The 140,628-nt window shown below is 39.9% G+C and overlaps 13 protein-coding genes and 1 pseudogene across 19 annotated transcripts; 7 read left to right on the top strand and 7 right to left on the bottom strand.

Moving 5' to 3' along the window:
• Positions 1-2,338: 2,338 nt before the first annotated feature.
• Positions 2,339-23,388, bottom strand: dstyk (dual serine/threonine and tyrosine protein kinase). Its single transcript, XM_022745692.1, has 14 exons — positions 22,176-23,388; positions 20,234-20,643; positions 15,443-15,949; positions 15,107-15,302; positions 11,931-12,169; positions 11,282-11,365; positions 11,005-11,181; positions 6,751-6,880; positions 6,060-6,216; positions 5,398-5,530; positions 5,143-5,256; positions 4,641-4,755; positions 4,238-4,372; positions 2,339-3,859 (listed from the first exon to the last, which is right to left on the bottom strand). Exons 1-14 carry the CDS (start codon positions 22,372-22,374, stop codon positions 3,672-3,674), a joined length of 2,784 nt encoding a protein of 927 aa, XP_022601413.1. The 5' UTR covers positions 22,375-23,388; the 3' UTR covers positions 2,339-3,671.
• Positions 23,389-27,026: 3,638 nt separating this feature from the next.
• On the top strand, positions 27,027-37,783 carry nuak2 (NUAK family kinase 2). Its single transcript, XM_022745685.1, has 6 exons — positions 27,027-27,656; positions 31,823-31,943; positions 32,494-32,645; positions 33,809-33,874; positions 34,236-34,488; positions 34,605-37,783. Exons 1-6 carry the CDS (start codon positions 27,420-27,422, stop codon positions 35,657-35,659), a joined length of 1,884 nt encoding a protein of 627 aa, XP_022601406.1. The 5' UTR covers positions 27,027-27,419; the 3' UTR covers positions 35,660-37,783.
• A 513-nt stretch (positions 37,784-38,296) lies between these two features.
• Positions 38,297-41,026, bottom strand: LOC111222077 (G1/S-specific cyclin-D2-like). Its single transcript, XM_022745640.1, has 5 exons — positions 40,790-41,026; positions 40,489-40,704; positions 39,708-39,870; positions 38,793-38,935; positions 38,297-38,550 (listed from the first exon to the last, which is right to left on the bottom strand). The coding sequence occupies exons 1-5, from the start codon at positions 41,024-41,026 to the stop codon at positions 38,425-38,427; spliced, it is 885 nt and encodes a 294-aa protein (XP_022601361.1). The 3' UTR covers positions 38,297-38,424.
• A 1,250-nt stretch (positions 41,027-42,276) lies between these two features.
• bysl (bystin like) lies at positions 42,277-48,565 on the bottom strand. The gene is made up of 7 exons (XM_022745701.1): positions 48,175-48,565; positions 47,018-47,174; positions 46,780-46,918; positions 46,292-46,425; positions 46,011-46,171; positions 43,300-43,402; positions 42,277-43,121 (listed from the first exon to the last, which is right to left on the bottom strand). The coding sequence occupies exons 1-7, from the start codon at positions 48,434-48,436 to the stop codon at positions 42,767-42,769; spliced, it is 1,311 nt and encodes a 436-aa protein (XP_022601422.1). The 5' UTR covers positions 48,437-48,565; the 3' UTR covers positions 42,277-42,766.
• A 179-nt stretch (positions 48,566-48,744) lies between these two features.
• Positions 48,745-51,009, top strand: med20 (mediator complex subunit 20). Its single transcript, XM_022745702.1, has 4 exons — positions 48,745-48,826; positions 49,105-49,250; positions 50,256-50,509; positions 50,598-51,009. The coding sequence occupies exons 1-4, from the start codon at positions 48,813-48,815 to the stop codon at positions 50,817-50,819; spliced, it is 636 nt and encodes a 211-aa protein (XP_022601423.1). The 5' UTR covers positions 48,745-48,812; the 3' UTR covers positions 50,820-51,009.
• A 1,258-nt stretch (positions 51,010-52,267) lies between these two features.
• Positions 52,268-59,316, top strand: usp49 (ubiquitin specific peptidase 49). 3 transcript variants are annotated; one of them, XM_022745707.1, is made up of 7 exons: positions 52,268-52,486; positions 54,096-54,218; positions 54,371-55,842; positions 56,163-56,370; positions 57,048-57,156; positions 57,358-57,563; positions 57,654-59,316. In XM_022745707.1, the coding sequence occupies exons 3-7, from the start codon at positions 54,436-54,438 to the stop codon at positions 57,755-57,757; spliced, it is 2,034 nt and encodes a 677-aa protein (XP_022601428.1). In that variant the 5' UTR covers positions 52,268-52,486; positions 54,096-54,218; positions 54,371-54,435; the 3' UTR covers positions 57,758-59,316. The 3 variants fall into 3 exon arrangements, with proteins under 3 accessions (XP_022601428.1, XP_022601430.1, XP_022601429.1); XM_022745709.1 differs by having other exon boundaries at positions 57,358-57,509; XM_022745708.1 differs by lacking the exon at positions 52,268-52,486 and having other exon boundaries at positions 54,201-54,222.
• Positions 59,317-60,990: 1,674 nt separating this feature from the next.
• tmcc2 (transmembrane and coiled-coil domain family 2) lies at positions 60,991-66,633 on the bottom strand. The gene is made up of 5 exons (XM_022745676.1): positions 66,578-66,633; positions 64,321-64,716; positions 63,376-63,992; positions 62,721-62,856; positions 60,991-62,113 (listed from the first exon to the last, which is right to left on the bottom strand). Exons 1-5 carry the CDS (start codon positions 66,578-66,580, stop codon positions 61,814-61,816), a joined length of 1,452 nt encoding a protein of 483 aa, XP_022601397.1. The 5' UTR covers positions 66,581-66,633; the 3' UTR covers positions 60,991-61,813.
• A 3,066-nt stretch (positions 66,634-69,699) lies between these two features.
• On the bottom strand, positions 69,700-75,033 carry LOC111222103 (cyclin-dependent kinase inhibitor 1-like). 2 transcript variants are annotated; one of them, XM_022745674.1, is made up of 3 exons: positions 74,813-75,033; positions 71,538-71,991; positions 69,700-71,445 (listed from the first exon to the last, which is right to left on the bottom strand). In XM_022745674.1, the coding sequence occupies exons 2-3, from the start codon at positions 71,980-71,982 to the stop codon at positions 71,390-71,392; spliced, it is 501 nt and encodes a 166-aa protein (XP_022601395.1). In that variant the 5' UTR covers positions 71,983-71,991; positions 74,813-75,033; the 3' UTR covers positions 69,700-71,389. The 2 variants fall into 2 exon arrangements, with proteins under 2 accessions (XP_022601395.1, XP_022601394.1); XM_022745673.1 differs by lacking the exon at positions 74,813-75,033 and adding an exon at positions 72,533-72,630.
• Positions 75,034-79,239: 4,206 nt separating this feature from the next.
• Positions 79,240-83,865, bottom strand: LOC111222124 (serine/arginine-rich splicing factor 3). Its single transcript, XM_022745700.1, has 6 exons — positions 83,772-83,865; positions 82,722-82,932; positions 82,492-82,632; positions 80,475-80,513; positions 80,177-80,263; positions 79,240-79,912 (listed from the first exon to the last, which is right to left on the bottom strand). The coding sequence occupies exons 2-6, from the start codon at positions 82,922-82,924 to the stop codon at positions 79,885-79,887; spliced, it is 498 nt and encodes a 165-aa protein (XP_022601421.1). The 5' UTR covers positions 82,925-82,932; positions 83,772-83,865; the 3' UTR covers positions 79,240-79,884.
• A 1,518-nt stretch (positions 83,866-85,383) lies between these two features.
• LOC111222085 (S-adenosylhomocysteine hydrolase-like protein 1) lies at positions 85,384-99,347 on the top strand. The gene is made up of 17 exons (XM_022745648.1): positions 85,384-85,839; positions 89,504-89,615; positions 89,718-89,861; positions 89,995-90,095; positions 90,418-90,520; positions 91,243-91,337; positions 91,652-91,758; positions 91,849-91,965; positions 92,741-92,804; positions 93,208-93,296; positions 93,588-93,658; positions 93,788-93,882; positions 93,973-94,071; positions 94,448-94,516; positions 94,935-95,013; positions 95,375-95,495; positions 95,827-99,347. Exons 1-17 carry the CDS (start codon positions 85,660-85,662, stop codon positions 95,831-95,833), a joined length of 1,653 nt encoding a protein of 550 aa, XP_022601369.1. The 5' UTR covers positions 85,384-85,659; the 3' UTR covers positions 95,834-99,347.
• Positions 99,348-99,778: 431 nt separating this feature from the next.
• LOC111222119 (striatin-interacting protein 1 homolog) lies at positions 99,779-108,723 on the top strand. Of its 2 annotated transcripts, none has more exons than XM_022745693.1 (20): positions 99,779-99,904; positions 101,126-101,195; positions 101,337-101,411; positions 101,524-101,658; positions 101,764-101,884; positions 102,249-102,424; positions 102,512-102,639; positions 102,730-102,912; positions 103,113-103,333; positions 103,554-103,619; positions 103,762-103,825; positions 103,945-104,016; positions 104,226-104,300; positions 104,674-104,771; positions 105,330-105,456; positions 105,670-105,770; positions 105,883-105,949; positions 106,050-106,154; positions 106,249-106,453; positions 107,373-108,723. In XM_022745693.1, the coding sequence occupies exons 1-20, from the start codon at positions 99,797-99,799 to the stop codon at positions 107,618-107,620; spliced, it is 2,445 nt and encodes an 814-aa protein (XP_022601414.1). In that variant the 5' UTR covers positions 99,779-99,796; the 3' UTR covers positions 107,621-108,723. The 2 variants fall into 2 exon arrangements, with proteins under 2 accessions (XP_022601414.1, XP_022601416.1); XM_022745695.1 differs by having other exon boundaries at positions 102,255-102,424.
• A 2,629-nt stretch (positions 108,724-111,352) lies between these two features.
• Positions 111,353-117,899, top strand: LOC111222137 (tripartite motif-containing protein 16-like protein). 3 transcript variants are annotated; one of them, XM_022745713.1, is made up of 7 exons: positions 111,353-111,849; positions 112,442-112,537; positions 112,631-112,864; positions 112,946-113,114; positions 113,204-113,266; positions 114,368-114,442; positions 114,572-117,899. In XM_022745713.1, the coding sequence occupies exons 1-7, from the start codon at positions 111,367-111,369 to the stop codon at positions 115,105-115,107; spliced, it is 1,656 nt and encodes a 551-aa protein (XP_022601434.1). In that variant the 5' UTR covers positions 111,353-111,366; the 3' UTR covers positions 115,108-117,899. The 3 variants fall into 3 exon arrangements, with proteins under 3 accessions (XP_022601434.1, XP_022601435.1, XP_022601436.1); XM_022745714.1 differs by having other exon boundaries at positions 114,371-114,442; XM_022745715.1 differs by lacking the exon at positions 112,442-112,537.
• Positions 117,900-119,869: 1,970 nt separating this feature from the next.
• On the bottom strand, positions 119,870-128,907 carry LOC111222106 (sodium-dependent neutral amino acid transporter SLC6A17-like). Its single transcript, XM_022745678.1, has 11 exons — positions 128,524-128,907; positions 125,586-125,743; positions 124,348-124,474; positions 123,016-123,197; positions 122,812-122,922; positions 122,466-122,707; positions 121,854-122,046; positions 121,558-121,750; positions 121,125-121,284; positions 120,882-121,044; positions 119,870-120,277 (listed from the first exon to the last, which is right to left on the bottom strand). Exons 1-11 carry the CDS (start codon positions 128,804-128,806, stop codon positions 119,870-119,872), a joined length of 2,220 nt encoding a protein of 739 aa, XP_022601399.1. The 5' UTR covers positions 128,807-128,907.
• A 10,969-nt stretch (positions 128,908-139,876) lies between these two features.
• LOC111222112 overlaps positions 139,877-140,628 on the top strand; it is a 4,800-nt pseudogene continuing 4,048 nt past the window's right edge.

Here is a 140,628-nt window from a genome sequence, read left to right on the forward strand (position 1 = left end):
TATTTTGACTGTTTAATGCCTTACTATAACTAGACGCCATTTTGACGTTTTTATGCCTTACTACATATATGACGTTATCATTTAGACTTCGTACGTTAGTTTTATGCCTTACTATACAAATGACGTATTTGACTTTTTATAGCCTTACGAATCATACTATGAACACGTTTTATGAATCTTTATAAACCGTACTTCACTAGTGGACGTATTTGCTGTTTTTATGCCTTACTTAGCTTGCACAGATCATATTTTGAACTTTTTAAGTCCCTTACTATACTATACCGGTATTTATGACTTTTTTATGCCGTTAACATTACTACTGACAAAGTATTATGTTTGATCGCCAAGTAAAAATTTATTTATGCCCACATATACTATGTCGTCTATGACATTTTATGCCTTACTATTACTATGACGTTTATACTGCTTTTTACCACTATACTATGACGTTATTTTGAGCTTTTTAATGCTCTTAACTAACTATGACTTTTATGACTAGTTACTGCACATGTACTATACTTTTTAATTAATACCTTTATGACATTCATTTGACATTCTTATGCTGTCATACTATACGTTTTATGCACATTTTGACGTATGCCTTACTATACTCCTATTGACGATTTATGACGTATTTTATGCCTTACTATACTGACACTTATCGACTTTTTATGCCTTACTAATACTATGAACGTATTTATAATTTTTGCTACTATTTGAACTCTTACTAATATATGCCTCCAGTGTAATTAGTATCTTTAATGCCTACCTACTACTATTACGTTATGTACATATTTTAATAAGCCTACTATACTATGACGTTTATATGACCCATTTTTTTAATACTGGGACGGCCACTTTGTTAATTATTTTTGTTTATTTAGAACGTTTTGTTATTTACGACCTTACTATACATGACATGTTTTTTACGTTCATGCCTTACTACCTACTATGAGTAGTTTTTGACGTTTTTATGCTCTTACTAATACTATGACATATTTTGACATTTTATGCCTTACTATACTAATGACGTATTTTGCACGTTTTTATTACTATATATGCCTTATGCATTTTTTATCCTTTACTTAATTCATGCACGTTTTATTGCCTTACTATACTATGACGTATTTGACTTTTTTTAATGCCTTACCATACTATGACATATTTGACGTTTTACGCTTACTTTTGACTATGCTTTTATGCCCTACTATACTATGACATATTTTGACGTTTTATGCTCATTACTAACTATTGGACGTTATTACAATAATGACGTTTCTATGACATTTATTGCTCTTACTATACTTATGACGTTTATGCTTACTATACGTGACGTATTTTGACTTTTTAATTGCAACTTACATATACTATGACGTATTTTGACGTTTCTTGCCTTACTAACTATTGACGTATTTACTTTTTTAATGCCTTACATACTATACATATTTTGAGCGTTTTATGCCTTACTATTACTATACGTATTTTGAAGTTTTTATGCCTTACTATATACTTTTGAGTTCACTGCTTAATTATATGTATTACTATTTATGCCTTACGATACATTACGTTTATAGACGTTTTATTGCCTTCATTACTATGACGGTTTATTTTGACTTTTGGATACTATTGACGTATTTTGACTTTTTTAAGTGCGCTTACCTATACTAAAGACCGTCATTTTGACTTTTTATGCCTTACATATACAATATGACGTATGGTTTGACGGTTTTATGCCCCTTACTATACACCTATGAGCGTGATTTTACGTGTTTTTATGCCTTACTATACTATGACGTTTTATGACATTTTATGCCTTACTATACTATGACGTATTTTGACGTTTTTATGCCTTACTATACTATGACATATTTTGACTTTTTTATGCCTTACTATACTATGATGTTTTATGACATTTTTATGCCTTACTATACTATGACGTTTTATGACATTTTATGCCTCAGTATAAAATTATGTATTTATGCCGTACTATACTATTACGTTTTATGACATTTTATGCCTTACTATACTATGCTGTTTTTATGACATTTTATGCCTTACTATACTATGACGTATTTTGCTATTTTTATGCCTTACTATACTATGACGTTTTACGACATTTTATGCCTTATTGTACTATGACATGATATATGACTTTTATTATATGTCTTATCTACAAGAGGATACATTATTATGACATATATTCATCCTCTGTATATATGAAGATATGTTTATAACATATATGAAATATTCATAGTAAAATGCAACTTTATTAAAACAACATGCTTTTTATGTATATTGACAGTGATAATATTCAAATACAACAAGCAAACAGTGCCCATAGTCCATTGCATTTACATTTACATGTCACTACGCTCTTTTAGGGTCAAAATGAAAATGAAAATTGCAATCCGTCAGTCCTCTCATCTAGGCAGGTCATCAGTTAGGACATCACTTCCTTGTCACTTGCTTGACTGGCTGGGGCAGTGGCAGCTGCTTGTTTTACTAAAGCATAAATGACTCAAAAATCCACTGTAATATGCAGTATTTAGTGTTATTGGAAACTTTGTGGCTGTGAGGACAAGTTCAACAGAAATCTTTCAGAGGAGTTGAACAGCTTCTGTCCACTCTGTGAACATTCTGCCACATATAAACTAATGTAAAAATCTGCAAAGGTCCGGAAATGTTCATGAAACTTGAACTGTCACTGTGTAAAAACTATGAATGGTATTTATATAGAGGTAGATTTGTCTCAATGTTTGTCTCACAACTGGACTGAATGAATACCATAAATTCAATGGTAAAGAAATGACACCAGTTATCTCTTTACAGGTTGGATAGGTATGAAATGTGGTCTATTTACAATCTTAATCATCATCACAGTGTAAAAAAATCCAGCACCCTGCTTTCATTCCCATAGTCTGCAACATGAATGTTTTAATGTTGCCATGGGAACAGGTGCCGGTTTAGTAGTTAACATTAGCTTAGCCTACATATTAACAAACAATAAAATTGCAATATGTCATTTCTTAACAAAGAAATATCAACACTACACATCAATATTAAAACAAATCTACCTCCATGTGGGTTAGACCAGTTGGCATGTACATCCAGTGAAGAAGAGCTGTGAGAAGACACCGCTTCATCTTAAGGTGTCACAGATCGACACAGCATTGTTAAAACTTTCTTACCTCAGACAAATGCAGAAATAACCCAACGATAGCTAATGTCATTTGTTGTAACAGATCATTTTATTAAAAAAAATGTATTGTATAGATGCAGAAATGTTCAGTTTAAATACAATCTAAAAATCAATCTTTTATATATTTATATTTTTTCATAATACTGGGAATGGACTACTTTTTAAAACAGTTTGCATCTAGTTACAATTCTATGACCAAGTAGCGATTAGCATTGCAGCTACGACAAAAGCGTATTGTAGAGTTTGTATACAAATACACACAGGACAAACAATAAAACACACATATTTGCAAACTTCTGGTCTGTATCAACTCCTCATAAATAATGTAAATTCAACAACTGTGAACAAGGAGGACACTTTTTTATCGGTCGCCTGTTCTTCAGAAGTTCTCTTTTCAGCTCTTCATAAATACAACAAAAATACTTCTCTGATCACAATCCCTATCACACGTGTTAGTTTGTCTGGAGTGTTTTCAGTTTGAGTCCTCGAGGCTGCTGCTTTTCTGTTCGGAGCCGCAGTTGCAGAGTCGGACCATGATGCTTTGCAGGCTGGGCTCCACAATACCAAGCAGGGGCCTCTGGGAGGGGTCTCCGTTCCAGCAGGCCTCCATCAGCTGCCAGCACTCCTCGTCGAAACCGGACAGCCGCTCTGGTCTGGCACCTGGAGACAACATGGACACAAGTCAGTCTCTGGTAGACAAACACATACAAACACAAACAACTGTGAGGGTGATTAGACACCAAAGCTGTGTCATTCGTTCGGTTAATTTATTTCTTTATTTCTTTTGGGCTGGTGTGAAAGCTGTCGATCAAACTCAGGTGTGGACTGAACAACTGGACCGAAACCGCCTCCAATCACTTTGGTTCCATTTAACACTAATGATGCAGGATGAATTTGTGTAATGTGTTTACAGTTTTCGGTTTGTTGGCCTATGTGAACATGAACCAGACCAGAACCAAAGGAAACAATGTACAGTATGTTGTTTTTTCATGGTCTGGACCAAACTACAGGTGTGAATATGACCTTAGTGTTGTTTACCTTTTTTAACATTGTTCCAAAGCTGGTCCTTGCTGGAGCATTTCTCAAAGGCTTCTGGGAGTTTTACTGAGCCAGTGCAGAGGTACCAGAAAAGGATCCCAAAGGCATAGACATCGACGGAGTTATCATACTTTCCTGTCAGGACAAGAGGAAACCTTAAAAACACTGATAAACTGCTGCACAATTAGGTTTAACTTTTACATAACATATAATGAGAGATTCCTAAAGGTTGTGCAACATTCATCCTTTTAAGCAAATAAAGGAAGAATGTGACATAAACCTTGTTCAGCTAAAGGTGCTCGTTTTTTTCAGACAGCTCTGACCAATTAAACTGTTTGAAGTTGTAGGTCAGGAGTTCCTTCATGATGTAATTATCAACATTGTGACTGCTCGGTAATCATACCTGTAAACAGCTCTGGAGCCATGTGGATGGGAGTTCCTACAATGCTACCAGACATCATGGCCTCTGGTTTACAGAAGCCGAGGTCAGTGATCTTTGCTCTATTTTGTTTGTCCAACTAGAAGAAAAGAAAGAGTGGAAAGCTCATTGGATCAGGTAGAAAAGAAAAAAGCTGCAAATCAGATGGAAGAAATAAATGTGGTGGCTCCAGCCTTAAACACAAAGAAAACACTGTGGTTTACATGACATTTTATTTTTTGATTCATTCATTGAATTTTATACAATAGACCACATTTATATGTTTATTTGATAGTTGATGTAAATTCACAAAAACAGGCAAATAAAAATAAGGCTGACAAAGATAAACATTTTGACGATTTAAAGCATGTTTGGTGCATCCCTACAAATCAATCATATGAAGTGTTGTATTACAGTTTTTACACATAGAAAACCTCCAGTCACAGACTCTGTAACTGTACTGAACTGGTGATTGGTCTGAACTTACCAGAACATTTTTTAGCTTTATGTCTCTGTGCAGGAGACCCTGACTGTGCAGGAAGCGAATGCCCTCCACCACATCCAGTGCAATCTGAAGTCTCTCCCTCAGTGATAAACCAGCCTGGCACAGATGAACCGGGACAGAGGGGAAAGAGAAAATGAAGGGAGGCAGAGTGAGAGATGGAAGATGGTAATACTTTATCAATAAAACAAAACAAAACAAAAAAAAAAAAAAATTCTGTTCACTGGATTATCAAGTCACCTTCAAGCCGGTGTAGAGGTCTCTGTGGAGCCGCTCCATGATGAGCAGCACGGCGATGCTCGAGCCACCTGCGTAGGTGTGATCAATCACAGAGCCGTGCAGGTCGACAAGCCGCTCATGCTTGGGCAGGGACCTGAAGTAACACACACCCAGAGAGAGAAGGGAGGAAAACAAAATATTTTAGTTATGTGATCTTAAAATAATCACTTTTTGTTATCTTGAAGCCACAGAATATGAATGTCAGTCTTGTTTGTCCACATCAACATAGCCACAGCTCAGCTTTAGAGAGTTATGAAAGTTAGAGCAGACAATCATTGATGAGTCACTGTCACTTCCAACAACATGTTGACCTATGCACAGAACAGCCTCAAGGCCTCAACAGTCAAAACTATTTTATATAAACTGGGTGGAGTTTTACCTTAAGAACAAGACAACTGTCATGTCCAATAAAAAGTGATAAATGCAGCTTATTCTCAACCTGCTCGAGCCATTTGAAATTTCCCATGCTCACCTGAGAGTTGATAAAATGCAGCTGTTTGTTGTAAAGAATTAAAATGACTGAGACAAACAGGATTTCTGCTGAGATCAAACCAAAGCAGCTGTTGTTACGTGTGTGTGTGTGTGTGTGTGTGTTTTTCTTACACTCGCTGTTACTAACTCACCTTGTGTAGTGAAACTCTAAAGCCAGGTCGTTCCAGTGTTTATCGTCAGGCGGCACCACAGACTTTAAGGCACATGGGTAGTGTCCTCCCCAACTGTCACACAAGTATACAACTCCGTACTGGCCCCGACCCAGCTCTCGCCCAAGCTTTGGCTTGCCTGTCAGAGGAAAATGTATTCACTTTTTACCTCAAAGTTGAAAAAAATGTGTGAACATGATTGCAGAGTTTAAAAAAAAGGCTGTATTTCTAAGTTCAAGTTTGCACATTTGCCTTGTAAATTAGTATGATGATTTAATACTGTGAGTCTGTCTCAATTTCTCTCTAATTGACATGTACTTAAAATCTCCCTCACCTTAAACCCAAGTTTAAAACTTTACAGTGAAGTAGGAGACAATTTTGAAATAAACAATATCATATTTTTATATTTAATTATATATTTCACATATTTATTATTTTTCAATGAGGGAGAAGGAGTAGTTGTAACTTTCAGATACACATATCGGACGCACATTTTCATTCAATGCAGAGGATTTTTTAGGTGTGGATGAGAAATTTAATGGTACCGGAGTCACAAAAAGATGCAAATTAAAGACATTTTTAAAAAGTACATTTTTGTAGCAACATGTGAACAGCCTGCGAGTGTAGTTTTGTCTGTGTGTGTTGACAATGGAAGGATTTGGTGGTGACTCACCATGCAGCAGCACATCCCTGAGGGAGCGGCTCTCCAATGAAAGGCGGGCCAGCCGAGGGGCGTGGTCCTTCCTCACACGCAGCCACAGGTCCTCAGTGCGCTCCAGACGCCCTGTGTGCCCTTCCTCCAGCTACAAGCATCAACACATGACATCTGGCGGTTAGCATTAATTGCTGTGAACAACTGCTGCTCATTTGTTAAGTTATTTTATTTGGACTTGTGACCCTTACATTGTTCATACTGTTTTCGTCATAATACAAAAAGGAAAAAAGGCAACAAAACACTATGACAAGCAAGCATGAATTATATGTTTGGCATTTTGATGAAACATTGTCTATTGTTTCCTCCAGACTCCATAGCTTAAACTAAAATAACTAACAAGTACAGGCAGTGTCTTATACCTTTCAGCCAATCAAAAGCCAGAGCTGAGAGCAGCCATTATTGGTCCCCATTAAGGATTCTACAGTGAAACTACAGAGCTGCTTATCCTTAGCAAACAAAATACAGGGAAATATGAATGATTTACAAAATCCTTCTCTTTTGTATAAATGGCTCCAATTGTTTTTGAATCAGATCCCGTTAAATCTAACTCTGTCTTCTCTTCTTTAAACTACATCATTTAGACCAGAGGCCAGCTGCTTTGACTTCTGTGGAGATGTTGTCATTTGTCAAGACTGTTTAATGTTCTGGGTCAACACATAGTTGCTCCTTGATAGACTTTTTTTTTTTTTTTTTTTTTTTTTTTTTTTTTTAAACCAGAGGGCGTCAGAAAATGGATGCCTGTCTTTGCAGCTGTTTTCATACACTCCCTACACAAGGTTGAGTTCCAGTCACTCCTGTTTGACTTGTGCACAGCTGGAACTTTAATGACGACATGAGAACAGACAAACTGTAGAGATCACTCACAAGTCGTCGCAACACTGTGCTTCAGACTGAGCCACCAAGTATGCTGGTTTGACTGTACTTTATTTAATGATTAACATGTAAACACTGTGTTCTGTGCTGAATCCCTTCTATACTGATGGCTTCATATCTGCGATTTAATAGCTTTCAGGAGTGTTTTACTCTCATCACGTTTATTTAATTCTTTGTTTGATATAGTACATCATATGTGATCATATTTTCATTGTTAGGCAACTTTGCATATTACAGTATTCAATGAAGAGTAATGGATGAAATGTATACACCTTCCACCATATGATCTTATAATTAGTTTGCAAGAGATAATTCCTGTTTGTGATAAAATACATTAGAAAATCTTCTGTGCTATGACGTTAGCAGCAACAATTACTCTTCTAATTGATTAGCTAGTCGTCAGAGAATTTAATCGGAAACTATTTTGATAACTGATTAAGAATTCCAATGATTTTTCAGTAAGAGAGCAAAACATTTGATGGTTTTAGTTTTTCCAATGTGATGTTTTTCTTTGTCTCACATATCTTAGTAAACTGACTATCTTTGGGTTTTGTCCTGTTGGGTGGAAAAACATTAGATGTGATGACAACACTTCAGGCTCTCAGACACTGATGGACACTTCTAAATGTTTTATGATGTGACACAAACCAAACACTTAATTGATTTATTGAGGAAAATTAATCGTCAGATTAATAAATTATTAAAAAAAAAAACTTTAACACTAGTTACAGTTTTAGCTATGGCCAATCAAAAAAAAAAAAAAAACACTTAACACTGAAAAAGCAATCATGTGAAGAACACATCTGATCCTCATTCTCCTCTTTTATTCATCTTTTTAGTCTGTTATGGATTGAATTATGTCCTAACTTATTATGGACTCATGTTTGATCTAACGCTGTGTTGCTGAAAAAATACAGCAAAAAACCCCCAGACATAACACAGTTTGCACCATGCAGTGGGCTGTGACGAGTCAGGAGTCAGGGCTGACCCCAGAGTCTCTGACGTGAAGTAGCAGACTTAACAAAACAAAATGAGGGCCTGGAAACTTGACCCAAACTGGTTTGTGGTCACCAGCCCACAAATACTCCACTCAACACACACTATTAGACTATTAACATCACATTGTTGCACTTTGGGGGATCATGGTGTGATCGTAGTATTGTACTGTATCATTTCCAGGACAGAAAAAGGATCCTGCTTTAATATTCCTGTGTGACCAGGAAGCCTTTATATTCCTCTGATAATAATCCAAACTTTACACTGACACGTTACATTTGTATTCACATTCATAACACCCTCTCCATATCATACTGCATACTGACAGACTACAGGCCAGAATTTTCATCTCTATCATTCGCAGACGCTCTACTTGTTAATCTAGTATTTCCACCAAGAACGTGACAGGACAACGTTATGTTATTAGGGTCATGTTGTCAGACTTGTTTGCACTGCATCCAAACACTCACAGATAAATACCAAAATAAAATTAGGACATTTCTGCCCATCAAAAGCCCCAAACTTAAAAACCATCAGTCAAAATCACCCCATCTATAAGACTTCCACAATTAATCTGTATTTTTTTGTAACTGCATTAAAATTTAAGAATTATTGAGTATGAAAATGTCGTCAGTGATGTGATCCACACCGTCCGTCATGTGATGATTATCATCAGAGCAATTTAACTGAAACTGATTTGTTAGGGACTTCATGGCGAGAGTCTCAACTATTTGCACATTTGGATTAAAAAGGGGGAGAGGCAATACAAGTGAAGAGGACTGAACTGAACTGAACCACGAGCTCAGTGAGAGCCAACAGAAGCTGCCTGTAGAGATGTAATTGAAGATATCATGGTACTGTCAGGCATTGTAAGTGTTTTGATAAAAAGATAAGAGAAATTACCAGTGCTCTTATTGGTCAGTTACCAGCCCTCAGTGATCCCACCAGCCACTGATAGAAAAGGAGTGAAAGCTTTCAAAACATGCAGGTGAATCAGCAGGGAATCAGTAACATACTTATTCAAATCAGTAACCAGGCAGTAAATTTACGAGCTTCTCTACAGCTCCTCCATACTCTTTTAGCCCTTTTCCACTGCGTGGTACCAGCTCAACTCCACTCGCCTTTTTTGGTTTTCCATCGGGCAAAAGTTGTGGATAATACCTGATACGTGGTACTTTTTCTGGTAACACCGCCACTGAGGTTCCAATCGAGCTGAGGCGACAGCAAAAGTTGACGTAGAAACACTGCGGTCGGAGAGAATCGTCACTAATGCACCAGCATTGTGCAAGGCGGCATGTTCTGAACAGGCCCGCCATTTTTATTGCAAATTGGTCAAAGTCTTTTTACTGTACATTTTTTATCAACGCAGTGTCAGATGTTCTTCATGTGATTGCTTTTCAGTGATTTTTTTTTTTTTTTGCTTGTCCATTGCTTAAACTGTAACCAGTGATTAATTTTTTTCATTATCGATAAATCTGACGTTTGCCGACTGAACTCCGCTCATGTGTACAGTCAGTCACTGACATTTCCGTTAGTTATTTCACTATATTTTTAATATGGAAACGTTGTCGCTATAGTAACAATGCTGCATTGAGGGGGTACTATCTGCAGTGGAAAAAGAGGTACCTGATACCAAAAGCGAGTGGAGTCAAGTAAAGTTGAGTTGAGTTGGAACCCTGCAGTGGAAAACCAGTATCTGGCTGAGAGATGTGTATGAGAACACACAGCTATGCTAATACAGCTAATGCTAATGTTAATCAGCCAATGCTTTACGCAAATTAGGCATCTTACACTGTCACCTGGTGGGAAGTCACCCCGTCTTCTCCTTATATCTGTATAGTATGAGTGTCACCCAGTCTATCCTCCATCTCCCTATGAACACACGCACCATACACCCTCTCTTTGTGGTCACCATTCTGAAAGCCATCTTTCACCCATCGTTTCCACCTACAGTATCTCTCACTGTCTGTTGCAGGTCCACTCAAAGTACAGGTGTAGCCAGCTAAATTTCATTGTCAGCAGTTTAGGAGGGAAAGTATAATCTGGTAGTTTCTTACGTTTCTAAATACTCTGTGCTGAACTCAAAAATGTCAAAAAAGAGACCAAAGACCAAAACCCAAATATATTCAATTTAAAATGATTTTTGTTTGATTAAACAACTGAAATAATTAATTAAAAATTGAAAATTGTTGTTATTTCTAAGCTCTAATCCTCACTGAATCATATAGACTCTGAGGCTGTTCTCACATCCACTTTCATAGCAGTGGAATTTTTTTAAGATAGACACCATCAGCGAGAACTAAAGGCAAGGCAAAACAGACGAAGAAGAGAGAGGAAGTCAACCTGGCGCAGAGATGCTGCAAAGGCCTCATGGGAGCTGTTGAGCCGGGTTCTAAACTGGGAGCAGATGCTTCGGGCCAGTTTGGCAGCACTGAGACTTTCTATGGCGTCCTGGGCCACTTTCCTCTTCCACTCTGGAGTGATGGCCGGAGGGTTCACAAATGTTATCCTGTGGATAATCTAGGAGCAGGACACAGAGTTAAATGATAAGCATCCCTTCAGAAGTCACCATTTGGCATGCATCTTAAAACTCCTATGGCTGAACCTTTGAGACACTGACCTGTTTGATTTGCTCCCAGACGAGTCGTGTGACAGAAGATCCTGAGTGAAAGGTGACCTCCACATGATAGGCAGCATTTAATAACTGTGACAGATGAGAAAAGAAAAGTCAAGATACCAGAAAATGTTGTTTATCCACCTAGAGGCCTCTGACACTGAAGCTAAGTGGAGACAACAGAGGCTAAAACGTCACTTGTCTTGCTTGGAAAATCATTTTTGATTTCTGATTATTTCTTCTGCTAAAAAGTCAGAGTCTATACTCTATGTATCTCCTTTGTTTTCGGTTGCTTTTCTTCAATAGTTCCATTAGTTAACACTTTGGTTTAAATGGTTAAAGGAATAGTAGAGAGAGAACAAAGCTGGTGAGTCATCTGAAATGTTCAACACTTTTATCAGTTACTGACTCAGATTCTAGCCACAAATTTTTCTCTAAACATCTGGAGCTGGATTACTGAAATTAGTCAAGTCTGTCTCCTGTCTACAGCTTTTCCTTCCTATTACTATTCATATCATTATTATAAAATGCAAATCTTATAATTGCGATTAATAAATACGGTTATCATACTTCTCACATTAAAGCATCTGCACACTCTACATTTCTTGACCTGCACACTACATAAGGTTTCTGTTTTTCACAAACTACTGCCCACCTGTTTTAGGTGATTGGAAGTGATATTGTGGACAGAAGATTCGATGTTCGACTTCTCCAGACTGTTGAGGCATCGCTCCAGAGTTCCTACGAAGCTCTCCCTAAGATAGTCCACAGAGCTGATCAGCTTATTTGCCACAGCCTGATTCAAACGGATCACAATCAGCTCCTGGATCTGGTGGATGCAAGATTTGATCTCCTTCGATGAAACAGGCTCTCCATTAGTTGTTACAATGATGTCTGCAATTGAAAGAAAATAGTTTGTCGTGTTAATATGTGGTGAATGTTGCCGATTAGCACACAGAAACCCTGTTGAATTAATATGACAGATGTTGGTATGAGGCAGTCACTCGATGTTGAACAAAATGTGCTGACACATGAGAACAAAGCGCCATTTCACAACCGGAGTATTTGTATCTATCATGCATGACTGCATCACTGAACACAGGAAAGTATTATAGATTATAATAAACTTAGCAAATGTTTGTTCATAGACAGAACATGAAGATCACTTCCTGCGAGTACATAAAGTGTCTCTGGAGGGTTGTGTCCTCAACCGCTGTGTCCTGTCCCCTGGGTGGGGTTGTGTTTAGTTTGTATGACTAGGCATCAAGCCAAAGATCATTGGTATAATTTATATAACAAGCACCTCTCACACATGTAAATCATTATATATTATCAGAACACAGAGAGACAGTAGCAATTGCTGCTGTGTTACACATTTATTTGCCTGCCACAGGGAACACAGACAGCAACTAAGCACTATTCTTATTTTGGAAAAAAATATATAGCAATTTAGTATAGTAGTATACTAAATTGGTCATCAATTAAAGAATGAAATGAAAAGTGCTAAAACATATTTAACTGTTAAATTTAACAGTTTTGTTTGAATTCAATGTGTCTCAATGAAATGTGTGAATCCCAAACACCTACACCAAATAATGCAAATCCTACCATGCAAGTATAATATACACATACTACATTATGGTTTCATTATGTGAATTGAGGGTCTAAAGGATAGAGGGTGTTTGGTGGACAGGTTGTGATACTATACTGGTTATATATAAGGAGTTTCTGACAACCAGTATTCCTAATGAGCTTTGTTTTGTGACACGATGCACATTCCTGCCAATGGTTTCACACTATTCCTATGTTGTAAAGGTGGCAGAAAAGTGCAGAGAAACACAATGATGCTCCAACAAAATAAATTGTACATATTTTATGTAGAAGGAAATACATTTAACACGTTTCGTAACGTCAGACATACACACAGATATTTTGGTGAGTAACACTGAAAACACTGAATGTAAAAAGAAACTTTTTACTTTCAGTGGAAATCCACAGGGCACCTTTTATTTCTTTATGTCAGAGCTGGTCTCACACTGCAAGAATTATGTCCACACTTTGTTTGAACTGTGCCAGAGAAGGAAAAAACCCAATTGTTTGAACCCACTGTGATTCTAGATAAGTTTATTCAAATAACTCAGTTAACCTGCTTCTTGGAGCATGAGCAGGAGGAGAGACCGGAAGAAGACAAAGACAAAGATGAAACGAAGAAGAAGAAGAAGAAGAAGAAGAAGGAAGAAGAAGAAGAAGAAGGAAGAAGAAGAAGAAGGAAGAAGGAAGAAGGAAGAAGAAGAAGAAGAAGAAGAAGAAGAAGAAGAAGAAAAAGAAAAAGAAGAAGAAGAAGAAGAACCAATAACCAATAGCCAATGAGAGGCTTTTTTTTTTTTTTTTTTTTTTTTTTTTTTTTTTTTTTTTTAAAAGGTTGAGTAAGACAGAGTCAAACTGTGAAATGCAGCTGGCTCGGCCATGTCTCTGCAGGTCCAACTAGCGTTTACAGCTGAAAGAAACAGGCTTTGAGTAACTGTGGCAGATAAAGGCAAATCAGCTCCTCATCTAGTCTATCATAAATGTAAGAGAAAACGATACAATGAAAATTATTGGAATAAGCTGCAGTGTGGGTACCACGAGTCAACCATCTTCTTTAATAGACACATAATAAAGAAGGAATCCTTTCTTATTAACTTGTGAGAGCAAAATAAATAAGGCCCATGTGTGGTCTTTGTTGAGTAATCAAATGTGAAACCACTGAATCAAATTTCCAGCTTCCAAGAATCTAAATTTAAAATATGTAACTGGGGAATATGCTTCCAATTTTATATACAACACGTCCTTTTTGCAGAAGGTTCTTAGCTCATAATTTAGTATATCTCAAGAGCAGGAAATATGATCTGTGGAACTGCTATAATTATAGAAAATAGGGGCCAAATTTAACACAATAAGTATCAAAGCGCATGCCATGCTAACAGTTTTTTAGGGGAAAAAAAAGGTATAAAATGTTAATAAGATCTTCAAAGTGTGACTTTTGTCTGGAGAGGAAATAAACTTTTTCACAGTAAAGTCAGTCTCCACTTCTGGACTGACTCAAAACCCACAATCATAAATTAATTTGCAATCATAAACACTGTGGCCTCTTAACAACATGTAACTTGATCCATTTGCTGACAGCAGGAGACACAACGCCACAGAAAATCATAAATCATCTTTGCTGACCACACACCACACATTAATACCACAGCACGTGATAAACTAACTACTGGTGGTGTCCCTACAAAATCAACTCGTATCACAAGCTTGCAAATTAATTAGTAATTTATTAGCTTGTATATACCACATCATCACAAATAAGACGAACTGAAAGTGGAAGAACCCAGACAGCCAGACAGAGAGGTCCCAATGCACATAATAAGAATTATGTGTTTAACAGATCAGCAGTGATACTTGGTCAAACCACTGTTTGTTCTTCACACTATAAAACATGAGTTTTACAGTACTTTTGTTTTTGCTGCTTTTATGTTAATATTGGCCTGGACTTGATTTAATGACATCAGAACTACTGTTTTGATATAAACTAGCCTGATCAGATTTCTTTATCATCACTCTGCTGATCTTCTTAAAGCTCTTATCAGGATTGTTAAGTCTGTTATGATCAAATAATGGCTCTGGTCTGTTAACATGTAATAATTCATGCCTTTATGAAAACAAGTTAAAATCTATGAGCAAATTCATTCATTTTATTTTACATACACCAACTGTTTTATCATAAAATATCTGAAAATGAATTTCAAAGCTTGTCTGCCTTGTGGCATTCATGCAGGTTGTTTACTCACTAACCTGTAAACTCCAGGTTGGCAGCGTCCTCTAGCAACTGCTCTTTCATGCTGCTGAGCGTCTCCACAATCATCTCCTTCATCTCTTCCTGTTTGCGGTTAGCGATGGCCATAAGGGAGGTGAACAGCTCACCCTCTTTCTCACGGGTGTACTCCAGCCTGCGGGGCGTTATCTGCAGGTCCCTCTGCATGTCAAAGGCCTGCAGGGAAGTGAAGCGGAAAGGACTGTTGGTGACTTTTTGGGGGCATATGGGTCAGCAACAACTGCCACATGAGTAAGAAGCGGTAAAACAATCAAAGTCATTCAGATGAACAGCGCTATGAGGCATTATCCTCTAACCTGGTTGATGAAAAGATCTAGACAGCGACAATGTAGCCCATTAAGCAGGTTGGCAGCCTCCACCTGCTGGTTCTGAAGCACTTGACGAGTAAAAGGCACCAGCAACCGATGCAGTCTTTCAAAGGTCTCACCCAGCATGCTCTGGGGCTTGGCACCTGGGGTGGGCCCCTGTGTAGGGGCGCCACAGGAGCAGTTTCCTGTCGGGCTACTGAGGAAACCGAGGGACAGCAGTTGCTTATGGAGGGAACTCTTCTCCCTCTCTTTTTCCTTCTCCATGCGGCGGCCGGGTTCAGGGGAGGCTGCTGGCATGGTGTTAGGGATACGAACAAAACAGATGGGAAAGGGCAGCAGCTCTTTGACCTTCCAGAGCTCAGCCACCTGCTCTGTGCTTAGGGAGTCCTGGTTGATGGCATACAGTATGATGGGGATCACGTTGTGAGTGCAGTCTTCCAGGGCCTCTCCTATGGGCTGGACGCTCTGACAAGGCACCACCATGACCTTTGCTTCCTGAGGATGATACAGAAGGAAACCACAACAATATTCATCTTAAGTAAACTGGTTTACATATAGACAAGGGAAAGAGGGACAGTTCAACAAAAACAGTTTCACATTTACTCCTACTTAAATCTAGTCATGCACACAACAAGGAGGATACCACTGGATTTGAGATTTCTGCCACTGAACCAAAAATAATGGAGTTGAATGGAAATTAAAACCGATAATACTTATTTTCACAGTGCGTTCAGAAGGTGCTCAAACAACAGTTTTTTCACATTTTGTTATTTTGCAGCTTTATGCTAAAATAAAAACAATTCATTTTTCCCTCAATCTTAACTCAATACCTTATAATGACAAGGTAAAAACAGAAACATAAGATTTAGCTCAGGTGTGTCCCGGTCCTCTTGATCATCTTTGAGATGTTTCACCTTGATGAGTGCACTTTTGGTCAATTTAATTGATTGGACATGGTTTGCAAAGGCACACACCTGTCTATATAAGGTCTCACAGCTGACATACAATGTCATATCAGGGCAAAAACTAAGCATCATAACAACATTAGAGCAACATAACAAAATGTGAAAAAAGGGATGAAGGGATGTGAAGACTTTCTGAATGCGCTGTATAATAACAATGTATAAAATGAGTATGTGTAATTTGAAAGTTGTCTTATGGTGAATTATCATCTGGCTCTAATGTTCCCCTCAAGTCTATGGAGTTTAAGAGCATATTTCAGCTCATTTTTATTTAGGTTTTCATGCTCACAACTTTACTTTCACTACTCTCATGAATATCGTTTTGGGCTGCCAAGGATGGCTGTTTCAGTAGAAAAGTTAAGAGAGAGATAAACCTACAGTACACTACCTGCTCAGTGCCAAAAAATGGAAGAAGAAGAAGTTAGTTACTAGCTGGTGAACATAGCGGAGCATTTAGTATTTACATTTCCCCAGAAGTTGTTTGAGACTAAAATCTGGGCTAGAAAGTGTGAATATTGGCCAGAAACACAACTCCAAATGATAATGTGTCTCTGTGTCTGCTGCCTGGAAGTGTAAATAGACAACTGTTTGTTAACAAGTTCACCATACACATAAAAGGAGATAACATGTCAGTGTTGTGGTCACAGCTTGTCCTAAGAGTAAATCCAAAAAAATCAGTTGTTATAATCAATTATCTTTTCGTAGAAATCTATAAAAAAAAATCAAAAGGTTTACTTTTCTACACATCAAATGTTTTATGCAATTTAGATTTAATGTCCTGACATAAAATGCAGAAGACCACATCTTAACAGCAAAATTATATACCTGTTATATAAAGAGTTCAGGCAATCAGAGCACAGGTTTCAACCCAAGAAGACGATTAAAGGGATTCCACAGCAGAGGAAGAAAAAACACATCCACACATATCACATGCTCCTTCTATTTCTGAACACATAATGACACATAAATATTTGTGGTGGTCTTGGGAATTTCTGTAACAGGGCAGAAAAATGACAGAAGTAAAAGGCTTTGCATAACCCTTGATAAATAATGACATTAACAAAAATAGACTCGCAGAAAGCTTGAGAGACAGAGACCATGATGGGGGGAAAAGACAGCCAGAGAAAAGAGGCAGAAATGACCAACAGCTACACAAAGGAGACAGTCAGTCCTGTCTCCAAGAAACAAGAACGGAGCCCATCTGAGCAGTCTCTTTGGAACAAGGATAGCCTGCAAACATTTGTTCACACCCAATCAAAATCAATACAATGTTTGAATTGCCTTAATGCAGCTTGTTTTCAATAACAACCCTTGAACAGGATGTCTGTGGGCTATTTTGAAGTTACTATTTTGTTTTACATGTCTTTAAAAAGTCTGAACTATCATTACTGCCACCGTCTGACCCAGTTCTACAAAGTAACACGGACAAGACAAATGACCGTCATAGAAATTAGAATTTTCTTCTATTAGCATATTTTTAGGGTGGCTGCTAATATCACGGCTCTTTGCGAACAAGCAGACTGTCTTATGTGAGTTCGTGGAGCACTGGCAATGAACATAACAGAATATGTACCTGACAAGTATTTTAGAAACGTGGCGATAGGTTAGCCCCTTTAATGTCCTCGTGGTTTCTGTGTGGTTAAGATGAAGAGAAGCTAATTAGCAAGTTGGCTCTCATCTGCTGGCCTCTAAAGCAGGCTGCTGTGATTATGGCACAAGTGTGTGAATACCACAGTGAGCAGAGAGATTCTGTGCCTTCATTTACTCCGACCTCAACATATTAATCCCTTATTCATCAGTAGAAAGAATGGCAGCTTTAGTTTGTGACAAAATTGTGTTTACTGCTTGGCTGATGAAAATGCATAGATTCACAACTACTAAAATGATTAACAAGTTATAACTCAAACTATAGATTAAACTTAATTGACCATTAAAGCCAAGACCTATTATCTAAAATGTATAAGGTCCTTTTGACCCAGTTAAGATACTACAAGTTCATGACTTTCGGTCACACATAAAAATGTGTGAAAATAACTTTACTTCCACTACTGATACCGACTACTTTCCCGTTTAGATGTTTGATCTATTATACTTTTATTTTATAAGATAAGACTCCAGTGGATCTTAAAACTATACCCATATTTAGTCTACTTTAAAAGGAGTAATGCAAAATTTGACGTTTGATTGGTGTGCTTTCATCTCACACACATATTACAAATAAAATGTAATACATGCTTATGTGCATACTAAGAGTAAACACTAGTAAAAAAGTTATGAATAGGTCCTTTCCTATTAGCACAACCATAATTCCAAATTAAAAGACTAAAAACCGAAAATGTTTTTTGTGTCAACATGAACCAGTGTCCCAGAAATCAGATGTAACCATGGCAACTTCATCACAGCAAATGGTTTGGGATTTTTTGTACATGACCAAGTCATGTGAATCACACCAGACCAGTGGCATTACGTAAGGGGGCTGGGCGGGTGGGCTGTGCTGAGATAGAGTTAGGCCTAGTTTCTGGAGCTGTGTGACGCTCGCTAAAGGGCCTTGGCCTAAAGGATTAGAGACTAATTTCCACGTGTGACACATTATAAGGAATGACTACAATCCTTACACCATGTTAAATCAATTCACTCCCACAAGATATTGAGATTTTCAGGTTGCACTGGCTGAAGATCGGCATGACTGGACCACTGTGTCCAACAATTCTTCCTTTTTCCATGTGACATCAAAAGTAACCTGTGAGTCTGTTTTTAAGAGGTCCTTAAAACATGAAAAGGAGAAAAGTGACTGGAAACGAATGTACGCCTGAACAGTAGCACAAATCAGGTAAAGTAAAACACTGACCAACACAGAAAATAATCAGCTCTGCTCAGTAATCTGTTTGTGGGGTAAGCCATGGGTGAATGCAAAGGCTAGTTCAAACCAGAGATCATGAAAAAAAAAAAAAAAAATCAAATCACGGGCTACAGGAGGAAATACAACCATACAAAATATAAACACACAATTAGGGCTGGGCCATATGATTGAAATCAGCGTCATAATTCAAGGACCGTTTCATTTTGTTGTTCAGAACATCACAACATGACTTGCACATGCCGAGTCAGATGTTTTTGTTTGTTTTTCCACATAAAACTGCAAAAACTACTATTGAATTTTCTTAGAGATGGCTGTAATATCAAGTAGCCTGTTTTAACACAGACATGTTCAAACAAAATGGAGGACCATGTACAGACTTCAGCTTCACCTGTTGTTCCCTCTCCAAGTACACAAATGTGCAAACATTCCCCTAATTGTGGATTAAATACTGTAATTGCTCGAATACAAAAATGGTTTTGTGCATATCAAAACATCTAAAAACAATTTACAATGTTGCTTGACTGAACACATGAGGTTTTTTTTTTTTTTTAATAGTAGAAGCTTATTTCAGAAAGTGATAGCAAGCGTGCCAATACTCCATTTTTGATTTTAATAACCAAATACATATGTGCTGACACCAACATTTGATCTTGACTACCTAATTGTTCTTATGTTTTTCAAAGCTTTCTGCCAAAAAAAACCCCACAACACCCGTTTTTCATCCAAGCCTCTGTCACATCTCAACTTCATTCTACATCTTCTTCCAAAAATAACACAGTGAGCAACTTTGTAGGACACTCCGAGTTAAAGTGTCAAAGTTCATGAAGAGGAAACAAAGCAGTGGCAATGAGGATAAGTACAACATAGTGGTTGCATGTCAACTCCATATTTAAACCATGATGGCACATGGTATTGAGAGAGTGGATGCAGAAGGTTCACACTGTATCTAAGGCCTACCTGTAGCAGTGGGTGATGCAGGGTGATCTCCAGTTCTGCCAGCCTGTGTGCCGGGTCCTCGCATTCCTCATGGATCTCCAGGTCCTCCCTTGGCACTGTATCCCATCTGCCACAGTTAGCCGCCAACTGGTGCACCAGCTCATACTGGCCGGGCAGAGCCAAACTGAGCCGTGTCTGTCTCCCATGGGTGAAACACAGCTTCCTCCTCTTACAGACAGTGCCCTGGACTCCTTCACAAGCCTCGCCGGCCTCTGGGCCCAGTGGCAGCAACCTCTCCCCCAGAAGGCAGTTGAGCAGCTGGTAGCGGGCAGCACAGTCCTGGCCCAGTACCAGGATGTACGGGGTAGCACCCACTGTGCTGCGTAGGAACTCTTCCTCATGGCTCGGGAAAGAGATGCAGCTTAGCTGGCCTGGGGGGGCAGACAGAACAAAAGCAAGTATATGAGGTTAGATTGTTGACGCAAAGCAAAACTTGGGGTATCTAAAATTGAACCAGTAAACCTAAGCAAGGCTGTTCACTCCTGGGATAGGTGAACATTTTTAGGAACCCTTGGTCAGCACTGTGAGCAGAGATAAAGTACTGAGTGACAGATCCTTTGTATGTGAATGTCATTCTCAGAATATACAATAGCCCACTGTTCCATAATAGAGCTATTAACCGCTATCTCAATATTATTCCTTGGGCTGTTATTTCCTGGTCTATTCCTAAAATGTGGAACATACAGAGAAGAACCAATTTTGACTTATTGTGGGTGGTATCAGAGATAATCCTCAATGAAGCTGAGTCACAGACTTAAAGAGTTATATAACAAAGAGAGGAGAGAGCAGTAATGGCCAACTGTATATTCATATACTAGTGTATTTCTTTCAACAAACATGCATGTGGTTCTACTCCGACTGCAGCGTTCCACTACTTGTATTCACCTCTTGACCTATCATGATGCATTAAAGTCAATTGTTTCAGACGGACCAGTGCTGAGCGTTTGACTGCATGACCTGTGTGCTATGGATAGACTACAGGCAGTCAGTGCAGACCTGTGAATAATCTCTACAAAAACTACAGATCAGACTCTATTGTATGATCCTACTGCATCATGTGATCTGCATTTTTGCCCAGATAAGTAAGTGTAACCAAGACATTTGCAAGATGAATCTAGTTAGCAGGTGAAGACATGTGTTTGGCTTTGCCCATGAAAGGCAGCATTATGGTCCCATTTTTTCTGTTGATTATGACTAATCTTCAGCTTAACATTGTTCATTCAACATTGAGGAAAATTAATTTGACCTTCTCTGTGCGCAGGACACCAGCTCTGATCGAGTAAGCCACTCCTGTAGATGTGACGCATTACAATTTATCAGCATACCATCACTGCTGTACGTTTAATCAATGTTTCACAGAAATAAGCATTTGAATCATATGGTATCAGTGCTCATGTAATGTTGGGATATGTGGAGCAGTGAAAAACACTTTCTAAACATTCTTGATCAGCGATCTTTGTAATGGAGAAATGTGATACAACAATATCAAATAGAGGAGGTATGTCCATTTTAAAGTTGGACTCAAAGCTACTTTTGTCAAAAATTCATCCTAAGCAGTCCAAACACACACACAAGGCACAATCAATGCAAAAGACAAGAATGAGAGCCTGATATCCCCTGCTCTTAGCCAGCTAGTGAGTGCAGAAATCTCAGCATATTTGGTGCACTTAGACTGCTCATGCTTCTGAAAGGGAGCTTAATCTCTTTAGTTTTCCCTAACCCTAATTAATGCATTTTTCTCAGTCAATGTGTTGGTGGAGAAATCACTTTGCAGTTCCACTACAGGATACATAAGTATTACATAGCAAGTGGATATGATTTGACTTGTTGGCACTCATTTAGGATGTCTTCAACACTGTGGTATTTAAGTGCAGATGTTGCTGCTGCATGTGCTCAGACCTACCTGCCTCCAGAGAAGCCAAATCCGAGCTCATGGTTGATGCACAAGCATTGCTGTAATTTTGCCTTATTTCCCGGAAGAATGCATTAGTTTCCTTCAGGTTCTTCTTCAGCTGTATGGAGTGCTTGTTGTAGCTATTAAATATCCTCATCAGCTCCCGGGCTAAAGGAGTCGTTTTCTGTTGTTGTACATTTCCCTCCATGGTCAATGGGTCGAGTTCTTGTTGTGACTTACAGGGTTAGACCGGTGCCAAACACTCAAAATGAACGTCTTAGTTGACTCAAATCAGTCCTGCTATCACACCTTTTTCTTTAGTTAGTTAGTAGTCATGCTTGTCCATCCACCTGCTAGGCTGTGCTAAACGAGTCACTACCTGTGGTCAGTTTAAACATATCAACATTAGTGTGTTAGTGCTGGACAGACAACAGTCCCTACAGTCTCTTGTGTCAATGAATAAGGGCTAGGCATTTGGCTTTTGTTGTTATGATGCACAGCTAGCTAGCTGAACGACGTGCCTCGGCAGCCAGATAACTTAAATGTTGATTTTAACAGTTAGCTAACAAACTTACTGCTTTTTCAGCATCTTGTGTTTGCTGTGGTTTCTGGTTAAAACCGTACGTGTCACTGACTGCAAACTGAGGAGTGTGTTAAAAACAAACAAAGGATACGAACTCATAAGTTGACGACTGAATAATGTGCTAAGTAATCTGTGTTTGTCGACCTAGCTGAGGTCCAGATGAGGTTAGCGCTGCTAGCCAGAACACATCTCCTGTCCGCCCTCGCCTTGGCCTGGCACCGCACTCATAGCCTCTTACTTTGCACCAACAGCCCCGGACGCCGTTTCACAGCCATAAAGCTCGGTGTAAAAAAAAAGAAAGAAGAAGAAGCCAAATATGACAGCTGCTTCTTAATTAATTACAACGGCCTAAACAGGACAAAAAACGTCGGTGTTTTCCTGATAAGTCTCCGTGGGAAAAGATCTTCCTAAACTGGCTCTGGCCCGAAGAAGCCAGTGGACATCTTCCACCCCCGGTGAGCGCCGGTAACACCGCCAAAAGAGGCTGCCTGTCGGCGAGGACGAAGATGAAAAGGACAGTCGGTGGTGGTGCAGGGCGAGGTGTGTCCGAGTCAAATCACATAGCTGAGACCAAGCAATCAAATCACTGCAAAACAGAAAGTCGTCCAGACCAAAGTTAGGGAGAGGAAAGGGCGGGGTCCGCGGTGATGCACTGCAATCTGGGAAATGTAGGACTATTCATATAGTCGGTAGCCTGCCATAGGTTGGTACAGCAGCAGCAACTGTACAGGGGATCTAAGCCATCACCGTGTTTCAGTTCAATGTCACAGTTAACATAGTTAAGTTTAATGATAAAAAAAAAGTCTAACTGCAAAAAGGTATGAATCTTCTTGCCCTGATGACACACGGTCGGTTTAACCTTCTCAGGCAAAAACTTGTTCTTGGGTCTCTATTGATATCTGCGGAAGCCCTGAGAGACAAGCAAGAAAAAATCTGGTGATCCGTTTTCTAAGTCTTATCTATTTTTAATGATTAAACTTTCCAAAAGAATTTTCATCTATGAAATCAAGTGAAAAAACGTTTGTAAAAACAAACTGTCACACTTTTTCAAAGTGTTTGTTGTTGTAATACTTACTTCAGCCCCAAGGGGCTGAGGTGCACCACTACCCCAGTCTAAATAGGACTAAGTTATGTAACGTAGGAATGTATTTTTTTATTTCACCTGGTCTTAAATCATAAACACAGGAGAGGAAACAATTTAGACCAGACTTCAGATCACCATTTTTTTTCTCAGGGCTTCCATAATCCCCAATATAAATGACAATATCATTATTTCCTGAAACAGCCAGAAACAAGCCAATAGCCTACTAAAATAGGGGAAATAATTAGTTGATTAATCAGTTAGATGTCATGAAGAAAAGACATACATGTATAAACACATCGGGGTCTGTTGTTCTGTGTGGATGGGACCCTGAATTTGTTTGTTGAAGCTTGACTTCACTATCAATACTATATTGGATTGTATCCTCCTGTTCCTGTTGGCGCTCCCCTCGCTGCTCCTGTTGGTGTTCCTGCTCATATTCCTGACGTTCTTCCTGCTCACATTTGTGGTCCTGCTGCTGCTACTCAGCAGCTGATGGCCGCTTGGTCAGGAACCCACAGGTACCTGTTCAGCACCAGAAGCTTCCTGAGCAGCAAGTGGAACAACCTGAACTCTGTTCTCAGTTTCTCAAAGGTTGGAAGAGTTTACTCCCTCAACCTCAGGCCTCAGCTCCTCCACAAAGGAGCAGGGATGAGGACTAGCAGGTAAATACTAAGAGGCGCAGGGGAAATTATGAGGAAAACCCCAAGGACTCAGCTCCTTTACAGACAGGAGCAGGACACACACACTGTACTGCAGTTCTTTTTTTACAACATTGCATTGGAGTAAGTACTGAATAATGACATTCAAACTGTGCTAAAAGTTTAAAAAGTTTCTTAATGCAAAACTTGAAAGTCCTCCTTTTTACAAAAACATTATTTACTCAAGATTCTCTGCAGTTTTGTACTTACCAGGCCAGGTACAGTATGCATCCTAAGACTGAGTCAGGGGAAACGGTCAAATGGTGTGTCAGTCATTGCTTTGAGATTCCCAAGTGTTAGGTCTTCAGCAAGGCAGTCTTTGTAATTCACAAGGGTTGAAACAGCTCTTAGGTCTGAGAGAAGTTCGAGTTAGTCTCGTAAGGACAGCTTCATCGCTGACCTATTAAAAAATACAACATTAAAGGATGGAGCAAGAGTTAATACAAATCCAATGAGCTCACCGAAAAATCTGATAGCACTGGGGAAGATGGTTTGCATAACTCTGCACTACTGCTTCTTAGTTGCATTATGGGAAATGTATTCATTGTTTGGAGCATGACCCTTACCAGGGACTAAAAGTCAGGATACGCCCATTTAAGATTTTGACTTTGTATCCCATGATTTTGATTTACAATTTCATACTTTCAACTGGTTTTTATTTCATTTATAACTTTTAATTGTTCTTTTTTTGTTTTTGTCTTCTGGCAATAATAAGCTCCCGTAAGGATCCCAATAAAACTCACAGAGGGAAAAAAAATACTAGTGTCATCTTTGACTTTGAATTACTGATTAGCTCGCTTAAATGGCTAATTAATTTGCACATATTATTAATTCCAGTGTATGAACGTGTATGGCAAAGGAACACGACACATTATCATATACGCCATCATCAGCGTGTGAATGTAATTGCTGTGAATAATGGAGCTTAAAGAAGAATGACCATGTGCAATGAAAGAACTCTTGTTCTCTCCTTTTCTCACAGAATAATCAGTCTATAGTTTTGTTTTTCCACTTCACTTTTCCTATACCACTCATATCTCATACATTTCTGATGTTCAGATGTTGCAGTAATTTTGATGTAGAAAAAGAAATCACCAGTTTTGGGCATGGTGTCAGGACTCCATTGAGCCCCCTCTTCTGGCAGATATACTGAATTAGAGAGCAGCCAACTGGCTCAGAGTATATTACATCTGAATCAAGGATGTTTGCTCATCACTCATCAGCAGTGTCTGAAATGATGTTACATTCTGTATACTTTAATTATGTACTGAATATTAAATTGAACCATTCTGTTCAAGCAGTGGGATCGATAGGATAATAAACACTGGACATAATAAAACTGTTCATGTTGTCAGTATGTATGAAGTAGTGTAGTATGACTTTGGACAGAGTCACTTTCTGTTTCAGGTTTTCTGTTCGTGAAATCTACTGGTCCAAATCAGTTAACCCACGTTCTTGCAACTAGTGACTACATGCTGAACTCTAGTGGCCTATACCTTTAATGACATGACTAATACAACTTCTTGCAAACATATATTCTACAGTAGGTTATGTTGGAAAATGAAGCCAGCTCATTAATATTTATTTTTTTTTGTTTTGTTTTTTAGAAGTGGATAATTCAAGGAAAAGGCCACAGTAATTTGACATTATCAATGGGTGTAAAGTTCAATTATTGTTGAATAAATAAAGTAAATATTGCCAACATGATCAACAAGTTAATAGTAATAGTCTAACCGGTTATTCACCTTACTTTCATTGCCACTCTTCTCTCTCTTCTCTTCTCTCTTGTTATTATTAGCTGTGGGGGAAGTATCCATAGACCCACAATGTCTCCTGTGAGTTCTAAACTATTATAGATTAAATTTTTATATTATTATTAGTAATACATTCATGTTTAAGTGGCATTTCCCTTTTGTAGTAAGTCAAGATGGAGCTTATTTTAACTGTTTTATACACTATTTATTTGGTTTTAGTTGTTTGGTTGGTGCGCTTGTTCTACGTTTCCGTGCACACCGATTGTACAGCAGTTGCACAAAAGCTTAGATCTGCATTCAGTGTTTTATTTGGCTTAGCTACTTCTTACACCTGCCCTTTCTTTTACATCTTTCTACATCTATTTGCTATGTACCACTACTGCTATTAATGTTAGACCTGCAACAATTAGTCGATCAACAAATAATTAATTGGCAGCTATTTTGTTTATCAAATAATCCTTTAAGTCTTATTGGGAGATCGTATCATCAGTTTTCACTGTATTTGACATTTTATAAACAACATGATTAATCCATACTACTGCTGCTACTACTATAGGCTAGTTAATCATACACAACACTGAAGCACCATTGAACTTACATTTGGGTTAAATTTGGAGTCTTGAAAACACATAATGAAAAATAGATACTTTTACAATAAATAAACAAAACACAAAGAGAGAGCTACGCAATATAACACACGTACTGATTTCAGTCTGTAATGTTACAGTAACCGGCCCCGGCTGGTGTAGCAGATCAAACGCTCCTGTGTACCTGAACCGCCCCCAAGCTGTTTGACGTGTCCGTCTGTAGTCCGTGCTCCGCTCCTCTCGCCGCAGCATGCTGTGTACCTGCTGCTAGTAGGTCCCAGAGCGACGAAGAGGACAGACGCTGTGGGCTTCAGATTTGCTGCTCCGGTTTCTGTCTTCAACATTTAGTTATAGTAATATGCTTTACAGCCGGTAAAAGAACATCTTATATTTCCACCTTTATCTGAACTGTACCTGAGCACCTTTGGAAGCAGCTTGCTCCAACACCGACCCGGGCTCCGCACAGAGGAATGCTGCTAAACAAGGAAACCTGCGTCCGAAAATAATAATAATTAAAAAAAAAAAAGGACAACAACGTTTTGTCAGGATGGATGGCTTAAATGCTGCCCGTCTTTCATCAAACTGTAGGCCATCTGTCGGGGGAGTTTCACCCGATGAAAATACTCCCGCTGGGAAAGCTCCGTGTCAGGTGCCGGTGAAAAAGCAAGCCGTGAAGAGACACCACCACAAACACAACCTGAAGCACAGGTACGAGTTTCTGGAGACTCTGGGGAAAGGAACCTATGGCAAGGTGAAGAAAGCCAAGGAAAGATCCGGTAGACTGGTAAGCATATAACACACCTCCGCTTACTGTTTTTTTTATTGTGTGATCCAACTATTTACCTCTATCAACGGTGCGCACATCTGCAGTCAGTATTAAGGTCTGTTTGCTTTACTGTCCTGTTGGCCACCTGTTGTTTAGAGATAGAGGGCTATTTTTAGAGGACCTACTGTCTGCACACAGGTACTCTACATTTGGATGTTAATTAGAAAAAAAACACTATATACTATTGGCTGCTAGTTTCTCTTAGTGGAAATAGTCATGTTGCTGAATTGTAAAATAATAAAAGTAGTGTGTCTACTGCTGAAGTCTTTGTCAGCTGACAAACCAAGTTAAGTTTGCACAAGAGTCCATTGTGTTTGCTTTAGGGGGTTTTCTTAGTTTCCACTGTGTTTTGTGTCTTGTGAGTTGCAACCCATATGAAATAATGTAGTCCTTTTTTATTTCAAGCAATTTTATCATTGAATTAAGAAATGTGTGAATAATACTCTTTGTTAATCGGTTTGAGTTTTGCACAAGCACAGCACAGTCTTGATCCTCTGTGTAAACCAAATTAGAATAATAGAAGTATTCTCATGTACCAGTTTCCACAGGCCATCCCCATGTTTTATCTTAACAGGTTATTTGTGGTCCATCAAAGTAAAATGAAAGATCAGTTGACAACAGAATAAATACTTATGTTTGAGGTCATCCTACAAAGACTAAAGCAACAAGACTAGGTCAAAACCTAGTATATGGCTGGAGAGCGTATGATCAATGTGCAAAATGTTGAAATGGTGGCTGATACGCAGCCCATTAAGACGACATGTTAACTTAGAAACTGTTTGTGCAAATTAATTTTGAAAGAGCAACAGTCAATGGGGAAACTTCAACTCAGTCACGTGGCATTTGGCTGATCAGTGGCGGAAATATGATCACTCAGTCAGTCATGGACATTTGCGATTACAAGGCGGGCTCCACTGTTGCGGTCCGGCCAAAAATTAATTGCTGTAAATCTTTCACTTGACAAAAAGCTTTATTTAATCACCTCCAACAGTTTTAAAGGAAGTATAAAGGAAAGGCGTTTCTTTGGAACGTTTAAGTGAATTTGTTCGTGGAGGAAGTTTTAGACAGGAAAGTTAGGTAAATATCTTTCTGTGTTCATGATGAAGGGAGGAGGGGAAATTACAATTAGCCTTTCAGGTGGATTCCAGTTCCCTATGACCTAAGGGGAAATGGGAGGTATTTAAAACAGACTGGATATAGATAAGCCTTTAAAAGGGATGTAGAGAAGTTGGCAAACAAATGGTAATGTGTTTTGTGGATTATAAAGTCTCCCAGTATTCCACCCCAAACAGAATCTGTCAATTTTATAAGACTTTTTAAATCTTTTTAAACAGCTATGAATGGATAATGTGCATATTTCAATAAGTCTATGGTACATATGAGAAGCATAATGCAGTACAGTTCAAGAGCACCGCAGACTACAGCCTACAAAATGACCATAAAGTTTATTCAGCACCTCTCTAAAACTGTTTCATAATAACCCTTATAAAGGCAGGCTTTATTGTTTTATTTTATTTATTGGTGGCTGAATGTAGGACTACAAACTGTTGCATGTGTTGTTTACATGAGCTAATGTTTTAAATTTCCATTTGGAAATGCAAAGTAGATGAAAATCAGAGTCACTTTTATCAGGAGTGCTGTGTGTTGAAAGATCATGTTTGTTGTAAGTGGAAGTGAATGAAAAAAGTATCAGGAATTTCCCTCCTGTACCTACAGTAAACAGGCTGTGATTCATGTTCAGCCTTGTCTACTGCGCTCACATTGTCTGACACGTCTGGCTGCTGCTGCTGTGCTCTGTTTTTTTTATGATATGAGCTGGTGTCTGAGATTTATCCCTGCGGGCAGCTTCCCGATCTGCACGCCTCAGACACATGTTCAAATGTCAAAATACTGATTAGCTCGAAAGCCTATTTTGAATTCACACCAAACAAACAGCAGTTAGTATGGGGTAGAAAAAGGAGAAACATTCATTTGCTTTGTTTTCGTCCACCTACCTTAGTATTATTATATAATGGACAATGATATGTAATTTGACACAGGGAGTGACACAACATAAAAGAGGACTTCATCTTGTGTGCACTATGGCAACACATTTGCTCTTATTGTCTAAGTGCATACGTTTGATTACATAACCCATTTAGGTGGGGGGTTTCAGCATAGATTATTGAAGGGTTGACCTCACACTCGGTGCATGACATGTATGCTATGTACGCCTTCACACATTTAACAGGACGGCTCTATTAATCACCTACAATGGCTGGCAGCTATTGCAATCCATTACTAAGTTTGTGTGTGAGGTCCTTCCTAAGTTCTTAGGAACAACTAGCTGGTTAACTGGTTGACTAAATCAGGTTGCGCAGTTAAGCCTTAAAATGTTTTAGTCTGTAAAGACTTTAGCATGGTGTAAATCAGTTGCTAAGAAACACGAGGCTATAAGGACCAATTATCTTCACTGAGTTAACTTTTATTACAAAAAATTTTGTTAGGAATTTGCCTAGTGTGCTCACAGTACAACAGTACGAACACAACAATAATAAAACCATATACATAGGAACATTTTTAAAATACACAAAGTACCAGAGATGTAAAAAATTTGCTTAAAAAAAAAAACTTAAGTGGAAGAGGTCTGCAAGTGACCTAAACATAATAAATATGCAAACTATAAGTAATTACAAAAATAATCAACCAAAAACCAAAATGTGCCTTAAAGTGCCCGAGCTTTAGCATTCACAACTTTTAAAACTGTTCAGATTCAAAACAGTGGACCTAACCTCCTCTGAGAGGGCGATTCCTCACGAGGAGCTGCTGGGCGAGAATCATCTCTAACAATATTCAGGACTTCTTGGTGAAGCCGAACTTTAGAAATTGAAGAGAGTGATTGGAAACAGTGGCCAGTAATTTTAGATGCAGTCTTAACTATTTTGTCTAATATATCTTTTTTCAGCAGTAGTCATACTACGAAACCAAATATCCGATTGAGCGAAACATGAATGACATTATTTGCTCAATCAGGCTATTGACAAAGTTTTTTTAGTTGTTTCGTTAGCTATGCATCAGTTACACCTGCAAATTATTTGGTTTAAGTATTAGTAACAATTAATCGTTGCATAAGAACTAGTTTGTAAGGTGCAAGTGCAACACATTTTCATTAAGTGATGCATAAATTTCATTTAGTAAATGTTATAACCAGGCTAGGTTTGAACTAAGGAAGAGTTGGTGCAACCGGCCTAAGTGCGAAAATATGGTTTTAGTGTCTTTGTACGAGACCACTGTGTGAAATAAAAAAGTTTTCAGCGTGTCAGTGCTTACTGTGTGGAACAGACTGACAGTGACAAAGACCGCACACATACACACACACACACACATAACCTCACAGGGGTGTGAACTCATCATGAGTGTGAGTTCAGCCCATCCGACAGCTATGCAAACAAACGCAGGAAACCTCAGTTCCCAGAATCAGGAGAAAGGTCTGTGTGGTGTGCATATTGTGCTGACCCAGAGAAGCACCCGGGCCAGACAGTGACTCATGGCGAGAGACAGTCGTGTGTTGAAACTGATATGACAAGTCGTTGCTTTACTCATTTCTACCATGTCTATTGCCTTGAGGGTTTTAAAGGAGGGCAAACAAGGATACCCCATCGCCAGTGCCATCTGGTGCCTCATGACACCCTTTAACCTTGGGGTAGACTGATGACGCACTCAGTGCACAGAGGAATCCCAGGCATCTGAGCTTCAAATAGACAAACACTACATAAAGACATGCATACAGACTTGTCAAAATCCTTTAAATGACAGGTCTACGAATATAGACAGATGCTATTCAGATTTAAAATTCCTTATTCTATGGGCCTGGCAGACATACCAGCAGACAATAGATTTTCTTTACAGCAGACAATACTTGCCCCGGCGTTCCCTGTGCCTTGTTAGAAACAACACAGCAGAGTTTTCAGTTCACTGCCCATGGTTCATCTCTCATCCTTATGAATGAAAAGTTGAATTCATAAGCAATCAAACACACGTCTGCTGATTTCTTTAGACTCCAGGGCGATAAATCTTACTGTGTAAACTGACATTACCGAGTCGGTTTACTGACTTAATGACTAAATTTTCCTTTTCTTTTTAAGGTCGCCATAAAGTCCATCAGAAAGGAGAAGATCAAGGATGAGCAAGACCTGGTTCATATTCGCAGAGAAATTGAGATCATGTCCTCACTCTGCCACCCACACATCATCACCATATATGAAGGTACAGTTCTCAAAACCTTAATGATTTTTTGTGTGCATGTGTGTGTCTGGGTTGTGTTTCATTGTTTACCTTTCTTGGGTGGCTGTATCTTCAAGCCACACGCTGAGTGAAATGTGACACCAGGAAAAAGGCGCATCTCAATGAGTCTCTGTTTGAGAGTCAGAGTTTGGTCACGCAACTCTTTGTGCTGAAGACCGGTGCTAGGTTATATAAGCATTGGTACTCTGCTGCACCCATTCAGCGCTGCAGGATAATGTGCAGAGCCTTGTGTCTTCCAGTGCCGCTCACGCCTGATGAGATGGTCTTTCTCCACCTCAATGCAGAACAGTCATCGTGGGGCCTCGTTTATCCTAATCAGTGTGAACTAGGGGTTGTTCAGAACACGTTGTATTTATGTGTAAATATTGTAAGAGGCTCTGCACAGTCCAGTGTCCTCTTTTAGTGCTTGGAGTTGCAGGTTTTAAAGATAAATATTGCAGATAATTTAATTCAGTTGTATTTGGCTTATCAGTTGGATTTGAAAGGTGTTCTTGTTTTTTTGTTCTTTCAGTATTTGAAAACAAGGACAAAATAGTGATCGTGATGGAGTACGCCAGCCGTGGGGACCTGTATGACTACACCTGTGACAAGAGGCACATCTCTGAACGAGAGGCCAGGCACTTCTTCAGACAAATTGTATCAGCTGTGCACTACTGCCATCAGGTAAGGCAAATCAGTGCTTTCATGCAGAATATTTAAAGTTGTTTACATGAAGCAGAATCAAGGGGAAATTGTAAATCTTGCATAAAAACTTAAGTTGTAGGCATGGTAGAGTAACAGTATATTAGCCTTGTCAAATCTTCACCCTTGGCCAGGACGTCACACCTAATGACGCAGAGCTCCACTCAGACTGGCTGCTCAGCTCGTTGTTGTTTTTCCAGGGCCCTGGCACCCCCAAAGTTACATAATGGGTATTGTGCACTGTCAGCCTGCTGTTCTGAACAGGGAGCCTGTGAGAACGATGCGGGGCGACATGAACAGTTGGTCTGTAGAGAGCTAGCGTCAGGGCTAAAGGCCAGCCGTCCCAGCACACACACGCATGGTCTCACAGTTTAATGAGGGTGTGATGGAACAGAAGGGCTCTGCGCGCGCGTGCGCGCACACACACACACACACACACACACACACACACACACACACACACACACACACACACACAGAAACACACACACAATCAGTTGTTCCTGTAGTCCAGAGCTGTGTGATGACGAACATTTAGAGCACACTATGTTTTAGTGTGGCTCTTCAGCACTTTGCACAGCATTTGTTTGCTGAACAATGTTTACAGAGTAAATTGTCCTGTCATATTGTGTGTTAACCATCTGTCTTTTTTTTTTTTTACTTTTATTGAGTGCTGATGTTTAATAAAGCATATTTTGTAAAGCAGTTAGGAAAAGGCCATCTAAATTCATTTTATCTGTTACATTTGGCATGGTGGTGAATTTCTTCATTCCTACATTTTTATAATAACAATTAAAATGTTACCTAACACAACCCTACAAAAGAATGTGTCCGTTGCTACAACAAGTACCCATACGGAAGAAGTAGCTGACCCGCATTTTTGAAAGCAAAACGGATTCAAACTCTGCCTGAGTCAAAGGCATTCCCCCCTGCAGAGTGGAGGACAATGGAGCATAGCTGACGTACCAGAAAACAATCTTCACTTGGAGAAGAATGTGTTCTGACCCAGTAAAAACTAATCCTACAGACACCTTTCGAGTAATCTGATGTGTAATGGCCTGGGTGGAGAATTTATTATTGTAAAAATTACATTGTTATGGAAAACTGATATCTTTTTTTTTTTTCTTCCTTTTTTTTTTTTTAAGAATGGAATAGTACACCGGGACCTGAAACTGGAGAATATTTTACTAGATGGCAACGGCAATGTTAAGGTATGTATGAGGAACAAGCCTGCACAGAAATAAATGAGCATTTGAACACCTGTGCCATCCACACACAAAGTCATGATTATTAAAAATATATTCCGTGTTTTGTCTTGTTTTTTTTAATTTATTTTGTAACGGTGAGATTATAAATGATAGTGTGTGATGGTTGTTACAAAGGTAGTAAAGTTTAATATATCACCATGAAATCTTTAATATTTGAAATCAGTAGTATGATCATTCTTAAGACTAATTGATAGGGGATAGTGATGCACATAGAAAACTTTTAGGAAGTTGGATATTCTCTGCAGTAATCTGATAACAGATCTGACTTGGCTCAACTTTGACGTCTGTTTCTTGTTCTTGGCAGATTGCAGACTTTGGCCTGTCAAACCTCTACCATGGCGACGAGTATCTTCAAACTTTTTGTGGCAGCCCTCTGTATGCTTCCCCAGAGATAGTCAATGGACGGCCATACCGTGGGCCAGAGGTGGACACTTGGTCTCTGGGTGTGTTGTTATATACTATGGTTCATGGCACCATGCCATTTGATGGAAACAACTACAAGACATTGGTTCAGCAGATTAGCACTGGAAACTACCGTAAACCCAATAACCCCTCTGGTGAGTTTTTCAGTTTAACTCTTCTTCAAAGGGACTGAAACATCACTCTGATATATATACTTTGTACTTAATTTTGTGACAATGTCGATTTCCCTTTTTATTCCTATTTCTATCAGACGCATGTGGACTTATCCGCTGGATGCTGATGGTAAATCCTGAGCGCAGAGCTACTATAGAGGAGATTGCAGGACACTGGTGGCTCAACTGGGGTTACCAGCAGCCATTACTGGCAGAGGCGAAGAGCAGTTCAGCAGAGCACACCTCTTCACCAGTCTCTCCATCAACATCACACCCTGCTGGGTTGGCCAGTGTTGCTGGTTGGCTCCGTCGTACATCCAGGCCTTTACTGGAGAATGGCTCGAAGATGCGCTGCCTGCTCCGCTCACAGGGCGGCGGTGGAGGGGATGTAGTCCGACAGCGCTCTCTGCGAAGGTCACGAAAGGAAAACAATGTCTCCCAGACGGTTCATGAAGGAAGCACAGACAGCCGTCCCTCAAAGGGTATCCTCAAGAGACGTAACAGTGTGAAACAGAAAGTGATGAGTGAAACCCCAGCTGCAGGTCCAGCGGAGCCTCAGAACATTTTGGGTTTGTCTGCACCATCTAATGCCCCATCAGCTGCAATGCTGCCTCGCAAAGGTATCCTAAAGAAGCCGACAGAGCAAGAGTCAGGATATTACTCCTCCTCTCCTGAGAACAGTGACTCAGGCTGGGTACCACAAAATAAAGAGTGCCCTTCAGCACCAACTTATAGGAAGGGCATCTTGAAGCGTAATGGAAAGTTCTCCTCAGGTGGGTTGCAGGAGTTTGGCTCTTTAGACCAGTTAGCAGTGTCTTTACCCTGTGGCGTTACCAGGTCCAGACCAAGTGGTGCCATCAGTGAGGACAGCATTCTGTCTTCAGAGTCCTTTGATCAGCTGGATCTGCCAGACCGTGTGGGACCTACAACACAAATGGATAAACCAGCCAAGGCCAGCATGAGAGGGTGTGTGTCTGCAGACAACCTGCTGGACATCCAAGAACATGGGATTCTTGGGGATGGGTTGCTGAGGCCCTGGAACTGCTATGAGTCTGGAGTGGCTGACAGCGCCTTTTCCATCACAGACTGTGATAATGTAACCGAAGCTTACAGACAGGCCATGGTTCTCCATGCAGGCTCTGCAGCAAGCTGAAGACCAGTAATTAGTAAAGGACACTGACTAAATAACTGTTTTTTATTCAGAACTTTTAAATGACTGTAAAGTACTGAAGGCATGAAAGCCAAAGTGCATTATGTGAAACTACCAGCACACTGTATTGTTTTGGCTAAAGGAATTGCACATCACCAAAAAGGGAGGAGGTTTTCTCGTTAAACATCAGATTGTATTTAAGATGGTGAATGATAGAAGATGCTTTTGACTAAAACGGACTAAATATAACCAGATGGCACAGTGTTTTACAAAACCAAGTGCATTGAAAATGTCCATTTCAAAGATCCTCAGGAGAAGAGAGCTGCCGTTGTTCGACCAGGAGCTCTAGTTTTCAACAGGAGAGCTTAACTATCAAAAGTGTAGTTAATGAGAAAATGCACCTTGAAACCAAAACACTGGTCTGAGTTTGTAGAACATATTACTCAAGTGACAATAAATTAGAAAACCGTTTTTACACCGTCACAGTAGGACTGGTGTTTTAAATATTGCTTCTTTTGGTCAGGTCAGCTTGACAAAGTGTTTATGACTTAATAACTCTTTTGGATTCTAGCTTTCTGCCAACTTTATGTTTATCTAGCAATAACAGCAATAACACACAGGTTCAATGTTAGGATGGGCTCATGTACCATATACTACAGATTTTTTACTGAGTTTTAGGATGTGGGAAAATTACATTTCATGGATACCAAAGAACGTTAATGTTACCAGACCTTTTTTTCAGCTTTTATTTAAAGCACTAGAAAAAAGTGCCAAGAGGACGTTTGTTTGTTTCAGGGACTTCAGCTGTCAGAGTGTTTTTTTTAATTTTTTTAATTTTTATTATCGTTTTATTTCTTGAAATGACTTGTTCTAAATTTGGATAATGACTTGAATAATAATCATGACACATTTGAGTACAACAAGTGTAACCAGTAGAACCTGCTTTTGCTACCAAGCCTACGCTGTTACAAGTGCACAGGTGGCCACCGACTCTATGTATGCAGGTGACAGTTTCACAGGAAAGGTGGGGATGACTGAGTCAAATTTGAAGTCAAATACAGCACCTTGTTTTTGAAAGTGAACCATGAGCCCCAGCTACTTACTGTATGCTGTGTATAATGTGGCGCACACTTAATGTGTAACCTTTCAGCTGAATTTCTGAAGATCAGTCATGGAGCTCGGTTGAAATTGAACTTTGCGTTTTAATTTAAAAGACACCTGGGGTGGTACAGTATTTCACAAAGCCGGATTAGATGTTTAGCCATCTAACTTAATATAAATTAAATAAAAAGTACAATGCTACTCAACCTATTAAACATAACTTATATATTGGGTTTAAAAGTTAAAGTCACGAATTATGCACACTGATGATGATTATGAGTTAGTTTGACAAGATATTTCATGCCACTCTTTGTGGTTATCTGGTTGACATCCTACTCCTGTCTTGTGAAATACCCCCTGGCTGCCAGAGAAAGGTACATCAAAATGTTGATGTTGTTGTTGAAATTTCATGATGCACACTGGTTACCTAATTTGATCGGTATGCTGGCATTAAATTAGAACATCAAGCCAGTGCCTGGAGCAGCACCTTATCAGACCATCGAAACTTGATAACCATAGAATTTATTTATCAGTTGTCATTTGAGTATTTGAGTATTAAGTTCATGTAACAAAAGTTGATCAACATGCTGTTTATTGGAAACTGGAATGTAAAGAATAATTTTTTGGCACACGATGAGGCTCATCTGGGATTTGAAGCCTGTACTTATGCAAAAGTAAACTAGGAATTCCCCAATAAAGAATGAGCGATACTCATTGTCACTGATAACTTATCTTTTACTATTGAAGTGTGACAGAGAAAACATGTCTTCAGCCTTTGGGAAGACAGGTTTCATTCTTGTATCATTTGATGTGCATCTGGGGATTTCATCGCTATTTTTGTCCTTCCCTTGTCCCAGAAGTTGCAGGTATGAAGGCTCTATTCATATTTTTTTCTCTTTGACTGCAACAAAAACCATGTTTGCCAAAGTTACTGGCTTACCATTTATATGGCCATGTGATCTGCTTTTGTGACTGGGATGAGGAAATCAATAAAAAAACAATAAAAAAAAACAACAAAGAACTCAAGTGCTGGCTTATGTTGTTACTGACCTACATACAAATGTTTTATGTCATAGTTTAACAGAATTGCATCATAGTCACAAAGAAGTTCAGTACTGTGTAGAAACCATGCAGAAACATCAATTTAAACTTATCAGAACTGTCCATATATAAAGATAAAATTACAATTTCAGCAAAGTCCAGATAAATGCAAAATACATACGAATAGAAATCATCACAATTAAAATGTGCAAACATTGCTATAAGGATTCTGTAAAAGTCAACTCTAAATATCACAAAAAAATTGATGTAGCTTCAGATATTCAATGAAAAGCGCAGTCAGAATCATATTTTTCAAAGCTGCTTTAACAATTGCAAAATACTTTAAAACGAGCAGCAACAGGATGGACACTTAAAACAAATCTCAATTTCTCAAACTGTGGTCACTCTATACAATGTCAGAGGAATCTCTAAATCTCAGCATGCAAAGAACAATTAAGATCAAGAGGGAATGGCATTTCGAACACATTGTACCTGCTATTTAGGCTTCTTGTTCTCTCTCATGGCTGTGAATTTAATATTTTATCCTGTCTGTTCATGGCAGGGAGGAGTGCTTTCTCTTCATTTCCTGAGGTGATGTCACTGGTGTCAATACAACACCCTGAATGTCAGCAGGGGTGTAGCTGATCTCTGAGTTGTGTGCTCTTGGATCTGCAAACACTATCCTGGAAACAGGAGGGCAGGCTGAGCTCCAGCACACTCCCTAACTGCTCATAGCAGAGAAGGACTGAGTTCTTTTCAGGGTCAGATTAAAAGAAAAACAACCATAAGTTCATCAGTATGTCATGGACAGACGTCTTGACCAATACTGCATGTGCATGGCTGCTCTTTTAAACATGCAATAACCAGTTTGTACTTCAGACTGTTTGAAAAGCGTGCTTGCTACAATGATCACAAACACGCCAGTCACTGCTGACAATGGGGCAAAGTCAAAAAGAGATTTTATCTGAAAATGACAGTTAAACATTAGCCTTACCAGATTGATGGCCAAAAGGTCGGCTAAAGCCTTGATCACTGTATCAGAGGAGACATCAGCGTCCACTATCTTTAGCCTCTGCATGGCAATGCTTACACAGGCACATACAACAGTGGAGGGCAGGAACCCAGAGAACATGCAGTCTGAGGATAAAAGTGAAAGATTACTTGTACTCTAAAAATAACAAAAATGATAAATAATATTTCCTAATTATGCTGACCATTTTGTAGTTCACTTAAACTACTTGAAAAGAAATCCAACAGTGAGGAAGTAAGTAAAGGTTGGATGGTAGACAGTTAGATGGATGCCACCATTGCAGACACACCCTTATAGACAAAAGGGAGTACTCAAAAGCAGACATTTCCCAAAACCTGATAATCTGATATTATATCCTAATTGCTTCAGGCAGGAGAAACACTGAGACAAAAAGTCAGTCATTCAATCCTTGCTCAGGCACCTTTTTGAATGGGTTACAATGTCGGGAGCCAGGAATTATCTTAATTTTATGGGTTGTAATGTCATAGTCTGTCTAAAACAGCACTAACTGACTGTGTCCTGTTGCCTCGGGCAGCATCACAGAGATTCGTGGGAAATCAGCCAGCTGAATAGTCGGACACAGGTCTTTCACAGCAAACAATACAGGATTACACAAACTCAGCTCTCTGTCTCCAAAATGACCTGCTGACACATCGTAATCAAAGTTATGGCTGCTTTGTGCCTATTGTTCATTGCGTGGAAAGTTGTTTAATTTCACCTGTTTACTTCAATGCTCACTAATCAAAATTTTTTTTTTATCATCGTTTAGATTACAATGGATTTGATAATGCCACTTTTATTGCACTGGAATGATAAATTGGCCTTATAATTGAGCACAGAAATCATCTCATGTGTTGGTAACTTAGTTATGTAACTTACCAGTGGCAGCCAGAGCGATGTAGGAGTGAACATGCCGGCGCATGTTTTGAAGGTGAAGGGGCCGAACAAAAGGGAGAGCGTGAAGAATTGGCTCCAGGAAGTCAGAGGGTACCACAGAGGCCAGACACCAGTCTAACCTGGACACTACTGCCACCTCCCACTTCTGCAACACACACATTCCTCTAAACCAATCCACCGTCTAAATCCCACTGCAGGAACACTCACACATGATACTGAAGTTGTTTGCACAAGTGGATATTTCACAGAATGTCTTCCAAAAATTATAAGGCAGTGTTTCCCAGCTGTTTTTGCTTGTCACCCCTTTAAAAAAAAGAGCAAGGGCTACTTGCAGAAAACAAGTTGTAACCTGTTTAACCAAGGAGTGATTATCCCCTCTCAGTTAATTTTATGTGAATACTTTTTATAGGCCTTATGAGAGGTAAACTTATCCAGTAATTCTTAAGAAAACCACAAAACATTAGGTGAACATCTAAAGAAATACGACCCATTTCTGTAGAAAAGCTAAGTTTTTCTGCCTTCCTATGCAGTTGACTATCTCTGGACTGCTCAGACTCGTGTTATGAACGACCACTGGGCTGAGAAACACTTTGGTGTGGAATAGTCTAGTAGTAACCCCAAGAGTTTGGGACACTAGGTTCCTGGAGATCACTGATGGTGTTAACTTCGTTATGTGTTGTTTACATTGTTTATGGGGAGATACAGCAAAGACAGTTACAGCTATTATTAAACCCCTCTAAACAGACAGGTAAAAGAGATTTACCAGGATGTCTGAGACTGAAATGAAGTTGTCAGTGTAGATACAAAGCTTGGTAGCAGTCAGGGGGACAGTCTCTCTCATTTTGGAGGCCAGGAACATGCAAACAGCTCCTAAAAGCTGCAGGTTGGACTTCTCGACGGCAAAACGGCTCAGGTAACTGTCCAGGTAATGCACCGCCAGTGGAAACACCTCCTCCTCACATTTCTGCTCCTCACACACCTGTCACACAGAAACTTCCTTTACCTAAAAGTCAGCTAAATGAGACTTACTTGCAGCTTTTGGACAGCCTGACTAATATGCGTACCTGAAACATCCACACTACCAGTATCCTCCTCATGTATGGCTGGATGTCAGTGTGGATTTTGCCAAAGTAGGGAGACACCTGGCAGAGCTTCTCCAGGGCCGTCAGGTTGTGCAGGGCTCTGAGGTCGCCCGTCAAGGCAGGGTCGGTGCCCGCCCGTTGAAACACAACACGGTCCTCTTCACCAGCATTTTGATCTCTGGATCCACTTTCAAGCTGTTCATATTCACAAAGATCCATTCAAATAAATTAATTACAGAAACACCGTTTAAAATGAAATAAAACTAAAATAAAAATGAACCGTTACGCTAGCTGCTAACCGTTGTTACTTGCATCCCGTATGTTAGCTAGCTCAGATAACGGCCCTCCAACGGTCCAACCTGCTCCCTTGTTTTAAAGGGTCCTAAAACATAACAAACCTGTATCCCAACAAGGTGTCGGGGAAACTTTTTTAAACCAAGTTTGAAAACTTTAATAATGGTAAGTTAGAAAAATGTAAAAAAAAAAAAAAAAAAAAAAAAAAAAAAAACACAAAACTGAACCCAATGAGATAAGGTTAACTGAATAATGTATTTTCTGTTTGCTCCTAAACAGGCTACACAAGAATTTGTTTGTCAATAAAATTGCGAATTAACTTTATAAAGCTGAATTTGGAAGTAAATATGGCTCATCCTGTTTTACAAACATGTACAAAACTTTACAGGGTTAAATCTCACATTTAGTTTTTACCTCTGCCAAGGAGGTTGTTTTGACTTGTCTGTTGGTCTGTTTATTTGTCAGCAGGATTACACAGAAAGAACTCAACCCATTAGCACTGAACTTGGAGGAGGGTTGTGGGGTGGGCCAAGGAGGAACCCATTACATTTTGGGCCAGATCCCTATTATTACTATGAATCTAATTTTTTTTCATCAGAACTGTGGCTTATGTTGTTTGACAATGGCCTTGGTAGATGTCTGCGTTCTCCTAGTGCCCTTCTAGTTCCACAGTTGTTTGGCAAGTACCATCATAAATAGCCTTAATTTCTTTTTTAGGTATTGACTATTTGCCAAAAGCTTCAGACAGGAACACTTGTGCATGCTTGGACCATAAGAATGTCAAATTCTAGGGCTGAAAAACTGCAGCAGAAAGGTCTTCGGAAAACAACAAGCATTTCTCAGCTGTTGTCCTGAATTGTGTGTAGTCCAGACGAGTCATGCATGTATCGAGTCTGTGCAAAATGCTGCTATGATGAGGTGGAAGTTGCAATACCCCAGTCAAAAGAGACAGTGACTTGGAATCAGTGGATAAGAAAACCTGTGTCAGAGGGGCATAACACCTACATGAATTTTGTCAAAGAAGCACAAACTGGAACATACGCTGAACTGTAGAGCAAAAGCTTGACAGCCTAGCCAAACCCCACTACAACTGGCCACACTAATCCAAAGAGTGCAGGGCTTTAAAAGAAAGCCTAACAGAAGTTGAAGTGGTCCTCCATGTGTATTTTGTGGTGAATGAATGATGAATGCGTGTATGTTTACTGATACGATTCAAAGGAAAAACAAATCTCATAGGTCAGAGAGGGCCAGCTGTGCTATAGAAAATCTTGTATACTTATCAGAAAGAAATCAGCAAACAATTACATGTTTTGAGAACCACACAAACCACAACTATCATTTCGTGATGACCGGGATGAACAGACCAATCAGACAGTTCTTGCTGTTCACTTTCATCTACAATCTTGTGTATCTCTTAAACAGTTGTGAACATAAAATCGAGTGAAACAAATGATCCTTGACCAACTTTTAAGGATTCAGTTTGTTTTTAATCCAATTTTTTGCATTAAAATGTAATCAAATGTACACAAATACCAGTCTTTGTATTTCTAAGCAATCACTGCACTGCAATGGCAGGAAAAAAGCTCAGAGATTCATGATATGAAATTACAACATCTACATCACTACTGAACTCATCCAAGCAGAAGAACAGACCAGACTGAATCCTCAATCCATTTCCACTGTAACAGGGAGCCCAATTTCAATATCCCTTGATTCTGAGTTTTGCAGTTCTCGGCGAATCTCTGCAGATATCTGAGGGTGTGTTTGTATCTTTAGCAGCTCCAGCAGTGCCGTCTTCTGTTCAGAGGCCAGGTCAGCTTTGTAGCGCTGAGCCAGGGTGAGTAAACTCTGATGCCACAGCACAGGAAGCACACGTTTTTCATTGCGGAAGGACAGGAAGTGGGCCACCAAGGCATCTAGGACACGGAAAGGCAGGGCGTATTTCTTGTCAAGCAAGAGACGCAGGAAAATGCTGTTGGCACCGTTATACTCCATCTCTGCCAACTTAAGCATCGCAGCGCTGAAAGACAAAGATTGTGCATATTATACAACCGTCTGTGTTATGCAACCTTGACTTTGCTTTAACTTGCCAACATCGCAGAATATAAAGCTTTCAAAGACAACTGGTTGAATCCTTCATCTAAGGCTAAGTTGCTGACATCTGTCTGCTGGCGTCTGTCAGTGAAAGCAGACCTTACCTGGAGTGGAGCACAGGGATTGAGCACTTTGTGAGTATGCTCCCGATGATGATGGCTTCCCTGAGAGTACATGTCCCCGATTCACACAGAGGAATCAGAATACCTGTGTGACAGAAGTACAAAGTATTGAAAGAGTACTCCAGCAATGTAGTACTGCACTTTCATTAGGTGGGAAACAGATTCGTTAAAAAGGTAAAAAATCGATGCCGAGCATTTTTAGTCCCCAGTATTGCTAAACTGCACTGGATCCTACACTTCCAGTCAAGCAAGCTGAGAGTATCTTTCATTCTGGTGTGTTTGTGTCATATGGTGTGGATGGTTGAGATGGGAAAGATTCCCATGTTAATGACTTGCAAGTGTTCACATTATTGGAGAACCCAAGACAGCTGCATGATTAACACAGTTGGCTGCGTTGGTGTTAAAATAATTGTGTTGAAAATTTAACACTATATCCATTATATTTGGGTTTAATTACCTGGAGAGACTTTATCTCACATGAAGCATCCATGTTTGTTTAGTTTTCAGACACATACATTTTATTATGCAACAAGACCGATACTGTATATTGGACCTTCCCACTTTTAATTATAACCTGGATGTTAAGGTGAATGCAGAAACTTTCTGTTTCACATTTGTAGATACTCTGGTTATATCACTTGAGGAATTTTCTCAGACCTGACAAAGCTCCCCACTGAGCCACAGAACACATTATATAAGTGTTTTCACAACTGTAGTACTCCCTATGACAAGTAGTTTCACTTCGACCTGTAAAATTGATGCAGTGACCCCTTAATATAAACCTTTATTAGTACTTAATTTACATATCAACATTACAATAAGCTAGCCTTTGATTTAAAAGCACACAATTAAAACTGTTTCATTAAATGAGACAAACCCAAATTTTGAATTTCATGCCAAAACTTTAATAACCAATATCAAACAAAGAGGATGTTTGCAGTTTACCAGCCAATGAACTGACTCCAGGGTAATTCCAGAAGTGAATTAATACTACCACTGTACATGTTACCCTGAGGTATTAGTGGGCTGCTGATAATGTTGTGCTTTGTTTGCCTTTCACATTTAAACAAGAAACTTATTAACTAATTAACTAAAATCTTATGTATTTTTTGTATATAACTAATCCAAAATTACAGAGCCTTCGCTGCATGTATACTATGAAAAATGCACGTAAAATTAACTGTAACTTCATCAAATTAATTTATCAGATATTCATTATTTTTTCTGTAAATAAACTTAACCTCAATAATAGAAAATGTATGGCAAATGCTCACCTCTAATGCTCAATTAGCTCTCTCCTTTTCCTGTATGTGGTATACATTACAGTGTATTTGTGAGCAACACTGCCACTTGGTGGTCTTATTTCACATTTGTGGTTTTCAAAATATGGGTTGTAGGATGTTTGGGGAAAATAGTCCCATAAAACTGGGACAATTTGCGAGCACAGGGCCGACAGGATTAAATAAAGAAAAAATAATCTTCAACAATTATTGGCCAAAACAAATTCTGGATATATAAAGGATGATTTGACCCAATTAAATTTGGAGTGAGTTAATTACTGTGCTTCCATATCCAATAGTGTTATTTACCCTGTGGACACCAGCTAATCCTGTGTCAGTGTCCTCAGTATAAAATTTCTAAATTTAGTGCTCAAATTAAAAACATGACATGTCCCAGAAAGCTTGTATTTTCTTCTTCTATCAAATACTCTCATTCATTCTAACCCCACATTTTATTTTTAAGAGTCGAGTGTGACTGGAGATTAGCCCAACATTCACTGGGCCTTTAATAAAACAATAACTAATGGTTCCTAAGATTTTGGCCACTGTCCACAGGCTCACGATGCATATCAGCATTTTCAACAAAATGCTTGGAATAGTAATTTATTTTGAACAATACCGAGGATTGTAAGAGGGATACGACTGACAGTAATTGAGAATTAGGCTTTCAAGAACAATTTTACTTTAACACTATTCAAATTTTACTCTCAGCTTGTCCTCTACTAGGTCATAGAGGACCAGGGGTATTATTTTCCATCTAACTAGAAGCACTGAAAAATTAGAAGCTAGAGGATTGGTACTAATGCATTTAGTCCTTAACAATCAAATAATGGGCATTATTTTACATTAACAATGATTTAAATGACTACTGGTAATGTGAAAGTGCTGCTCGTACTGCAGCTGCCATTGTCGTCAAAAGACTTAGTAGCTTTCAACGAGACGATAATTAAGAATTCATCTGCATATAGTCAGTGAGATTCTAAAAACAGATTATATAACAAAAGACAGCTAGCATGTATAAAACTTGCAAGTCCTATGAACATCACTGTAAACTGAGATTCATTTCATAGTCAGGTTGCTTTTAACATTGAGTAATTATACATGGAACTGAGATTTGCAAAACATACTTCCAACATACAACTAACCCTAAAAAAAAACTAATAATATTCATTTTTTGTTCATATGCATTCAACAAGAAAAGCCATCTTTTTGTAAATGTTTTATAAGAATAGAAGCACTTCACACCTCAGGGATACACACAATGTGTTTAAGTGAGTAGTAGAGAGTGTGAATATAACTGTAGTTTGTTTACAAGTAAACTCCACAGGCCATCTTTAACACAGACATGAGATTAATATCAATCTTCTCATTTTATCTTAAATGTACTTTAAAATGGTAAACTTTCTGTCTCACCTTTAAACCATGCCCCTGGTTTGAACAAGGCCTTCTTTAGGGCACTGTAGAGATGAAAGTTGAGTCGCTTGTACTCTGCAATATCGTCCCGTACTCTGGGCAGCAACACCAGGTTGTAAAATCTCTGGGCCATTCGCTCTTTCAGATTGGAGGAGAAGATTCTATAACAAAAGCATGGAAAACATATTTCATCATACTATCGTGTTAAAGTATAATAATAGTATATAATTTTTTATTTTTTTTATTTTTTTTTAGTAATACTCTAACCAATGGGGGCTCACCTTGTTGCTTGGTACATGGCAGCTGCAGTCCAGGTCTCAGGGTCAGTTAAATACAGAACCTGCTCCCAGTTTGCAAGTGCTGGGATTATTTTAAAAGCCTTTGGCAATTTACCACTGCGATACTTTGACAGAACCTGAGGCAAAACAACAGAAATGACACTTTCACTCTTCACATTTACACAAAAAATACACACTTACTTCAGAATTGTTTAGTTAGTCTTTACAAGACCTCTTCAAGAAACAGGCAGTGTTCATTGGTTTGTGCAAAACAATTGTACCTATGAACAGGGAGGAATATTGGTAGACTTTGTATCACGTAGAGATCTGACCAGTGAAAAAACATCTATTTGCACTGATATACCAGCCAGGTTGGTAAAATGAAATCACATTCTCATTCTTCATTTCCTTTAATTCACTCATCTGTATTTATGTTCATGTCTGGTGCGTTCACTTGCGCATGTAAAGGTGTATATTTTAGGACAACTCACCTTATTGACACCTCTGTACACTTCTATAATCCTCGGGTCCAGTTGGGGCATTGGACATCCCGACACCTCTGACATCACTGTTCCTACCTCAGTCTGCTTCTCTGTGATCTTCTCCATGATAATATCAGCTAAGGTCCGTCTGCAAGAGCCACAAAGAGAAAACACAGCTAAGTATTTAAAGAAAAAACTGAGTTCACAGCCACTTCTAAGGTAAAGTCAGGATTATGTTGTGTCTTGCCTCATTGGCGGGTTCTTATTCATGAACATCTCCATGGCCTTCTCATCGTCAGGGTCAACGACGACCTCAGTTTCACACTCAGCATCACTGTCACCAGCACCTGCTTCTCCCAGCGCTGGCCACTCCTCATCAGAGTCAGCATCCTGAGAGCCAGACCCTAAAATTTGTTTACAAGACAAAGACAGTACAATTACACAGTAACACTCGCACTGTACTGTATTAGACATACACGTCATAGTCAACTGATATTTCAAGACTAAGATTAAGTGGAATATATGATGGAACTTAACAATATCAAATATAATCATGCATGTACACATGCATAATAAAGTTATTTGTTTCAAAAGCTCAGAGGGTATATCTGAATAGATCTGTACTGCTGAAATTAAGGAAAATTATGCTAGTAAGAGTCTGTAGAGAGCAAATGGTAGTAAATATATATTATATGGCCAAAAGTACATGGATGCTCAAACATTACACCCATAGGTGAATGCTCCTTAACCAAGGGCATTAATGTGCTGCTACATCAGCCTCAACCTTCCTGGGAAGGCTTTCCACAAGATTTTGGAACGTGGAAGCAGGGATTTGGTCCCATTCAGCAACAAGAGCATTAGAGGGCTTGGCCACTGATGTTGGGCAATATAGCCATGCTTACAGTCACTGTTGAAAGTGTTGGATGGGGTTGGGGTCAGAGCTCTGTGTAGGACACTCAAGTTCTGCCACACGAACTTAGAAATCCATTTCTTTATTGACCTCGGTGTGTGGATGAGGGCATTGTTTTGGTGAAACAGGAAAAGGCCTTCCTCAAGCTGCTGCCACAAAGTTTAAGGCAAACCAAGGCTGGATTACCAACCAGGCAAAGTGGACATCTGACCCTAGGGGCACCAATTGCGTGCCAATCATTTTGCCCTGGCTTCGACTGGGAGGTTAATATGGCCATGGCTGTGGCATTAAGACTCCCCTTAAATGGAATCAAGGGACAAAACTTTTAATAACAGCACTGAGAAACATTTAAAACTACAAGTAGTTTAAGTTATTCTTTAACTAATTTCTGCGTCCCTACATGGACCTCGAACTAGCTCTGTTACACCAGACTCCATTCACGTATTTGTCAATTTAGTGAACTTCGTGTAAAGGTTTAAAGCACAAGGACTTACCGAGAACAGTGACTGGTGCTTTCTTTTTCTCTGGTGCCAGGCCATATTCGGTCTGAAGCTCCTCTTGTTGAATTCGGGCCTGTTGTAAGATTTTCCTCGACAGACGCTCGTCTACGTACTTGTCTTCGTTTTCTGCCCGGCTGTCTCTGCTCTTCATCCGGCCTCGGGCTCGCACCGTGTCCGCTTGAAGGATCTGGTCAGCCAGCGCCACTGCTCCCCCGCTCTTCTCTCCTCCACCTTTTGATTTTTTCACTTTCGGCATCTCTTCACTTTCACAGCTGCAATACTGACGTTTTTTGTTAGCATGTGCTAGCTGAAGTCTAAAACGAGCAAGTACTGTAAACAGTCACTTGTTCAACACGTGCAAATGGCCATAGCAGGGGGAAGTGACGTAAGTTACGTCACGTAACGTAGAAACCTAGAACACAAACCAAGAATATAAAGTAAAGTTAGCTGTTTTGTTGGTATTAAATATTTTATTGTCGATGCTATATGAATACATGTAACTACGTGGATTCATGAATGTCTCTTTGCCGCTTAAAATCTTACATACGCTGATTTAACTTCACCGGAAAACTAGTTTTTCACCCGGAAGTATTAAACAGAAAGACTCGTCTACAACTGGAGGCAAAACATCAATGGGAGTCACTTGGTGAGATGATTACTTTATGGGTTTTTAGCCATATTTAAATTTTTTAATCCCAATTTTCCAATGTACACCAATACTCTTCATCAGCTTTCCGTATCAACCACTGCACATATGTTTTTGTCAGTTGCATTGCTTTGTTTGATTCACACGATGCTCGGCAAAAACCGGTTGCAGCGGTGACAACGTTATATGACAACAATAACTAAAACATAAGATGTTACCTGGCATGTTAGTCCCCCTCCTTCAGATTAGGTTTATTAGATGATTTGTTGTCCCTGCAGTGTTTGCCAGGTGCCTGTGGCGGAGGGGAAGAGTGTGCAGCAGACAGTGGACATCCTGCACAAGAAGCTGGAGCAGCTGGGCGCTGTGAAGCAGGGCAGCTTCTGTGTAGACTGTGAGACATACCATGCCACAGGAAATGTCAGCGGTAATATTGAACTGTGTACTCTGTATTTCAGCATCGCTTTTAATCGTTATTGTGTAAACAGAATATTTTAGAACAAGGGTTGTCAGAAAAGGTCTTTATAGTACCCTAGCATTACTCTCACCATATGTAAAAAGAGGAAACATGTCAAGAAAAAGTATATACTTTTGTACTGAAACAATTGGTCATTAATCGATTAGAATTGAGAACAGCTTTGATAATCATTTAATCATTTAAGTCATTCCGCAAAGAGAAATGACAAATATTTGCTGTTTCCAGCTTTTTAAAGGTGAGAATTAGAGAGAGAATAAACCGAGCAATTTAAAGACTTAATTTAGTGCTTTGGGAAGTTGTAATGGGCATAGTACACTATTTAAAAAAATATTTTCTAGATTAACAAGAAATTGGCAATGAAGAAAAATACTGATTAAATGATAATGACGGTAATAACAGCCCTGATTACATTGAAATGATCCATTAAATGTAGATTTTCACTCAGGCAGAGATATTATTGTTGTAACAAGTATTCAAATTTTTTAGCTGGTCTACCCTTATAGACTACATACTCTATTATGCTACAGAGTTCCCACGGGTCCTCGAAATCCTTTAAAGTTTGTGAATTTAAGGGGGAAAAAAATCAAGCCTCTCTCTTTTGAGTTGCTGACCCTCTGTAAAGCCTTCTAGCTCTCATTGTAAAAATTCTGCGTGTTGTAACAGTAACCAGTAACCTTGATTCGAGTCTCAAATTATGCCATGTTGGGTCCTTGAATTTGAGGTACTTGGGCCTGTTGTTTAAGAAGGTTTGGGAGTCCCGGTGGTGCTGGCTGGTTCTAACTATAACAGTGCTTCATATTTAACAAAGTTTGTTTTATTTTTGCATCTAAAAAGTGTAAACAGCTATCAGATGTGTTAATGTAAAATTATCTTGCAAAGTGACAGTACTATACTTAAATACAGCACTTGAGTAAATAAACACCTTTGACAGTCAGTCTTTCCTGTCCGTTACAGGTCAGCCCTCCAAGCTCTTATACGTGATGCACAACTCTGAAACTCCCCTGAGCTGCCTGGCCCTGTTTGAAGGCGGACCCTGCCTCATAGCTGATGCAAACTTTGATGTTCTCATGGTGAAGCTAAAAAGTCACTTTCAAAATGCCAAGGGACACAAGGTGGAGTGTCGTGGTTCAAGATACCGCTACTGTGACTTCTTGATAAAAGTTGGTACGGTGACAATGAGCTCCAGTGCCAGAGGGATATCAGTAGAGGTATGTACTCATAGTTTGACTAATTCTGAGAGTGTAGACGTTGTTATTTTCTGTTGTGACTGCTTCAACTCTTGGTGTGTCTCCTCAGGTGGAGTACTGTCCCTGTGTGGTTCCAGGGGACTGCTGGAATCTCATGAAGGAGTTCATGCAGTCTTTTCTTGGCCCCAGCGTCCCTGAACTGCCATCTGTGTTTGCTGCCAAGCCTGAAGGACTCTTTGCCCCGGCAGACAGTGTTGACACCATGACACAGTACCTGGAGTTGTTCAACAAACTTCGTAAACTGCAAATCCCAGGAAGTAATGTGCGGTGAACTGTCAGTGGGAATGGAGAGATCTATTTTTTAATGTTTGTATTGATGTTGTTTCATTCTGGTCCTATTGATCAGCATGGTATTTAGGCATATTTGAAAGTGTGGGCTTTTTATTTCCATTTCTAAAGCCTCAATCGCATTACGAGGGTGTCTATTTGATGAAAACATCTTGTATTAAAGAGACCTAGTGGAGAACAGTAGCCAGAATCTCTTGTGTTTCTGATTGTTTCCACCATGATAATCCATTTATAATCACACTACTTCAAATGTCCTCTTGGTGGGGTTATAACCTTTTCAAGAGTTGGTACATGAGGTGAATTTTCAACTGAATGTAAAATTACACATAATTGTTTTTCTTTTAGTTTATCTCATTAGGTTTCCTGGAATGGGTGGTGGCTAAAGGCTCATGTTTAATTAGTAATAGGGTTTTAAACAAGAGAAAACATTATTTAAGTACGTACAAGGACTCTGCCTGCATCTGTGCAGACACACAGTCACAGTTCACTGATGCTCTATTTTCAGTAGACTTGGTAGAGACATGGTAGAGATTTTGACTTGCAGCAATTAAAGCATAAGTAACAGGTCTCTGTTCAATTTAAATTTCCCATTCATACGACTGATCAGCATACCACAGCAAATGTTTCTCTTGTCAGAATAGGAAAAGCAGAGACATTACTAGTAAAGTTAACGAAGGCTCTGTTCTATTCAAGTGTCCTAGTAAGCCATGACCATGGCTAAATGGAATTCAGCCATCATTCATTTTATTATTTACTTTTTTTCTGTGCATGCCCATGTAATCCAGAGGAGATGTCTGAAAATGAGTGAAAACATCTGTGGGTATAGATCATGGCTGTGCAGGGTCTTTAAAAGGCTGCTTTCATTTTGATGCAATAATAATTATTAGTATTCACTAGTGTAATATGTAAAACGTAAAACTCATGATTACTTTTACTTTGTGGACATTGTGATCCACAAAAAGATCTATGTGACTGAAACTGAAAGCATGTGTAACATTATTATATGTCCATGGTAAAGCTTCAAAGTACTGAATAACAGGGACGTGGTATTAAAATGAGTCACTTAAAAGGCTATAACATAATAAATTAAGGAAAGAGTGAGAGTCTGACAACTTTACGTATCAAACAACATAATTTTCCAAGCAACAGCCTCATGCTGGATTAATACTTGGCACCAGCATCACCCTGTGATTATTCAATCACAGTATTTGCAGTAATAGAGGCCCCAAGTAAGTCCCTTGCACATGACAGCTTGAGCAGCAGAAACAACCAATGCTGTGCTCAAAAGCTTCACATCCCCAATTGTATTTTTATCAGATTAACTCAAACCAGCTGACTCTCGGCGAACATGGGGCTTTCGGGGACACTGGGTGAGAGGCTCTGGGGGCAGCTATCCGCTTTGCCCGGGTTTGCAGTCCAAACCCAGCCTCGGTTACTGTTCCATGTGGCCTCGGTGGGTGGACTGTCGGACGGTCCATCCTGCTGCCTGTTGTTCAGCCACTCCGCCAATGAGAGCCCGGCTGCCGCTCAGTCCCAGTCCAATGAGAGCAGCAGGGTCTGGGCTCGGATCGGGAGTTGGGTTGTTCAATCTGTGAGGAGGACAACAACCAGCTCCGAGTGTACTGGATGGATGGATGGATGTTGGCGATGGTAACGTTACCCAGTTTTTCCATGACCAAATATTACAATTGTATTAACGGATACAGATAAGGGCCGGTGTTCATGTAACGTTACACTTCATTAACCGGCTCTCTGTGGTGAATGTCACCGGGGAGTTTTTAAAGGATTAACGGCGCAGTTCGCTAGCGAGCTAAGCTGTGCATCGTTAGTTAACGTTAGCGACCAACAACAACCGTTAGGTTAACTTCGATTGTCCTCAGAAAACGCGTTAGCCGTGAAGCTAACGTTAGCCACCATGGCAAGCTAACAACATTAATGTTGGCTACTTGGTGCCAAGGGAACCATCTGTGTTTAACAAAGTACATTATTCGGCAAGAGACGGCAAAAGGCTAGTTAACGCCGATCCTGTACCGAGCAGCTTGGGCTAGCGGTTAGCGGCGTTAGCTAACTTATTTCCTGCTGGGCTGCTTCAGACCAACAAAGTTGTTGGATGTTCCTGGAGAGTGGCTCTGACTGGTCTTTGTTCTGGCTGAACATGGTGATGGTGGAGTAGCTTAGCATGGCGTTAAGAGCCAGCTAGTCTGAGCCAGACGACAGGCTTTAAAACGCGGACAGAGACAGTAGGGATATTATAACATTTGTGAATATCAGCGTCAGATGTGTTAATTGACAGTTAACGTGCAGAGTCAATAGCATAACATAACACGATTTGGGTATGCAACTAACTAGAAACCAGTTGCACCGACTTGCAAGTTAATGGTTTCTTTTCGTTAAAATTTTTAGTTTTAAAAGTGGATGATTTACACAAAGGAGAAAACAAAAAGCAAAATGAACTCCATACACAGCGCTGGTACTAGTGTGGTAGACAATTACATGGATTAACCATATTATTTGAAAGGACAGACAGCCATTCGCCTTCATGTCAACATTATTGCCTCTAAGTTTGGCTGTTTAACAACTTTAAATATTATTTCTGATGAAATGAGCGGCACATATTGTGCTTCTGTGATGTCAATGAACATGACTTTAACATCACCAGCCAACGTATGAGAGGTTTTCTTATTTTCTAAGGAATCAGTGTAACCACTGTGTATAATGTGAACTCTAACAGTTGCTAACGATTTACTATTATTCATTCTATCAAATATAAAGTCAAGTTTATTTGTGGACCCCAGTATTACATACTGGCCCACAATATCAACTATATCATCCACCCCAAGCTCTCTGTGAAGCCAAGGAAAATTTTCTAGAAGCCCTTGAACACATAAGGGAAGAAATGCATTGTCTGCTCAAAGTCTCGCATCCATCAAGTGTTTTTTATGTGGACAGTATATCCAGTTTTTCTTTGTAACATATTTAATAAACAGTTCAAATTATTATATGTTTGTGAATATTCTATTTTCAAAACAGACATTGTGGAGAAGTTCACATGAGTGCATACCTTTTCTTTTTTTTTTAAAGAGTGTGTTTTCCAAAACTTTTTAAATGCTGGGTATTATTAAACTGGAGAAATTTGTCATTTTGTGGTGACCACTCTTCTTAGCAATCTAATCTATCTAATTGAACAACTGTTAGTAGAAGAGAAAAGAGTTTGGATACAGATATGCTTTATTAATTTGATTTCATCCTGATTTTGCAGAATGTTCCTATTGGTGCTGATGGTCACCGTGAACATGGATGATCAAGCCGAATGTTGCTCTTGAGTTCTCTGCAGATGTTGTGATGTATTGCCCCAAACCTGATCAAGCAATCTACATTTTCAGTAGGTATACCATTTTAATTTTCTGTCACTTTGTATACAGTACAGTGTTTGCAGGTTTATTCATTTGAATAAGTCAGATTGATAATAGTCTACACCATAATAAGCATTGATCTTAGTCTTACTTTATTTTTTTCCTGTAACTCTTACCTCAGAATGAGTTGCTGCTTGGCTACAGGACGTGTGTCCTATCACTGAGGCCACATGTGCATCTGGAGAGATGGATCGTTGTAAGCACGTGGGACGCCTTCGTCTGGGCCACGATCATTCTATCCTCAATCCACAGAAATGGCACTGTGTGGACTGCAGCACCACCGATTCAGTGTGGGCCTGCCTCAAGTGCTCCCACGTGGCATGTGGACGTTTCATGGAGGAGCACTCACTCAAACACTTTCAGGAGTCACAACACCCACTGGCTATGGAGGTGCGTGAGTTGGATGTCTTCTGCTTTGCCTGTGGAGACTATGTACTCAATGATAACGCAGAGGGAGACCTCAAACTCCTCAGAGGTGCACTCTCTACTGTTCGGAGCCCAGGTAGACGTTCACTGCGTTCCTCGACTGGGGGAGAGTGCACCCCCTGGGTTGGGGAAGGTGGGCCACAGCCCGCCATGCAGCTGGCCTTGCGTCACAGGAGGAAAGCACTCCTAGGGAAGATGTTTCAAATATGGATCAGCAAACATCAGGAGCTGCAGAATCAACGCAAGGAGAAACTTGAGGAAGCTAGAAGACAAAAGAAAGAGGTGAAAAGGAGACTCATGGAAGAGCTTGGCAATGTACCTCCCAGAAAGAGTGCTAGGCTTCTTACTCAGGCGCCACGTTCAACGATCACACTCATTCCTCGCAAATTTCGCGACCCTCCAGAACGCCTACCTCCTCCTCCCAAGAAGCCTTCCCTTCTAACCCTGTCCCGCAAGGCTCCTCAGAACGGCAGAGCTGCTAAACTGAGGAGATACTACTCCACACATGCGGTAACCCGCCGGAGACCTGCTCCAGGTGTCACTGGTCTGCGCAACTTGGGGAACACATGCTACATGAACTCAATATTGCAAGTGCTGAGCCACCTGCAGAAATTCAGGGAGTGTTTTCTCACTTTGGACCTGTGTGAGACTGAGGAGCTGCTGGCCAAGACCAATCACTCCCAGGACATGAAGGGGGTAACAGGAGGTGTAGTCAGCAGTGGTAACACAGCACTGTCAGGATGCCCTCTTGGACGCATGGGGAAGGCAGGTTGTTGGAATTTGCCAGTTAGCAAAAAAGAAAGCGCTCCGCCCTCATCGCAGGCTGCGGAGTTGGTCCAGCCCAAGGAGCCTCGCTGCTCCACCCGCCAGCAGATGTCTCTGTGCCATGAGTTGCATACACTTTTCAGGGTCATGTGGTCCGGCCGGTGGTCTTTGGTATCTCCCTTCGCCATGCTGCACTCTGTGTGGAACCTCATCCCAGCTTTTCGTGGATATGACCAACAGGACGCCCAGGAGTTCCTGTGTGAGCTGCTGGACAAGGTGCAGCAGGAGCTGGACACAGAGGGGTCCAAACGCAGGATAGTTATCCCCATCACAAAGAGGAAACTATCCAAGCAAGTGCTAAAGGTCCTCAACACCATCTTTCATGGGCAGCTACTCAGCCAGGTGAGAATGCCAACACACTAGAAATGATATGACAATTTTATAGTATGGTTGTCTTGGCCCAAAATGTCACAGAATTCAATGTTAAACATACAGTGCATGTATGTGTTTCACAAAAGATGGATATAATCAGTCACTGTGATAAAGATTGTTGTTGTCATAATGTAAAGTAGAGACCCATCCAGCCTTTTTTATTCTTCCCAAACCTGTGTTTATACCACATAAAATGAAGACTAAGACTTTGTGACATCAACAAACATCACAACTACTTATCACTGGAGTCTTCACCTGGTTTCCCTCTCTTCTTGCTGTGTGTTTTTCAGGTGACGTGTCTGTCCTGTAAGCACAAGTCTAACACAGTTGAGCCATTCTGGGATTTGTCTTTGGAGTTTCCGGAGCGATATCACAGCATAGACAAAGGCTCAGGATCTACAGCTTACCAGCGCAGCTGCACCCTCACTGAGATGCTGTCCAAGTTTACAGAGATGGAGGCTCTTGAAGGCAGCATCTATGCCTGCAACCACTGCAACAGTTAGTACAATGTTTGATACAATGCAAAACAAAGACAGCAGGTTCTGGAAACATGTTGGACCTCAGTTCTGTTCTGTCAGGATTTCCCCCCTACAGCTGGAACTGATAACCCTGAAACAGTTATGAATAACGAAAATATTTTAAATGCACCAGATTTTGAATGTTCAATGTGATTAGGCTCCACGTACACTTTTAGTTTTAAATCATGTCTGAATACAGCTTTCGTAATAATTTGATGTGTCTAAACGTTGCACATTTATGCAAATGAGGTTAACTCATAAAAGGAAATTGGGCTTTCAGTGTGAAAAACATCAGTGACAGGAGATAGCAAGAAGAGCAAGAAAGTAGTAGTGAGAATTTTAATTTGAAATGTCTTCTTTGAATGGGATTTTTACTGAATATGTCTTGAAGTTGACATTTGAAATCCAGTTTTCAAGAATTCAAATGAAGGACAATCAGTTGTTGGTGATAATGTGGAGTGTTGTTAGCCCACTTGTTGAAAGCCTTGGAGGAGACAGTCCTTCTGAAAGCCATAAAAATGTTTCCTTACCTGTTTGCAATGCCAGATGAATTGTAAGCGTGTCACCTCAACATTTGAACAAAGCCTCACATCAGTAATATGCATTTGAATTCTTGTGTGGATTAACTTAGCATCTTACTGTTTCATGGTTTGCCAGAAAGAAGACGGAAATCATCCCACAAACCCTTAGTTCTGTCAGAGGCATGTAAGCAGCTTCTGATCTACCGTTTACCTCAGGTTCTACGGCTGCACCTCAAACGCTTCAGGCAAGTTTCTCTGCTGGCTGGTTTTCTTCTAATGTTTACTTAGAATTAATAACTTCAGTTTTTAAGCAGGTCTGAGAAACACAGTGTTGTTTATTCTTGTTTTCTCTAACTGACATCAGAGTCATTTAGTACAGGAGAATTTATTTTTACCATGAAGCTTCTGAATCCTTGTGACACTGACTAGTCCCTGTTGTATGGCAGATGGTCGGGGCGGAACCATAGGGAGAAAATCGGCGTCCATGTGGCCTTTGACCAGGTTCTTAACATCAAACCATACTGCTGCACAGGCTCAGGTCACTCTGTCCACAGAGGAGGCTACACCTATGATCTGTCTGCTGTAGTCATGCATCATGGTAAAGGCTTCGGCTCAGGGCACTACACCGCATACTGCTACAATACAGAAGGAGGTGAGGAAGAGGCCAGACTTGATTCACATTAACATATGCTGTCCTAATGTTCTGTTGCATTTTTAACCAGTTTTGTCTTTTTATCTGCAGGTTTCTGGGTCCACTGTAATGACTCTGAGATGAAGGTTTGCAGTGTGGAGGAAGTGTGCAACACTCAGGCCTATATTCTCTTCTATACCCAGAGGTCTGCCTAGGCACCTCTCGCTGTGATGTCGACCTGCACGTGGCAACTTAGGGCTGCATTTATGAAAATGTTCTCTGATGTTTTCCCAGATGTAATTAAACAATCACTTTAAAATGATTTACTAAAAAAAGATTGCAATGAGGGCAGTAGGACAGCCACAATCATGAGTCAAGGTGAAAATTTTAGCAGCATAATCCAGATGAGAAAGGTGGAAATAATTGTATACATACTGTAATTTAGCCATTACAATTGGTGGATTTGCATTAATATTTCCTAATGGAAAAAACAGAAATCAAAAACCTTTTCATAAATGAGGCAACAGGTTTCTCCGCCCTGTGGGACCAGCATATTGGTTTATGGCCTGAAGACTGTGGGAGCAGGTCTGACTCTGTCCTGCTGAACACCAAGTTGTGTGTCCATGTTTTTAAAAACAATCAGGCTCATGTCTGTTGAGTCTGGAAACAACCAGGCGCTCTCCTGAGACAGCATTTTACATTCAGAGGCAACACGGATTCTGGAGTTTGGAGCATTTTCTCACAATAATGTTGACAATGTGCGTTTTATATGTAACTGTACATTTGATCTCAATGCACTAAATACTATGGGAGGTACATCTTTCAACATGATTGCGTAGATCCTCTTGAATGAAAGGAGTGTAGTCATAGAAGAGACTAAAGTCCAGACTCTGTGTTGCCTCCTGTTCAGCTTTTTTAATTATTGTGAAATGTCAGTTTTGAAAACTTTTAATACTCATCGTGTCATTTGTATTTCACCATGTCCTCTCCTCAATTGTACTGCTGTGACTGGATACTGTGTCTTAGGCTCGAGGCCTTGGTGTGCGCTCTCAGTGAACAGGAATCGTTTTTGTTTTAGTTTTATTTTGTAGCCATTCTATGTTTCACTTCCACAAAAAGAAGCAAAAAGTTTCAGACACTTGATTGAAGATGAGCGATGGAAAGCTGCACTTTTGAGGAGGGGCTATTACTGTTGGTCCTATCTTTGTGATTGTTCATGTTTTAGCTCCTGTAACTTCTTTAAATGGCAGCTCCTCCTGCGGTTTAACTGTTAGACTAGTCTGAGCCCAGGTCGGAGACACTGCACCTGCTTTTTAAATGCAGGAGATTGAAAACGAGTGATAGGGCAGACTGCGATACTGAGGAATGTGTTTTTGGGAGACTTGGGGTACCCATTTTGAGTTAAGCACCTGAAAGCAATATACTGTACATCTTGCATCTTGACAGGAAATTGAGATAAAATCAGGAATTCTTCTGCTTGTTATACAATGTTTTTTTCTACTCTGCTGTTTCTATCAAGGTCTTTAGAATTTCCTAGGTAATCAAGAAAAACTGTTGTGTTTGATACGAGTCAAATGCAAATTACATTTGTGAACTCTGTAAAAGTTGGAACAATCTAATGACGATGAATGTCTTACTTTTTAGTGGTCAGATGTGGCTATGCCACAAGCTCTGATCCCCTTGAGTTCTGTCTTGTACTGTAAGAATACCTGTCATAAATGTAATGGTCATATGGGTTTTGTCTGACAGTAATTATTAAAAAGACAAAACAAATTTGAAACATTTTTGTGTTGTGTTCATTTTAGAGCGAATAGTTTCTCTAGAACATGAAAGGTTATTTTAAATGAATCAAAATGTCAGTAGGAGAAGAAGAGTGTTAAAGTAATGAGCTTTTTTTTTATGTAGCCTCACTGATTTAGCCCACAACATCTATCTTTAAAACACTACAGCAGGTTACATACATGTCCCGTGTGTATAAATGGAGTCAGGAAAAACATGTTGGCAATCATCTCTTCACACATTCAGCATCATAAGAGACAGATACAGTGAAGTAGGACTGAATTAATCCACAGGATTAGCAGACGGATCCACATTTGATCTGAGGCCTCCTATTAATTCTGCTTCTCTAATGTGTTCTTAAAGATTTGAAACCTAGAATAAATATAATCTGGCCCAGGCAAAGATGCTACTGAGGACCCTTAAAAGTAAATAATCTCTGTGGATTATTTCTCTTTGCTGCAGAGAACTGGTCCTCTATTTTCAGTGATGTAATGTGAAGAGATCTTTCACATTAGCGTAACATAAAGCACAAAGTACTGACTTTAAGATTTTATTAATGTTGGCCGGGGCTAATGTTTGAAATAGGACCCTGTGATTTTTGAGAAAAGATAAACACATTCTTCTTTCAAATGAAAAGTTGTTGTCATTAGCTATAACATGCACTGTGGCTCTGTTCAAAACACACTTGGTCTGGTATGACCAGTAGTTTACGGTGGCCAATGTTAGCTAAAGTTAGCAAACATTTTGCTGTATAACGTCAGTTCGCTGACTAAATTCTGAACAGCATTGAGATTTTTCCTGTACTGTTATCTGCATCTTTACAGGTTGATGTTTAGAAAACATCTGTTTTCAAAGAGCAGTTTCTGTTCTGATGATCAAACTATGTCAGCAGTGTCAGCAGTGTCATGCAGATTCATACATATGAAATTACTTGAACATATTAGTTATTTTATTCATTATCAGTTATTTCTTTTATAATATGAAATGAATATGCTAACAATTTCAGTTTCTGAACTAATATTATTATTATTATTATTTCAGCACCACTTTCTAATATGGCACTCTTCAAGTAATTTCAAGGAATTCAAGGAATTTTTATTAATGGTAAATAAATCCTTTATTTTTTACCAACGCTTTTTGGAGCAGCAATGAGGCTTCTCTTTCTGGGCTGCAAAAAATCCCTGTGATTTTTGTGTTCATCCTCTATTTGGTAATATTGCGGCTATAATGTTGGTAAACCATTAATAGATGCTTGATAAGTTGATAATAAATAGTTTTTGGTCCAGATACACTGCTACCCTTTTTCAGAACTGTCCATATTTCCCAGTAAGTCAGAGGATTCTTCACAACCTGGCAACCTAAAATTCGGCCTTATTAAAAGCTGTAGCTTTAGCTTCAGTAAACACTTTACTAACAATTAATAAAGCCACTTTTTACAGGTGTTATATAGGCTACATTATTAGAAAACATTACCATTGTATCTAGATCTAAGTTATGTAAGATGTTACTCTCTTACTCAGTCTAAAAGCCTTTCAGTCATAAAGTTCAGTCTCAGTCAAGGATGATAAGGATACATCCAAGATCAGCCTAATATATGAAATCATTTATTTTTCACGTTGTTTAATAAAACAGCAATAATTATTTTTTGCAAACTGGATATAAACCTTGATACAATTTGACATGCCAGTTAGTTTGACACTGTGAATAGTAGCAGTTCTATAATAGTGGTCATGAAATAGTATTTATGGACAGAACAGATTTTACATAGTTGAATTATTATGGTGGGTTTTAGTAGATATCAGCATTAAAAAAAAAACCTGTTCCTTCGACTTCAAGAAAAAGACAAAAAGAAAGAAAAGCGTCTAAAAGCTTCAACACCAGACCAGGATGTAAAACAAACCAGGAATGACACTGAATACATCATATCTGCACTGTATTTCTGATTCATTTTGTCGTTATTGAAATGTTAACTCATGCCAGCTAATGCGTCTCAGTGCACATATGACGACATGCATGAGCACATAACATTCATGAAAAAAAACTTTTCCTCTCAAATATACTATAGCTTCAACATGAAGGTTGCAGCAAACATGATCAGCATTTTACAGTCAGTTGCTCTAGTCTTTGTTATTCATGTATCATAAATAATTAGAAAAGACGATCCAAAGATGTCTTGCAAGAAACGCAGTTTTTGGTGATAGCACTGCAATCGATGATTGGTCATCAACAGCAATAGATTTGGGCGAGATGAGATGATGTCTTTTGTCTTTTTTCATTGTAAACACCTCTCGACACACACTGTGGGCTGGATCTCGCCCTGTCCTCTACTAAAAGTGCCATGTTTTGTCCTCAGATACTCCCACTTTAAACTCAAAGGGAACAAGTGCAGCAGCTCTCGTTCTATTTCAGTCTCCGGATCCTTTAGTGGTGGTGACTGAGTTGAAACCAGCTGTGACTCTCTCTGGTCCCCTCTGGAGTCTCTCACAGGGAGCTCAGCTGGGCAGCAGCCACATCTCCACAAAGTCCCATTGCTTCCACAGGATGAACAGCAGCAAAGTCAGCAGGACGGTGGCGGCTACCCGGGCTCGGGTCTTCATCAGAGGGGTGATGAAGTTGGCCAAAGTGGAGACAAAGACCAGCAGCACGGCCATTAACGCCAGGATGACATTGATGAGTTTACCCAGCAGAGCTCGAGCGTTGGCGTTCTCCACTCCCTCCAACTGGACCACCTGCTGCTGTTGCTGCTGCAGCTCCAGCTTGGTGATGCGTGTCAGGCATGACTCTACAGCCTCCTGTATGCACAAACACACACAAAGAGTAACCACACTGTGAGATTTATTTCCGCAATATCTTGTAAGTCCCTGAAAACGTCTTTTCTCAATCAGCTTTTTAACTGAGAGATGGCAACAGTTGGAGGATTGTTTGGTCGCTCTAAATCAAATCTGTTGAAATTTTGACTGTTAATTTGACTTTATTTTTATAAAATCTTTGTTTCATCCTCTTCAGTCATGAAAATAGGAATAACACATGGGAGAGTACTGGGCCTTCTCCGTCATGGTTATGGAACAGTCACAGCTTGCTGAAGTTTAGGTACAAAAACAACTTTGTTTAAAATCAAGATTTGGGTTCAAATAGGTACTTAATTAAGGTTAGAGGACTATCATCAACATGGTTACAAGAATAAAAACTCGGTAAACGTTGGACGAAACGAATGGTCATAGATAAAAAGAAAATTAAAGAAATGCTGACTGTCAGTTTCAAACAGAAATGAACATGTCTCCCATGTTCAAGGCCATTTTCTAAACCATCCTTCCATCCTGACCTCATCATTATGCAGACTTTGTTACTCACAACAACATCACCTGACTTTACTCTGCAATAATGTAGCAGGTTTTTTACCTGGATGTCTCTCGCTCTCTCATACGACTGGTAGGCCACTTTTTCCTCCATACTGGCAAGCTCCTGTTTAAGGTTGGTCATCTCATTCTGGTGCAGCTCTGTTAAGTCGTTCAGCTGCTCCTCAAGTCGCTCATACCTGAGTTTACAGTGCAAAACACACATAAGAATCCTATAAGCTTCACCAAAAATATATGCAGAGGTTCATGGGAAAATCAAACTTCAACTCTTGAATAGTGTCAAACATCACATATTTCCTGTATAAGCAAAGCCTGATACATGCACTGCTGGTTTCAGTCCTTTCATAGGATATGTTTATACTATAAAAAATATTGAATATTGCCGGCCATATAAGGGTGACCAGATGTCCCCGTTTTTTGGAGGTCGTCATTTTATCAGTCGGCCTTTATATATCATTTATTACAATACAACAGTTACCGTGGTCAAAATACATGTCTGTCCCCCTTTTTTTAATTCATAGATAAAAACATTGTACACCAAACGGGAAATGTCCCTGCATCTCGTTTCAGATATCTGGTCACCTTAGGCCACATTCTTCAAGTGAGCTACATTATGAGGACTGTACTGATTAAAACAGAGGTCATAACTGCTTAACACCTGGGTTGAGAGTTACTGCCAGTATTTCAGGGATCTCTACCTGTATCTCTCTTCTTGCAGGCACTGTGTCATGTATGAATAGTCACTCTGCAGCTGGCCCTTCATGTCCTCAATGGCATCCTCCATATGTGCCTGGCTGGCTTTGATCTCCTGCAGGCCCTCAAGTAGAGAGTCCCAAGAGCCATGCATGTGGTGGTGGTGATGGTGGTGCCCATCAAGTCTGGGACTCCCCATTGTTGGCCCTAATATTCCCCCTCCTCCCCCGGCTCCACCAGAATTGCTGCCTGCTCCAGACCCAGAAGTGGCACTGGAGCACTCGTCGTCGCTGCCGTACTTTGGGCTGGAGACCAGAGTGGCACTTCCACTCAGCGCACGAGGTGTGGGGGTGTCTTCAGAGTGGCCCCCGACTCCGTCCTCGAGTGTGTCCTTTAGGTGAGCGATATTATCTGCGCTGCCAAACTTGTTCCTGATAAGACTGGCAAACTCTCTCGGCTTGGAGACTACAGCTGTGTGAGTGAGGGCAGACACACCACCTTTGACCCCTTCAACTACTCCACCTCCAAAACCACTTATCCCAGCACGAACGTTGGCTCCAACGTCCTTTAATCCTTGCTGCATGTCCCGCAGGACATCCTTAGGCTGCCGGGCTGGCCCATTCTGTAGAGAGGGAAGAGAAATGAGGAAGCAGAGGATCTTAAAGGTAGGAGAGCGGTGATTAGGTTTAAGGGATAGAACTGTAGGAAGATAGATGAGGAAAACAGGTCCTGTAGAGAATTAGGTGAGACACAGGGTGATGCATTGGTTTAAGTAAGTGTTAGGAGATGAGAAGCATCAGTCTATATTTGGACACAACTGACCTCACAAATATAGAACACTTGTTTGTGTCAGTCATGAGATAATTAAACAGTCTCAGAAATAACAACACATAAAAATGTGAAACATGTGCACATCCTATCTAACTGCATATACACACTTTCTCACTTACTTGTTCTATCTCCTTTAGCTTCTTATGATAGTGCTCTAGTTTCTTGTGCAAGTGTGCAATGGTCTGTGCTGACTTCTGGTTCTTCTTCTCAAAGACCTGCTTGATCCTGGACGCCTGCTGTTTGTCTGCGTTGTGGGCCAACTTCAGGTATTCTGCAACGTTGTCGTCTCGGGCCTCCTGCTCTACACGGATTTGCTCAGTGACCTTCAGGATCTTCTGCTGCAGGTGCTCCAGAGCAGCACGAGTCCGCTGTGGCTCGCCGGCCATCGAACCTTCAGCACCCCCGGCCATGATCCCAGACGCTGCCCCCGCTCCGTCCACACTGATGTTGCTGTCAGAACCTCCATGGCTGGTGGTGGAGGGTATGCCTAGAGTTGCCACCTCACTCTTGTCCAGCTGAGGGGAGAAGAGAGGACAGGGAGAGGTAATCCAGGGTGGAGCGAGTACCACAACGAATCCAACATGACTTTACTAAAATAGAAGAAGCATTGCCTGTGTTGAAATCTACTCAAGCAAAAGTACAAATGTAGCTCTTTAAATGATTATTTTGAGGCACTTTGAAAAAGCCATTGTAGCATCCTGACTTTGACTGACTCTGTATGGCAACAGAAGTTTTATCTCAAGCTTAGATGGAATATCATCTAATGATCCCATAACAAAAAACTCCTCTGTTATATGTGTATAACAGCTTGTAAAATAAAGGGTTACCATATTGGCAATACTTTATTTTATGGGTTCATATAAATTATCAATTATTTCCTTGAAGTTTCCAATAATAACTTAACAATGACCAAATATATACACAGATGTGATTTGAGTATTTGTTTTCCAAAGGAATGCATTTGGAAATCAACAAATGCTGATAAACTCAACGCAAAACTGTCTCAAATAACATCAGCAGAACTGTAGTCATAGTTAGCATGTTACAGAGTTAGCCAAATATCTACTCAGGCCAAAGTAAAATCACTGGGCACATGTAAAGACCACATATGAAATGAGAGTAGCCTACTTGCAGTTAGTTTCTTTCCACCCCTTGTGGTAATGCCAGTAATTGATTTGGTGGGGGCATCAGAGAACACGCAGAAAGGCCATCATGCATTAATTAGATGATACATAATTACTTTGCTTCCTGCCCTGCACAGCCTCAGAAACTCAACTTCATTACACACAATTTACTTTAAAACGCCTCTCCTTTGAAAATGCATTAGGTATTTATGAGGAATAAGAGAGTAAAACCAAACTGCATGGTACATTTAAAACAATGATGGTGTGCAGCAAGTGACAGTTATGATAATGATGATGAATGGTTGGCCCTTCATGTAAATCTCTTCATTAGTTTTCTGGATGATTGTCTGATTCTGGCATCAACCTAAATGTATGTCCGTCATTAAAAGAAAGACAATAGCACAATGTTGTAATCCATTTAAACAATGTGCTGACATCTCATCGATCCAGGAGGGGAATCCCTGGTCAGTGTCCTATCTATATGTGTAGCTTGGCAGATGGTGGGACTGTTAATGACCCTCTGCCTGACGTCAAAACATTGTAATCAGACCCTGCAAACATGAGCTCAGGCAGACACATGACACCAAACATCTCACAGCGCTGCTCTAATTTCTCTGGGCGGGACGGGTGCACGGATTTATTTGTGTTTTATTTGCGTGACAGTGTGAAATGAGCACAAGCTCCCTGTGCTATTATAATCACCCAGAGCGAAGCGAAGCAGGCAGCTCGCGCGCGCGCGTGTGTTTAGTAGGTTACAATCACATTGTAATGGCGAGGAAAAACAGATGACTGCAGTCTCTGGTGGTTAATCATTTCCTGATCTTGTAAGAGAAAGTGAGATGCTTCTGCAGTGGCTAAGCGATGGCTCATCTAGGAGGAGGAGATGCAGTGTCCAGCGATACGACACAACAAACAACAAACAACAGAGAAGCAGACAGCGATGGCTGCAATGATGCTCAAATCTAACGGTTTCTTTTCTTCTTTTTTTAAGCACGCATGGTGATGTCTGTGATGAATTCAGAGCTCCTGGAGGTTGGGAGAGAGGGAGGGCTGTGAGGATGAGGATGGAGATGGCAGATGTCTATGGTATCAGAAAACACAAGAGGACAAGAGTGTGCCTGTGCCTTCTTCACTAGGCGAGGAGACAACACTGTGACATGAGATACGGCCGATGGACGTCAACAAGCGTGGATGCGAACACATGAGGATGAGACACAAGCAGCACAGCAATAAATTAAATTAGAAACGTTACCATACTGCTTTAATCCAATTTTTGCAGTGCCATTGCAAGTCTGTGTTCGAGGCCCATCCTCCTCCTCCTCCTCCCTCCTCCTCCTCCCCCTGTGCCCCCCTCCTCAAATATCTTTACCCTCAGCCGTTGTCTGGCTGACTATCACCTCTCTGGTTCCTAATTCTCCATTGTTAATGCCATCGATATCTGCAGCCTCCCACTCCCTCTCCCTCTCCCCAACGCTCTGATCTATTTCTCTCTCTCTCTCTCTCTCTCTCTCTCTCTCTCTCTCTCTCTCTCTCCCTCTCTCTCTCTCTCTCTCTCTCTCTCCTTTGTGTCATATGCTCCCTCCGCCTCCCTCCGTTACTCTCTCTCTCTTTCAGTCTAAATGCAAATGCTGGATGTCCTGCCCTATAATGGATGTGGGAGCTAAGGGACAGATGATGGAGGGAGATGGGCGGGGGGATGGGAGAGCTTGGCGCAGGCGTGCAGGTGCCTCCCTCCATGCTGCTGAGGCCAGAGAAGAGAGAGAGAGAGAGAGAGAGAGAGGCATGCAGAGGGGGGGTGGGCAGGGCCTGCTCCAGGCCCTTCATCCCCAAACCATCAATACAAACACATATACCCAGTGTGTGCTGCTGCTGATGTGGGACTGCAGTGATGTGGTGCCAGAGTAAACAGTGTCTGTCTGAGCAGTGGCTCTCTCTCTCCTTTTTGCTCTGCTGCTCTTCACAAATGAAGAAGAAGTGTGACATCACAACAACAGAAGACTGTTTCAGCTACTCAGGGCTACTTGAAGTTTTATGCACTCAACTTCAAACCTCTGTTTGTGCTGGCTTGTGCGCCGGTGTGTGTGTGTGTGTGTGTGTGTGTGTGTGTGTGTGTGTGTGTGTGTGTGTGTGTCTGTGTCTGTGTGTCTGTGTAGAGGGATACCCACAAAACAGAGATGAAAACAAGCTGCAGTACAAATGAAAGTCCTGGATTCAAAATCTTTTCTAGGGAAAAGTACAGGTGAATTATCAGCAAATTATTCTTTAAGTATCAAAAGTAAAAGTACTTGTTCTGCAGACAAACAACTGCTACATTGCTTTATTACATTATGTTATATTATTGGATTCTTGTTATTGTTGCATTAATGTGTGAGTAGCGTTGTAGTTTATGGATCTGGAGCTAATTCTAACCTGATTCAGGTCTCTGAACTCCACTGGAGGGATGAACACCATTCTTCCAAAAGATACTCCTTCATTTGGTGTTTTGATGAGCGCTTTCCAACACGTCAGTCCAACATCCCCCACACGTGTTCATTTGGGTTGAGATCTGGAGATTGTGAAGGCCATAGCATATGATTCACATCATAATCAACCATTCACTGAGCCCTCGTGTCCTATGGATGGGGGCAGTGTCATCCTCTTACTCCACTTGTTTTTCAGGTTTTTCCTTTCCTTTTTCTGCAGCTGTCAAAAGTGCAGTTTTTACCCCTGAGTTGTTGCAAAGTAGAAGCATAAAGTATAAAATGGAATCACTAAAGTACCTCAAGAAGTACTGTACTTCTTGTACTGTAAATAAATGTAATTTAAGAATAAAATGAATACATCAAAAACAAAATAAGACATTGGTATATTTTATATTTTAGTCCATATATTTTAAAATGTTTATGCCACACCCTATGGTAGAAGACATATTGTTTCCTCTTTAAAATAACTTTTTCCCCCTCCAAGAGTACCAGTAGGTCTAGGGTGACTCCTGTTGCCCTTCACTTTTTTCCAACCTGACAACAAAGGGAAAAATCTTTTAGCCGTAAAATGTCTTCAATATTTCATTCAACATTAGGTTCTCTGGGCAGCAGCTAGCTGTTACCACTGATATCCAGTCTTTACACAACCATTGTGCTCATCTATAGTCTGAAAACTTGGCACATCTGTCTTTACAGTACAAGATAGACAAGGGAAGGAAACACAAAACCATAAACTCGCACCTGCTGGTGTCAGTAAACACACACCCAAGAGGTGTGTGTGGTGTTCACACTGTGGCCCAAACCCATAGATCTGATCTTTACTTAAGTAAATGTAGGATTACCACCATGTAAAAAAATATTTACAAGTAAAAGTCCTGCATTCCTGTACCTCTAATTAATGTAATTAAAGTATTGGAAGTGCAAGTATGCACAAAACCAGCCTCAGTGGTCTATATTTTTATTAGATTATTATAATTGATGAATTGAATTCAAAAAAGAAACAAACATTGCACTGTTGTTAGTTGGTCAACTTCTTTATACACTGTTGGGTGTTTCAGTCTTTCACAGTGTAAATTTACTTACAAACTGATCTGATATGATTTCGATCTAAAACTTGAATCTACCTGTAGCTGTCAGATAAATGTAGTGACCCACTTTGATTTGCCTTTGCCAGGAGTCTGTGTGCTGATCACAAGTGGTCCTTAGAGCTGGTGGCTGTTTAAACACCAGGGAGTGGGTGTCACACTACTATTTTGAGGTGCCCGTATTGACTACATCCATTTTATACTACGTTCTACCCCACTATATCTCAGAGGCAAATATTGTACTTTTTTATTTCACTGCATACAGTATATTTTACATCTTTGGTTACTAGTAACTATTCTGATTAGGATCTAACCTTACTTACATAATCTACAGTATAATTTACTAAAACATATAATGCCCTTTTATAGATGAAACTACCCAACAGGATATAAAATAATAAAAATTAGCTCCACCTTGACCAGCTACAACATCACAATGCTACCAAATGTGTATAATTGCATTCTTTTACTTTTGATATTTGAGTATATTTTGTTGATAATAGTACTTCTGTACTTCCACTTTAATTTTCAATGAAGACTTTTACTTGTAACAGAGTATTTTACCTTGTGGTATTGCTACTTTCACTGGAGTAAGTGCTCACCACTGCTCCTGGCAAACAAAACTGTTAGTTCCTCATTAAAAAAAAGTATTTTCACATTTGTCTTACGACTGCATTTGGACACAGTGACCCACATTTTCTTTTTTACTTTGAAAGAAACAAAAGAATAGCAGGAATGACTCTATGTTGCTATCAATCATATTTATTCATCATGTGGTATCTCACACACACCGGCACACACACACACACACACACACACACACACACACACACACACACACGCATGGGAAGAAGGACTAGAGTGACAACACAGTTAAGGCATTCACAAGAAACATCATTTTTAACATTTTATTGGAATTTGGAATTCTCATAATAATTAAACAAAACTAAATTAGCTCAAGGCATAGTATCTCACAATAAATAAAGATAGATCTTTTCATTTGTAGCTTTTAACATAAAACAATATGTAGGACCTGTGCATAAGCATCTATGAACAGAAGTGCATTCATTGTTTGGGGTAATGCTGTTATTTGCTTCTCTTCGTATTTACAGCGGCAAACATTTCAAAGCTGTCAGTTCATACGGATTAGCATTACAGTGACCTTGTTTGACACCCATTCAGATTACCCATAGCAGCAGGATTGCCAACATAGACATACATAAGTGTCGTGAAAAAACATAGTATTTGTTTTGAGGCAGATAATAACACGTTGTCTGTTCAATTGCACTATGTGTCCAAATAGAAAAGAATAAAGCACATAGCTTTAGCTTAGTAAATAATACATTTGCTTCTGAGAACATTTTCTTCGGATTGTCCTTTATGGAGCTTCAAATACCAAAACAAATGCCATAATGGCACTTGACACTGGGTGCTGTGGATATACCACCTATCAGATGTTTGTGCAATACTGCAATGTTTTTTATCCGATTATGCTACTTAACAGTGCTGTATCAAACTCTATTGATAAATATCTGATATATATCTAAATAAACCTAAATATAAGTGTTCTTTAAGTGTTCCGAAGACATGGTGCTACACTCCTAACCTACATTTTCTGGTGCTGTACACATGTCAGAGTCTGGACAGAGCACTTGTGGAGATCCACTTTGAAAACCAATCAACATACAGTGGATGGAAGAGGACATGATGGCACTTCTGTCATTTATGATCTAAGCAAAGCAACTGCATGTACAGGATATCACAATTCTTCTTCAAGCCTTTTCCTTTGAGTACATGATGGTAGAAAAAACACAATTGTACAGCTGGATATATAAAGTATAATAAACTCTGAACAGGAAGTGCTTGTAAAAGAAAAAAGACTCCTTGCCCGCATGATATACATAAAGAAAGAACATAGTAGAAAAAAAAAACATTAGTGGATTTGAATAGAGGAGCCAAAGGGCTTCATCCATTCTCTACCATTTTCAATCATTCTGCAGTTTAGTCACAGACACTCCTCAATTTCATTAAGAGACAGTATGATGTTAACCAACATAACATCTGTTTCAAGTGTGTACAGTAATATTAATATGCTCATTCATTATGTCTCTGCACTGATAGAGGTACAGAGTTTCAGTTAAACAGAGATGTGACTACGTTTTCAGCACTGTGGAATGTACGGTAGGAAATGTCACTCAACACTTTGGCATCCCCTTGATCCAAATGAGTATAAATCCACTGATTCGAGAGATTACCGTTAATCTTCTCTGCTCAAATGTCCCCTTCTTACCACTGGGAAAAACACCAGCCCCCTCAGAGTGAATACAGTACCCTAATTTATCCTGTAGTAATCATAGGTAGCTGAGGTCCCTTCTGTTTTCAGATGATTCACTGGGTGCAGGACCTCCCGGTGAGTGACTGTGTAGAGTCTGTGCAGAATGGAGTATTCCTGAGTGTAGTACTGTCTGTGTGGTTGTCTTGCAATATTGGCACCTTTGCAGTAAACTGGACCGAAATTCACTCGCCGGATTTGCGCGGCATCCCAACTACTCTTCTTTTAGCCTGATAGAAATCTGTTGGGATAAAGAGCAGGGAATTCAGCTCATGCAAAAACCACATCAATTACAATTCTACACAGTCATTATTTGAATATTTAAATATGTACCTGTAATGTTTGTCTGTTTCCTCTTCACTCCTGTATTCTCTCTTTTCTCTGGTGTATTCTCCAGGTTCTCCAGGTTGAGTGCATATCTCTCCGGTGTGCCTGGGATGTTCTCCTTCTCACTCTGTGGTGGCTCCACCCTTCCTCCCTTGGACCTTATTTTTGCCTCTGCTGGCCTCAGACGTTCTGTCTGTCCCAGACCAAGCAAACAGGATCTGTAGAGCAGCGGCACCTTGGTAGCTGGGATTCCCTCCCACTGGAAATCGCTGTTCTCCAGTGGCTTGTCCGAGATGAAGTCGTAGCCCCAGCGCTGTGAAGCCTCCTCCAGGTCTTTCTGCAGGGCAGCTTGGTACTCCACCTGCAGTAGCTCTCGGTCGACTGGGCCAAACAGGTTTCGTCGAGCAGGGCCATTCCCCAGGGTGCTCAGGATCCGCTTGTTAGCATCCATTGTTCTACACTGCAGGAAACAGAGATAAGACCACCGGTTAGTTGATAAGGCTGCCGCTAGACATCCCCAGTGATCAGCTGAGACAGCCATGGTGACAGTTCTCACCATATGAACAAGTGAGTTGTGTCATTATTCTCAGTAGGGCTGCACCTAACTATTACATTCATTATCGAGTCATCTGCCTTTTTATTTCATCAATGAACTGCTTTGTCCGTAAAATAGTGAAAAATGTCCATTATCATGTCCAACTGCCCAAGGTATTTAAATGGTTTGTATAATTCAAACTTAAGATAATGAGTTTACTGATTTACTTTTTTACAAAGAAAAGCATCAAATCCTCATATTTGACTAGCTGGGAGAGCCAATGAATTGTCATTTCATTTTCTGTCGATTGACTGATCATCTAATCGTCGCAGCTATTATTCTTAAAAACCTACTGATGAAATAATTTTGCACAGATAAAGACACAATGATTTCTCTCAAGTGATCCCAAACAAATAACTTAATCTTGATCTATTTAAATCTGTTTAAAAATCAAAATTAGTCTTACCATGATTCTAACCAGTTTAAGTTTCCTCAGTGAACACTACAGGGCATCTCACACTGGCATCACTGCAGAGCTCTTTATAACCAAGACAGAGAGCAGCCAGTGACTCATTGGGCCCTCTGATGTGAATCAGTGGTACATGCCTGGACATAATCTCAGACAGACATGTAAGGACAAGTCTTCAGCTGAGTAATCTCTCACTGTAGGCACAGAGAGTCAACACTAGGTGGCAGTGTCTGACCATCTGTGGGTAGTCAGCTCAACAGACCATCTGAATGAGCAGGAATATTTGATTAATAAAAATCAGAGATGTTACATTTGTAAATCTAATGATCAGATCAATGCTTTCGACATCAATGTATTTGCACAGAACTCATGGACAAACTATTTCAAGTGCAGAGGTTAAACAGATATGCCACTTCCTTGTGAGAACTACAGGAACGGCTCTGTCTCGGGAGAATAATAAGTTATAATGGTCATCCGGGAAGGGCTGGGCAGGATTCCCAGGATTCCCAGTTTCAGAGAACAATAAACAGAAACCCGTCCCAGACCACCCTAATTATCCAGCCAGAGCACTGTAGCAGAGGAGAGCTCATTTTAATTAGAGTAATAACATAAAGGAGACTAATGAAGGTTGCCAATGCTGATTAAGTCAATAATATTTTATCTGAGTACCGAAACTGTTGCAGTTCTGGGCGGATGACAGGTTCACGCAGGATACAGTGAAGCAATTCTGTCAATAATCAGTTCAAATAGATGCACGTATAAGCTGTTAACCCATCACATTAATAGTCTCACTCACGAACTTCAGTTTGTCTTGGACTGAAAGCTGAAAGTCCGTCTGATATTTAAACAAAGCTTAGTGAGTAAAGTGTATTCTCAAGAGCCGTCCATGTTAAATAAGAATTTACACCAGCTCCTGCCGCATCATCTGACTGGGGCTCTGGCTGGGGTCATGTAATGTGGCATTTTTCCTGGAACTACAGTCCATTCATTCTTAGTTCAACGAAAGAGAACGCCAACATCTAAACCTAGAGTTCCTGACAAACGGAAACACACCTACATTTTCAAAATATTACCCATAAACTGCGACCTATCATTCTGAAAGGTGTAATTCAGCTGTTTTGATCTTGGAAGATGTGCTTGGAAAGTGCATTGATTAGATTGAATGTTTTTCTAACTTCTGAATTTAAAAGGTAGCAAAAGGTAATTAGTATATTATTAAAGTCTAATAATCTGAAAAAAAAAGTTCTGTAAAAAGTTTTTAGCAACTCTTCACAGTCACACATCAAAGTCATTGACACCACCATGACTGGATGGTTCTGCCTGTAATTTGAGACCTGCTTGGAGGACGTTCATAGATTTTTAGTGTATAGTGTCCATGTAAAACTTTGACTTAATTTTTAAGACACCTGCTGTAAAACTGTGGCAGAAACTGAATGGATAATGATGATTAATTATAAGTTTGCCTGTCCCCACTGTTACATAACCGTGGACCTGCATGTCCTAAGGTCAGGTGGGGTGCTTCATTAGAAGAAATCACATCAAACTGGCCCCAAAATCTAACAAATCCTCATTTATCTTGGGTGAACTGTGGGGAAATATTGGGGAGTCACTACACGTACCCCGTTTTGTCTCCCCCTCCCGCGTCCCCCCTCACGGGATACTACGTCAGAGAGAGAGGGAGACGGGCCAGGCGGGGCGGGGCAGGGAGGAGTGATTCAAGGCTGTGGCGGGAGAGCGAGTCATGCATGAGCAGCGGAGGCGCCGGCTCACACTCAGAGGCAGAGGAAAACCAGCAGCAGCACCAGCATAGACCCTGCCCAGTTTACTACACCGCTCCACGTGAGGCTGAAGCTCATGTCGACCAGTCAAACTGGGCTGTCACTGTCTGGAGCCTGGCCGACCCCCCTCACCAACACCATACACACAGATAAAAGTAACTCAACAACAAGTCTGAAGGAGTTTCTGAGTGTAGAACTGAAACATGGAAAATTTGAATGTGTATATTAACCGATATGCTTTCAGGTTATATGTATAGTGAAAATTATTAGTCCTGTAAACGTGTCATCTATAAGACTGAAAATATAAGAAATAGACTATAGGCCTATATGTAGCTATAGACATAATAATAGACTGTAGTAATGTAGTGGACATATTACAGGCTATGGACATGTAACAGACAGCTCTTTCTAGAGCTTTCTAAACTAATAAAAACATAAAATGAACTCAATAAATGCTGAAAGAACTATGTAGTTCATTCATTTCAGTCATTTTACTTACATTGTCAGCAGACTGCAGCCCAATTCAGTGAAAATCCTTTTTTCAAACTTGTTGAATGAAGCTGGTCTCCTTATCTGCCTTTTGATTTTTGATTTCAAGTTTCACAGCAGCCCTTATGTGAAAAATCCCCGAGTCTAATGTTACTTAATCCACCCCTCAAATACATCTAACACAACACAAGCGACAAGTAGCTCTCCTTGATAATTTCTCCAAGAATTCTCACAGACACGGACACGGGCTAAAATTTTATCAACTCCGGTGGGCGGGGAATCTCCTCTCTCGTGCAGAGGCGGGGTCTGCTGCCTCACACACGTGGATTTCGCCCGGTAAACACACGAGCACACGTGAAGGCTGGGTCTGTAGTAGTTTTGGAGGAAATTCCAACTGAGGAGCCCAGCACGGCACGGCACTCCTCTCTGCCTCTCAGTGCGCATGACAGAGGACTGACTCCATGTCTACTGTACAGATACATTTGCAGCTTCTTTTTATGGGTCTATTATACATACATGATTTTACATCATACAAATAAGTGGAGAACAACATACATCAAAATACTCAAATGTTACTCAAGTTGAAGTAGGAAATGCCACTGTGTTTAAACAGTGGGGGAAACGTTTATACAGCAATGTTGCAGCTGTTGGAGCTGAAGCTAATTCTAACTACTGATGTAAATCATCATCATCATCATTATTATTATTATTATTATTATTATTATTATTATTATTAGTAGTAGTAGTAGTAGTAGTAGTAGTAGTAGTAGTAGTAGTAGAGCAGAGGTATAAAGCCTCATTAAAATGGCAACACTCATGACAAGTACAAGGATCTCAGAATTGTTCTCAAAAGCATCAATAAAATCTGTCAATTTTAGGATTTAGTAAAACTGAGGTAGTAGGCAGCTCGACTGTGACTTGGAAGACAAAAATAAGTTGTTACTGTACAAGGAATGATGACAATATGTCAGATTTGAGTTACTATTGAGGCTCTTGTACCCAAACTCTCTGGCCTTGTAAGAACTCTTCCATCTCAACATGCCTGCTGCAAGTTTCTGTAACAAGCCACTTAAAACCTGCAAACCTCCACATTAGTTACATTAGTTACATATTATTCTTAAAAGTCTGTTCCACTCTGTTCCTGTTGTCAGAGGAGCCAGGTTTGTTTATCTCGGCAGAAAGTCACCCGAAAGACAACTCCTCATGCTTTCCGGCCCCATCATGGTGCCCTTCAGCCTAGTTCCCAGCACGTCAACAACAACAGTCCCAACTGTAGGATATAGTGTAAAAAGCCCAGACTGATTTGACACCACAGTGAGTCCTTTGTGGACTATTAGAGAAACACAAGACAAACACACTCTGACTTGGAAGCTGTTTACAATGAGTACATTTACAGTAGGGCTATATTCAGTGGTAATATGTGCTGAAGTTAATGAAGTTTAGACAAAATGGAAAAATACAATGAGTGCATAAACTGTATGTGACTGAGTGGCAGCTGTGGGACTACAGCAAAAGGCTCTAAATTTGTACAGCTGAGTAGACACTTTATTATCTCTCAGCTCGCAGGCAGCTGCACAGTGCAGAGGGTCTGCGAGCCCCATCACATATTCTTATTCATTATGTGTCTCATCTTACATCAGCTTTTGTTTTGAATCCTTTGTGAAAAGTCCTGTAGATAGATGGTGCCAAATGAGGCGCAGCGAGACTACACATGACCACTAAATTAACTATTTATTGACACAAAGTCATCATGGGAGTTCTACTCTTTGCAACTTTATTACCTGCAACTATGGTTATATAACTTATTTAACATTTGACTTTTTACACTTGTGGGTCAGGTGGGATTAACTGATGCCTTTGTGACCAAAGTCTGTGCAATCCTGATGTGTAATTGTGTAGGCTACATACAGTAAGACCATCTGTGTTAATGAGTACAGTCATTATAGAAAAAATATTTCATGTGAATGATCCCAGGAGCTGGATTGTGTTCATTAGAAAGATTGTGGTACAGTTTGATAAGTGATATATAACTGATAATAATAACTGATTAGACACATATTTTTGTATATAAATAAATATGAGTTTATTGTTTTTTCTACATGCAGACCTGACAATCAGTGAACTTATTTTGATTTCCAGTTTAAAGAGGAAATACAAAATCCCACAACGATATCATTATTTTAGTATGTGACAGTGCTCTGACTTTGTAAACATGGTTAAGGAGACATGGGAGACAATATGTAGAGGGTTACAGCATACATGCATGATGTCCAAATAAGGGCTGATATGATGGCAGCACTTTAAACTACTTCAAACTACTGTGCAGTGTTTTAGCATCTGACAAGCCTTCAAATTCAGATCTGCTTCTCAAACTGGACTTCCTGAATCAAAGTTTAGTACAAATTCCATAAATAACTTAAATGGTGTGACTTAAAGTTGCTGCTAGACAGATTTTTGTTATAATTGGACTTGATGCAAAGCTATGCTAAGTGGATGCTGGCTGTAGTCTTAGGACAAATATGAGAGTGGTATCAATCGTGGCAAAAAAAGTTAGAAAAATGTAAAAATTTTAATGGATTATTTAACAAAATGTTAGAAAATGGTGATAAATGTTAATAACAGTTTTCAAGAGACCAAGTTAAGTCTTCAAATGTCTTGTTTCTGTCTGGCCAACAGTCCAAAACTCAACCATATTCTCTTTTTAATGACATAAAACAGAAAAAAAGCAGATACAAGCGAATATGTCATGTCTGAATAACAAATGACTTGAGCACAAAACAGATTATGGAAATTGCTGTGGATGTGTTGTTTCATCACTGAACTGATGATACACAGTAAAAGTGTGACAAAATCTAAAATTAGCTCCAAGACGCCTTTTTCACCTTGATCATAACCCACTCGTGTACCGCTCCGTGGGCGACAGACACTATGTTACATAACAGTGGGTGTAAAATAGCATAGCTTTCTGAGTGAATTGCAGCGGGTTCCTGGAGGGTGAGACCCGTCTCCGTGGATACCATGAGTCATCGTTTCTATGTCGTCACATGGTCTTGAGTAACTCGTGGAAAAGCGCGCGCAGATTTGAGAGCCTGGCGTCCCTGTGTTGTGCCGGTTCACGTGGACAGTATGCGTGAACAAGGAGCCGTGGGCTTGTGCGGGGTGTGACCGAGAAAATCTGTTGGATAGTGGGAGAGTAGTGGTAGACTCTTTAAGATGAATTATAGTCTACATGGATCATTTCCACACTGAAAGTGCTTTACAGGAACTTTTAAAAAGCTCTACACCACACTCATAAGTGACTTTATCAGCAGCACAAGGACACCATTATTTGGATGGCTTATCGCTTATCTATCCTACTGAAAGGGTTAAATTATGTCAACCAGATTACGTAACAACCTCATACCGGACACCACGTACGACAGAAAAGGAGGGAAATTTGCGGAGATAGACAGTGACATGAACTTGGCAGGTTATTATTTTTTTTTTTCATATTCACTCCATGACTTCCTCACAGTATTTATCAAATGGAACAACGTGCAGAAATCCTCATCCATCTCAGAGTTACATTGTATTAGTATCTTAAATTAAAACATTTTCTTTTCAATGACTAGTAAGACTGACATTACACTTGCTTAGATGAAGTTGTCTGGAGTCCCCAGTTGAAGAAATCTACAATCTATGAGATGTGAAATTCACATCACACGTCTCAATCTACTACTTTACTGTAGCAACTATTTTAACATGTCTGTATTCACATTACTAACATCTGAATTTCGTCTAGTATAACCTGTTTGGTTGTTTTAACGGCATTTGGACTATTGCTGTATTTACCACCAATAAATGGTATCGTTAATTTAGTTTTGACACAGAATGTCACGATTTTAACTTTTATTCGATTTAACTTTATATCCTTAAAAAATCCTTATTTTTGGTGGCAAAATAAATATAACAAATAGCCTACATGATACAAAATGCAAATAAATCTTTCTAGACCTGGAGTTATAGTTACTGAAACAAATTACTATAATCACAATCAAACACCTTATGGTCCAATTCAAGTGGATTGTTTCCAAGATTCAAACACACCACTTTGTTAATTAAGCGAGTACACAAAGCACAATCTCAGCTGCATCACCAAGTGACATTAAAATGGATCAAGAGGCACACTGACATGAAGATAGCATTTATAAAATAAGCAAATAAAGAGGGAGACCATGCTACTCAAACAAAACGGACTGTGGTCTAAACAAGCAGGAAATATTAGAATGAAAAAGACACTATTATTTTATGACCCTGACCAGGGCTCTTTAGCAGATACTTGATCAATGCTGTAAGACTGCCCTCTTGTGGAAAAGACACAAGTGGATGTAAGAGTAAATCACTATACTTGTATATTAATCTCAAGAGGTAAAATAAAAACTATATAAACAATGTAGGTCTTTTTTAAACAACCAGTATTTTAATTGAGAGACCATTTCACAGAGTATCAAACAAACGAAAGTAATGGCAACCTTCACAGACTTGTTAATTACACTTCTTAAAAAAAAAATCAATGCCATAGTTTGCATCTTGAACGAGGGTTCCTTTATTACAAATGACCAACCATTAACAGATGGAAACCTTCAGTATGAAGAAAGTAACATGTTGAAAATAGGTTGGCTTTACAGACAACCAAAAGGAGGGCCTTAATTACACATCATCCCAGTCCTTCCTTTAAAAAATGCTGGCATTTACACAATGAAAATGAGGAACTACTCACACTACATCTACACAGTACATTCATTAACAAAAAACAAATTTATCAAGAGATTAACTGGTGAACTGGAATGTTGGGTGGTACGACCGTTTCAGGACTGAGGAGACAGACATGAGTTCAGTGAGGCATCACTTCTGTACACACCCACCAAGTATTTGAAATTTACCATAACAACACAAAAGGGGAGGGGGACACTAAAATGCTTGATTGTTTAAAAAACCCAACACAAATATGACCAAATGGCCATGTTGAAGTCCATCATGAAACGGCAAAGCCTGTACAACCGTTCATCTTCATCTCTCATTACACATGACAGAGACGTTCCTCTATTTTCTGTCATTGGACCTGGAGCGGCTACGGGGAAGATAAAAACAGAAATTATTAAAGCTATCAAGATTTACTGACCAAACTTTTACCGCAACAGTCTCAGCAGTGCACTCAACCAAGCTTCAACTACAGACAGCCAAAGGATGTCATGTATGAGGAGCATTGTTGTCAGTGGTGAAGTTTGGTTTTAAATAGTCAAGTCATAACTACACTCAACATCATGTTATCAAATATCTAACAACTGATATCTAACTGAAATGATCTTTCAATAGTTCAAGAGCATATCAGTACCTCCTTGATCGAGAGAAGGATCTCGAAGGTTTGTGGTTCCTGTCCCGGGAGAGGGACCTCTCCCTCCTCCTGTCTCGGGAGAATGACCTGCAAAAGCCAAACCATCCCATTAGGTAAACATTGTCATTTCAGCTTGACTCACTTGAAAGTATATATAATTCTTAAGGATTCCATAATATACAATATGTAGATTTACTATTTAAGATACCAAATTCCCAAAAAACATTTTACCATGTTCGTATTATATTCAAGCTTTCAGGCTGAAATGGATGGAAAGGATAATCTGAAGCTTACATACCTGCTACGACTGCGGCTGAAGCTCCTCCTGCGTGGGGATCTGCGCAGGAAAAATACAAAAGTGTTAAAAAACCAAAGACACGTGCACTGAATACCCCGTAGAGCCCAGAGCTCCATGCTATTTTAATCCTTTTCTTACATGGGCCTCCTTCAACACAGCTGTTTGCCTATCTTGGTACCTCAAAATGGAAATAAAAGACTTTGGTGTTTTTCCACAAAAACAGTTATCCTAATTAGAAAATATAAGTCACTGGCAATGGACCCAGTGCATAAAGATGGCAGGTGCTTAGGAATCACTTCTCACCTACCCCACAGTATCACATGCATCTTTTAAGTCACCAGTGTGAATTACGTTCCAGTTCTTAATATGAAGTGTATAGTATACTAGGACGTGCCATACAATTAATATGTAAGAGATTTGTCACGGTGTCTGAGCTTCAAAACCTACTACAAAATCAAAGTGCGCTAACCAGCATCATTTGCCCACGTCAGAAGATTTAACACTGCACTGTGGACTGGCCCTGGTGTGGGAATAAAGACACACAGAGGCCACCATCTGTATGAAACTGGTCCACTGCACTTCAAGGGAGAACATAAAATAGAGGCTAGTAACAAAATCCAATAAGATCTGTTAAAACCAACCATACACCACAAAAAAGTCTTGATATTCATTGGGGGGTTGAGAAGAGTTTTGATCTGTGTGATTTCATAATTCTGCTCAGAGCCCCAAGACATACCAGATGATTATCTATAATCGAAATCTCTGGAAATTTGAAGTTCCAGACATTTGGTGTTGGACCATTCCCCTTTGAAACAAGGAATTACAGAAATGGTGGAGGACAAAATGACAAACTTATGATTCAAATTATAATAAAAAAGAACAACCTTTTCAAGCCAGCTGTCTCTTCACTTTCAAAACTGTAATCAGCAGTGTACTGAATGAAGCAGGAAAACTTACTAGTATTTTTGGTTTTCAACAAGCTAGATATGACGAAAGGGAGGCAGACTGTCGGCCGGGTAGGTAGGTAGGTAGAATTGGCTGAATAGGACTGGCCAGATGCTGCAAGGTGATTAGGTGGCAGGCAGATGGGGGCTGGCAGTGGCTTTTTTCCTGCTTTAATTGGTTAGCCGAAGGCTGCTGCTGGTAGGTTGTAGACATTTGGAAACGCAATACGCTGATTGGTCGGGAATGTGAGGTGGGCCGCTGCCGTTTGGGTTAAGGTTGAAGGAGGAGGAGGTTGAGAACGGCATGCTGAGGAACCAATGGCCTGTTGCAACCTGACGACTGGCCATGCCTGGGTCATGTGACAGCACCAGCCAAGCTGATTGGGGCACGATGGTCAGCAGTCACATGATGCTGAAAGAGGACTAGTTGATTGACTCAGAGGGTGGTGAGAAGAGGCATGGTGGTGGCTCTGCAACGGGTTTCATTCTTATTAATATAGATGAAAAATAAAAAGCATCCTCAAACAAAAAGAAAAAAAATGCATCACATTCTGCACTTTCATTCCCCCAAAATTCTAAACAGATTATACTTCTTCCGACACAGGAATTGTCTAATCCTATTTCTTATACCCAATTCTCCATTTTAAAGCAGTTAAAATGCAGAGACTCTCTGAGAGTGCACAGAAAATGTACACAAATAAAATCTTGCAGACCAGATTTTCAGATGCATTATGCCATAGAAAGGCTGCACCACATAACCTATTAAAATGTCATATCCCCACGTCATATTTCATTTTTGTTTATGAACTTCTATCTGTTTGGCTCCATACATAAAATGACCAATAATGTCAATGAAGATGAAACTGCAAGCCTTAGACATTGCAACAGTCACAAATGTATAATCAGCAGGAAAGATTACAAACAGTAGAAATGCCTAGACTGGAAAAACATGACCAATTACCAGGAAATATACAGCGGGTAAGAGTGGACTCATTAAGCCAGAGCACAATTATAGATATGTATATCAAGTGTTGTCTCTACTGGCCACTGGCAAACAACAACATGTATGTCACCTTCGTCTGGGTGGTGGGCTACGACGCCTGTAGTCATCTCTGTCTCGAGGACGCCTGCTCCACGAAGGGGGAGCACCACGGGTGCGGCTGCGTTTCTCGCCATTGGACAGCTCTACTCGTACCCGGCAACCACACAACGTCCTACAAAACAAACAGTCAGCATTAATTATCATAACTGCCATGCTTCTCTTATTTTGGCCACTGTATCCAGAGATTGGATTGCCTCATACCTTCCATCAAGCTCACGCACTGCATCAGTTGCATCTCTGGGATCTTCAAATTCTACAAAAGCAAAGCCTGGGGGATTCCTGGCAACCCAAACACTGCGGAGAGGACCATAGTAGCCAAATGCTCTTTCTAACTCTGTTTTGTTTCCATTGTTGCCCAAATTTCCAACATAGACCTTGCAGTCAAGAGGACAGTCACGATGCATGACTGGATCTGAAAAATAAAACAAAGACAGGGAATTGATTATTAATGCAGGACAGTTTAGAATTGTCCTACTGCGCGTTTACATCTTCAATTCAAAACTTTACGACCTGGGAAGACAAAGACCGGTCACAGCTACCCTTCTGCATTATGCAGTACTCTGCAGCTTGTAAAACAAAGTACCTCCAGCCATTTGTTTCTCTTTTCTCATCGAAAAAGTTTCAGTAAAGTAAACGAAGTTAACCAAACGTGTGGTATGAAAATGAACGTTAATGCTCCAACTACCGTAAAACGCGTCTCCTTCTACAACACATCTCCTAAATAACATCAAATAAGTTAAGCGTTAAAGCACCATTTTCTGTTGCTGACCTAACGTTGAATGAAAAACACATCTCGTGTATCCAAGTACAACATTTAAGGTGAATTTATAGCATTATTTGATAAACCACAGCAGCTTGGCCTACTTTCTGTCGGACTCGCAGCCTAAGCTAACGTTAGCTTAACAAAAATGTTAAGCATGGTGAGTGATGTGAAATCCTCAATAGGGAACATTTTATTTAACTGAGCGGCTGAACTGTTACCTATATACCGCCCATAAAACACATTTCAAATTTGACTAAGTTTATATATCGATGTTTTGGAGCCAATGGTGGCTACTAAAGTTAGCTAGGCAACGACGGCTAAAATGGCTGTCGCCTTTCCGAGGCCTATACAGCCCATATTCGTGTAACAACCACAGAAATCAAACAATAGATTGAAAGGATGTGGCGACACGATTAATCGACGCAAACGGGACAATTTTCACTAAGTTTTATAACGACATTCTTTTGAGAATTTTGTTCAGACGTTACCGTGTTAGTTGAAATTCACAGCTCAGGTTTTCCGCGCTTCTCCGGCTGGCTTGTTCCTCGGTTGTCGATGGAAAATGGCGTGCGGAAAATACGTTCGTCAGGTTAGTGACCAGGAAGCTACTCTCGGAAGGGCGGAGTCAGTTAGAATTAATGTAGTTTTCTTTTCAAGTGACTTTTATTTAGAAATATTTTTGAAAAAACTTCAGGAAATATTGTGAAATCCTACATTATTTAGTGCCATTACATAAACAAACATAAAGACAAAAAACAAACGTTAAACATAACATACATAAGAACATACACGGGAATAGTTCTGTAGTTATATGCGATTCCGATTCCTTTCTCTCTATGCCTATTAAATGTGACGCTCTACTAACACACAATTTGCAGCCACACATGCATTGTTTTCAGTGTTCATTGTTTTAGTTTGTGTTAATGGAGCCTACAGCAACATGCATGATACTAGTTCCAGTTAGGTTTTTACACAGATGGTCGTGCTCCATGCTCTGCAGAGGTGCTCTAAGGCTCAGTGCGCAAGAGTAGGAGACTTAAATTGGACTGGGCAGCGTAAATATCACTGAAACAAAGACATACACATCTTTACACAGGACCAACTCGTTGTGATACTATGATGTAACAAACTGAATATGAAATTGCTGGTTTGGGTTGACTGGCACAGGGCAAATATAGTGAGAACTGGCAGTGTTACTCAAGGTTGTGTAATACATATTATTTGAATATAAGTGCAAATGCGGAAAAAACATATCTACTTCCACAGCCAAATTGTGTTGTAACAAGAGGCTTTTAAGGGAATGACAGTAGCAGCAGTTTTAATATCTCAAACCAGTTAAAGGGAGCGTACGTTCTGAATGGGGATTCCTGTGAGCATTCCTGTGTTGCATTCTCAACAACTGGGAATTGACTGTTTCACCTCTGTACTTGTGTCCCAGTCCTATATACAGTGGTCTACAAGTATTTTGGAGCATTCACACTGGAAAAAATACTATTTGTTAATGGACACCAATTTCTCTCAAACGTGATGAACTGATTTCCACAGCTGGAAAAAAGGGGACTATGTTGAGATGGCTGCATGGTGGATGTCATGAAAAATAAATTAATTCAAAGTAAAGTCTTTGGAAAAATACTTTGCTTTCTCTTTCTTAAGATCTCAAATTTGAAGTGGTCAGTATTTTTCAAAAACCACATACAGTTTGTATAAAACATTTCATTATATACATTACATAAAGCCAAAACAGCATATTTTGCAAATTAATACAAACTTTATACTTCGTAGTATCAGTTTATAGCGTCGATTCGGGGCATATTTCCTGGTTAGATTGAAAGCCAGTACAGTGGGAAGAAAATGGATAATTAAAAGAAAGTTGCATTTGGTTGGCTGCTTTCATAACAGATGGCATTGATCAAAGTACGGTGCTACAGACAGTTAATTTTTGCTGAAAGAGAAAAATAATACACACGAACCCCTACATTAGCCTACGCTGTTGTTATTGTTGTCCTTTTATTGTCCCACCTTCCCTGAACGCATCTTATCAAATGAAACGCCCCCTCAGTCTATTAGTTTCCGCCCACAAAGTTACTCAGCCAGGTGACAGCTGAGCCAGCAGGGAAATATTACGGCTGTACACTACGCAAAATTGCAGACAACATAACGATATTTGTCAGCGCTACATCAAACTAGACCACTCACAGCCAGATACTAAATCATTGCGTTTGTTTTCTGTTTTTGCGTATGCGTAATTTGAAAACCTCTCTTCCTCTCGTCGTTGCAGAAGTCAGCTAGCAGCGGTTAGCTTCATACGTTAATACAAGAGGAGGCTCAACGGTTGTTGCATTTGTGCCCAGGTAACGTAAGGCAGCCACCGTCAGCATGTCAGAGCCGGCCGGGGACGCGAAGTTGGAGATGAAGCAAGCAAGCAAAGAGGTGAAAGAGAGTGAAAACGTAGCGGAAAAATATTCAGCAATGACCGTGAGCAAGAATAGCGAAATGAACATGGGAGAGCTGTCGTCCGCCTTCAGCGCTGTGCCCACTCACAAACCAGTTAAAAAGGTAAGACTTTAGCCAAGTCTCCGCTTAACGCCACTGTGGCGGATATTTCGATGTTGAAAACTCGTTGTAGGATGTTATACAGCCTGGCGAATGTATACACTGTTTTAATGTGACCAATATTGTACCTGTCGTAGCTCATTTGAAGCTGCAACCTGTGCGTGTGTTCAGTAGTACTCCAGGAAATTAATTTTAGAATAGGTTACACTAACGTCGCAGCCCACAGCATACTAAGTAACGGACAACCCTCAGTCCTTTGGTAAATATAGTAAATATATATTGTAACCCTCAACTTTTAGGATAAAGACATGTTACATTTATTTTTCATGTAGGCTATTTGAATACACATTCATAGCAGAATGCACTATATAGCTAAAGCAAATGATTCATTGAAGACAACGAAACTCTCACTTTCAATCTTACACATCACTTAACACTTAAACCAACTTCTATCAGTTTACATTTGAACTGACATTCATTTTTTTTCTCAGGACCTCCAATATGACACGTTTGGTTCAATTTATCATTACTTGGACTATACTTGGATGATTTCAAATTGTTTCAGCACTTCAATTTTAATTGCTCTGCTGACCTCTCAGTAATTGCAATTCAGCTACCACTTCAACAAAGAAATACATTGGCGATGATTCACATAACACAGAAAAACAAACATGGACTGTCTCTCAGTCTGTGTTGCCAAATAAAGTCAGTAACTGTTGACCGTATTAATGAATCTGAATTGCTTAATTTCTGGACCATATCGTCCTCAAAGAAACAAAATTTGTTCCAGGTTACACTTAGGAAATAATGGGGTCAGCTGACACCTTCAAGGAACAAGGAAGAGATGCAGTTTGAATTCTTTGGGGGAAAGTATTTGCACACCTCATTGAAGCTGGTGTGGACAAATGAAGACCAAATACTCTCTTTAAAATGCCTTTCTTACATTGTGCAAACTTATTGCTTAGCTGTGATCAGGAATCCGTCATATGTAAACACTCTCAGCCATAGGTTTGTTAGTCAGCCTGGTAGCCTCATTATAGACTGTTTCACATCCTCATTCTCTTTTTGGGAGGGACTTATGTTACTGCAGTCATTAGCTTGCATTATGAAATGCCAAATATTTGTTGTGTGATCAAAGAGTGTAAAGTTGTACTGTCATAATGAAATCACCTGCACTCACTGAACTTATTGGAAACATTGACACAAGGGGCGGTTATTAACAGATGTACTCCAATGCCAAATAATAAATCAGAAATCAGGTCATGGTAATACAGTTACTGTAATTAACCTATTATTGTGTTTGATTTTATTAAGAGTACAATATGTTCAGGAACTCTTTCATGAACCTAGAATAATAAAAAAAAAATAGCGAATGTTCAATCTCTCCTGCAGTGAATGGCAGATGACTACTATAGATATTAATTAATTTATGGTAATTGTAAGTTTGTAAGACACAGAAAGAAAATTACTGACAAATACTGTAGGTAGCGGCTACTTTCATCCATCATGTGAGGTCAAAGGTAGAAAGATGACTTTTTGCTTTGATATTGTGGTTCATGCCTCTGTGATCCAGGCTCAAAGCTCAGAGGAGATAATTTTTTCTGTTTTCACAGAAATATTTGGCTTATGTTAAGCATTTATGATACAGGTGTTCAGTTCAATGGTTATGGTCTGTAGTTAATATTTAGGTATTGATGGTTAAGGTAAGTTACAAGGCAAGCTTACAAATGATTATACATAGGAATTAGGTTGGAGGAGATGGTTAAGTATTGGTTAGATATTTTTATCAATCATGCCGTTTCAATCATATTTTTTTCAGCAATCTCTTTGACGAGACATTTAAAAAACAGCAACAACAGTGGACTGTAGGCAAGGAAATAGGAATATATGCCTTTTTTAAATTTAATTTTAAACATTGTTAAGAAGGTGCACATTCTCAACTCTATGGGGAGACTTTTCAAAGTATGGGAGCAAGTCATCTCAATGTGGTATAATCCTGGCTTTTGTCTACTTCCACTCGATTTTCCCTAAGGGGGAAATCTGTCTTGCAGCAAGGTGAAACAAACACACACTTAAACGTAAGATGCATAAAACATGATAAAACTCAATAAACCATTAAAAGTGCACCAAGTGACAGCATAACATAAAACCTGGAGTACCTCCAGCCACCACATTCATCCCAATCGACAGTGGTTGCAACATCACTATCATTCCCTTGGTATTAGCCGTGGAGTCTATAAGAAGCACTTTGTAGAGCAGAGAATTATTACAATCTTTAACACAATGGCTTGATAACCAAATCTAAGGAAACCTAAACTTCCGTATCAGTCAGGCTCTGCAACCCACATTATCCTGTCCAGCCAGGGGAAAATATGTGGTGTCTTGTCACCTTAATCTCAAGAAAACAGCTTCACATTGTTCCTTGTTGCCATGTTATTTTCATTGGTATGTGGAGGGTTTTCAATACCAGTTCTTAACCTAGAAACCAGAGACTGACCTGACTGCTATTCAAAGATGAAGAGAATGAGCCTGAGTGGCATTAATGACATCTCACTCACACTGTAGTCTGTAGGCTGACTTATTAAGGTCTAATCCAATCGCCTCATGCTCTAATTCTTTAACTCTCTCTTCTTCTTTGTTTTGCTGAGGCAAAAAGTTCAATCTCACCCAGCATGGTAAAGAAAATTATTACCAAAAACATTTCAGAAACTGCTGATATGTATAGATCTGCCTTCTCTGTACCTGGATTCACTAGCATGTGAGAATATAATGTTACAGCACCTAGAGGACTCTTCTCACTGTCTCATGTTACCTCGATGCATGCAAAATCTTTGTCAACAAAATTGTTTCTGGTATAACTACTGGGATAAAAAGTTAGCTGACCAGGCATAAAGCCAGGTCCACATACCTAAAACACAAGTTCCTTCCTCTTAAAGATACAAACTGAGTTTGTTTTACCTGTGGATTAACTGTTCATTTGGATGTAGAAAAAGTAAAGGATAAGCAGGAGATGAAACTGCAACAAAACTGCAGAGGCAACAAAACAAAGCAAAGCAAGCAATGGTAGCACTCATTACATTAAATTACAATTACATTACAGAAGACCAGTGGAAAAGTAGATGATTACAAGCAGTAGCGCTGTGTCCATTTTCTGTGATTTTATCTGTCTGTTTTTTTGGATTGCAGCAACAGCATGGTAAACTGAGAGGGTGCATACAATCATTACACAATCATGAGTTTAGACAGGGCCATCCAAACTAAATTTTTTCTTGGCAGCTGAATTTTGTATCACCAGTCTTGATGGTGCAATAGGTGTTGGGCTGCAGCCTGACATCTATTTTTGGCAATACAACAATATAAGTTTACTAATTTCAGTTGGATTATTATGTTACCAAAGTGTTTTTAGCAAAGAATGTCATTTTTCTTCACTCCACTCTATGCAAATCCAATTAAGGCTAAAGTCATGTAAACAAGCAAAACAAAAACAAAACTTCTGCTAAAACAAGAAAACCGAAGTGCTCTTTTCTAAAATCTTCACAGTACCGAACCAGCTAAACTAGAATATGAACTTTGAAACTGCTTAATTCTTTACATGATATGGCTAGCTCTGTATCCATTTAATATTACTATGAAAGAATTAAATTCACAGTGTCTTTGTTTGTTTTAGCAAATTCAGTTTGTGGAGGACAAGCAGGAGTTCAGCAGGTTCCCCACCAAGGCGGGCCGTCGCTCCTTGTCCCGTTCCATCTCTCAGTCATCCACAGACAGCTACAGCTCTGGTAAAGAGAGACATCCGGATACATGTATCCACCAGAGTTCAGTTTGTCTACAGTATTATTTGTGTATTGGTGAGTTCTTTGAAAACCTTGTTTCCTTTACAGCTGCATCTTATACGGATAGCTCTGATGATGAGACTTCACCACGGGACAAAACACAGGTCAACTCCAAGGGCAGCAGTGACTTCTGTGTCAAGAACATCAAACAGGCTGAATTTGGCAGACGTGAGATTGAGATTGCAGAACAGGGTAAAACACAGAGAAGCTGCAGTTACCTGACCGTTTCACTTGAATGTTGTCTAATTTATCTACAAGACATCCATAATGCTTCATTATATTTTAACCAAGCATGTATTAAACATGCCACTTGTCTTGTTTTCAGATATGTCAGCGCTGATCTCACTCAGGAAGCGAGCACAGAGTGAGAAACCATTGGCAGGTGCCAAAATTGTGGGCTGCACTCACATCACTGCCCAGACTGCAGTAAGATTTCTCTCTGACTTTGAGCTTCAACGCCTAAGCAAAGGCTGCAGTGTGATAATGGCTGTTAATCAGGATTTTCGGATTTTAGGTCAATCTTAATCACAGTTTCTGCACTACTTACTGCATAGACAACACAAGTTTTTTGTAACTTTACGCCAACTCTCATATTGTTTGAATCTTAAATTCTTGAAGAACATTTTAACATTCTGTGTTACTGAATAATAAAATGCTCAAATGATTAATGTTTCATATTTTTAAAAAGGTGTATACCTTTTTTCTGACAATTTTCCTTTTCACCTGTTGCTTACCTTTGTCTTTTCAGGTGCTGATCGAGACCCTGGTTGCTCTTGGTGCTCAGTGCCGCTGGACTGCCTGTAACATATATTCTACGCAGAATGAAGTGGCTGCTGCCCTGTCAGAGACAGGTAAACAGCACTTTTTCAGAAGTATATGTGTCCTTTGCCATGTAAGCAGCTTGGGAACAGGGATAGTGTTTGGAAATGTTTAATAAACTTCTGAAAAATTATCCCTGCGGAGATAATGGGAACACATAAGATTTGCCATTTAGTGAAAGAACAGCACTACTTGAGCCTTTTATCTGTGGTTGCTATGTGATGGTTTAAGTATGTACTAAATTTCCACAGTAGACCTTTAATGATCTGACAAGCTGAGGGGGTTACTACAAATTAAGGAGTCACTCAGTGGAGATCATGCATTTTTTAAGGGTGGGTTAGTGTCCACTGTTCAGTAAGTTATTTCTGTGCATAGTCTACTAGTCTACTACATGTTGAGCTATTCTATCAGGAAAAATATACATTATACAAAAAATTGTATATGGCACCTAGAAAGCATAAGTGTCTGGCATTTTTGAACAGTTCTCCAACTTGCTTTTACACCCAATAATGATATTCATATTCTCTGGATCTGTCCAAACATTTTCACAATTGTGTATTATAGGATTATTGTATTGCAAAAAGTGTCACATGTTAGTAACTTAATTCACTGTCATACATGAAGCTTTGTAAGGGTTTCTTGAATGGGAGCATAGAAATCTAATGTAGTCTCTCCAGTTTCTGTTTTGGAAAATGAAAGGGACGTATTGTTGATATAAGATTTCTGAAGATATTACCCATCCGTAATGTCCCAGGTGTGGCTGTGTTTGCCTGGAAGGGGGAGTCTGAGGATGACTTTTGGTGGTGCATTGACCGATGTGTCAACACTGAGGGCTGGCAGCCGAACATGGTATGTGCAAAAGTTTTTTTTTAACCTTAGTGAGGGTGCAGTCCACTCTTGAGTCCCTTGGTTTTATAGGAATAGACTGCAATATGGGAATGATATATTGTACATGTAGACAAATTTCAATATACAGTATACTTCAGTGTATCTCAGAATATAAGGCAAAATGTAAAAATTAATGTGTGATTTATTTTGACTTATGTGCCCAAAAAGTAATGAGCAGTGCCAGGATTTACATGGTACTTGTCTGTCTGTACTGTCTCTTTACAAACACTTATGTTCATAAAGGAAAATCTGAACTTTTTCCTCTCACCTGTCAGATCCTTGATGATGGAGGAGACTTGACACACTGGATGTACAAGAAATACCCTAATGTATTCAAGAAGATCAGGGGCATCGTAGAGGAGAGTGTCACTGGAGTTCACAGGTAATTTATTGAGTAATATTTATGTACTACTATGTACTTACACATATTGAATTCCAAACATGAAGTGAAACGTTTCCGCCTTCTGTGCAGGTTGTATCAGCTGTCCAAAGCTGGAAAACTGTGTGTGCCAGCGATGAATGTAAATGACTCTGTGACGAAACAGAAGTTTGACAACCTGTACTGCTGCAGAGAGTCAATCCTGGACGGGTGAGTAAGTTTGTGTTTGAGGTATTTGATTGTTGGAAGGCTCAACAACAACAAGTACGACTCATGTTTAAACACTAGTACAGTGTGTTTATTCGACAGCTTTACAGTGACTTGTGTGGTTTGAAAAGGTTCTTCCTCATATTGTGAAAACAACCTGGAGTTTAATACTCTCAGAAACTGTTCACATCAGGGTTGGTGTTTAACAGTGGAGTGTGGAAAAACTCAAGACACTGCTATCATTGCACTGCACCCTGTTCAGAAAGATCAAATTCACATATCACCTGAGTAGGTTTTTAAAAAGCTGCTGTCTGTGTAATACTCCTCTGTGCTGCACATTGTAAACTCCCTGGACTCTGTTAAACTTGTTATATTTATTACCCTACTGTTAATTATCACCAAGGCAGCATATGAATAGTCTTGTACTCTTTAACGATGTGGCCACAGCTCTGCATCGGTGCTTTCTACAGTATCCACTCATTATTTATTGCCGTTCGTTGTGATTAATTATCTGCAAGGTATACTGATGTCTTGTAGCAGGTGTTCCATTAGGAGTTATGCCACTAAATGACAGCATCATCAGACCTTTATGATTTACTGTACTGGGATATTTAAGGAGATATTTTGTAAAGAGTGAAAGCTTTGATTCCATAGTCTGCCAAATAAGATTTTACTGCTCTATCATATAAAGATGCCAGATTTTGGAGGTGGAAACATACTAAGTGGCAGTTTTTCACTTCTGCAAAATGTGCTAACTTTATGTCTCAAACCTCTCTAGCTTGAAGAGAACCACAGATGTCATGTTTGGAGGCAAACAGGTGGTCGTATGTGGGTACGGCGAGGTGAGATACTGATTATAACGTTCACATTTCAAACTAATGTTAATCATTTAGCCCTGAAAACATTCGTGATAGTACATTGCAATGCTTGCAACTCACATAAACACAGTCCCTGGACTCATAACACAGATAGCTGTCATCCCATTTCATTTGGATGAAGGATTTACAGGCTAGTGAGTATATCTTTGTCTTGTTGTTGAGTCTAGATGGTATTAAAGAATCGGTCTTTACATGTCATTGAGATTAATACTCTTGTCATGTTCAAATTCTTAATGTGTTTAAATACTGATATGGGTTATTTCTCTAGTCTTTATTAAGGTGAGGGTAATCTGAATATGTAACTTTGCTTGTCATACAATATGATGTTATAATTTTATTATTATATATTATTATTTTGTCTGTGCAGGTTGGAAAAGGTTGTTGTGCTGCTCTGAAAGCTCTGGGAGCCATTGTCTATGTTACAGAGATCGATCCCATCTGTGCCCTGCAGGCCTGGTGAGGAAAACAAGACCTGGGATGATCTGCATGCTGAATCTGTTGACATAAATGAATAGGAGAGACAGCAGCGGGGATATCAATATAGTACAGCTGCTCAAGCTAGGTTTTGTTAATAATCAAACAAAATATTGTTACATAACTAAGTTCAGCTTGATCTCAATTCTGCAGTAACACAAGGGAGTCCATCGGTTTCAGTTGCTTGTCAATAAATAATAGATCATTTGCTGTTTGTCACTATCCTCGCTGAGGCTGAACGTTGAACCTCTTCTTTCACGTGTGTGTGAACAGCATGGATGGGTTCAGGGTGGTCAAGCTGAATGAGGTCATTCGCCAGGTTGATGTCATCATCACGTGCACTGGTAACTTGACTTGCCATGCTGATGCTGGCGTAACAACTCACTGAGAATGCACTCATATAGAATAACATTTTATAGCTCTTCAATCTAAAATATATTTGTATACAGTATACAGATTATGTCTAATTGCAGGGAACAAGAATGTGGTGACCAGAGACCAGCTCGACCGAATGAAAAACGGCTCCATTGTCTGCAACATGGGGCACTCCAATACTGAGATTGATGTGGTAAAGTAGTATTTACAATGGAAGAATTCCAAGTTAAATCTATCCTATCATAAAGAACGTGAGGGTGACAGATGTTCTCGTCTCTTCCAGGCAAGTCTGCGGACCCCTGAGCTGACTTGGGAGAGAGTGCGCTCTCAGGTGGACCACGTCATCTGGCCGGATGGCAAGAGAGTTATACTACTAGCTGAGGTGACTACGTCTATGTGCCTTGTAATCATATGTAATACATAAAGATGTTATGCATGTGATACATTTGCATTTAAACAATGGAAACACAAAACACCAACAAATATAGCACATTACATACATAGTACCACCATTTATACAGCATCTATAACATACAGCAGCCCAGAAATCCATTCTCCCTTTGTGAGCTGTCATATGAAATAATTTGCCCTCAAGCAGTAATTATGGAAACTATGAAATAGATCACTGATAACATTTATTGCTACACTAATTAACTGACCACAGCAACATGTTAATATGCAAGGTTTCATTATGTTGGATCAGCGATACTTAAACGTAATTGCATTTTGGCATTTTATGTTCATGTTTTCTTCCACAGGGACGTCTCCTCAACCTCAGCTGCTCCACTGTCCCCACCTTTGTCTTGTCCATCACAGCCACCACTCAGGTAACATGTTGATACATACTGATTGTAGCTAATGACACAGAGTAGGTACTGCTGTCCACTGTGGATAGCAGTATGTAGGGTTCACCATGTGTGTTTCCATTTGGTGCAATCATTTGACCATCCTTGCAGACAAGCTCATGCTCTGACCTGGAGATGTCATTAGTAATTATAAAACACAAGAGAGCAATATCTGTATCTGAGCTGAGCTTGTTTCTATAACATAAAATAGATTCCTGCTTGTAAAGGACATAATGACACGTGATTGTATACAGTAGACTTGCAGTCACATGCTGCTTCTGTTCATAGATGTGCTATCATTGCTTTGAAATCAGAAGTTCATAGTTGCATTTATGCTCTTCATTAAATTCATAATGTGCATCCATTTCCAACAGAGTTATTAATGCGTGTTTGTTTTCAGGCCTTGGCCCTTATAGAGTTGTACAATGCTCCCGAGGGACGATACAAGCAGGATGTTTACTTGCTTCCCAAGAAGATGGGTGAGGATATAGATACTTAACCATGACCTATAGTATTTAAGTATTTAAAGTCCAGTGAGTAACAATACTCATGGCTGGGCTGTAGCACCGAAGTCCGAAGTGAATTAATTTCTTCCTCAGTCTGCCTTGCATGTTAGTTTTGAGATTACACGTTTAAGACATGGGATAAGATGGAAATGAAAAAAATCTCTTTCTCTGAACTTACTCATGCCCTCTGGTGGTGCTGGTGCTATAACTGATGATATAAGTCAGGCTGTGACTGGGTAGAAGTAGAGTTTGACCCAGCAGAATTATGTTGATTTCTTGTGTTGAGCCATGTGTATGTATCTCTTTCTTACTAAACCATATCTGTGTATTTCAGATGAATATGTTGCCAGCCTCCATTTGGCCACTTTTGATGCCCACCTGACAGAGCTTAGTGATGAGCAGGCAAAATACCTGGGCCTCAACAAGAACGGCCCCTTTAAACCCAACTACTACAGGTACAGGTCTACAAACTTTTAGTATAGATTTTAGTCATTAGCAATTAATCTGTGGCTTTTGTGGTGATTGAATACTTATTGTTATTAATGAGAAACCACCACAAATTATTAGAGCCCAAATTGATATTTGAACAACAACAGTCATAATGCACAAACAATTTCATGCAGGAAAAAGCAACAAATTTTTCATATTTGAGTAGCTGCAATGAACAGTTGATTGGTATTTTGTACTTCATTAATAGATTGTATTAAGCTGCTCACAAACACAAAAATGTTTAAAATAATAAAAAACATTTGTTGTTAATATTTTCTCTGTTTTTGGTGTTCACAGGTATTAATCTGCAAGGGATTCCCCATCTGCACACCTAGTGTGGACGGTACCTGATATTACCTATCCCTAAGACAAACAAAAGATTTATGTATATTGTATTTTATACCCTCCACAAGATGCACAGCTTATATTTAGTTGTATTTTACTGACCACAGCAAGTTTTGCGTCACTTGCTGCTTCCTACAGATGATGGACCTAGCACCCAGTTGGCCATGAAAAGTCAGTGTAACTACAGCACTTAGACCTGCTGTTTATTTTCAGGTGCATCTGTTTCCATACATGCTGACTCCTAGGTTATTTAGAGTTTTAATAGATATTGAATAATGTATCAATATATTGTGCCAAATGACTGTGACAGGGAAGGCTTACAGTTGTTGTGAAATATTAATGGTTAGATGTGAAATCAGTTAAACCTGCATTAAGCGACATTTTTATATAAACATTGTATCAAATTCCTCTATATAGTCACTTGAAATACAAAACACAAAGCTTTTCATCCACCTTTTTAGCTTGTGTTTTTTGGTTCTCTTATCAACCTCTTATATCAAAACATTTGCAGCCATTTCAGGAAAAGAAGCTTAGACAAGCGTGGTCTAGCACAAAACGACAGAGAGCCAATGTTAATTCTGGCTTGTGAAGAAAGTCAAATGTTCTCCTGACTAGGTAGACCAAGTCAGAGCTAAGAGGCCAATGAATATTGGACTTAAATTTATCAGGTGGCCAAAAATTTGACTAATTAGATGTCACAGTGTGTCTGCTGGGTGTTATGCCGGGAACAGACTGCCTGTGTTGTGTATGCTTGGTGGCTGCATTGAACTGCTGTGGCTTGCACATGTGAGTGTGTTCACACTGGCTGCTCTGCTTGCTCCATCTTTCTACATAGAGTTGCCACTGTGTCCACATGCAGCTCCTAAAATGGTTAAAAAACTTTTTTTTTTTTTTTTCATGTCTGGGACATATTCAGATTCAGCCTAGACATAGACAGCTTTAGTGGAAAATGTCAGTTTTGTGTAATGTTGCTGGTATGATGTCAGTATGACCAATTATGTTTTTATGCTGGGAGCCACGTGCGCGTGAAAAATAGGCGAGACGCCGAATCTGTAGATCACATGATGCAGTTGCGAGGCATGAGACACGTGTCACGCAGGCAGTGTGTTCGCTCTAACCTGTTAAAATGGGCGCCCAAATGAAAACCAAGACGGTCTGCAGCCGCCATGCCACGCATCCAGTGGGTTCCCGGCCTTAAAGTAGGCAATTGTTTGCTTACAAATGAGCCATAACAACTTGATAAGCTGACTGTAAATCAATGCTGTGTGTCTGTGAGTTTGTTTTGTCTTTCTACCCCCCAGTGGTAAAAAAAAAAAAAATCGCTCAATGCAGCTTTAAAATTTTCTTTCTGTTTGATGAGGCAGCACTCACTCACTTAATACATTCCATCCACAAGATACAGAGGAAATTTCCTCTCCTCTGTAGTACCATCACCTATACTGCTAACATTCAGCAGATATTGGCGAATAGTAACTTGACTACTTTTTGATTATGACAAACATAAGAAGACAGCTTGACATTTATTTTCTTGAAAAGATGTGTCCATTTTTGAGGTTTTGGTGTCTGGAAAGAATAGTATCTGCACCTCAGGGCATTCAAATATCTCAAATTATCTGTAAATATATTTTTACCACATCTGCACTGTCTGACCTAAGTATCCATGTCTAATCTCATTGTCATTCTCATGAAATTACTATTTACAGTAGAGGTGTAAAATAAGTTTATATATTTTGATACTCTATGATCCATGGCATCTTTGATCTATGGCTATGATCTATGACTATTACAACTATGTATATTCTGTGTTATGCCAGTTGAGCAGTGTTACATACAGTATGTTTGTACTGTATATGCAACAGTGTCTGATGAACCAGTCTAATAATGGTGTTTGCTGAAGTGCAACATTCAGTTTGTTGTTTAGATTTGTCAGAGGACTCTGATCTTCTGTTAACTAGACAATGTCTGTTTTTCTATTAAAGATTTTAACAACAAATGATCTGGGACTAGACATGGATAAGCTTTGTTGTCAACACATTTGCCTCAACAGATGTGTTAACTTTACCTCTGTGTTATCTTGCTCTCTTGCACCGTCATTACTGCTATTCTAATTACACAATGTTTTGTTTCCTGAAAATGATCACTGTTTAAAAGGCTTAAGCACTGTTACTGTTTAGTGAGGCTTGTTAAATGCACAAATACAGTATACCACATTTACTTCTCTATATTCACATGTAAGATTTTTTTTTAAGTATTGAAAACATCAGAAAACTTAGTTGAGTAATTATTTTCTTCAATTGAAACTATATAGTGTGCAGGTAGTTGTTATTGCTGAATTTGAAGCTCTTCAACAGAATTCAACATGCTGTATTTTATGCTGGTGGCCTGTGGGCCGATCTTACTCCAAACAGTTGACAGTGTTACTGTCCCTGCCAAGGGTTCAGCACCTTGTTATCTTTTTATGGTATTGCTCCACATTCAGTATCTGTTTCCATCACCCTTCAAAAAACTTAAAATTTGTCTGCTTGTACAGGTGATTCCTGCATTTCATTTGTGCATTCATTTCATTTTTTTCTGATTTTAATGATTTGGTTTTTGTCTCTTAATGTTGTTTATTGAATATTAGCCTACAATGTGATACTATGGAGTGCTTTCATCTTTGCACTAGCAGCTTTTAAGGCATTAGAGCCAAGGACATTCAGTGAGGACATCATTGTCAGCAAGATGTGTGCTGTAACCATGGTTACTGGTCAGTTGACAGTGCCTTGTGACTCACTTAGTAATTTCTATTCACATGTCCAACTGTTTTTCCCAAATATGCTAATACCCAATATGGTTGTTATTCTGCAATATACAGTAATAGCTATGCAGCAAAACATACTCACATCAGTCAAAAGTGTTTTACTTCTGCAATGTTGGAGAGTTATTCAATCAGTGTTTCACAGTACTCAAATATGTATTACTGTAAGATCACTAATTTTTAGACATTACTAGGCAATACTTTACATTTCGGTGTTCTTATGTACTTTTACATTGATTTTTCATGTATAATTTTCATCCAAGTTTTATTTCTTTCAACAATCATACATTGTAATTATTTGCAGTGGTCTTTCATAATAGCACATGCCTTTTACAATGACTTCCTCTTGCTTTGACCAATAATATGGATATTTTAATCTACTTTTAACTCATTACAGAGACAAATGAATGTGTTGTTTCTGGAGCAGACAGTTTGACTCTTGTCAAATTGAAGGAAATAAGCATACCACTGTGATTTGACAGTTGTGCACTGTTGCTGGTTTGAAGTTTTTGATGTGGACTCAAAGTTCTGCAAATGATATATTAGCTATAAAGTAGGCTTATATTTTCAACATTGTATCTGTAGTTTAATTTGAAGAACACAATTTCAGTAGTATACACCCTGTTCATTTTTTGTGCCCAATTCCCTTTAATAAACTGCTGTTTAGATTTGAAAATGGCTCAGATACATCATTTCACTGACATAGATAGACGGACCAAATTTGTGATTATATTTGGGAACATGGGAGTATGCACTACTAAGGCATAACATCAACTGACATGATAAGGGACTTGAGGGGGGTACTGTTTTATCACATGATCTTTATGCCCTGTCTCGCACAAAGAAGAGGGATGCAATATAAACAGTAGCTATAGATGCTGCACTGTAAACATTAAGAAATAGAGATTTTATTTTGTTGAATTCCATCATGGCTTTAAAATATACAACCAGAGAAGGAAAGAAAAATGAAGAAGAGAAAGGAAAATAAAATAAATACTACATAAGCATGATAAAACACAATCACATTTCAACAAAAGTTATTTAACATTCAGATGAGATATGACACTGTACAGCCGAATTCTCGCAGACAGGTTCTCGCGATAAGACACTGCGCCCAAAAAAATAATGGACGGTGGGAACGGTGGTGGGCTGCCTGTAAACAATAAACAGAGAGCCATGCTACCGAACAAAAGCAGGGGCGAATTTACCCGCAACCCGAGAAAAGATTCAGAGGTACGTAGACAGACGACTATGATTTATTTTCAGCGAACCATGAACAGACAAGGCCTTCTCTGCTGGTGGCTAGTGTAACACATAACGTTAGCTAGCCTAGCTCTGGCAGGCTAATGTAGCCTAACTGTCATTTCTAACATGACTCGGCATGTCAAAGTAGCAACAGCAACCAAGGTTCTCGAAATTGTTGAATTGATGTTCCTACAGCTGTGCAGTGTTTCATTTGTAGTCTATTTGTTGTCCATGTATATAACGTTGAACAGCAGGGTAGCATAGCAGACGCTAGCTAGCTGATGTTAGCTAGTCACAGGCCAGACTGAACTGTCTGTAAGGAACCTGGCGACCTGTTGAAAATTTAATCTGTCGGGTTCTGTTTAAAACGCTCATCTTTTCTAATGTATTGGCCTGGTGTGGTCATGTAATTTCACTATAGATATATGTAATATGAAGTCCTCATCTAGCTATAAGGAAACCAAGGCGAGTGCGAGATTTCTGATGGTGCAAGAAAATAACTTCCAGACTCTGTCGTGTTGTAATGGTTTGAAAATAAAGACAATACATAGAAAACACACAATCAGAAGACTTAAGAATCCCAGCTAAAACCAATGTTGCACTAAATGTGGTTTCTCTACATAAGTTCTTTTAAATGATATACTCTCTTACAGTGGTGGCAGAAGCACTACCTTTAGTTAAATTACAATGGAAACTCTACAATGTAAAATAAACCCACCTCATTACAAGGAAAAAAATCTGCTTTCAAAAATTAGCTCATGTATATAAGTATTATAACTGCACTTGTAAATGACATATGAAAAGTAAACATAGCCAAAATGCAGCAGAATTACCCCTTTTATTATGTTTTATTATTACATACACTATATCTTGTGGTTATTATTACTTATACTTTAAGATAAAAGCAGCTGTTTTTACACTTTAGGGCACTGTATTTCATTGTGATTTACGAGGATGAGACAAACTCATGACAATACTAGTGTACCAGTGTCAAATGAAACAGACACACACACACACACACACACACACACACACACTCACACACTTTCCCATTCTGGAAAGTTTGGACACCATTTCCCATTATGGGAAAGTGTGTCCAAACTTTTGACTGGTACTGTATTATCACATTATTATAGAATTATTTTGCAGCTGGTAGCACTCTTCTCTATAATAATTTATTTGATAATAATGCCATAAAATATGTCACAGGGGCTGTCAGAGTCTCCAGACCTGGAGTTTGACTATGCTGATACAGACAAGTGGGCTGCAGAGCTGTCAGGTGTGTGGTTTGTAGTCACAGTTTGTGATCATGGACAGAGATCTCCTGACTCCTTTTTGTTCCCCTGAATTCATCATTCTTTTAGTATTGGTAATCTTTACTGAGTTAAGATTATTTATATATTCTGTACATTTGTTTCAGAGCTGTACAGTTATACTGAAGGACCAGAGTTTGCTCTTAATAGGAAGTGCTTTGAGGAGGAATTCAGAACACATGGTATGTAGCTAAAAAAAACTTGCACACACTCAGTCAGAAGTGTTTCTACTTCCTAATAAACTGACAAGTATGTCTATCACAATTTATCATCTCCACCTCTGCTGTTCCTTAGTGTCTGATAAGAAATGGACCGAGCTTGATGCAGCTCAACACAGGGCTCATGCTATGCGCCTGTTGGACAGTCTGGAGGTGATTGCCCGGGAGAAGAGGCTGAAGGTTGCGAGAGCCATTCTGTACATGGCTCAGGGTCAGTCCACATCACCTGTTTAGTATTTAATGATTTTAAAGAGAATGAAATCTTGCTTGAAGTGGTGTTGATCAAGGAGATTATTAACATTTTGTTTCTCTGTAGGAACCTTTGCAGAGTGCAGCTCAGAGGCTGAGGTGCAGCACTGGATGAGATACAACATCTTTCTGCTCCTGGACGTGGGGACCTTTTCTGCTCTGGTGGAACTGCTCAACATGGAGATCGAGTATGTTCTTTATCAGTTTTCTAGCCTTGCAGGACTGAGCCTGAGTTTGAAAACCATAGTTTCTCCCACAAGATATTGGTGGAAAACATGGAAAACATTTATTGACATTCAAAAGTGCTACAACTTAAACATGTATATATGAGAGTAGTGTTTGCTTTCACATTTTTCTGAGCCAGTCACCAAAATCATGTGGAAAAAAATCAGCTTTAGATTTCCGCCATGAGAAAAAAAATGTTGGTTGGCTTTGCAATTAATTTTTTTGTTGTTTTTTTGTTTTTTTGTTTTCTTTCTTTCTTTCTTTCTTTCTTTCTTTCTTTCTTTCTTTCTTTCTTTCTTTCTTTCTTTCTTTCTTTCTTTCTTTCAGTAACAGTGCTGCCTGTAGTAGTGCTGTGAGAAAACCAGCCATTTCTCTTGCAGATAGCACAGATCTCAGAGTGCTGCTCAACATAATGTACCTGATGGTGGAAACAATCCAACAGGATGACCCGGCCGACAGGCCTGAATGGAAAATCATCAGGGAAACCTTCAGAACAGAGCTAGGTAAATTTTTATCAGAGTATTAACCGCTTATGGACATAAACAAAAATCTGCCATATAAACTAATTCCACTCTCTTTCTCTAATCAAGGATCTCCTCTGTTCAACAACGAACCCATTTCTGTCATGCTGTTTGGTATGGTTACCAAGTTCTGCAGTGGTCATGCCCCTCACTTCCCAATGAAGAAGGTGTTGTTACTGTTGTGGAAGAGCATACTGGTAAGAGAAATCTGCTGTTCATGACTGTTAACTCTAATTCAGGCTTTTTCACAAGTTCAGACATTAAAATCCTTCCCTGTTCTGTTTCAGTTCACACTTGGAGGGTTTGAGCAGCTCCAGAGCATAAAGGTTCGTAAACGTGAGGAGCTGGGTCTTCCCCCTCTCCCGGAGGACAGCATCCGAGTTATACGCAGTATGAGAGCCGCCTCTCCTCCTGCGTCTGCATCTGACCTCATAGAGCAGCAACAAAAACGGGCACGCCGGGAACATAAGGTAGTCATCAGGCCTTCATGTCATTAAGTGTCTGTATTTGTGCACATATTGAGCATATTAAATTCTCTCACTTCTCTCATTTTCGTGTTATTTTTGATCCCTTTCAGCACTGCATTCCTGGAATTCCTTCGTATTTCCTCAACACAGTTCTGCTCCACTCACAATGTGACGTCTTTACTGTTTCCTTGTTTGTTACACAGGCACTGATCAAACAGGACAACCTGGATGCATTCAATGAAAAGGACCCTTACAAAGCTGATGACTCTCGTGAGGATGAGGATGACAACGATGACAATGACAACTCTATAGAAGCAGAGACATTCCCACTAGAGAGGGACGAGGTGATGCCTCCACCTATTCCTCACCCTCCATCAGAGAGAGTGTCCTTCCCCAAAGGTCTGCCATGGGCTCCCAAAGTCAGGTACTGTTTAGTCTGACTGGATAATAGTACTGCATTTGTAATGACTTGAATCGGGGGAATAATTAGCTACTGCATGTGTCTTTGTCATTTAACTGTAATGAACATTTAAGGAATAGGATTTATTTTATTCCTTGCTCATGTAGACAAATCTAACAACATACATGTGAACATTATCAGATGAAGTGTTTTGTTTTTGACATGATTGTCTTTGCTCCAACAGGGAAAAGGACATTGAAAATTTCCTGGAATCAAGTAGAAGTAAATTCATTGGTTACACACTTGGGAGGTAAGTTTGCTTTTTGTTTCGTACCATCAAAGGTGATTTAACAAATAGGCTACTACTTTGTTCAGTGGACAAAAAAAACTCACTGTATCATATTCATATGTGAAACAATGTACTAAAGCACAGTTATTTTTGTGTGTTGCAGTGATACAGATACGGTTGTTGGCTTGCCCAGACCAATTCATGAGAGCATCAAGACGTTAAAGCAGGTATGACAATTTTCACAATATTGCATCAATTATGATTTCCCAAGAAACTATCTCAATAGTTTTACATAGTTATTATACTCCTGGACTTTAATGTATGAAGTTTTTTGTTTCCTTCTCAGCACAAATACGTCTCGATAGCTGAGATACAGATTACAAAGGAGGAGGAGTTTCAGAAAACCCCTCTGTCTGGTGTAAGTGCAAACGAAAAATCATTAATTTGTTGTAAATAAGACTGGAAACAGACACTACTCTTGTTATTTAACATTTTGGTAATAAGTGGTAATAAACGTGTATCTAAATAAGCAGTATAATACGTTGACTTCACATAGTAAACTCTTGTGTTGTTGTAAATGTATTTTTTGTCCTTCATGTCTCTTGTTTTCTGCATCTTTGTCTTCAGGGTGAAGAGGAGGTGGAGATGTGCGCCACTGAGCTGCTCTATCAGGGAATTCTGCCCAGTTTGCCTCAATACATGGTCAGTGTGTCCGGGGCTGCCTACTGTCAGGAACAGTTTATTGCATGCTAATGTGGATCACTCTAGATCACTCAATACACTCCATTATAAGGTCGATTCTTCACTCTCTTCACTCTCGCATCGTAAATTTGACCAAAACTCTAAGTGAATTGATTGTTTACGACTATGTACTATATAATATTTCAGTGTGTTCAGAGTTCAAGACCCTGTTATTAGCTTACCATTATTAAAGTGAAGGAGACAGAACATAATTGACATAATAAGATGCTTGTTTGGACACATGGCTACTAATCTAGCACTTCAGAAGCAGGTATGAAAATCCATGTCAGACTGTAACTATAACTGCTGCATGGTGTGTCTCCTTGAATATCAGATTGCTCTGCTGAAGATCCTCCTCGCAGCTGCTCCGACCTCTAAAGCCAAAACAGACTCCATCAACATCCTGGCAGACGTGCTGCCGGAGGAGATGCCGTAAGTGATGATGATGTGCCTCTGAAAAGGTTCAACAGCTTTGCAAGTTTCTTCTGCAGTGCAATGTTATGCTCTGTACGAGGAAAATATCCTAAGTTTAGCAATAATATTACAATTACATTAACATATGTGCAACAGCTTTGACATGCTTGCTCACTCCACCAACTGTAGTCACTATCCAGGTGCCCACGTATCTTCATGCCAAACTGTTGTACATAGACACCATTGTTTCTGAAGTTCTGGAGTTTCCCATCTTGGCTGATTTACAGCAGTAACCCCTCTTCTCAGTGGTGGTTATCAAAAATACAGAACATCACTCACATTACATATCCTTGAAAGTGACTTACTGTCATTTTTGATAAGTAGGCAGAACACTGTCCCTTCATTAAAAATGATTTACTGACGTCTTTGATAAAACAAGTGGAACAGTCTAGCTTAATTAAAACATGCCTGTTGGATTAAAAATATTTCCCACACAGTTATAAAGGGTTTTTAAAACCTAGGTTTTGCTGCTAGGCTTCTTGAAGACGTACTCATCTCCTCTGTCTGACTCTGCAGGACCACAGTGTTGCAAAGCATGAAACTCGGTGTTGATGTCAATCGACACAAAGAGATCATTGTAAAGGCCATCTCTGCAATCCTGCTGCTGCTTCTCAAACACTTTAAACTTAACCACATCTACCAGGTACGGACGTCACACACATTTCATCTCACAATCCAGTGTTTCATGTAGCTGTTTTAGATATTTCCTCAAATGTCTGAAAATTAGTAAATAAGTACCTGGACAATACATAAATAAATAAGTTATTCTTTATCTCATTCTTGTTTATTTTGGTGTTGATTTAAAGAAATCGCCCATTTTAACTGAATGTTGTATGTCTTTGTGCCGTTTTATTAGTTTGAGTACATGGCTCAACACCTGGTGTTCGCCAACTGCATTCCTCTCATTCTGAAGTTCTTCAACCAGAACATCATGTCTTATATCACAGCTAAGAATAGGTACTTTCAGAGCATCTTTGAATAACAACTGGACTCATATTTACAGTTAATGTTAGTGAGCTGAACATAATTTACCTTTATTTCACTTCACTCAATTTTCTTTCCCTAATAGCATTTCAGTGCTTGACTTTCCGTACTGTGTTGTGCATGAGCTCCCTGAGTTAACTGCAGAGAGTCTGGTGAGTTCTTCCATTTCTGTTGTTTTGTAGCTGTCACCATCTGGTTAAGCAGAGTGTTGTATTAACTGCTTATGTCAAACTTTTCTCAACAATTTCTCAGGAAGCGGGAGACAACAATCAGTTTTGCTGGAGGAATTTGTTTTCCTGTATTAACCTGCTGAGGATTCTCAACAAACTGACCAAGTGGAAGCACTCCAGAACAATGGTGACTGCACTTCACATCAAACTTACCATCACAGATAAATCATGTGTAAAAAGTGTAAGGGCAAACCTCTCAACGCTGATCATTTCTCTGCCAGATGCTGGTGGTGTTTAAGTCGGCTCCCATCCTCAAGAGGGCGCTGAAGGTCAAGCAGGCCATGATGCAGCTCTATGTCCTCAAGCTGCTCAAAGTGCAGACCAAATACTTGGGACGTCAGTGGAGGAAGAGCAATATGAAGACCATGTCCGCCATCTATCAGAAGGTCCGACATCGCCTCAACGATGACTGGGCTTATGGCAACGGTGAGTGGTGTCCTGGTTTTTCTTGGAGCTCAGCAAACTTCAGGTTTTAAAGCTGCACCTTGTACAAATGAAACAAAATCAGGTCCTCAATCTGACTGTTTGACGTGCCACAGAAACCCTCTAAACTGGTGGATTAAAATCAACTCTAGACAAGGAGTTCTGTATCACATGGAGACTCTGAAAATTTCACTCAATGCAAGTTTATTTGCAACATGGCATTTACACAAACAAACACTGATCTGTCCCGTCGGCCCGTTGCTAGGGCCATCTGGTTTCAGACCTTGAAGGATTATATTTTGAATTTACATATTTTGCTCAGTGTCCTCCACTCGCTGGCACCAAAACAAATTAGCTGTTACCAGACATGTCACCGTACATGATATGATGACATGGAGTATGCGGTTATGTAGTTACATTTGATACATAATACATTGAACATTGAGTATATATATAATTTATCAGCAGAAGCCATTTACCAATGTAAAACCAATGCATTTTTCTCCCACAGAGGAAACATGAACAATGCATCACACCTCAGTTTAACTGCCAGTATGTTAAATTCATTGAGGATACAAGCCTCAGCTTATTGATTTGCAGAACATTTCCAGTTTGTTGCAATGAAGCATATGTAGTCTTAAGTAGAGCTGAGATATTGGCAGAAAATGAATGGGAATTATCTTGATAATTGAATAATTGTTAATGTATTTTTTTAAAAGCAAAAGTGCCAAACAAGCCTCCCAAATGTGAATTTCTGCTGGTTTTCCTAGTCTTATGTTGGTAAACTGAATATCTTTGGCCTTCTGACTGCTTTATCAGACAAAACAAGCTGTGTTCAAGCTGTGGAAATTAAGTTGGTTGTATTTATACTCAGAGCAGGCAAAAATACACTAAACATTATTTGCTGCCTTTTGGGGAGCAGATCTGGATGCTCGTCCTTGGGACTTCCAGGCTGAGGAGTGTGCTCTGCGAACCAATATCGAACGTTTCAACAGTCGCCGATACGACAAGAGCCACAGCAATCCAGACTTCCTGCCTGTGGACAACTGTCTGCAAAGTGTTCTCGGACAGCGAGTGGACCTGCCCGAGGATTTCCAAATGAACTATGACCTTTGGCTGGAGCGGGAGGTTTTCTCCAAACCTATTTCCTGGGAAGAACTGCTACAGTGAGACTCAACCAACATCCTCGTGGTTAAAAAAAAACAAAACACGATTTCAATCAGGAGTTCAGAGAAACCACCAACAGTGCTCTCACTGATCAAACCTTGATGAAAGCATTATGTTACATACAGACTGAAGATGACGGATGTATTTCACTCTCACAAGTCACCCAGGTTTTAACTTTCAGTCATCACATTGGATCAGTGTGGTTTTACGGTTTGATCAGGGCCCCAACCAAATGCTTTTTGTGATGAACTTTTGCCTTTAAGAATTTTAGCATTATTGTAATTTCAGTCACTTAGACGTGCTCCCTACAGCTTAAAAAAATAAAAAATAAATAGCTGAAAATTGATTCAGTGCTAAATCTGTGGACGTAAACTCAACTCCTACCTTACATTTACAGGTGTTTGCTCTGTGTGCCTCTTACCTGCTACAGAAAGTCAGTAACTTTGACTGGAAGCACTACATGACAGTATGTTTTCTCTGAATTTCAAAGAAATGTGTTTGGAATAAATATTATGTTTTAAATGTTAAGAAGTGGCAGGGCTCAACACCTTTGAGAAATAAATCTAACATTCCTTGGGTTTATCTTCTTCCGGGAGGTGAAGAGAATGGGATGGAAACATTTTAGTCATAATTTCTGTGTGTACAAATAAAAACATGTATTACTTTCTAATAGTCATTACCTGAATGGGATACTCTTCTGTGTACCTGACTTACCTATGGTTTTTTTTGTTGCATCAGTTTTAGTTGCATTTTTCTGAGTGTCTCACCTGAGTGCTGCCTACACACATTTGGCCTGGGACCATTCAGACTTGTCTTGGTTTACTTTGTTAAAACTGGTTGCACATGTTGCTGTAATTTGATTGTGTGAAAGGAAATGAATCATCAAAGCACTGGTTTGAGACAAGTGTTTCTAATCTAACTGCGGTGGATAACTCAAGTGGAGAAAACTAATATTGCCAGTTACAGGACCATTTTCCCCTGTCTTTTTCTACTTTTTGACTTTGCTTTCTTTTGTTTTTGTTTTATTATGAAGATTAAAGAAATAAGAATACATGTAAATTGTGCAACTTATTTATCATGGCTTTCTCTGTTTTACATTGACTTAAATACTGTAATAAAAGTATACTGTCATTCATGTATTTTTTTCCTTTCATCATTAATTATTTTATTTCCATTCAGACTTCATCAAACGCACAGTATGTAATTTCTGCCGCTAGGGGTCTCTCAATCAAAACAAGAAAAGACGGCGTTGGGTGACGTCATGAAATAGCGTGGGATCATGGGAGTTGTTGTCTTCACCACCATTACCGTAAGCTTCTCCCGGTTTGGATTCCTTCAGTGTCAGTGGTTCAGGAAATCAAGAGACCCGGTGAGTGTAACCGTTAAAAACACAGAATAAAGCAGTTTCACATTTAAAGTCAGTGTTTCACAGAGACGTCAGGGAAGGGCTGGGAGCTGAGATTGCTGCTAACCTTTGTTGTGATTGTTTCTCTGATAACTTATGAACCAGACCTTCAGGAGGTTTTCGCCGGCAGCCGAATTCTCCACAGAGGCGTCCTCCTCTCCACAACAAACAGACCAGGGGATTAAAACCAGTAGAAACACCTATAAAGCAGTTTCACTTTAAATAGTCATTCACTTCGAAGAGTGCCTACTACAAAGGCTTTGTCCTAGCAGCGGGCGCATGCCATCCCCTCTCTCTCTCCCCGACTCTCCTGTCTCTCTCACTGTAGCGATCCGAGTAAAAGCAAAAATGCCCTAAAAACAACTTTAAAAAAAATCAGTGATTAACTGATACTTGTTGGCGGACACGTGATATCTAGTTGTAGCTGGAAACTGAGACTGCTTACCTTAAGAAATTATGAATAGCCTTTTCCCGGCAGCCTAATTATCCGCAAAGGGCCATCCTCTCCAAAACAAATGGACCAGGGGATTAAAACTGGTAATCGAATAAAGCAGTTTGACTTTGAAAAGAAAAGTGATTTGCCTTCCGCGGACACAGGACAGGACTTCTGCAGCGGCTGGGAGCTGAGCTGCCTAACATTTGCCTGGCTTTTTTCTCTGCTAACTTATGATCCAGATGTCCGAAGACTAAAATCCTCCATCTGGTTAAAATATATAGTTGAAAACGCACAAGGTGTGAAAAGTGTATGTGGCTTAACACTAGATATATTAAGTCAATGTTGAGCTCCTGGCAGACAACCATAGCAACGACCCATGCGCATAGGGGGTAGGATGTCAGACACTCGACCAAATCACCAGGAGCGTTATCGTTACCATATTAAAATTACATATTTCTCTAGGTTTGCGAATCACTGGAAACATTTGGAAAAAGGTAAATACACAACTCAAAAAAATATAACATAGGTCTCGTCATTTTTAGACATTTTAATGTGGGAAATTTACATAACTTAAAGCTTTGGTCATGGCTTAGACAAACATATCTCATGTCGACAGATAAGAAAACAGTTTGTCAGCAGATTCTATTCATATTATTCTTGCTGTTATTGTAAACAAAATTGTAAAATACACAAATACATGGGCCTTTACATGACACCACTGTGAACGCTATGGTACAGTACATGTGTATGTTGCGCTTATTTTGACTGCTGAGGATATTAGATGTTCAACTTTCTACATATGTGCATGACAGGTACAATCAGAAAGCAAGCAAGCTAGGTTTTCACCTATGTCAGTGTTAAGTGTCATGAATAGTTTTATGAATAGAAACCATTCATCCAATGAGCTGGCTAAACAGAATAATTCATTGTTTATGTTAAAGGGAGAGGTTGTCTATGAGGGTAAAAAACTAAACAGAGCATCCTAACAGAGATGACCAGAAGTTGGTGTCAATACCTGAGTGTTGGTTCTGATACCAAAACAAAACTTTATTTCATTCTTCACACAGACGAATATGAACACATGTTTTTTATTTTTCAAACCCCTTTTTTCTAAATTTCCCTGAAAGTTAACACTTGTTGTAAACAGGATACCACACAGCATTCATCGCTCACGTTTGGTACTTGACGGTTTTTGATGAACAACATTGAGGTTGGACACTAAAGAGATAATACTATATAATAATGTGTTTAAAAATGCAATACCTGATGCACAAGTCAGCTTTTTGAATATATGAATTGGTAAGGACGATGTGCCTGAAACAAGAGAATTTGCAAGGAGAACAACTGAAAACATTTAATGGGAGAGAAATCACCATCCACACGGTTCATAGTCACAAACACAAACAGTCTGAGTTCAGTGTCAAATATGTTAAAATAAAACTGATCTGGTTGCCAGGGAGCAAACTCAACTTTGTCAGTTGTATATTCATTTTTATATCATTACTCTCTCGTCCTTCTGCGGGCTTAATTGTAAGTACACTCCTATCATCACACCTCCATGACCTGGCCTATACTGCCAAGGCCCCTTTATTTCACGCTGTTTGTAATTTCCATCATGATTAGCAGTTCTCTGAGCATTAATGGTGTCTACATTCCTCAGTAGTTGATATCTTCATAGGAGTTGAACATCAAATACATTCTTGTACCACTTGGTTCCATGCACCATTATATTCTGAAACATTACATTTATAAAGCATTGCAATATGATACTACCATTGTCTTCCTCTTTGTGCTAGTTTAAATATTTTAGTCACACCCATTTCCCCACTGACATCATGAGAACACATTCTATACCACTGTACCAGGAAACGAAACTAAACTTGTATCAGGCTGCCTTCCTCCGCAGACATGGCAGAGTCTCGAATTCCTGTGAGAGTTACTCACCTCTGCTGTCGAATCTGCAGCGAGGTCCTCAGGAATCCTACGACTATTCCCTGTGGACACAACTTTTGCGTGCAGTGCATCTGGGAATGTTGGGATAGGAACAAGAGGAACGACCGTCCTTGCAGCTGTCCTGAATGTGGTCATGTGTTTCCCTCCACACCCCAGCTGATCAAGAACACAACTCTAGCTGAGCTGGTGAGAGACACACAAAGGTTGGATAATGGCAGTGAGAAAAGGAAGCAGCAGCATTCAGGGGAGTCCCTCCATGGCCAGAAGAGACGCCGGAGCTGTACAGAAACATCTGGAAGCACTTTGTGCTGGAGGCACAGCAGCCCCCTGGATCTTTACTGCTGCAGCGATGAGGAGATCATCTGTGCAATCTGTGCTTCAACTCAGCATGGAGGACACCGAATCGGCTGTGTGGGAGAGGAACGGAGGAGGAGACAGGTACATGAACGGAAACACACAGACATACAGCAGTTTCTGACCTTTGTTTTTTTTTAAGTAGTGAGTAACCCGGGAGGGAGACTTTACTGGCTGTAAACCTGTTGAATATGGGGCCACATGAGTGAGGAAAACGGTTTTTCATTAGTTGTGGACAAGTCAGTGATTCCAGCCTTTAAGCTGCCATGCACAAAGTGGATCTGAGTCACTGCAGTTTGTCTTGTGCTGCAAATAAGTTATGTTGCACCTTTCCTAATTCCTAATGAAAACATGTCCCTTAATATCAGATTCAGTATGGCTGTAACAAAAATATTTCACTTCCAACTTCAAACTCACTTACCTCGTCAGTAAACTAGAGAAAATGTCATTGAAGCCAATTTCTTGCCAAAAATTTAGATGGAATAAACATTTAAAAAACAAACATAACAAAGTGAAACAATCCTCAGACAGAGCTCACCAAAACAGGAGGAAGGTACAGGATGTGCCATGACATAAAAAACATAAAAACATAAAAACAAAAAAAGAAAAGTTATGTTATTTCACTGACATGAATAAAACCAGTTTCATCAGCATGTTCATCCAACACACATTAAAGGAGGAGCTGAAGAACATGCAGACAAAATCCAAACAGATTCTCCACAAACAAAAGAAGAAATGGAAGAACTTGAGGAACATCCTCGAACAGATTCAGGTGAGGAGGACATGTGTCCAAAGTGTCTGCATATTGTTTGTACTCCAGTCCAGACCATGATTCAGCAATCCCGCTCACCTGTGCATACAACAGGAGGAGGCGAGACAAACGGAGGACTACTGTGAAGGCGTGGTGGTCAGCATCATCAACTCCCTCCAGAGACATTACCAGTCAGTGAAGGAGCTGATTGGAGCTCAGCAGGAGACCGCCACAGCTCAGGTCCACAGCTCCATACAGAGCCTGAAGGCGAAGATGGAGGAGATGAAGAAGAGGGATGCTGAGCTGGATCATCTAGCGCAGACTGACAGTGATGTCCATTTCCTGCAGGTACTGTGATCACACCTGTATCTGAATGATAGATTATGTCTCGAGTCCCATGTCTTATCCCCAATTCTCTTTCCCTCACAGCAATGGCTGTCACTGCAGCGTCTCTGTGAGAAAGAGCATCTCCACCCTCTGCATGAGGTTTCAGAGGATCCACGCCTCCCCTTTGAGTTCACAAAGAGAGCTGTTGAACAGATCGGGAGGCAGCTCGAGGAATTTTGCGCCAAAGAGTTTGCCTCTATTTCTGAAACTAGTATGTAGCTTTGTTGATATGTGGAAATATTGTCTCCTATCATTGTTTTTTTTAAAAGAATATTTGCACCTTTTATTTATTATACGTAGCTGAGAGTGGAGTGGGCGGTGACATGCAGGAAGGATGTGAAGAAAGTGTCTCGCAGTCCCAAGGTTTGTGTTTAAACTATTAACAGATTGCTTTGTGATTTTTATGTTTGATATGAAGAAGAAAGATATCTGTGCAATAATACAATTCTGCCATCTAATGAAATGTCTTACTCATTGAAAACCCCTTGTGTTGAAATTCTTAAATATAAGCAAAAGGATAAAAACTTCCACATTAGCAAAATGTGTAACAACCTGTGTGAAAATATAGAAAAACTGATAAATAAATAAAAATAATTTTATCTAGCCATGCAGATCATTTTCACCAAGTGAACCATAATAGTGCCACACCAAGTTCTGAAGATGTCTGACCATGGGTAAATAATCCCAGGTATCACATGGTTGCAACATTTTACCGCAGCTTACTCCACATAAAGTTAAACTTTATCCTAAACAATCATGTGTGAAGATGCTATTGGTCACCAAAATCCACATGGTCACATGTTCTTACACGTGTCTCGTTCTTTACTTAGCCCCTCCTTGACAATAACTAGATTTGGGAAACATTCTCTTAAGTTTATGCTTTCCTCTTATACCTCCTTATCTATAAGACCTTAGTTACCCTAGCATCGGAGGAGAGAAGTGTCTCCAGCTGTCCAATATCAGTCAGAGAAGTGACCAAACAGTAACCCATTGTATGACAAAGTGAAGGTCATTACGGCCTTTGCCCCGGGGACGCAGGTGAGGTTTAGGAAAACAAGATGAACAGTGGAGTTAGAAAAACTTTCCCTTCTCTTGAGGAGAGAAAGCTCAAAGATGGATTTAAACCCTGTGAGGGAATTTTGCTTCTGAGCTCTGTGTCACTGACTGATTGAGGGTGAAGGGTCTGCCTGAACTTTGCTTGAATTGATGATTCTTCCATGGTCTTTCCTTCTCTGAAAACCTCAACCACTGATGATAAGATTTTCTCCCTAACAAACCCTATCGGCAGAATTTATTTTTTGTTGGTGTTGTCTTTTGTAATTTGGGTGAACTGACCCTTTAAAGACTTTTAATGTGGCAGACGTTTTCATAACAGGAAAAACTGCTGTAATTGAGCATTATTGTTCGTGGCTGACACCTGATTGAACTGGTAGTGACACTTTTTGGTGCTCTGGTGTTGTTTAGCAGTTTTCTCTGGAGTTAGCAGCACTCTGACAGAAGAGATCGTGGAGCCGACAACCAGAGCAGAGTTTCTGCATTGTGAGTTTATCTTCTTATGCACTTGACACTAACAGCCTATTTATCAGCACTTTGCTCCACCGTAGACGCTCACAACTGTACTCTCAGTGTGCTGTTTCTATCCTGACAACTTTTTCTTCACGATCTCAGATGCATGTAAGCTTTCCCTGGACCCCATCACCGCTCACAAGGACCTGGTTGTTTCTGAGGGGGGCAAAGAGGTGAAGCTGAGGCCTCCTCAGCCATTCAGGAACCTAACTCCTTGTTACCCGCAGAGGTTCAGCCACCGACGGCAGCTGCTGTGCAGGGAAGGACTGCAGGCCGAGCGCTGCTACTATGAGATAGAGGTAGAAGGGAGCAAGGCTGAGATCGCCCTTGCCTACAAAGGAATAGTCAGAAAATCCCGCACTACACTGTCAGCTTTTGGGGGCAATGAAAATTCCTGGAGTCTTGATCGATCCAAACACTACTCTGTGAGTCACAAAGGTGACAGCATCCAGCTCACAGCGCCCCCCAGCCATCACAGGATCGGGATTTATCTGAAATTCAAAGAAGGAACTCTGTCATTCTACGAGGTGTCAGACAGTATGAACTTTCTTTACAAGGTTGAAGCCACGTTCACAGAGCCGCTGTATCCAGGCTTCTGGCTCGGAGAGAAATGTTGCATCAGGATCTGTGATCTGTGATTATAAATGACTGAGAGGTTCACAGACAGCCTGTGTCGGTTTGAAGGGAAATTTAACTTAAACAAAGCTAAAACTTCTTGTTTCTGAAAGTGTGTCTCACACATGGTCATGGCTGAATTTCCTTCTTATTTGTAGTCTTTGTATTTTTGAGGCTCAGTTACATGTAGACTTATACAGTTACCTCATTCTAGTTTGTATTAAGCAGCAGACTTCCTTTGACCTTCCCAGATTTTGATAACATTTCTAACTGTGCCACATTTCCATGTAATGAAACAATTCTGAATCAGAAAAATTCTGAAATCCAACAGCAGCTTGTCCACTCTTTATTATTAATACTTCTGGTGATGCTCACATTTTTTTTAATAATTGTCAGTATCGTACAATCATAATATGACTGAAGAAGGAGAAAGAGAGAAGCTGTAAAGGGACATTTCTAAACGTGTCTCCTGTACAGACAGTGCTTGAAACGTGTGCTCAATAAGGCCCTGCACTCACAGGTAATAAGAAGGAATCTACACACCAATACACAGTACCCCCGCACACACACACACACACACACACACACACACACACACACACATACATATGCACACACTTGTATATACACGAAACAAACTCCAGCACTTGAAAGGAAGAGTCTTACTATCCCTTTGGTAATAGGAGGTGGATCCTAATCTTTGCTATTAACTGACAATTTTTCTGATTATTCTGCATTTTAAATAACCTGATATTGCTTTTATACTGACCTTGAATTTACTTCCATGAGGACAACAAAACAATTGCTATGTTTTTTTTGTTTTTTTTTGCGGTCCTAGTGAAAAAGTGCATCAATCACATTCATTATAACTTTATGTTACACTAACTGCTAAAACAGTTTGTTTTTAAGACATTGATATACATCACATGAATAAAATCTATCTTCAGAATAATTTGGTTACACAAGATTATTTACAGACTTTAACAACATCTCTAAATGACACACCCTCAGCAGGAAGTACCTGCCTCAGAAACACAAGAAACACAAGAAACAAAACAAGACTTAAAGTTCATAGCCACACTAGTGGTTCTAAGAGAGTGTAACATTAACTACACAGCAGAAAACAACATTTCTGAATGGATGAATAATTTGGGGGCTAAGCTGCAAAGCTGTGTAGGCACCCATTGTGTTTCTATCTTTTCTGCTTGATCTTTTCTTCTTCTGCCATGTCTATGGCAGACCCCTAGAACCGCATGGTAAAAACATTTTGAAATTTGGCACACTGATTAGAGACACTCCTGCATCAATTTCCGCCATATTGGATTTTCAAGTCATATCTCAGCAACGCTTTTACGTATGAAAACCAAACTTCATACATGAACTCAGAGTATTTTTCAGCAACAGTTTGTATGTATCCAGACCAAACTTGGTACATGGTCTTGGGAACCCATTTCGAGGAAGCCCAAAATCATTGGTGTCATGTGGCCTCTAGGAGGCACTGCATTAAGTAAAAATATGTTATGGCTAATATTTTCTTTGCCTTCAAAATACAATTCTTGACTCTGGTATAACTGTCAAGGGTAATGAGTCTCAGAAAGGTCACAGTCTGAACCCTGCTGCACAACAGTTTTATGAACTATTTCTGTGCAACATTTCGATCAATCATGTTTACAAGTGTTCACGTTATGGGACATCTTAACATGCCAGCTGTAAGTCTTCTTGTGGTATAGCTTCTCACTCATGACTGGAGATCCCAGCTGTCTTAGTCAACAAACACTAACAAAACAAAATAGAAAGACACAAGGGTTTCTTTAAAGAATGTCATAGTGCCTAGCAAGAAGTTGTTGGCTAAAAAACACTATGGCTACTAAACAGGAATGTGAGCGGCACGTGTGAAAGTTTAAAATACTATGCTTGTTCAATGCAGCACTATATATTTTTTTAAATTTCTGTGTTTAATCACCTTTTGCAATGGACTTTGCTGGCACTTCTATACTATTTAGCACCAAGTTGGATATATTGGAGCTTTCAGGAAAATTCAACTTTCCCAGTTGTATGACTTAGATGATGACAGGAAAGATACATAAAAGTGCGAAACTGGTGATTACAGTATCTCCAATATGACATGAATGTGGCATTAAGCTCAGCTGGGCTTTGAGCAGAATGCTAGTTAGCATATTAACGCACATGCTAGCAGCAATTGAATGTGTTGCTCACATTTTCTATATAATATTTACCATGTTTGCTTGTTAGTACAGAAGCATGTTTAGCATGTACTTTTCAGCATGTTAGTCTGTTTTGTGTACAGTTAGCAAGAAAAACCTGCCTCTTTAGCATATTAGCATGCTATATTAGCATACATCTGAAAGTATAGCTGAGGCTGACTGGAATTATTTTTAGAGGTATCCTGTGATGAAATAAATTGTTGGACAAGAGGAAATTTTAACAGCATTTTGTGGTAAACTACTAGTGTGGCTACAAACAAGTAGACCAGTACAGCTAAAGTGGAGACAGATGAGCGGACATCACCTAACATGAGGTGCAGCCACAACACACACAACCAGCTGCTGCCAATACAAAGACTACACAGAGATCACACATCACCTCCACCCACCAGCAGCTTTTTCACATCCCACAACAAGAATGAATTACACAAACTACAAAATAGATTAGTCTTCAAATATACAGTTTCAGTAAGCATCACACAAGATGAAAATATACAGTATTTACTGGTCACTTTTAAAAGATAAATTTTTGTTATTCATCAGACCTACATACACTGCAAATATACAGGAATATAAATATCAATTTTTACCTGAACACCATGGCTTTGAATATTGTGATTAAAAAAATAAAAAGTATCCTCTTCCATTTAACATGAACTTAATGTGCTCAGTTTGAAATTGCAGACAGTATTGCACAAAGTTGTCAGTGTGAACAAAAATGAAAAATGTTCACAGAAAGATGGCCATCTTCATTTTACCGGTTCAGACTGTCTGCTGGCTTAACCTCAGTTTAACCAGGAGTCAAAGACCTTCATCACAAGGGAACCCTAGTGCTGCATGATGTCACTGTCGGTGTCAAGAGGTTTATTATTTCACAAATGATTACATGGTACAGAAACAGTGTGCGCATGTGTGTTTGAGCATATGTGTGCATGTATTTTATTTGTTTGCGCATGTATGTGCATGTGAGGAGTCTAAGGCGTACAGAAGTTCATACTATGAAGTTAGCTGAGTTTAATCTTCCATGACTTGGATTTTTTTGTTGCTTAAATTCCAATATCTTTTGGTCCATTGCTGATTTTTCTATTTCACGTTCATTATGTTGTTGGTCCATAGCGAACATAGTTTGTGCTACAACCTGAATATGTATTGCTTTGTCATTGTGTGGGACGTATCTGATGGCAGCAATTATTTTACATGTGCATAAATGTTCAAAATAACAGGTCAGAAATTAGGGTTAGTAATTAGCCTATGTAAAATCTCTTTTGTGCTTTTGGAGCATTTTCACTTTTGTAGGAAGAAAGTCATAACTGCATTAAAGAAGCAATCTGAGCAAAATCACATGAACAAGCTGTGCTTCCTGTCAGTGGATGTAACTGTCTTTGTTTCAGTTCTTCTATTTCAGTCATACAAGTTTAGTTCACTTTCCCTGCAGTTCAGCATATTGAGTCTAATATCCTGTCATATCAATATGTGGACTTCAAGTGTTTCCTTATCAACTTTTTACTCTTTGGTGGAGAAACTGGAATACGTGATTTCCTACAGCACAAGTTACACATGGTGTGTGTGATGGATGAGGGTGTTTTTTTTTAATCTCCTCCAGGTAACAAAAGTTATATTCTCCTATATTATATTACTATACTGTACATCACTGTTTACAGAATGAACAACACTGGCTACACACAAAACAGAGCAGGAGGTTGATTTAGGGTCTGAATGGAACAAATATGGGTGTCATTAGCGCAGCCTTAAGCATAGTTTACAATACAGAGTGTGCTGTGAAGATAAATCTATATGACAAGACCTGTTTTGTAGTTCAACAGCAGAACAGAGGTGCATGTCTGTGCTCAATGTAGACGTATAATACTGTGTATACACACTGAAATCATTGCATACTGTCTAATAGAAAATAACTTTTTCTGTGTTGAACTCTGCGGCTTTGACGCACAGTATCGCTACAGAGGGCAGCAATGCAAACAGTGACAGGCTTGAAACCTTAAAATAATCAAACTCACATTCATCTTGGCTCTCAGTGGCATGCACTGAGTGAAAACCTGTTCACCCAGCACAATCACACCGGCTCTACTACATTCGTTCTTTCATATCCCCTGCACAGGGATGTGCATTATACTGTGGGGGGCTACGTCTGCTGAGGATCCTTATACTAAGGCAAAGAAAAGCAGAGAACTTCATCTTAAGCACATAAACCATGTGATTTTGAATACAGAATAGATAGAGATGTACAGTGTGTCACTGTCAATCTCACCCTGATTTCAGTGTTTGATCAGCTGTTAAGAGTGAATTTTTTTCCCTGTTTTTGACATTTATCTCCAGACTGTCTACTTGTCCAGATGCTGAGAAACATGGAAACGTTTTGGACATCTTCTCAGGTGGTTCCTTTGTGTTGCTTTGGAAAGTAAATGAGGGGGCTACATACAGTTTGGTGGTGTTAGTGGGGCAGTGGTGGGGATTCTCGTGCTGCAGTGACCCCCAGTGGAGACTTTAAGGTAAACTGAGCTACAGGACTGGATGTTGGGGTGGGGGGGAGTTTGGGCAGCAGTCAAGAGTCAGACTCTGGTGTGACTGGTGTGGTTGGTGTTGTCGGCGTGGTGGGGCTGATAGCAGCGTTTTGATAGCTTGTACCGTAGCAGCTGTTTGGAGACAGGGAGTTGGGGTCCAGGGGTTTGTTCCCTCCAGGAGTGAGGTAAGCTCTGTGCGCCGGCACTGATGACGGGGCCTCGCCGGGCTTGGCGCCGAGGATGAATCTGGCCTCGTCCTGCTCCTCCAGGTTGGACATATCCTTCATCATGGTTTTACGGTAAGAGACGGACAGCTTGTTTGAGCCGTCTGACATCAGGTTGAAGTGACGGGCGATGAAGACGATAGGGAGAGGAAGCATGGCCACTACAATGAGGGAAAAGCACATGCCTAGTGCCCAGGGAGGGTAGCTCTCGAAACGTTCCTGAGCCTGCACACACAGAGAGAGTTCAGTGAGGATGAGGAATTTGAAAATTAATAGGAAGAAAAAAGGAACAATTCAGAAACATAATCATAAATAACAATCTTTTTGGGACAAATATTTGTCTATGAGCCTGAGCCTGATGAAAATGACAAATAAGTCAATTAAGGTCAGTTTTATTTCTCTACTTATCTCAATTTATCTCTGTCCTAAGGACATTTGCTAAATACTGTATAATTTCGAGGTACTTGTCCTACACTTGGGTTCTTCCTCTTCCTCCTCTTATGCTACTTTATACTTCTACTTTCACTTCACTGCATTTATCAGCTGTAGTTACTTTGTAGATGAAAACTTTAGATGCAAAACATACGATCAGTTTATAAAATACGATGCATTTTATAAATTTAACTACCCAACAGTATATAAAGTAGAGTATATAAATAGAAACGCTCTTTAGTACACAGGTGCAAATCTGTTGCAAAATTAGTACTTTTATTTTTGATACTGTAATAATACTACTAATACTTCTGTACTTTTACTTAAGTAAGATTTTGAATGCAGGATTCCACCACTGCTGCTGGAAACACTCACACACCCACACACACTGACTGACCAGGTCTTCGACCCAGGCGTTGTATCCCGGGGGGATGATGGCCATCTCTATGACAGTGGCTGAGATGAGAACGATGAGACAGATAGGGGAGACGTACTTCCACAGGTAGAAATAGATCATGGACGGTCGGAAACCCAACATGTCCTCCAGGTCCTGCATGAACCTGATACAGAAGAGCAAGAATATTACAGTAATCATCTGAAGACATGAACACACGGGCAGCTGACCTACAGGTAGATGTACCTTTTAGTGCCGTAAATCCAAGCGACGGACAGATTTTCCAGGATGACCACTACAGTGAGAGGCAGACCAGCAGAATAATCATCGAACATGGTGACAAAGTAATTCCCTGAGCGCTGAACGAACAGCAGGCCACACAGGAAGGCCACGATGCAGCAACACACTGGAACAAACATATAGAAGAAGAAAATGAGATAATTTGGGGGAAAAGACAAAAACAACAACATTTTTTGGTCCAATAGATGAGAAAATGGAAAGTAGAATGGTTTTTGGTCCTAGTACTGTTTTGCTTTCAGCGCACTCAGAGCAATTATACAAAGCCTAATGCAGCCCACTCCCAAATGTGCTTTAATCCTTTTCAAGTGCTGAGTAATGAGTTTCAGCTATTAAAAACATATAGTGGCCTGGCCCGGGGGAGTCAGTAGGGGAGGTTTACCTGTGAAAAGCTCCTTCTGGACTTTGTAGGTGTCAAGGACAGGTGTAGTGATGCCGGTCATGGTGCCGATCATGCTGCCCAGACCGAGGTTAATGAGCATGAAGAAGAACATGACCGACCAGAACGGAGACGCTGGGAAATGGGTCATGGCTTCTGTGAAAGCGATGAAAGCCAGGCCGGTGCCCTGGACAGCCTGCAGAGAGATGGTCAGAGGAGTAAAGGCAGCAAACGCAATGAGTCGAATACAGAACATGCTATAGATATACATCTGTGGAAAACTGTGCCAAAGGTTCAACCTTGTTGAGCTCGTCCTCCAGGACACAAGGCTCCAGACCCAGCTGGTCGAAGCTGCCCTCTTTGACCGTCTTGATGACCCCGTACATCTCAGCATAGTCTGATGTGGTGAGATGGGAGAAGTTCACATGTGGAGGGATGAGATCGTGACTCAGGACGTTTGAGTTGAGGTATCCCAGGATCTTCTCAGCATTCCTACAGTGTTAGAGGGAGAAAAAATGTGAAAGGATGAAAGAGATGGTATTAGCATAGAAACTGCTTGAGCTGTGATTTTATATGTAAAATATCTTTTTTTTCTGTCAGGTCATCTGCTTAGCTTTTACATACTTCTTCTCATTCTCAGTTCTAATATTTTCTCTGTCAGACTTTGGCCTTGTTTTGTTCAGGAGCTAAATTTCAAGTGTCATAACAAAGGGCCTGACTTGCTGTTATCATGATGGGTTATTGAGTCTAGATTGATGCATGACATGAAATTTACCATTACATGTAAACAAACAAGAGCCTGTTATGATCAAGCTTTTTGTTTTCACATTCTTGTTTTCATTTTTTACTGAAGGATTTTATGATCCACATACAGTGACCGGTGCTTGAGGATAAACTGCTTTTGAACTCACTCTACGACACACTTTTCATTCATGAGGTTGGCCTTGAAGCCCAGCACAGCGAATACCACCAGTGTGGCCAGAATGGAGGTGAAGAAGTTGATGAAGGAGACGAGCACAGCGTCGAAATGACAGTTGTTGTCGATCTTATTGTAACTGGAGAAAGCTATGACTCCTCCAAAGCCCAGACCCAAGGCGAAGAAGACCTGTGTGGCTGCCTCCCTCCACACCTGAGGCTCCAACATCTTCTCCAGCTGCGAGATACAAGGCATTAGTGTTAGGTATATTATATATACAGTATATATACATATGAATATTTAGTCTGAGCAAGCAAGCAAGGGAATCGAAGCAGTCTCACCTTGGGAGTGAACATGTGAGCGATACCATCCACCGATCCCTTCAGCATCAGCCCCCTGACCAGGAAACAGAACAGCACCACATAGGGGAAAAGAGAGCTGAAGTACATCACCTGTAAATGAGGGGAGGAAAAACTAATTTAGGAAAGGGAAAGCAGTGGTCTACTTCATATTTTTCTCTCATCATGTCATCCGTCCATCTGTACCTTCCCAGAGGAGGCGATTCCCTTAATGACAGCGAGACAGACGATGATCCAGGCCACAAACAGAGACAGGGTCATCTTGACGTTGAGGCCGCCGCTCTCCGCGATGGTGCTAGTCGTGTTCAGAGTCTGACGGTACCAGAAATAGGTCGTAGCTGAGCTTTTGTCGCACTCCGGCTCCACAACTGCACATTTTTGCAGACAGACGGAGATGGAGGGTTTAGTTTGGGTGATAATGAGTATATAGGAGAAGAAGTGGGTGTGAAGATGCAGCTGTGAGGTTTGGATGTCGCGGCGAGGAAGGCGGCGAGGGAGGAAGGAGAAATATAACGAGATCGAGAATGTTTGCTCAGCGTCAATATCTCAATCCTCGGCTGGTTTACACCTCTCAGACGTAATTGAGCTAAACAAGGTCATCCGTGTACTTGGTATGCAGAGCATGAACCTCCAATTCACATCACCTGAGATGTTTTCCAGCGCACACACAGTATATTCTCTCGTTACCTTGGGGAAATGATATATACTGTGTGTGGCGTGGTGCGGAGTTTAGAGCAGTGGTACGATTCTCCACATAATACCGCAGGATGGTGCAGGTTTATATATGCGGATGCACACGCACATAGATGTTTATGCATGTGTGACAATCTAAATCTTCTGCATTCGATATGTCCTCTGCTAAATTCAGTGTTTATTACTGTAATTACGGTCTGGTTCCATCACGACGCTTCGGTCTGTCAAACTGGATACAGATCCATGAGAAGCAGACAGACACAGTGTTTCTTTCCTTCCAGTGAAATGTTTTACATTCTGCTGCTGTCCTTCAACATTAGCGTCCTTCAGTCTGGGAGGCTGAATCTCTGCTCCCTGTCTCTCTCCCAGCAGTATAATCAGCCTTGCTGAGTCATACACATGCTTTCAAGAGTTTCTTGGCTGCCCCGGGGTTATGTTATTATCACCACTAATCGAATGAACTCCAGAGAGTTTTAATCTGGATTAGGTCTGTGAAGTTGTGACCGAAAGTCGTAAGAAAGTTACCGCAATTCGTCTGATCTGCTTAGGTGTGTCATCATGGGCTGAGGCTGAAGGGCTTGATGCCATGCAAATTGTGAGAGCAATATACATACTGTTATGACTGATCAAATGGATACCGTTTTAAACAATGATGATCCTGAATCCTGATGGCCTAGAGCCAAAATACATGGCATTTTATACGCTTGAAGATTAAAGCAGGTTGACATTTTAGTTTTCTTGTAATGTGCCTCACACTGAGCTGCCTCTGCCACATTTTAAAAGGTGATATACAAACAAAGTGGCTTAGTATTTAATGTCACTCACTAGCAAGTGTCCCATTCTTTCTGATTGGGCATTCGCTCCACGGCAGAGGAAACTGAAAGGACTGGAAGAAGTAGAAGATGCTCCAACCAATGATCACATTATAGTAGAGACCCACGAAGCCACATACCTGGATAGATAGATAGATAGATAGATAGATAGATAGATAGACAGACAGACAGACAGACAGATAGATTGATAGATAGATTGATAGATAGATAGACATATGGTTAGCGAGTTGAAATTTGTTTCTTGACATTTCACAGTATGCTCTCTACTATGTGACATAAACAGCCAGCACACATTAAGAGAAATTACAAATATATGATGTCGACTTTTCTGCCAACATTTCATTGCAGAATAAGAGCCGTGCAGAGTGAAAGTATGCAAGTATGCAAACGAGGCATGTGCATGTCCCATGTTGCTGTCAGTCTTCTGAGCAGTCTTGCCAGCCAGGACATTCAGGAGCTAAATAAGGTTGAGGAAAGCATGAATAATTAAAGTGCTCTCTTTTCAACAGTGATCTTCTATGAGATATTTATAGCTACTTCTGCGCCAGCCGCGCAACTCCAGAGAAAGGCTGCCTTTCACTCTCAAACACGTCGATACCTCCCATACACCCAGGAGAGGCTGAGGCAGTGTGAAGGTTGTTATCGTGACTTCATCCTGCTTACTACTATATCAGTTTCATGGTTGTTGAACCTTTACATACAACAGTGCATACATCAGAGATAGACAGACAGACAGATAGATAGATAGATAGATAGATAGATAGATAGATAGATAGATAGATAGACAGACAGACAGACAGACAGACAGACAGACAGACAGACAGATAGATAGATAGATAGATAGATAGATAGATAGATAGATAGATAGATAGATACAGTAGATAGATAGCCCATGCAGAAAAGAAGGCCCCCTCATAAATCACACAGACAGAGCGTTGGCTTGTTTTTTGTTTTAGCCTTAAACAGCTGCTCATTCAGCAGCTGTGCTTCTGTTTAATTGCAGGGACTTGACAGCTGTTTCCTCATTACAGCCTCCTTGATTCTTATCAGAGGACTCACACCTTCTCTCTCCACCACGCTGCTGTCCAACTGCTTTTCTGAGGCGCCATTAAAAGCTACCCAAGAAAGTATAATCACAAGTATGTGTTAGGCTCACAGCTATAGAGATGACAGATGATGACAAAATACAATAAAATAAAAATTTAGAGCCCGGCTGGCTGCTTCTCTTACCATCAGACTTGACATCCCTATCCCACCTAGACGGGGACAGACGTAGTTCCACACACCGATGCTCCCACGTCGGATCTTCTGACCAACCGCCAGCTCCAAGAAGAAGAGCGGGATCCCAATGATGAGGAGGAGGATGAAGTAGGGAACCAGATAAGCACCTGGAAAACAGGGAGGCTTATAGCTGAGCAGTCACACTGACCTTGACCTTTGATCTTTGACCACTAAAATCTACACCGATCATCCGTGACTCCAGGTGGACATTTGTGCCAAATTTACTACTGAGATATCGGGATCACGAGAATGGGATGGACGGACAACTTGACAACATAATGCCTCTGGCCCTGGCTGTCATAAAAACAACAGAGGTGTCTGTCATTAACTGTAGTGTCGTTTGTTGTTGTTGTATTTGTTTGACACAGACACAAAAGGAATGTGTTTCTGTAGGAATTAAAGACAATGTTGAGCAGAGGTATAATGCACCAAAATATTACAATGACTATTACAAAAATAAAAAAACACCTGTACAATGTCAGGCAATGAAACAGCCCTGAAACAAATTCTCCTTTGAAGAGTATTACACAAAAGATATTAGAAACACTCTTGAATAGAAAATAAAAACAGACACATTACAAACAGCCTCACTAATGACCACAGAGTTGAATCAGCAACTTTTTGACACAGTCACAATGATGAATGAAAATTTTAGGGTTAACCTAAGACTGATAAAGGTACCATTAACAAATTAGCAAATTGGCTAAAACATGCAAAATGTTGTTATGTTTTTTTTTTAATGTGATGAGTTAAATAAGGTTTCTTGTTAATATTTGTTTTAATACAATACTTACATACTAATTCGACAGTTTTATTTTAGTTTAACTTGCATAAATGATTTAGTGATTCAGTGATTCAGTGAGATATATTTACCCGACAAACCCCCCCCACACACACCACCACCCAGCTCCTTAATAATGTAAGGATCCCGGCTCCACTGACAAATAATCTTTGAATTTCATTTTAATTTTCATGGAATTCTAAATTTGTCTCTTTGCAGCTTAATCCAGAGAGGCATAATCAGGATGCAAGTGTTTTTTATGTGTGAAGGGTGAGCCATCATCCAGGATATAAAGACTTACAGCAGGCAAACATGTACTACTATTAATACATCAAAAGTAGGAATTACATTCAGTGGCACACATGTCTCATAGCGGGTGGAGTAATGAGGCAGAAAGAGGAGAAGAGGCGAGAGGCTAAATCAAGAAGGCTGGAGTCAGAAAGAAGGTTAAATGTAGTGAGGAGTTTTGGGCCTCTGCTGACAAACACTGAGCGACTTCAAGCAACTCCACTTCATCACAGGTTATTTAAGCTGGAGCCAGATATAGATATATCACAGTCACGGGCATAAAGATGTGACAATCGGGGGAGAAATGATCGAGGGTGATAACGGAAAAAAGAGAAAGGCACGGTGAGGGAGGGAGATGGAGGAACAGAGAGAGGAGCCCGCACAGCGATAACTCCCAAACAACACAGACCTTTAATGTGTCTGTAATTGGCTGCCAGACAGCAAATTACACAGTGAAAAATGGCCGCTCGCCAGACTACATAACCTGACTGATCTGGGAGTGAGTCTACCGTCAGTAAATCCTCTCTATAGGCAATAAATCCTGCATATATGCAGTAAACCGGACTCTGAAAACACAGTGGAAGCAGTATCATGTCTGTCAATCCACGATGACACGGTGTTTTTCACCTATAGTGAACACAGGTTTACACTGTGTACGCCTCAGATTGCAGACATCTCTACCAAAATAATACCTCATCAGCTATCGAGTATCATTTGAGCCTGGCCTGTCCTGCCGGCAGTGGGAATCAATGGTGCAGCTATATTTAGACGGTGCTGTTTTCTACACGATACAGCTGCTCTCTCGACAGTTCAGTGCTGAGTGGAAGTGCAATGTGTAGTTTGTGATGGTCGGGGTCAATTCGCCACTAAAGCTGAACATGCAACGCATATCCTTACAACGTGATATGCGTGCAAATCAGTCTGATTGTCTGGAAAATTTTAGCCACAAATCACTCATGTTATATCGGGCTGGGCTGCACTTTTAAAGTCAATATCACAATATGGCAAAAAATGTGCAAAATGATAAAACTTGTCATATGTGAAACATGAACTTTAGTTACTAATTTGGATGCTTTTTAATTACAATTTGTTTTGAATAATTAATGTGGATAAAAGAAACAATGACATGAGGTATTATGATACTATCAGATGTCTGTAGCCTGCGCCACATCTCTGCTTGAGGCAAGAGTTGAGGCATAACACACTCTAAACCTCTGACTGATCTGATAGTAGTTGGGTTGCATTGTGGGTAATGTAGACGCCAGGAATGATAAGGAAAAAGAATGAGTGGGGTAGATTATAAAAGACTGTATGTCTGGTTCTGCTGTGTAAATTTTGATAATGTATTTTTTAAAAACTGCTCATTGTGAGTCCGACCATGTTATAGCAGTGCAAGCTCCATTGATGGAGAACTGTTTTAAGTTCTTTTTTAAATATGGCGATGTTTTGCCTACTATTTCCTTAACATTGCTACAGTTCCCATGTTTTGCATTTCATATGATCACAGCTTCCTTTAAATATATAGATGATATCAGTTTTTGTTCTTTCTTAGTGTCCATTGTTTTTGGGAGAGTATCAGCATCTGCTGCTGTCGGTTATATTGTCTTTATGTGAATTTAAGTTTAAATGCAGTTCCTGATTTTAACTTCAGAATAACGTCTGAGAAAGTAAAGAGACTAGATTACTAGCTCCTGTAACACTGGTAAAAATGGACTTGATTACAATAACTGTTAAAGGAGCTGTAAATGAAATCTATTACCGACTTGACCATACCCTTTACTTTGCTTAGCTTGTACTGCGCTTTTCCCTCCAACTCACCTCCTCCATTCTTTTGGCACAGGTAGGGGAAGCGCCACACATTGCCCAGGCCCACAGAGAAGCCCACCTGGGCCAGGATGTACTGGAGTTTGCTGTTCCAGGCGGGGCGTCCATCGCTTTCCGGCACCTCTAGCTGCGGGGCTTTCTTCCCAGCGGCCCCTCCGACGTTCAGGGAACTGCTCTTGCAATCGAGTGGCTCCTCGTGTGCGAGCAGGTCAGCCACCGACTCTGTGACGTGCTCATGGCTCTGCTCGCGCTGCGTCACCTTGCTGTTCTTAGGCATGAGGGAGGCTGAGGGTCGGGGAGGGGGTGGGGGTGGAGAGAGAAAGAGAGAGCGAGAAAGAGACCGGTAGGAACACAAAGAAGTGATACAGGCAAAGAGTGCAGAAGAGTTGGATGGATGTAACTATGAGGGAGAAGCTGAAGAGTGACAGCTGGATTTCAGGCCTCAGTCCTGCATCAGAAAAACAGAAAAATCAAATAGAAAATTGCACTTAGATGACATCATCCAAATCAAAATTGTACTAATGTTCCATTGTTAGACAAAAATCCCATAAATACACTTCTTTTTAAATAAAAGAAATGTGACGTGTGGCTCCTTGACGAGGCTCATTTGATATACAGTCATTTTAAGCTTCCTTTTCCTGGCTGTGATCTTTAAATAACTATTCACACAATCGCCGACACAATTATTCCTCCATTTAGTGCTTGGTTAGGCTCGTAATAAGACACTGGATTGTAACACATGGTTGTGCCGCCGCAGAACCACGAGGGATGTCAACATAAAGACAGGCGACCATTTGTCACACCTGTGTGTTAACTTAACCCGGTTCTTTTGACAAAAACTCAGCAGGGACTTGAACAGGCATTTTCACACACACACACACAAAAAACCCCACAACAGTAATGTGTCTCTCATGCAATGTTTTTGGTTCCAAAAAATTCCCAATCCTGCAAATTGTTCTATTTAATTTCCCTGTTCTGAAAAGCTTAACTTCAGTGACGCTTTTTTTTCCCTGTAAATCCCCTAATCCTCTGAAGCCTTGCGGCAACATCCATCCTCACCCCTCTTTCAGGAAGTGGTTGGTTCAGCCCAAACCTAATGGAGGAAGTGAACATGATGCTTTGGATGAAGTGCTGTCATGTGTTCTCCTGATCCACAAGCCTCTGTGTAGGCTCATTACTTATTGAGTGAATGGTTTCTCCGTTATAAAAATCTGCCATGCACTGAAATGCAAAACTGCCAACGCTTGTAGGTTATTTGGACACTGTTTTCCATGAGGACAGAAAACAAGAAAGATGAAAAGCTATGAGTGTCACAAGAGTTCATTCCTGTGCTGGAACGGAAGTGACTGATCCTGTTAACAAGGAAGCAGTGGATGACAGGAGCTGAATGAAGATGCTGCACCTCGAGTGTGATGCAACAACAGTGATGCACACGAGCCTCCATCGTCACAACACTCGCTGCTTACGTCAGCGTAAAACAAACTCTGTGTTACTATCTGCTGATTCTCCACAAAGACTATAAACTCCACACAAACCCTCTCACAGCTCCTGCTCATGACAACAAAGCTACAAACACTCAGGATGTGTGTTTGCCTCCCTTGTTTATTCATTTTTCATCCCACACCAGATTTCCATGTCAAGATGAGCCTATGATGCAATAATCCATGCACAGCCATTCACAAGTCTTCATAATCCTCTGTGCATTAACTGTAAAGCCCCTGTGTCTGCTTTTCTGTCTTGTCATTCAATCCCACACTACAGTATACAAGACACGTAATATCAATCAGCGCCTGCATCATCCAGCCAACGCTGAGGCATGAAAACACATCAACTCACCCAACCAATAATCCTGCTGGAAAAAGAAAAAGAAAAACACAACACACAGTTCAGATGACTTTAGCTGATGCTATGAGTCTCATTGTGTGGAGCGATTTTATGCCACAGCATAAAAATATGTTTCACCATAGCTGGAAAAAGGCTTCCTGTGGCAATGTTATCTTTCTCCTCAGACGATCACAGCTTTGTCCTTGGAAAAAGATCTACACATAACTTGTGTAAATATCTGCCTGGCCTTTATATATTTATTTTCTATCAGGTAACCTGCATTCATCAGAATAACTACTCACATATGCACTACAACATACCGTGTATCTGCTCCAGTATAACCACACAAATGACTTATTTGACTAAGATCATTTTGAGCAAAGGTCACATCAACAGCAGAAGGTGCAATATGGAAATATTTGCTGTATTTAATTAAGACTTAAGATAAAAGTATCATCTGTCAGCTGTAATGTGAATGTTGCAATTTCATGTTGTTACACATGCTGCTATATGAATTTGTAGAGTCAAAAATGTGTAATCAACACTTCACATGAAGGGAAGCATTACTAAATGACTGCTATTATCACCATACCAGCATATTTTTGCATAAAAGCCCCTTTTTAAGGAATCACATTCCACACTGGTAACTTAAAGGCACCAACAAGGTCACAAGTTCAGCCTTCAGCACTTCTAACCATGAACACATGCTCTTACATGTCTCTGTTTCCAGTGTCAGACACATCACAAAATCATGAATATCCTGGGAAAAGTTATACTCCCATGCAGGCATCACTTATCGGGTGGAAGCCTGTGATAAATATGTGTGTTAATATGTTTTTCTATGGGTTATATTGGAAAAGATAATGGTGAGGTTCCCAGACAGGACAAACAGGAGGAAAAACAGCAGGGCTCAGCTTCAGTAATCAGTCTTGTTTAAATGTCCACACTTGTTCATCAATCGATTACTGATCCTGTGATTACCAGCCTGCTTTAAAAATCAGAGCCACTGTTAGAGTTTAATCAGCTGTTTCACAATGGATATCAAAAAGTATTAAAAGTCTGAAGTGTTTAACAGCCAATTACATGCTCATTCAACTGGTAACAGCCCATTTTATTTCAGAAAATTTAGATTTAGAATACGGATTAACTGAAAAATAGCACTAAGAAATGAACTTGAAACCCTCTTTTGAGTGTAAAACACAGAGCAGCTGCAGGTTGTGAAAAGCTCCTGAATGCTCTCAGTAATCAACGCCACAACACAGATTGTTCACATTGTGAACACCAGGTGACACATCTGGTGCTGATGCTGATAGTCTAGTGTCATCCCTGGTTTTACTGCTCACCATGAGTGATGCTTTGGCTTCTTAAATAAACAATCAAGGTCAAATGCGACTATTTCCTGACCTCTGTGTAAACTAGAGCACATGGTGCAAATTTTACACGATTATAGACTTCACGTGACTCAACGTGTTTGTGAAAGACCTAAACTGAGCGATTCAAACTCTTTCTAAGCTGCCAGTGAACTTCTGCAGAAATAAGCAGTCTACGTCTTTATAAACCCAGCAGATAACAAGGAGTCAGTGGAGGGATGATTTGAAAAAAAACAAACAAACAAATCTTTCTCACCGTGAGTCTTCAGCAGCGATCAACAATATCCAAGGTTTACTGAGAACGCAGCCGTCAGAGAATATGTGGAGAGAGTCATGAATACATCCGCTAGGCTGCACTTGCATGTCGGAGTGGGACTGACTGAGCGCTCACAGGACACTGGAGGAGGACGGAGCATCACATGCTACTCTGCCTGCACTTGACATGCAGGGTGGAGAGTCCGGGGCGCACCGTGACGCACAGAGCGCTGCTCGTTATCAACAATGACAAATTATCACCTGCCACTCACTTACTTGTTGTTATTTGAGACTGCATCTCTGCGCGGGAAGCAGGGATGCTGAGAGAGAGAGAGAGAGAGAGAGAGAGAGAGAGAGAGAGAGAGAGAGAGAGAGAGAGAGAGAGGGTATAAAACTGTGCGCGGATTTGTCAAGGTTATCCACTCCTACCTGAGGAAGTGGTTTTCTGACGCAGCTTTCGTCATTCGCTTTTCAATTGATAAAAAATGTAAGACATTCGTCACTGGCCCGTCGGGACAGGCTGCACAGACACTTGGTTATCCTGCTTTTCTGTGTCAAAGTAGAGGTTTTGATGACACCAACACAGCGGTGAAACAGAGAGGAAGAAGAAAAACAGGCTTTTATAGAAGAACAGGTGTCCATATTTAAGGAAAGGTTCATATTTTTTTTCAAGTTTGTCCTCATAATGCTCTCATGCTCATATTGAACCAGTTCTCAGACTCTGATTGGTTCTCCTGTCCAAACTGGCAATTAGGAAACATGATTCCTGTGTAAATGGCCACGCTATGGTTAAAAGAGCTATTTATAAGTTTTGCAGTTTTGCTAGATAGCCAACGTTGGCACTGACAGTTATTTACTTACCAGTCTAGAAGAAAAGTTGCCAGTTCAGCATCAAACTTCATTCCTTAATCATCATTAGCTCTCTACAATGGTGGAAACAAAACCCTCTGGTTTTTGGCTCTATATCTGTCACTTCATGCTGCTGCTGGAGCCTCTAATGGGCTTCAGCTGAACCTCAGAGTATATTTTTCACACTGTACAAAGATTTTGTTCCCCCATGACTTACATTACAATTTCTAAAGAAAGTGATATCGTCTGACCAGGAGGAAAAATTACAGCAACCAATTGTTTCAGTTGACATATGGCCATGTCTGTGTTGTTCTAAGATGGACTTGAAAACTGCTCTGTCCACGCTGAAACAGAGGATCAAGCTGTTTTCCACTGCACAACAATGAATAAGCATTAATAAATGAATAATACCCATTATACATACATGAACAATCCTTGATAACAAATGAATAACACAATGAACGGAAGAAAAGAAGGATATTTTGTGCTATAGTTGAGGTGATGTGTGATACCCAGTCATGACTTTCATAACAGGAATTACATGAATGTAAAAGTCTTGCAGGATCCTCTTTTGGACAGAAATTGACTCTCTAATTGAATACACATACTTGTCTTCATAGAGGGTTTTATTTATATTTGTGAACGTGGACTAAACTCTATTAATCTCTGACTAACAGCTTTGTCTTCCCGATCAAACTGTAAATCTTGCACTGGGTGGTCATTTCTCAGCGACACGACTGCAGCAGACACAGTCATCCAGGGGACCATAAATCCTGCACCGTCCGCCAGAATTTTCTTTAATACCACCGAGACAGAGGAGGAGGATATTATCAAGAGGCCATTTTTCATCCTGACCTTATGGATTTATTTTGTCACTCGCTCCCACGTGTCTGCCTCCTTAGTTGTCTTAATTAGATGAGTTGCCTCACTTGCTTCTTCATGTTTCTCCTCGTCTGCATCTTTATCAAATACAGAGTTTGGCCTCAGTGATGATACATAACATGGGGGAGTAAACATGACGAATTAAGTAGCTTTAAACTCTCTGTAAGAACAAAATCCTGTTTAAAAAGCATTTATACAGTTTGAACTGACTCCAAATAGCAGCAAAGCATGACCTCTACAGAACATTAGGATCGCAGTTCATGTCTCATATCCCCTATATTTGTGTTTACAGACTGTAGGAGTGCAGCTTCCGAGACAAGCTCAGGGTCGAATCTGTTTCTCCTGGTCCTCGCTGTGTGACGATTTTTACGCACCTTCTTCGAGCTGACTACTGGGAGCAGTTGCCACAGCAACCCCAGGATCATATGACAGACTTTGTCTCATCTCCTCTCTCTCCTTTCTGCATCCCTGCCTCCATAAATTTCTTTACTGAAAAACAACAACAACAAAATACTTTTCCCACTTCACATGTGAGCTGCTGGGTCTGCTCTCCTGCTTGGCTGCCTCAGGTGCAGCCTGTAAAGTTTCTAAAGCAGCTTGTAAGAGGCAGAGAGAAATTTTTTTTTCTTTAATCTGAATCATTTAAGTAGTTCTACAATACTGATACCTACATCTCCTCTCCATCCTCAGCTCTACACTTTTACCTCTTGTTGTGCAGTGGGGTAGAGATGATCATCTGTGGTGTTTTCTCACCCCACTTTGGCTTCCACACAGACGGCCCTTTCTTTCACTCCACATCTGTTAAAACAGCCTGATAAAGCCAATTTAAGAACAAGGATTAAAACCATGTGGCATAATCATGGCTTACATGCTGCGGGGAGTCAATATAAAGAAACACAGTGTCCTTCCTCTAAAACTAGTACTGAAGTGCCCTTGACCGAGGGAGTACAGCCACAAATGCTGCAGGGCGTCTGCTAAGTGGACAGTAGAGTGGCACTCAGTAATACACTCTTCTTAATTTTTCTTGGTTTTATTAAGCCTGCATCAGCAGCCTTGCAGGCCCGTGGGACCGTAGGCGCAGCAGTGCTGCTGCCCTCTCTGGTTAGCAAATGACCAAACAGTCCCATCTGGGTTTGAAGAGCTGCGGCTTTGTTCTGCCTTAATTTACCCTCTGTTCTCTTACTCATGCCTCTTTATATTTGACATACTTTTAAACCTTTTTCCAACAGCACTCCCGCTGTTATAATCTACATTTTTTTTTGTTAGGTAAAACTCCAGAGATTTGTTTTTGGTTCTTGTTCATTCAGCACAAAAAAATTTCATTGTAATCTAATCCATACAATACATGTTGAGACATTTTAGTCTGGAGCAAAGTGGGGACTGAACAACCGACACTGCTGTCCATGGAGCCATGCTGCTATGGTTAAAACACTCAGCAGAAGCTTAAGTGACAGTGTTTCCTGTCTGATTCGAATTTAAACATTTTTCTCTTTGCTTTTGTCTTTTCCTCATGGATTTTTTTGCTCTTCCTTTGTCGTGATCACTACACATTTTGATCACCAGAATCCTTGTCATTTCTCTCTGTCATCCCCTTTGCACAGTTTAATTTTCTTATCATAAAGAATGTCTCCCTGAGATCTTTACTTCATGCATCCTCTCTGGTTTACGTTGCATCTCATGGTGTCTGACGTCAGCTCCTCTCTGCCGTTCACCTTCAGTTGCCTCTAACTTCACATTGTCTCCCTGCTTTCTTTTGTGCTCCCCAGCGCCCACTTCCACTCACGTGCGCTCATGCATTCTGCATCTGCACCGCCACATCCGCCCAGTACTTTTCCTTCACTCCAGTCTCATTTATATTCCTCCCTCCCCATCCCATCCATTCTCACCCCTTCCCTCCCCTCTGTTTCTCCCCTCGTGTTTTGCGCTGTCTGGGTCACTCTCAGCTCCTAAAAAAAGCTTCAGCCTGCACTGGGCTCGGTGGTATCGCTTATCTAGTCCATTATTCTTAGTACAATCACTTGAACAAACATAATTACATCTGCACTGTTTTTACTACTGAAAACAAGTGAATGGAAACACTTCTGACAGATGTGAATGGATAAGTGAAAGCAGTTGATGTCTACATTTGTGAGCTCACTTGCATGACATTGCTCTCTGTGATCAATGCACTGATAATTTGATGTCTCTTTTAGCCAAGGGGGTTAAAGTACACTGATGCTGGATGCTCTGTTTTGCTAGGAAGGCTGGTTTCTCTCCAGTTATGTCATCATCACAAAACCAGTGAATGAAACAAAACACACAGAATATATTATTCTAAAGGACAAAAAAACAAGGACTTTTCATGTATTGTTCATCTTTTCCCTAAGATAAAGAAAAGAAGTAGCTTTAATTCATGCATAACTATTTTATTTCACGTCTTAGCTTTCTTCTTTACCTGTCGATGCGTCCTCATAGTATTGTAGCAACTCCTGCTTTCCCAGAGTGCAGCGCTGCATGTGATGGTGTTGTGCAGGTGTTCAGAGAGTGGAGAAAGTGGGTCATGCTGGGCTGCAGTGCTCTGCCACATGCCAACGCTCCAAGATGGTGTTTGTCTTTACACAGATTTTTAATAAAACACTGTTGTACCAGGAGTTCATCCTAGTTTTGTCATTAAATCAGCATCAACATACCATGAAAAACATTTAAGAACCAGTTTGGTGGCTGTCGGTTTGAAGAGCCATTTTTCCCTAAAATTCATTGTGACTGCATGCTGGTTCAGGTTACACAGGTGAAGGATCGGTTGTCTTTTGGCTGGGTGATGGTGGAAATGCACTAACAGATCTGTCACAGAGCATCTGTCTCACATAAAAGCCAGGGTGCACTGGGTCAGGCCATGCTGTTCACCTTAATGCGACACACAAAAATAGAAACTCATTAAAAGCTGTTTTTCCTCCACTAATCCTTTGCAGATTCCCCCTTTGACAGCTCATTAACAAAAACCCTGGCATGCCATTCTGTTTTTGATGGCTGTTAACAGATGAGACGCCTATCTGTTGCAACATGTTCATGGTTTCATATTTTCCATGAATTCATGAGCAGCAGTCTTAGTGTAACTCTTTTTTTTTAAATATATTATTTAAAAGTTACTGACAATGCTAGTGTTTAGATTGTTCCCCTGCTGGTTATCTCTAGAATTCTATTGGCATACCTCACTGCAGATAATTGGATGCTTTGGTTGCTCAATATGAGGAGCACAGACAACTGACCTGGATACTGACCGAACACCTAAAGAAGGAACACATTCCCCTTCATATTATCTTTATAGATACACTTACAGCCATTTTAATGCTGGGTGGCAGATTGCCTTGCTGGGCCAGCGAAGGGACATGTGACAGTCTATAGAGGAACTTCACCAGATGGTCTCTCAAAGAGGGGCCGGTCCAGCTCAGGGTTGAGGGCAAAGCTCCTGTCCCCATTTTTTTGGACAACATAATCCTTTTAAAATACCCCTGCAGCAAAGCACAAAGCATTTTTTTTTAGTAAGAATTGTGGGTGCAACAAGGTTGATGCAACAAATAATAGGGTCAGACTCGTTTTGTAAAGCAAAACATAGATACAGATTAAAAACCGTTGAGAACAAACAATTAAAATAAATGTATCAAAATGTGAAAGGAGAACTGACGATTATGTCCTTTTGGTTAAAATGATCATCAGTTGATTCTCTTCAGGTCCTTTGACTTGTAAAGGTGAACATTATATTGATATTTTCTAATAGCATGGGCAGATAAAATATTATATCATCAGAAAGAAGTCTTTAGTTGATAAGAATCTCAGCAATAAAGAAATGGGGGTTTAGCTGGAAAACAAACATTTGTGGTTTGCATTAATTTTGCATATATAAAAGTGGAAACAGAAGTTTCTGAATCAGCAGATTTTTATAAAAAATAAAATGTATTAAGTGGACGACCACCTCTCATCCTGCTGTCATGCAGACTGTAATCCTATGCGTGGGAGTGCCCTACATACATGCCATGCTTCAGCAATTTTATTCCTGTGTATTATCAATAATAACAATAAAGCCTACACATCATCAACAAATCCTACCCCACAGACTACACATAATGGTATTGTGTGGATGATGGCTCAGGCTGCAATGCAACTATAGTGCCTGTGTAGTATAATTAAGAAAATCAAAAGTTAAAGGGTTAATTGACATTAAAACAAAGATTATCTTGTTTTAAAATGTAAAACGTGTACAAATAATTTCATTGAAAATAAATTGTGAAGGTTGAATCATCATGTTACACAGTAAGGAGGCTTTTGGAGGTATTTTACTGTGATGAAACAGGAAGTCAGGACTTTGCATAGATTACGTAGATGGTAATGAAATTGATTTCAATATTATATAATATAGGAAGACCAGTTGCTATGGCAAGTAAAGGCTTTCTGGATGCAATGTAGTAATTAATGTGTTTTATGGTGTGTGTATGTTTTTTTGTTTTGTTGTGTTTTTATGTACATGTCCATCATGCTTTGGAATTTGACTGTTAGGGAATTTATGTATTTGTGTTTGGAAAAAAACAATAAAGATAGTTTTTGTTTGTTTTTGTGATGTTTTATATGTAATATTCTATAGTTGTTTCTTCATGTTTTACACAGATGGAACAATACCTAATACAAATTTTCCAACAAGATGGACGAGGCAGAGACACACTGACCGGAGGTTTCTAATTGAATGGATTCAGTCTACACTCTTGGCAGCAAAGCAAGAATATAGATTTTTATACAGTCTATGGTTTATTGTGATTTATTTACCTTCTTGTTTCAGTGATAAGCTGCAACTGGAGTGGTTGTTAGGAGGAACATCTCTGACCCCTACTGGTAAAAAAGAGGTAGGTTATAATTACTTTACTTTTGAACTACGGAATATCCTGTATATCTGGTTTTATATTAGTATTAGCATCGAAATATACTTAAAATGTCAATGATATATGTAGTTAATGTGCCTAATGGCCCATTTCAGAATAATCTTGTATTGTTGGATTTTAATTATTGATGTATTAATGTGCTCATCACTTTAATGTTGCAGCTGGTAAAGGTGGGGCTACTTTTAGCTAACTTTATATGCTGCTAGGTAATAATACATCAGAAGAAACCATTTTTTTTCTGTAGAATTAATGTTGTAGTTTTGTATGCTTGGGTATGTTTGTTTCTATGTATATGCATGTACATATTCACACTATATGAACATTATCTATCTACTATGTATACAGTAAATATGATTTTTTCCATATCAAAACAGTCAAGACAAAAACTGCAAGTGTATAAAGATAAAATGCACTTAATAAATGCATGATAATAATGTATGAAAACATCTAATTGAATTAGATATGAAAAAATAGTTGTTTATTATATTGTGTATTATTGATTAGAATAAGAAAAGTATCTAGTAACTTAAGTATTCAAATAAATAAAGTGAAGTAAAAAAGTAGAATATTTCCCTCTGAAATGTAACGGAGTAGAAGCTTAAAGTAGCTCAAAATAGAAATACAAGAGTAAAGAACAAGTACCTGAGTAAATGTACTTAGTTAATTTCCACCATTTGTCCAGACAAACTATAAACTTGTATTACTTGGACACAGTTGGGCACTGACTAGGCCATGTCCTGCTACATCTCTTATTTCTGGTGCAGAACTGCACAAATACAAACAGCTTGTCAGATCCCTGCTCTACACTGTCTAGCAGTCCTCACCTGAGAATCAAGTGCTGCTTCTCTGCCATGTGTTAGTCATACACTGACCTTAGTTCAAGGACAACGTGTAGCTTAAATAAGACCATTTGATGTTATTCCAACTCTGTTATCCTTTACTACATGTAGGTTAAATCAACACATAATGTATTTTTATTCTTATAAATTCATTCAAGACGAATATTAGCAGAATCTAAAAAAAAGCAAACTTCCGTTCTCTCTGCTTTTCCTGCTCTTGCACCGTGTCACAGATTTCTGACATTTTCAAATCAACTTCTGACTCCAGGACTGTACTCTGACCCTACAGCTGAGCCGCACCCGTGTTTATTATAGGCGGGCGGTGGTTTGTTCATGATTGACACTCCGCACAGCCAATCAGCTTCTTCTACAACCGTGGAGGTGGGACTTCCCGTACAGTAGTGCAAGTAGAGTCCAACATGGCGGTCATATTGCTTGCCTGAGAGTGCAGTTTAAACCGCGAAGAAGTTCAGATAGTTTAGGTCGATTTCAGTGGCGGAGTGTACATTTAAGCAGATTAGTGTCTGTAGACTGCAGATATCGGCTTTTGGAAATGAAGGGGAAAGAGCGATCACCGGTGAAGAAACGCTCACGGGCGCTAGATGATGGCCGAGACCGAGGAGGGAGCCACCCGAGCGGCAAGAAGACCGGAGCTCTGTCGACGGTTGGCAGCAACAACGGCAACGGCTCCACACAAAGTGGCGCTTCTTCCAGGAGAAGTTTAAACACCGAGAAAAGAGACATGAGGGACTCGGACGGACATAATTCATCCAGTCGGACCGGAAGCAGCTACGACTACGGAGTTGTTTCAGGGAACAAGCCGCACGTTGGCGCTGACATCGCTGCGGAAACATCTAGGTCCGGTTCACGCAGCGACCCGCGGCCTCTGTCAAACCCTGAAAGTGAGTACAAGACTCTCAAAATAAGTGAACTGGGCTCCCAGCTGAACGATGAGGAAATAGAGGACGGACTGTTTCACGAGTTTAAAAAGTTTGGGGACGTGAGTGTTAAAATAAGTCGAGAAAACGACGAGAGGGTGGCGTTTGTGAACTTCAGGAGGCCTGATGACGCCCGGGCGGCCAAACACGCTCGCGGCAAGCTGGTGCTGTACGATCGGCCTCTGAAAATAGAGACAGTGTACATAAACAGACGTAGAAGCCGCTCCCCTGTTTC

Source organism: Seriola dumerili, unplaced genomic scaffold (genome assembly GCF_002260705.1).
Source record: "Seriola dumerili isolate Sdu_G_001 unplaced genomic scaffold, Sdu_1.0 BDQW01000089.1, whole genome shotgun sequence".
Taxonomy (NCBI): Eukaryota; Metazoa; Chordata; class Actinopteri; order Carangiformes; family Carangidae; genus Seriola; species Seriola dumerili.

Bases quoted from the DNA above. Each gene is read 5' to 3' on its own strand.
- dstyk (XM_022745692.1), bottom strand. From the start codon at position 22,374: ATGGAGGGAAATGTACAACAACAGAAAACGACTCCTTTAGCCCGGGAG. The intron at 6,217-6,750 runs GTGAGTCACCAC...TTCCTCTGACAG, and splicing joins CAGGGATGTGCTGCTGCATG to GCAAGCCAAAGCTTGGGCGA. The intron at 5,531-6,059 runs GTGAGTTAGTAA...GTGTTACTTCAG, and splicing joins TTAGAGTTTCACTACACAAG to GTCCCTGCCCAAGCATGAGC.
- nuak2 (XM_022745685.1), top strand. From the start codon at position 27,420: ATGGATGGCTTAAATGCTGCCCGTCTTTCATCAAACTGTAGGCCATCT. The intron at 32,646-33,808 runs GTAAGGCAAATC...TTTTTTTTTAAG, and splicing joins CTGTGCACTACTGCCATCAG to AATGGAATAGTACACCGGGA. The intron at 33,875-34,235 runs GTATGTATGAGG...TGTTCTTGGCAG, and splicing joins ATGGCAACGGCAATGTTAAG to ATTGCAGACTTTGGCCTGTC.
- LOC111222077 (XM_022745640.1), bottom strand. From the start codon at position 41,026: ATGGATCTTTGTGAATATGAACAGCTTGAAAGTGGATCCAGAGATCAA. The intron at 40,705-40,789 runs GTACGCATATTA...TCTGTGTGACAG, and splicing joins TGGTAGTGTGGATGTTTCAG to GTGTGTGAGGAGCAGAAATG. The intron at 38,551-38,792 runs GTAAGGCTAATG...GACCCTGAAAAG, and splicing joins ACCTTTTGGCCATCAATCTG to AACTCAGTCCTTCTCTGCTA.
- bysl (XM_022745701.1), bottom strand. From the start codon at position 48,436: ATGCCGAAAGTGAAAAAATCAAAAGGTGGAGGAGAGAAGAGCGGGGGA. The intron at 46,919-47,017 runs GCAAGACACAAC...TGGCTCTTGCAG, and splicing joins AATAAGAACCCGCCAATGAG to ACGGACCTTAGCTGATATTA. The intron at 43,403-46,010 runs GTGAGACAGAAA...TCTGTCACACAG, and splicing joins ACCAGGGGCATGGTTTAAAG to GTATTCTGATTCCTCTGTGT.
- med20 (XM_022745702.1), top strand. The intron at 49,251-50,255 runs GTAATATTGAAC...TGTCCGTTACAG, and splicing joins TGCCACAGGAAATGTCAGCG to GTCAGCCCTCCAAGCTCTTA. The intron at 50,510-50,597 runs GTATGTACTCAT...GTGTCTCCTCAG, and splicing joins CCAGAGGGATATCAGTAGAG to GTGGAGTACTGTCCCTGTGT.
- usp49 (XM_022745707.1), top strand. From the start codon at position 54,436: ATGGATCGTTGTAAGCACGTGGGACGCCTTCGTCTGGGCCACGATCAT. The intron at 55,843-56,162 runs GTGAGAATGCCA...TGTGTTTTTCAG, and splicing joins ATGGGCAGCTACTCAGCCAG to GTGACGTGTCTGTCCTGTAA. The intron at 57,157-57,357 runs GCAAGTTTCTCT...GTTGTATGGCAG, and splicing joins CTGCACCTCAAACGCTTCAG to ATGGTCGGGGCGGAACCATA.
- tmcc2 (XM_022745676.1), bottom strand. The intron at 62,857-63,375 runs GTAGAGATCCCT...CTGTAAACTCAG, and splicing joins CTGCAAGAAGAGAGATACAG to GTATGAGCGACTTGAGGAGC. The intron at 62,114-62,720 runs GTAAAAAACCTG...TTGTGCATACAG, and splicing joins AGAGAGCGAGAGACATCCAG to GAGGCTGTAGAGTCATGCCT.
- LOC111222103 (XM_022745673.1), bottom strand. The intron at 71,446-71,537 runs GTACATATTTAA...TTATCCCAACAG, and splicing joins GAAACAGACAAACATTACAG to ATTTCTATCAGGCTAAAAGA.
- LOC111222124 (XM_022745700.1), bottom strand. From the start codon at position 82,924: ATGCATCGTGACTGTCCTCTTGACTGCAAGGTCTATGTTGGAAATTTG. The intron at 80,264-80,474 runs GTATGTAAGCTT...TGGCTTTTGCAG, and splicing joins TTCAGCCGCAGTCGTAGCAG to GTCATTCTCCCGAGACAGGA. The intron at 79,913-80,176 runs GTACTGATATGC...TCTTCCCCGTAG, and splicing joins TCCTTCTCTCGATCAAGGAG to CCGCTCCAGGTCCAATGACA.
- LOC111222085 (XM_022745648.1), top strand. From the start codon at position 85,660: ATGTCAGAGCCGGCCGGGGACGCGAAGTTGGAGATGAAGCAAGCAAGC. The intron at 85,840-89,503 runs GTAAGACTTTAG...TGTTTGTTTTAG, and splicing joins CTCACAAACCAGTTAAAAAG to CAAATTCAGTTTGTGGAGGA. The intron at 93,883-93,972 runs GTAAAGTAGTAT...CGTCTCTTCCAG, and splicing joins CCAATACTGAGATTGATGTG to GCAAGTCTGCGGACCCCTGA.
- LOC111222119 (XM_022745693.1), top strand. From the start codon at position 99,797: ATGGACGGTGGGAACGGTGGTGGGCTGCCTGTAAACAATAAACAGAGA. The intron at 101,885-102,248 runs GTATGTTCTTTA...TCTTTCTTTCAG, and splicing joins CTGCTCAACATGGAGATCGA to TAACAGTGCTGCCTGTAGTA. The intron at 106,454-107,372 runs GTGAGTGGTGTC...TTTGGGGAGCAG, and splicing joins TGACTGGGCTTATGGCAACG to ATCTGGATGCTCGTCCTTGG.
- LOC111222137 (XM_022745713.1), top strand. From the start codon at position 111,367: ATGGCAGAGTCTCGAATTCCTGTGAGAGTTACTCACCTCTGCTGTCGA. The intron at 112,538-112,630 runs GTGAGGAGGACA...TGCATACAACAG, and splicing joins ACATCCTCGAACAGATTCAG to GAGGAGGCGAGACAAACGGA. The intron at 112,865-112,945 runs GTACTGTGATCA...TTTCCCTCACAG, and splicing joins GTGATGTCCATTTCCTGCAG to CAATGGCTGTCACTGCAGCG.
- LOC111222106 (XM_022745678.1), bottom strand. From the start codon at position 128,806: ATGCCTAAGAACAGCAAGGTGACGCAGCGCGAGCAGAGCCATGAGCAC. The intron at 121,285-121,557 runs GTAAACCTCCCC...TGTTTGTTCCAG, and splicing joins CCAGAAGGAGCTTTTCACAG to TGTGTTGCTGCATCGTGGCC. The intron at 121,045-121,124 runs GTACATCTACCT...CTTCTGTATCAG, and splicing joins TGGATTTACGGCACTAAAAG to GTTCATGCAGGACCTGGAGG.